At 29.0% G+C, this 112,006-nt stretch overlaps 2 protein-coding genes across 6 annotated transcripts; one reads left to right on the plus strand and one right to left on the minus strand.

Moving 5' to 3' along the window:
• The first annotated feature begins 20,021 nt into the window (after positions 1–20,021).
• On the plus strand, positions 20,022–55,290 carry LOC132938024 (uncharacterized). Its single transcript, XM_061004682.1, has 7 exons — positions 20,022–20,549; positions 39,627–39,744; positions 51,847–51,957; positions 52,031–52,168; positions 52,251–52,348; positions 53,226–53,391; positions 54,227–55,290. The coding sequence occupies exons 1-7, from the start codon at positions 20,424–20,426 to the stop codon at positions 54,358–54,360; spliced, it is 891 nt and encodes a 296-aa protein (XP_060860665.1). The 5' UTR covers positions 20,022–20,423; the 3' UTR covers positions 54,361–55,290.
• A 1,696-nt stretch (positions 55,291–56,986) lies between these two features.
• LOC132938023 (inward rectifier potassium channel 2-like) lies at positions 56,987–71,318 on the minus strand. 5 transcript variants are annotated; one of them, XM_061004680.1, is made up of 6 exons: positions 71,041–71,318; positions 66,907–66,970; positions 66,271–66,709; positions 61,251–61,695; positions 58,795–59,034; positions 56,987–57,589 (listed from the first exon to the last, which is right to left on the minus strand). In XM_061004680.1, the coding sequence occupies exons 3-6, from the start codon at positions 66,567–66,569 to the stop codon at positions 57,215–57,217; spliced, it is 1,359 nt and encodes a 452-aa protein (XP_060860663.1). In that variant the 5' UTR covers positions 66,570–66,709; positions 66,907–66,970; positions 71,041–71,318; the 3' UTR covers positions 56,987–57,214. The 5 variants fall into 5 exon arrangements, with proteins under 5 accessions (XP_060860663.1, XP_060860660.1, XP_060860661.1 ...); XM_061004677.1 differs by having other exon boundaries at positions 66,845–66,970; XM_061004678.1 differs by lacking the exon at positions 71,041–71,318 and adding an exon at positions 69,579–69,597 and having other exon boundaries at positions 66,845–66,970.
• Between the last annotated feature and the right edge of the window lie 40,688 nt (positions 71,319–112,006).

Here is a 112,006-nt window from a genome sequence, read left to right on the forward strand (position 1 = left end):
AGATCGTGGTCGCGGTAAAACCGGTAGTGTCCCGGCGAAATCGGGACCAATGGCTAGTATGAGTGTGAAGTCGGTCGTTCCGATACAGCATAATTATATTATGTATGGGCATTTACCGATTGCGCTCAAAATTACCTTTTCATATAGGTACCAATAATAACACTGCGCTTAAAAAAAATAAGGTCAATTGACCAGTTGCACGTGGTCTGCATTTTCAGGGTTGATATAGACCAATATTGCGCTAAATATAATAGTGGTTGGTCATTTAAATTTAATATATATAAAAATAATATTTATTGTATTCAGTACCATCAAGAGCCCTTAAAATCGTCAGTAGACGAAAAATCGGATCCAATACAGTATAGTAACAAAGACGGTCGCCGGATAAGCGCTAGCTGCGTTCGATTCACGAGTTAAATATTATGCTATTGTAATAGGTATATATTATACTAATAAATAAATATTAATAATAATATGTAAAATAAGTAGTAGTAAATAATATGGCTCGAACGACAGACACCGAGGTTCTGCGGTACCAGATGATGTTCAGCCGAATCGATCGTATTAGTTTATAATTTTAGATTATTTTAATATACTAGGTAGGTAGTATATATATAGGTACATAGTTTATGCATAGATAATGTACGATAATACAATGTTGGTGGGAAACAGATTGGACAAGAAAATATTTTTTATACTTGAAGGTAAGACTTAAAAGTAAGTGCAAATTTATACATTTCCGTGCAATTGGTATATTATTATTCTAACTATAAAAATATAAAAAAGCGCAATAATTGGTACACTGATCCTAAAATACAAATTTTGTGTTAGGCACGACTGGTCCATGCCCTTATATTGAATAGGTATAATATATGTATGGTATATAGATATATACCGTCACACTATTATACGCCGACGTATGGTCATTGTACCTAACGATACCTATACGTGGGCTGTGAAAACCTTGAGAGAAAAACATCCACACACACACACACACACAACGGTATAGGTCCTCTTCTTCACCGACGTCGCCGCCACACCCACCCCCGCTTTCAAAGCAGTCTTCGTAAACATCACGCGAGCATACCTCCATAATATAATAATATGTAATACGCTTCTAATATTATATTATTATTATATTATATTTTCTTTTCATCTCTCCCTCTCTCTCTCTCCGCGTTGTTCGCGACCATAGTTAAAAACTCGTTCTCCGACGGATATTTTTTTTTTACCTCGAAACATATAGGTACGGTATAATGTATCGTCATAATATCGCGAGTATAGCCTCAATCGCTGCGATCCGGACAGCCCCGCCACTTCTCAGGACGGCCAAGATCGTCCCCGAGGGCTTTCGAGATCGGCCGGTGGCGGCACACGAGATCAATGTCAAACGGCGCCGCCGCCGGCGGGATTAATGTTTTGTCGCAACGAGCGCGCACGACTGCTGTTTATAATAAGCTGCAATAATATTATATTATTCATTATTATTATATCGGAGGCGCCGCAGTCGGTTATAAGTTTTTTTTCCAATTCCTTCGTTCTTAATAATCGTAAAGTGGTAAAATATAATTTAAATCGTCCAGACGATCCATTTAACCACGGAGACACTCATAATTTTAAGTTGTTTAAAAACAACATTTTTCTAAACATTTTTTAAATTTTTTTAATGACAACATTCATTTTTAATTCCTAACTCCAAAGCAAAATATTTTTGGCGTAGGTACTTCGATACATATAAAATTCGAATGTTGGACGTGTAGTTTATGAGTTATATACGTGTTTAGTGAAGTGTTATTACTTTGCTCGTTAAAACTTTAAATAATAATAATTACTTGTCCGAAATTTGATTTTTATAGATCAAAATCTCCAAATAGTAGTCGGCTTCAGTATATGAAATGAAAAAAATATGTTCTCATTCAAAAAAGTAAGAAATATAAAAAATAATAACGATACAAATTAGCAATATTCTTTTCCGAAAATTTTGTTTTTTTAACGACTTTTTAACCATTAAAAAACATATTTTCAAAAAAGTTTGTTTTTCTGAAATAATGAGTATCTTATAGATCACTATACATAAAGTATACAGCTCTACATATTTAGGGAGCAACACTATAATTATTGTTGTACCAAACACGTCATATCACTTGGGGTATCATATTATTATAATAATATTTATACAGGTATAGTGTCATAGTGTTGCCAGTTGTATCGGGTTGTCAACGGTGCAGTTATGTTGCAATTTCAGTATAGAACACCATAATATTATATATTTTGTCGCGAGTATTATGCTCGGCGTATCGCGTGCTCGTCACTGCGGAAAACGATACTCCTCAGAAAGGCCATAGGAAAGAGCCGTGGTAGTCATATATGTACCTCACGAACGTTGTGGTTGGGTTTTAATGGCGATTCGGACGAATTTGATATCGGTGAGAATAATCGGATGTTCGAGTATAATGTATTAATGTGGACAATGTGGTACAGCTGGTATATGAGGTATATTGGTACATGTAACTGCAGTCGAGTCGCGATAACTCGCGAAGTTAAGGGGGGGGGGGGATACAAATTTGCTTCAAGATAATATGTACTATTTGAGTTAACCAACTCGAATTCATCAAAATTAGGTGAAAACTTTGATCAATATAATGAGATAAAATTTGAAAAGCATTTTATATATTAAATACATGTGTGTTAATAACGATAAAAATATGCAATACAATTGCATTATAAAAGAACTATTATAAAACACGTTATGATAACATTTTTTTCAAAAATCACAGCTGCTAGTGTTACTAGTACTATACAGTATTAGCATTAGAAATATTTCTATAGATATTTAGTTATTCATATCTGACGTTTTGGCTGTTTATCAAATAAGTCTTCCAATTTTCATATACTTCTTTGAACATAAAACACCTATGTATCCAAGCATTACACTAACGAGACTAATAATACGTTGAATGTATGAATGATACGAACATTTCATGGGGAAAAAAAATTTGAGTCGTCGAGGTTCGAGTTATCGTGATTTGATTATTCAACATTAAACAGTATTCGGCCCAGACATAATATATTGACACAATGCCACGTATAAAAAACACTACTTTTTATATAATGGTACGTATATTTTTTTAAATTATTAAATAGTCAAAATAATCTAAACGTTATTTATTTCTGATGAAGTTCTAATCCTAGACATCACCTCTGAACCATATACACGCTTTCCGTATATCTGGTATTCTTACAAAGTCAATGAATGTCAGACAATAGTACTTATACACAGTAATATATACATATATAGATATAACAGTATTAATTTATATAATAATAATAATAATGATGACGAGGATTATTACACTAGGTACGCGAGAATCGTGTCACTTTTGAGATGTGACATTGGGATTGACCACACCTTGATCACATTATTATGATCATCAAAAATAAATAGAATTACCAACCGGTTTTAAATTATAATTTATTTTTTGCAAAAATTTAAAAACCGGGTTTCTCGACATTGTCGATTTTTGATTTACATCTACTACCCTTTCAGGGGTAGAACGAATTAAACTAAGTCCGAAGAATGATGTAGAGTTATAGTAGTTATACTATAATAAACTTTTTCAACGTAAACACATATTGTTATTTGTATTATTATTATTATTATTATTATTATTATTGTTATCTCAACAACAACAACGTTGTAATAAATAATTAAACACTGTATTTTTTTCTACGTCGTCGTGCAAAAACCGAATGAGCTTGTTCCTGCAACCCGACGCGACCGTTACGATGGGATTCGTGTATGATACCCATATATACCGGAAAGATAGCTGAAACGACATCGACGCCGAACACTATATAGGACATACTCGACATAGGTAGGACATACGAGATCCGGTTAGTATTTATCCGTTTTCACTCTCCCGTCCGGCCAACGGACTTTAGCAACGCCAGACGTCCGTCAGAGCAGAACCACTATTTTTGCGAGCTGTATAAGAATAAATACAATACCGTTAATATACTATCATGACGATTCAGACTTGATATAGCCAAAGAAGTCACATCGTCTCAGTCGTTCACAAAAATAAACTTAACTACAACACCAGAGACACTATTAAAGCTATATGTATTTTAACATGAAAAACACTTAAAGCACGGCAGACCAATTATTTGAATGTTGTACTTCTCTCGAACAAATTAAAAATGTAAGACTTAACTTTAAAGAAATGAAAATATCCCATTGACATTAAAAGAAAAGAAGTTATTACCACTCGAGTAAGAATAGGACACACTCGTCCGACTCATTCCTAACCTTATCAGCAAAGAACCGGCACAGACTTGTGAGTTATGACGCATGCAAAGAAAACATTTAAAGCAAACACATAGTGGTAAACTGCCCTAAATACACTAGAGTACGTAAATTCTTCAACATACCATCTTTACTTGTTCACTAGAAGGTCTAGAACACAAGCATTGAACAAAGAATACTGAAGCAATCTACACATTTTTTTCATAAAATAAACTTAATTCAAATTTTTTTAATGTTCATGGGATTTAATATGTTATAACTTATATTTATCTCAGGCAAAAGTAAGCTAATAACGCCATTAATAAATATTAAAAAAATATAAATATTATTAAGTCCGAGTTTAATAAGCACGCTATAACTGCAACAAAATGTAACAGTATAGATTAGGTAAGTAGCTAATATAACATTGAACAACAATTTTGAGAATTTGAAAACATCTTTGTTTATTGTAATTTGAAATTGATAAATTTATATTGAAACTATCAAAAGTTAATAATAAAATATTGCATATTTGCATTAGATACATTTAACGGCAATTTCATAAATAACAGCATATATTACAGAATACGAAGCTTTAAATAAAAATGGTAATTTTATTCTAAAATACAAATTATTATTATTATTAAATGTAAGGATTTTTCTATCAGTATCATTAATTTTTTTTATTCAATATTTATTAACCATGTAAACAATTTATGATCATATTGAATTAAGTAAATTTAATACAATTTGCATATGAATAAGAGTACCAAATTTGAAGCTTTTAGTCCAAAATGGTAATTTTATTCTCGTCACGGATTGGTAATAAATTATGTACGGAGTGAGACCTTTCATTTAGTAATAGATTGACAAATCTTTGTTGATAACAGCTTGCTAGAGAGTCTGTCTTGTCTCTGATTTTTTTTTTAAACAGTGAACTGTAAACACTTGCAATAGTATAAACGAAATTTATTATTTAACAATATTTATGTGAATGGTATACTCATTGGTTTATGAAATTATATTTTAATTTGCTTTTACTTGTTAGCATTCCATCGTCGGTTATTTAGAAATATGTCATACTTTATTTAATGGTAGTACTTAAGCATTTGATCAAATTATACAAACATAAATAAAAAAACAATAAAAGTCTATAATATGAGAAGACGTTAAACAAATTCAACAATAATGCATGCATATTAAAATATATAAATCAGTGTAATTTAAGCAAGTTTATTGCTAGATATATATCATACTAAAAATGTATAAATTTATGTTGAGGAAGTATGATGAATGATGATAAATAATCTCTATTTTCATCAATAATTTTAGTAGTGTTTAATATTACGTAATTTTGAAAAAAGGGTTATATTCATATGAAATAAATCAAAAAAATCGTGTTTTTTGCATATATTTACAAATTACAATAATTACGTTTAATTTGACTATATCATTTAATGTCTTAGTTAGCCGCGGTTCATATTTTCCATCAAATACAGTATACACAGTAGTAGGCAGTACAATTTAATTCGATATAGAAATTTGGTTATAAATATCTACCAGGCAGGTACAATGTATTTTTCTTATAGGTTAGGTTAGGTTAGGTTTTCCATATATATTTAGAAATTTACTATGTTTTGATATAATATAATTGATTTAAAATTACTTTTAGATGACTGATACGAGTAAAAATTATTGTCTATAATCATTGATGCATGCATATTATCGATATTAAAAAAAAAGACGAAACACCAAACAACTTTAGTCTGTAAGTGTGCGTAAGTACAGTTTACCATTGATTTTGTTATAGGACCGTTTGCCGTAAGCATTGGAAACCAATTTTAACCTTGATGAGTTGGATTCATAAAACGTAATTCTGTAGAAGTTACATTGTAGCACCTACGCATCAGTGGTTTGTTCTGCAACTTATAGGTGCGTCCAATGTCGCTGTGTTCGGAAGGTTGTGTACTTGTGTTAGAAGTATTATGAATTAGTCATGATAAAATTAAGCACGGAAATTGATCAAAAACAACTGTTTGATTATTACCATGTGTTTTAATAAAAAATTACATACTTCAAATTTTTTATAAAAGTCAGTAATCAGGAAGAATAAATAAGAACTTTTGTGTGAATTCCGAATTAATAATTTCAGACAACCATTGTCATTTTAGAATAGTTAACAACATTATTATACATTATTGCACATTTGTATCGAACTAAAATTTACGTTTTATTTTAGACAGGTATTCTCTCCATTTTTGGGGGAGTGTTAAAAATTTTTTTTTTTACAATAATTTTAATGTCAGATAGGTATATAATTGGATTTTCATGTAGTATTACAATATTAGTAAGTCATTACTGTATAATATATAGGTCTACTCTGCCGTGCTAAGCGAAAACAGGATTGTTTTTGAAACAGCAAATAATGTTATTAACAATAAATCAAAAAAAGTGTGTAAAATTATCAAAACTTGCGCTAATATTATGTCTGAGTACTTTTATTTTAAGTTTTTCGCGTATTTTAAGGGGAAAGTGGACTATTAAATGTTGGAGTACTTACTAAGCAAAGAATGATAACTTCCTAATAATATTATTAGACTTTCCATATTATAGCTTGGACTTTTATGAATATACTTTGTCTTAGTCTATAATCATGCAACACTGTTTGTATATAAAAAACCTGTAACTCCAGTTTATCAATAAAATAATTTTAAATTCCTTCAATTATTAAAAAATTATTATAAAATAATTTAAGTTTTTTTTTAATAACTATAAAATTGTTGAAAAATCTAAATAAAACAATTAGCATACCTTTTAATAGCATTCAACATATATATTTAAGTACCTATATTTTATTTATTTTTTTATTTTATAATTTTAACGCCTGACGGCAATTTTACAAATATAATAGTACGCAGTAAAAAGATAACATAATATATACCAAAATTACCAAATACAATATTACATAATCATTAATAATCACTTACATTGTTATATATTACAGTAATGTATTATAATATTGTGATAATGTGATCACTATTTTTATTGATTATTAACCTGTGGCGCCCAGCACAAGCGACCACAGCTTAAAGTTTAATAAATGATAAGGATAAAATGTGATAACCATATTCGTAACAATATCAGTTTAGTAAATTAAAAAATAATATACCAAATCATCATCATTTAATTTATAAATGATGACTAAAGCTTATGTCACATAAATACCCTTTTTCTGCACACAAGCCAAAAAATTATAACTCCATTATTTTTCATGTGATATACCTACCGAGTTTTTGCTCGGATTTACCGTGTTTTGGCTTACAAAATATTAAATATATTGAATTTACTGCTTATTTTCTTATATTATATTACAATTTAAGATGACTTTTAATTGGAAATACACTATTTTTACATGCAAAATCGGTATAAAACCATTAACAATATCTGTAGAAACGAAAATCTCGATTTTTACAAAAAATGGAGTTATCCTGTTTTTACTTAGCACAGCAGTAACCTATTGATTCATTGAAAAAAAAAACATTTAGTTTTATACCTAGATTAATTGTTGGGAATGAAGAGAAAATAAGGTTTTGAAATAGCTGATTCGTATATTATGATTTTTTATTAAGTAATCCCAAGAAGACCAAACTCATGACGTCACATAATTTTGGCGTCAAACAAGCATAAATGCAGGAGATCGAGAAACTTATTTTCAGACAATTAGAAATAACTGGAGAAGTGGCAAATTTTATATTTGGGAGGTCTAGTCCCCAAGCCACCCTTCCCCCCAATATTTATCAATACAAACGAGTATAAAGTACATTGAAGTACCGAACAATGTATTTACTTGACACGTCGTGTTTTTGTCTCATTATCATTATTACTAAACGCTAAATTATTATTTTGCTTATAAAAACAAGTAGGTCGAGATTAATCTATAGATTTTGTTTATTACCTATGTATTAAGATATCAATGTTTTAAAGATACACTATACGTCTATATACATATTAATATATTATATTGAGCTAAAGATCATATTATACAAAATAATATTAATAACATACATCATAATTCATAAATCAAAATTAATAGTTACAGCCTACAGGTATATTATGATCTAAGCATTGAGTATTATTTTCTTATATCATTTGTTCAGATACTTCACAATTTTAATTTTAAATACAGATAACAGATTTTTTATTGATAAACCTATGTATTTTTTAAGCCGTTACTTTTTAAAATTAACATTGAAGAAATATTCTTTTACATAATTAATATAAAATAAACAAAAACCATGGAATTATACAATTTACTCTACCAACCCAATCTATATATATATATGCAAATTATAACCACAGAATATTATTATGTGTTATAACTATTAAATGTGATTAGATTGTGTTTGTAGACTGATAATATAAACAAGCACACATAGTTAAATGCAATCCATGTTGGTCATTACTCATAAAAAATATTTTACCCATGGGTGTGTGTGCCAGTATTCGCTTAACAATTCATCACAGTTTGTGTCATTTGTAAATAGCAAACAAATATTTATAAAATATTTTACCTACTAATCCTACACATCTATTTATTATACAATTTTAAAATCGAGTGAATAATTATTGTTCATGTTTTTGGAACGCACTAAATTTTCAAATTGTTATGTGTATGACAGGTGACATCGTTTTCTATTTTCCTTGGGTATACATTATAAAGTATAGGTAGGTATACAAATATAGGTACATTAAAAAGTGGTTTGTGATAAGTGATAACTATAATATAATAGTAAACAAAAAACAGTACTGTTACTGGTATTATAATATTTTACAAATTACTATACAAATGTGCTGAATAATGTAGATTTTAAACAGCTGAAATCTATTTTGAAGCGATTATTATACGTAGGTGTAGTTACATCAAATCAGCTAGACAATCATTATGTAAAGAGGTTTAACGTTTACTTAATATCTTTTGAAAAAATGCAGTCTCATTATTTTTTATTTTTATCTCAAAGGAATCGTATATTATTTAACTCACACAGTGGAGAATGTTACTATATTGTTATAGTCAAGAATACAGATATATAACCTGAAAAAAATCCCAATTTTTTTTAGGTGATTACAGTCTACAATATAGTAAGATGATATGAATTATAGTAGGATGACTTCAAGAATAAAACGTTTTTTTTCTTCAAAATACCAACCTGAATGTACCTTTATTAAATGTTCGGAAATTTGAAGATGAACATATTTTTAATATTTTTAAATTCCGAAGGTTCTAAAATTTACATTTATTTGAACAGCTTTCCCTGTTGTATTATTTTTATGTTTAAAAAAAGTTTTAATATTAGCTAAATATTTTAGCAAGCGGCCCACCAAGCTTTTCCGCGGTAACTCGCACCATTGAAATCATTAGCTACTGAATTTAACATCGAAACCTTAATATATGCTAGATATATGCTGGCTTCATAATTTAGGAAATTCCAAGATTGGATATTTCAATATTATCTTTAATCTCTTTAAATGCATCTTTCTCATTATGATCCACACCTATATTCTATGTTTCTACGTGTAAATGCAATTACTGTATTTTTGCGCTGGTGAACTTAGAATGTTAGGAAATAACTAACTCAAGGAATTTGATTTCTTCTTCCACTCTACCAATGATATGAAATATTGTATAAAAAAATATTAAATTTATTATACCTATACTTATCACATTTTATATGTTTTATTTATGTTTACATCTTAAAATCGGACTTGTTTTATTTTATGCCATTACATATTATTATTATGTATCTTGTATCAGTTGTATCTAGTATTAACTAGTGTTGTATATATTATTATTTATGTATACTTAATTTACTAACTGTAATCTGTGCCCGCTGGGCATTTACTATTCAAAAATAAAAAAAAACCAATTCACGATAAAGATTGAGACTATTATTATAGCTCACTATTGATTCATTAAATGTTTTAGTAATCGTTAATGCGATTAGACATACTATATTAAAACTATATATGGCTAACTACACAGGTATCGACAAGGGTGGGCAACTCAACGATTTTTTTTAACTTGTTAAGCTAAGTTATTTTAAAACAATTAAGTTAAGGAAAGTTCAAAGTTAACTTTGAAAAAAATGTAATTTAATTTAGTGTAATGTTAAAATTTGCTAATTTGCAAAAATAAAAAATTCCAGACACATAAATATATAATATGGTTTGTTAAATAGTATTTACGCTCAAGAAAATTACTGGGGAAATTTAAAATGATACATCAAAGTAAAAACCCATTCGAAAATTTGTATTATTTTTTGGACGAAAATTAACTTAATTTAGATACTTTTGAAATAAAATTAACTTGAAGTTAACACCTTAATCTTGAAAAAAAAGTAACTTATTAAGTTAAAAGTTTATTTGAAAAAAAAAATAACTAATTTAAATTAACTTAACGTTGTAACTCAATTTTAACTTTTATCTCGTTAATGCCCAGCCTTGGGTCTCGATAACTCAAATCTCAAGGGAAATAAAAATAATTTTGAATAGTGAATTTTTCGAGTTAATACCTTAACACATCTTAAAAAGATTTCAAGGGGCAAGAAAAAAATTCGAGTATGCGAGACTCGACTGTATTATAATTCTTAATAATATAACATAAAAAATAATCGTTACCTAGTTACAATTTTTCAAAATCCATTTATGTAAACAGCCATGATTATGCAATATGCATTAATAATAGTTGTGTTTAAAATTGAAAATGGCGCCTTTGCAAATGTTGAGTAGTTTAAACTTACTTTAGAACGGTTATTGTACGCTCTATACAAGAACCCTAAGGCGTCTGATGCTTAGTCTGATTTTGTTCTAGTCACGTCGACATAATACAGTACTGTAATAAATCACTAATATATAATTATTTATTCGTTTATAATAAGTATAACAATAATAATTATTGCGATATGTGCAGTTTACAATATTGAATAATAGTGAACTGAGCGTATAATAATATATTAATATGTATTTTTTTGAAAGAATAATTATATTTTAAAATGTATTTTAAGAAGTTGATTATCAAATAAAACATAATATTGTGTAACATTAAGATTTTATAATTATAGGTATATAAGAACAGTAGGTACGTGCATCATATTTTCAATATAACCATAGATTGAGTAACCTGGGGTATAATGGCGCACTTAACAGCTGTTATGTGGTACATACATGTTTTATAATTAATATTGTTATGTTGTTTTCCTATTATACATAAGATGTAGATTTCAATTTTCCAGTCAAAAGTTGATTTGATCAAAACATTTGACCAACAATTCTAAATAATTAGAAATTATAACAAATGCTTCTTTTTACCCCAACCTGACGTGTTGTTAATTAAATATTAATTCACATCACTACTTCTGTATTAGGTACTCAAAGTTTACAACAAACAAACAAAATGATTACTTCATCTTATATTGTCATCAAAACTTCATCAAATATCGAGAAAATGTTTCATTACGTTTGGCTATGATAACAAAATCATAATAACGAAAAAGTTTGCTCGGATGACAAATATTAAATTATTTATACACAATAGTTCGTTTTGCCCCGTGTGCCATACCCTAGATTACTTGAGTGAAAATCTGATTTTAAGTTTTGAACGAAATAGAATTTTTTGAATTTTACCGAACTGATAAATAAAGTTTGTCACCGGGTTTTTTTTCGAACAAGAGAAGGTGTTTTAGATTTTATTTATTGGTGACCTTGGTTGATTAGAGCGTGCATTTTTATGCATGAACACCAGTCAACTATGTGATCGTTAGTTTTTTTTGAACGTAAATGTACAGATTATTGCTACTTGGTACTAATGACTCTTAATTATCTTAATAATCTAAGACATACAATTTAAATTTGTCCACTGAAATATAAGATTATACATGTAGGCATATAGTTAAATATTGTTATAAATATGAAATGACGTGTTATATTTGACTTGGTCAATTAATTTCTATAGGTTTTAATTTTTGATAAATTATTTTTAAATGATTGTATATTTGTAGGTAGGTATAACTATAGTTTTGTAAACAAATAAAGAAATCAAGTTTTATATATCAGCGATATTTCCGGTTTTATGCTAAATTTTTGATATGTAGGTACATCAAAGTAGAATTATTTTGTTTATCGAATATCTAATCAACAATCTATTAAATTATAATTTATAAGTGTTTAAAATGTTAAGCACCGGAGCAGTGCGCAGTAATAATCTGAGAGGTATATAATTATTTTCTTGTTACCTACTCACTTAGTCTACATGTTAATACAAGGTGATCTTTAGAAAAGTAAACCAGGCTATCTCAGAAAATATTCATACACGATACCTAAACATTATGTTAACTTTTCAAAGATTACTGATTACATATTTTTCTATATTATTGTTTTTTTTGATTAAAATAATTTTATTCCGTTTATTTTTTTAGATTCTGAGTGATACGATGAATGTATTGATTTTACAATGATGTGTGTTTTTTTTTTTATTTTTTTTTTTATTTTTTTTAGATTCTGAGTGAAACGATGAATGTATTGATTTTACAATGATGTGTGTTTTTTTTTTTATTTTTTTTTTTTATTTTTTTTTATTTTTTTTTATTTTTTTTTTTATTTTTTTATTTTTGTGTCTGTGTACACGATAAGTAGTCGAAATAATGCTTCGATTTTCGACTTCAGTATCTTGTTCGATGGGAAAGTGAATATCGTTGGTGCATTGGGGAGGTCAAAATTTTAATTTCCCAGTAGTTTTCAAAAGCGATGTGAAAAACAAAAGAAAAATTAAGGAAAAACGGGAATTTTTACGCAAAATCGATTTTTAACAAAATCGATTTTGGTTATTGGTGTAACTCTAAAACAAATGACCGTAGATGCATGAAATTTTCACTGGTTGTTTATATTTGCATTTTCTATACACAATACAATTTTGAAAATAATTTGACTTTTTTTGAACTGTTTACGGACATTGTCAGTTTTCAGTTTTTTTAAATTTTTTTTCTATAAATATCAATAAAATTTTATTTGTTGGGTAAAAAAGCTTGAAAATTTAATAGAAGGCTCCTAGGTTATTGTTTCAAAGGCAGATGAAAAAAATTAAAAATCCTTAGTCACAGTTTTTTTTTATACACGTTTAAAGTTCAAATCTTGAAAAAATACGGAAAAATCACGAAAATTTGCAAATTATTTTGAGTTAGAAATTCATAAAAAATTTTCTTTTTAAATCTAAGATTTTAAAATCTAATACAAGATTCCTCATAAGTTTGTCTAACTTTATCAAAAAAAAAATTTCTACAAGAAAGTCAAATTAAATTTTTATGAGCGTTTTAAATTCATATTTTTACAACATTAGATATTCACTCGATTTCTCATGTACCGATTTCCTTATTTTCTTGTAATTCAAAAACGAATAACTGTAGATACATGAAAATTTCACTGAATGTTTATATTAGCATTTCCTATACACCATACAATTTTGAAAATATTTTGACACTTTTTGAGCTGTTTACGGGCATTTTCAGTTTTCAATTTTTTTAGTTTTTTTTTCTATAAATATCAATAAAGTTTTATCTGTTGGGCCAAAAAGTGTAAAAATTTAATACAAGACTCCTGATATATTTTTACAATAGCAGTTGAAAAATATTGAAAATACATAGGCACAGTTTTTTTTTATAAGCATTTAAAGATCAAATTTGGACAGAATTTATCAAAATCTCGAAAATTATCAACCATTGTAATTAATAAATTATAAAATGTTCAGTTTTTATAGCTAAGGATTGAAAATTTAAAACAAGATTCCATGTAAATAGATAATTCGGTTACCAAAAAATCTAAAAAATACACAAGCACAGTTTATTTGTATAGTCATTTTAAGTTCAAATTTGGACGAAATTACATAAAAACCTAGAATAACTATTTTAGTTATTTTGTTGTGATTGTATAATATTATTCGTGGGCACTTGAAACTTCTAATTTGTAATATTTTCATCGATATATTATGATGATAGTATCACGGTTTGTTGTTGATGTATAACGCGTTATATGTACCTAATGGATATTGTGATATGATTAATTTGGAATTTATTATAGGTCAATTTTTTTTTTAATACCATAGATAAGTGTATAATATGTCTTATACCTAGACTGACATATCGTCTCCACTCAGAATCGTTTTTCTTATACAATGATATATCATTGAATTCAAATTTAATACCATCCATTATACAGTGACCCACTTGTAACCTACAGTACAGCAGAGCGACATCCACTTGCCCACCTTTTTTTATTTTTTTTTTTATTTTTGTGTCTGTGTACACGATAAGTAGTCGAAATAATGCTTCGATTTTCGACTTCAGTATCTTGTTCGATGGGAAAGTGAATATCGTTGGTGCATTGGGGAGGTCAAAATTTTAATTTCCCAGTAGTTTTCAAAAGCGATGTGAAAAACAAAAGAAAAATTAAGGAAAAACGGGAATTTTTACGCAAAATCGATTTTGGTTATTGGTGTAACTCTAAAACAAATGACCGTAGATGCATGAAATTTTCACTGGTTGTTTATATTAGCATTTTCTATACACCATAAAATTTTCCAAATATTTTGACTCTTTTTGAGCTGTTTACAGCCATTGTCAGTTTTCAATTTTTTTAGTTTTTTTTCTATAAATATTATCTTACTAAAATTTTATCTATTGAGTAAAAAAGCTTGAAAATTTAATAGAAGGCTCCTAGTTTATTGTTTCAAAGGCAGATGAAAAAAATTAAAAATCCTTAGTCACAGTTTTTAATTATAAGCATTTAAAGTTCAAATTTTGACAAAATACGGAAAAATCACGAAAATTAGCAAATTATTTTGAGTTGAGAATTCATAAAAAATTTTCTTTTTAAATCTAAGATTTGAAAATGTAATATAAGATTACTTATAAGTTTGTCTACCTTTATCAAAAAAAAAAATTTCTACAAGAAACTTAAATTAAATTTTTATGAGCGTCTGAAATTTATATTTTTACAACATTTGATATTCACTCGATTTCTCATGTAACGATTATTTTATTTTATTGTAATTAAAAAACGAATGACTGTAGATACTTGAAAATTTCACTGAATGTTTATATTAGCATTTTCTATACACCATACAATTTTGAAAATATTTTGACTCTATTTGAGCTGTTTACGGACATTGTCAGTTTTCAATTTTTTTAGTTTTTTTTTCTATAAATATCAATAAATTTTTATTTGTTGGGTAAAAAAGCGTGAAAATTTAATATTAGACTCCTGATATATCGTTTTAATAGCAGTTGAAAAATATTAAAAATACATTTGCACAATTTTTTTTTATAAGCATTTAAAGTTCAAATTTTGACAACATTTATCAAATTTATAATTTATTAATTATTTTGTGGTTAAAAATTTATAAAATGTTTAACTTTTATGGCTAAGGATTGAAAATTTAAAACAAGGCTCCACGTTAATAGGTTATATATAAATTACTTTATTCACAATAATATCATCAAATATACTTGGTAATATCATAGGGTGACTGACCGTTTTCGCTCAGAATCGTTTTTCTTATACAATGATATTATATCATTGAATTCAAATTTAACACCATCCATTACAGTGACCCACTTGTAACCTACCGTACAGCAGAGCGACATCCACTTATCCGCCTTTTTTTATTTTTTAAATAGCCGTTTGACGAATATGATTATTTATCGTGAAATTAGTTCAAACGAGTCATTATAATATAGTTACTAGTTAGCCATATTTTGACATAATTGATATTTTTGTACGTCATAAATGGGAAAAAAATGAATAACTTTTTAGTTGAAAATGTTTCGCGGATAAGTCACACCACGTCGAACACTGACAACTAGAAATTCAAGATAATATTTAATAAAACTTTTGGTGCCACTCAACACAAACCAATATAATATTACTAATTTAATATAATATTTATTTATTTACCATAAATTGACCATTACTGTTGTATTATAATTTATCGCACACACGTGTTCCTCCCCCTACCGACTTAATAACCTACAGTAAAAACTAAAAATAGCTAATAGCCTCAGCTGCCGAGCTCAAGATCAATTAAAAAAAATATAATTTATCATAATACACTATACAATATTGTTTTGTAAATTAGACATTGTCCGTAAATTATAGTAATAATTTATTGAAAATAAATAAACATGGTTGACACCTTCATATTTTTTTGGAATCCAGTTAACAAAATATTTTTTTTTTTTAATTATAAAGATAGGCCAATCGACTAACATATGATTTGATAGTAAAAACGTTCAACTCCTGGTTTGTAGGCAACTTAACTAACGCTAATATGGAGTTTTAATTTTAATTTTGTTGGCGCCTATTAGTATAGGCATACTAAACATATTGCTTTAAAGCTTAGACAAAATATTATATTTCAGAAGGGGCATTAAATAATAAATAAATACTTGATTTAAAATAATTTTTAAAAAACGTGTATAAAATGAGTATGTAATTTGTTGACAAAATATTAAATGAGTATTTAAATTAGACATTTGTATTCATATTCAGTACTTGGTACGTATGAATAATGATTACTGAGTATAGTTTTATTATTAAAAAGAAAACACGTTTCCTAATAATCGTCATTATTTTTGTTAGTTGTTTTCTCAAATACAACATTAAGATGAAATGAGTTTTAAGCGATTAATTATACTGTACACGTGTATAGTGTAATCCAAATAGGTCTATTGTACTATATTACAGTATTTACAAACACAATTGACAGTTAAGTTTAATAGAATAAATTTGAATACAGAACAGGAATAATATGAAACAATTTGTATTTGTTATTACAATACAATAATAAGTGTTTAATGAGAGTCGAGTTTTGTCTGTCTGAAAAAAAAAAAATACTCAACATTTTAAAGCACGTTAAGTTTTTATTATTATTAATTATTTCTTATATAACTACTACACGAGAACCTATGTACAATTGTGGAAAACATACTGTATTATATGGTTTACGAGGTGTTAATACTATTATACTTCTTAGTTCTCACAGTGTGTCCTCGCCGTTATGAAAGTTATGAGAATAATATTAGGCTTCAGTTTTTTTAAATTCTTATAATTATATTATTTAGACGTATTTTAATACAATTATTTTTTTTTTATCAATATTTCTTCCACTTACTTATACATTCAAATAATTTTCAGTGTAATATTATGATTACAAGTTAACAATAATTATAGAAATTACCATTTGATTTTCAAAGTTACATCTATACTTATTATGTATAAGATAAAGAATTATATTATTTTAAATTTTATTTAAAAACGTCGACTTATTGTTATTGAACTGCATTATATTACATGTTAATTTTAATAGTTAGAAAATTAAAACCTAATAATTGCAATAATTTTTTTCTATTTTATTCGAGGACACACCCAGCGGGATCCTCTATATAATATTATGATTTATGTTCGTTGTACAAGTGTTTACAATTTAAAATAGCTATTATATTACAATAATAGTATGTTTTAATTTTAAATTCCTTGTCTAAATGTTTTGATAACAATTTTAAGCTTTATTATATTCTTTAGTTATTAATATTTACGTATTCTAAATAAACACAAACACAATTTAAAATTTTTTTCAATTTAATCGCTTTGTAATCCATATTTTTTTTTTAATTTTTAAGACTTATATTATTATAAAGCCTTTTACGATACTTCGATAGGTATAAATTATTTTTATTATTATAATGACTTTAACAGAGCATCTATAATTTATAGTTACTTAGCTAAAATAGGTTAGTTTTTTGTATGCGTAATTTCCCATCTAATTTTCAATAAAAACCCATATTTTATATTTATTTATAAAAAGATATAATACATTTTCATTTTTTCACCTTTCACCGAAATACTGATCTTACACAAAAATAATAAATAGTTTAATAACTAATAATGCCAATCATTATAATCAGTATTTACATGATATTTGTACATCGATGAAATTTAAAGTACCTATGCGATATAATATGCGTTCTGGTAATTGGTAAGTGAAACAATATATAATTATGTAGGTAATGAATAATTATATTTTGTTTTATATATTCTTTGCCTTGATAGTGTTTGCAGGTTGACATCTTATTATTTATGAACTTTTTAATATTCATCAACTGGTTGCCGGCATTACGAAATGTATTTTTACATTATGTACAATTTATGATGGGTACTTATTTAAATATAAATGTTCTAATATAACTAGGATTCGTCAACAATTTAACTTATGGTACTATGGTTCCTAGATTGATTTACCTACTCTGTATTTATTTTATTTGCTATACATATACAAAAAATATTAATGAAATGATAACAAGTGTTGCTATTTAAATTGTAATATTTTCACTGCATAGAACAAAATGTATAAGAAGTGAAGCATAGAACTATTCTCATAGCTATTTATGGGGACGGAAAATAATATTTTGCACAGCCATTGCAATCAAACTTATGAAATATGAGTAATTAATGTTATACTTCTAAAAATATTAATATGTTGTATTTAATTGCTTTGAACATGTTTTTTTCTATAAAAACCACTACAAACTATATTTATTAATATACAAAGAATTATAATTTGTTATTTTATTTGAATAATTAATAATAAATAAATCTACTGCAAAAAGTTTATTTTTTATTTAATCATAATAATTAATGCTTGTTTTAACTTGTTTAAGTACCCCAATAACCTAATGTACCACCAATCCTTTACACTAAAATTAAGATAATTAATTTTTGTCTACGTCATATAAAGAATAAGTCACATTTAATATTCTTACCCAAATATTTACGTATACCCAAATATTCAATTGTAAATATTTAAAACGAAATTGCTATCGATAAAAATCGTTATTAGTACTTTCTTCTTTAACAATCTAGTACCTACTATACCTAGAATCTACATGTCATCTATTATTGTTTACAACAGGAGCAGCAGCAGCCAACTATATAGCATCCATCTTATTCAAAATTTCGATCACTTGATTAAGTGTAATTATATTGTGTTTTTTTCTACCGAAACGAGACCACCCAGAAAAACATAAATACATTACCGCGTCATTGTTGGATACAATATGATACTATACGGAGTATGGACTACTCGTATAATTCAAAATGATGTCTGTGGAGGTGCATAGTGGGGGGAAAACGATGATAGACGTTGGATCCACGTCGTATAAGTATGCGTTGTATATATTATGGTACACAAAATATGTTATAAAACGTATAACCACGAAAACGTTTTATACATACAATCCACCCCGTCCGTGTCAAACACATTATATTTTTTCTTTTTTATCGTTCGTCGTTTGTGTTATTATTGTTGTTGTTGTCGTCGTCGTCGTCGTCGTTGCACCGAACGTCGTCGCGCGTTTATCCCCATTGGAACACGCCACTGCAGCAGCAGCAGCAACAACAGCAGGTGTAAAAACTGACAAAACCTGCTGCACGACCGTCTGCGAGGAACCGGAGAGAGTCTGGGAGAGACCGAGAGCTAGTGAGAGAGAGAGAGAGAGAGTGAGAGAGCGACTTGGCGAGTGAGAGATGGAATGAGGGACACACTGTGAGAGAGAGACAGTCGTGATAGAGACCGAGGGCGAGAGACACGTTTTAGGTGGGGAGGACCATCGAGCAATTGTACACGTTAAGACTGGGTCTCCACTATTCACTATTGTTCGAGACGGCCGGTTTGTCTGCCGTGTGTGCGCCGTGTATAATATTATTGGACCGAGCGAGTGTTTTTTTTTTCTGTTGTGTGATCTGCGCGTGTGTGTATGATAATATATTCTGTGTGCGTGCGCGCGCGTGTTTGAACCCCGAGTTTATTAAATAAATATCACCACCGCGGACGGGCTCGTCTTTGCAGGTTTGTTTTCGAAAATGTGGTAAAATCTCAACGGTCGATCACGAATTCGAAACAGGAACCGTCACCAAAAATCGTATAATATCCCTCGTCGAAACACAACATTATCGTGTAGTGTGTTATTGTTGTCACATCGTGGTCTAGCTAACACCTACACCGAGTCAAACGCCGACCAAACACAACTCAACGACCATGCCTTGTTCCGCAGTCACTCTTTCGCTGGCCACCATCACGGCCATCGTGGCCACGGCTTTACTGGCAATCGCTTTTTCCACCGACAATTGGGTGTACTACGAAGTCAGAAGGAATCAAATACAAGTGAGTAACTACCTCCATGACATTGATGATATATTCAAAATTTCAATATACGTTGCCGCCGATGCGTATAACTTCTATTTTTTTTTATATACACGTTGCTGTCGACTAGGTCGTCCAAATAATAATATTACAATAGTGGTAATAAACGACCAAACATTGGTCGGTACAACACGGTTTTCAATCTATGTTTGTAGTTTATTATTTTCAGTGTTTTGGTTTTTACCTTCATTTACATATATATTGTATACATATATAATATATAATATATATATATTATACACCTGACGATGTCTAGTAGGTACCTATATCGTGAGCCTGTGAAGTGGTCAGTGTGTTCGAGAGCCTATTTTATTTTGTGTAAGGTTTTTAATACCTATAGGATCCGAACAATAGGCAATGAAAAATTAATCTATTCGGTTCACCATTGTTGAAAGAGAAATATTATTTGTAGATTTTTATTATTCACCGATGAATACATGCGGATGAACACAAGCTGCGTGTCGTTGACTAAACCACCAGAGGTTAAGTTCCCACGAGAGCATAGTTATTGGAAAATTTAATTTCTGTTTATGCGGTGGTCTTGACTAGAGATTAATAAACATTAAACATACCTATATCTATTTATTAAACACGAATTGGTTACGGGAGTGCGTTGTTTTTTTGATATCTCAATCGGGCAATGCCCTTCGTACACAACCACAAACCCTAAAAAAATTACTTGCGTGCCAAAAACACATTATTAGCTAGGTGTTAATGTATTAAATTATATTATTATGTATATTCGGCGTGATTACTATATTTATCATGCATTAATGTTTCGTATGGTTGTTTTGAAATGTGAACACCACAAGACAAAAATATTTCCAAATTTGGATAAAAGGGTACTTACTTACTCGGAATATTTATAATTTTTTGAATTTTATTGAATTCTGTCAACTGATTGCAATATTTTTAATATCTTATACTATATATTATACACATAATGCGTATGTACACATATATAAGGAGAATAATTTAAGGTCAAAAACAGAAATGTTGAAAAAGTTACTAACACGGTTTTTATCGGTAAATGGCAATTATTACTTTGTGTAAAATAAAAGGATGTAAACTATATATTACAGGTAATCATAATGATAGTGGAGCAAAAAATCTATCATTATATTACTTTCCCATTAAATTATAAAATCAAATAACTTCGATATTTCTATCCACGACAGGCTCGACTCAGTTACATTTACAGTTACCTAATTTGATCGTACCTATCGTATCTCGTTTGAGAAGTTATAATAATATCATAAAATATTATGCAACAATTAAGTTTATAGGTACTTAAAAAGGTATACGCAAATGAGTTTTTTTTAATTCTGAAATAAATCCTAAAACCAGTTTAAATATTTTGCGTGGAATAATTTGATGGTATAGAAATTTAATAATTAATAATACATAAATTGATTTCTGGTATGGAATAATACAAAACAAATTAACATTTTTTTTAAAAGTTTAGATGTGTATTATAATCATTTGAAATAAAAATCAATCATGCTTCAATATGTTATAAAATATGGTAATTCTATAAGACTTCAGATTAATATCAAACTAAATTTGGCACAACGTCTATTAGATTTAAACGTTAAAAACTAAAAAATAAGTAATAGTTAAACATTATTTTTTTTTTTTATTTAAAAGCCGCTATAGTTAAACATTTAAAAGTAATCATTAAAGATGGTACCTATCACCTCTATAGACAGATGATAATAATTATAGAATGTTTCTATCCTATATATTGTGATTTACCCATCAATAATTCAATAATGATATAATCAATAACTTATATAAAATATGTAATAAAACAATGTATTTGCAAATTCATATAAATTACAGTTTGTTAACAATTTACACGATTCTAATTTTATTTTTTGTAGTATTCAATTTAATATACATTATTTCTCGACATATAGCTGATATTTAAAAATATAAAAACTCGATAATCATTGAAATAATTTATAACGAATTTTTACAGACCGTCGGCATGACTATTGACTAACAGTTACCGAGTAAAACTAATTAATTTAAATGATAGCATATTTTTTCTTTTAAATTCTGATCCTAGTAACCTTAATAAATAATAATCCTAATTATACGTCATAACGTTCATATTTTGTACCGAAAAAGAGATAATATGATATAATTATTATGATTATAATATCCCATTATACGAGAATAGTAAGTTATTAGTTTAACGCTAATAGGAGAATTTAATGGTATTTTATGGATGTTTAACTTATGTCATTAAAAATCCAAATGTCACCGTGTGTCCACATAATGATTTTTAAGTGATAATTAAAATAATAAACATATTATTATGTTTAGTTAAAACAAAAATAGCTAGGAGCATTTATTCGTTTCGGGTGGACTAAATAACATTGTTAACATGCATAAATCATAGGTAATATTTTATTGTTGTATATTATAATATTAATTGACCTATACATTTTGAATATTATAATCATGTAATGTAGGAAATAAAAGGTTGAAACTTGAAGGTTACTTATAACAACTCTAATTTGTGTTAAGAAATTAATAAACAAATCTAAGACTTTTTACGAAAATATAATGTATAAAATGAATTTATTGAGGTTACTACACTAAGACGTATGATTTCAGTCATTTAATTGGTTTCACGCTAGACGCATGTCTTACTTTATCAATTCGTGTTACTCGCAAAAACCGTATTTCGAGTTACAAATAACCGAATAAAAAAAACATTGAATGTATAATATACGACCATAAATTGGAACAAGAAATCAAAAATGTAGTATATTGCCTATTTACTCGACTATTATAGATAATATTACTGAAGACCAGTAATGGTTGCAATCTGAATCAATAAGGAGTAATCATAGGAATATATTATTTTTTAACGTAACTTCATCTGGCTAGTTTACAATCTCTTTCTACATTTATTAAAATATTTTCAGAATCCAAATAAATGCGTCAGTATCCGAGCTCCAAAAAGGCGCGTGTATATCATTTTCTTATAAGAAAATAAAAATAAAATCATACGTCACTGGAGAAATAATAATTGTATAATAAACATTTCATATTATTTAAAATATGAACGAGAAATGTTTTATACATTAATAATTTTCAAACAGCACGGAAACATGTATAAATGAATTACTTTTTAATTAGTTTATAGTCCATAAACCTGTTTAAAGAATTATAATAATATTATAATATTATCTAACTAGCTCCAGTGGTAGAAAATTAGTCATCGAGTTTATTATTATATCCGTAAACATATATAAATACTTAGGTATATTAAAGTTATTTGAAACTGGCCACGTAACTGGTGAACTCTGATATGTATATTGTAATAAAATAAATGATGTTGGCGTTTATTATTATTGCTATTAGTATTTGAAGTAAATAGTTAACGGCGTCCGTTTTTTTCATCGTAAAATCGTAATTTTTTCACTCTACTTTCATTTTCACCGAATACTGATGGACGATAGTAGGCACAAGCGGGCAAACAAGTCGAAAAATTCCAACTACTTGAAATGAAAGTTTTTCCAATTACCAATAGCGTTGCCGGGGTCAATAACCTGACTGACTGGCACGTAGTTAAGTGTTGACCAGTCCGAAGAGAGTCGGGACTTTTTTCTTATAGAAAATGGTCATCGTCATGTATTCTAGTAAATTTCTATCACGAATCTGGTGAGACTTATCTGCTGATCGATTATCGTTTTCGACATGGATATTACAAACGTAGAAAAATGGCGAAGGTAATGAAAATTACGAGACAAGCTTTTTTTTTTACGCATGTTTACGTCTTGTAGTATCCACTGTTAATTGTAATGATTTGTTAAATGATTTCACCGGGACAGTTGAATAACAATATTATCGTAAATTAATTATGTAGTAGGTAAGCAATAAATTATTGTGATGGTTTTATCTCGTGTTTAGACACACTTCAATGAATGCTGTTTAACGTAGGTAATGATTAAATATGTTTAATAGGGACTAAATTTCTCTAATATTATATTAGGTACACCCTAAACTTCGTCCGCTCTATTAGATACGATTTATTTTAATATGAGAAATACTCTGAGTCTTACAACTCACAAACTATAATATTGTTGAACCGTGACAATGGAAGTAGCACTCTTTAATTACTATGAATATTAAATATAATTATATTTGTATAAGAGCGAAATTATAAAAGTGAAAAGGGCGTTAGTATATTATATTAAAAAAAAAAAAGTTTTCAATATTAAAACATGAACTGTTTCTGCAGTAAGGTCAAATATAACAGTTTTTTTTTTTAAATTTTTATAATTATAAAAATAATATTAATACCACATTCAATTGACGCTGTTGTTTTATCTCCTTAGCAATTTAATTGTAACGTGAATGTATTTACATTGAGATGATAAAACTTGCGGTGGATCACTGATAATGCGTTATTGTAATATAAAGTATAAACACACATAGTCGTGGGCTTATAAATCTTGTTTGAATTTTATAAATGTCGATACGTATCAATCGTACCATTCCCGTGACCATGGTCTGAGTCATAGACAAATAAATAATATTAGCCTTTAAATTACATTTTTATGATGTGTATAGTATGCGTACAAACTACAAAATATATTATCCAACTATTGTAGGTACGCGTGCTTAATACGTTTTAAAAATGTGATGTATTTTTATACACTTGTTAAATCCAAAATATAATATCGTTTAGAAGAAAGGAAAAGAAATCTAAGTATTTTATATTTTAAACTAGTGGTAAGTTGTAAGCAAAAACACTAAAAGCACCTATAATTATATATCTGACCGTATAAAGATTATATTTACATTTTACAAAAACATAATAATAATAATAATAATAATAATAATAATAATAATATGATGTTACTGTAGAAGCTTCATGAGAATTATATTAGAGTTCTTCTCACTTTCGCGTTGTTTATTTTCTATTCTTTAAAAGGTATTAAACGATTATGCTTAGTTTTTTTCACTAGCAAGTGAAACTGTTTTTACATTGCTATTGGTAATGTAAAAACTAGATATTATTATACTAACTACATGTTATATTGTACGGGTGAGAATGTGGCTTAGCAGTTAGTATAAAAGGAAACCGAGAGAATGCAATTGGAGCTTAGTTACGTTAACGTTGTAAATGGATGGATGCAGTGGCAAAACAAAAACTTACAGATTAGAAGAGTAGAGGTACATATTAATATTTATTATTTTCTTAAAAGAATCAAACTTTGAACACTAAATTACTACAGTACCTATGCGATTATTTTTCGTATGGAAACAGTGAAATTAGGTTGCGAATAAAATTAATTAATTTTTTATTTTATTCCTACAGGTTTTAGCAAAAATTATGGATGTACGATATTTATTGACAGCGATTATTCAAAAATGAAAAACATATTATTCGCCTTGTTCTGGTTTTAATACATAATTCGTTGAACACGATTTAGGTTTAATAACCAATTTAATTATTTCATATATTCGCGTATATGTAGGTACCTTCATAGTACTACATTAGTAGTCTCACTTCCGTTGATATTCGGATTTTCAGTGAACTGTTTTTTACCGTTTTAATCAGGCTCTGTTTATGTGCTTAGAGTTAATAATATAATTATGTTACACGTACACAAATATAAAATGGATGCTGACCAGAGCTATAATTCTCTGTTTATAGGTATGCATAGAAAATAAATAATAAAATGTGTATATGACTACATAAATGTTAGTACAGTGTATTGTTACATCAATGTTTGATATTCAATGAGAATTTGATATATGATATTATCTATATTATTATATGTATAGCTTTGTAATCATTGTGAATAATTTTAATTCAGTAAACCAATATTGTAATAAGAAGTTTTCATTTTTTGCACTATCATTACTGTGTGAATATTTTAGTATACGACTGATTTTGCAATATCGAATGGTATAATATATTAATATTAACATACATATAGGCGTGACATTTTCCACAGTGTGTGTAGGTGATACATATTTGCACTCACCTCTAGTAAAAACGTGACCACAATTTTCCTTGATTACAAAATTACAAGCAAATAAATTTGAATGAAGATAACAAAATATATGAAAATTATGAATACTTTCTGAAACAAATTTATCATTACAAAACAAAAATTAATAATTTAAAAAAATTGTAATAATAATAAAATCACTTTTATTTTTAATATTATGCAGAATATACCTCAGGTACAGCCTATAGTATTGACATTATTGTAATGAACTTATGATTATGCACATGTAATTTAACATTAAAGATCCTTATCGTGGTATTTTCTTGCAATGATTTAAAAAATAGGATTTTAGATGGTTTTAATTTTAAGAATGCGAGTTCAAATTCGATTCATCCTTGACTAGTATCGCTTGTACCCGGGTTAGCCTCTCAGGCAGGGTGTACAGCTGTACCACACCTGTTGCTGTAGTAGTGCACTCTGAATATAGTGAACTGCACCCCTTGATGATTGCAGCTGCAGCACTAGTGCATGTATAAATATGTTATGTGCAACTGCGTGAATTTGATACAGTTGTTGATATTATAATAGCTCAAACCACTGAATGTGGGTAACATATTTATTATTTTCAACAAGACAAAACAAAAGAAATATCATAATAAAATTGCGTAAGTCGGTAGTCGTGCGGTGTATTGTGTTTTTGAGATAGTAGTCTATAATATACCTATAATATTATATATTATATATCTCGTGGAGTCGTGGCACACATTATTATACGTTGACGCGATGTGTCCACACGATGATGACCGTATAATTATCGCTGAACTCCCAGACTAAATTATCTATTCACGTCTAATACGATATCGAACCGACCGAATTCCTCGCTTTTGTGATGTGTGTGTGTACATACAAACCGTATAATATGTATGCGGCAGAGGCGTCTCGAAATAACGGGTCCGGCTCGTATATGTACACAATACGTAAATAGGTACCTATATCATATTATTGGTATATTATTATATTTTGCGTCATCTTTGCGTTTATAATACCGTACTCGCGTGTCGTGTCGCATCGAGCCTCATTTTCATTACATAAACGTACGGGGCGATAATACCTCTACCTATATAATATTAATATAATATTATGTACTCGCAAAAGTAAAGTATAATATTATGTATATAATAATATTATACAAAAAGGTCAACAATTCAGTGAATTAATAATAAATTGTGTTGTAATTTGTAGGTATATACCCACAACGCGGTGTACCTGCCTGCCATAGATAGCCGGAGAGAGATATCTTGCTAAACCCACCTACCCATAATATTATATTGTCCTGGGTTGAAAAAAAATTTTTTAAGAAAAAAAGTCGATGACAACGTGTCCCTGATACGAGTTATTGATGCGGAATTCCACGTACCTGTATATATATATATATAATATTGTTATTTATTGTTCTTCTTCACCGGTTCGATCTATGCCGAAGACACGCCGACACTATAATATTGTTGCGACGACCGGACGACGGCCGGTTCAGTATTTATCCATCGGCATATTTTTTAAAGCGGGATGACGTGGGAACACGACACATATAATAACATTATACTATCCGTACACAATTTTATGCTCGAATAATTTCCATCAAAGACAGTGTGTATACATTGTGACGATAGCGTATGTATAGTATATATAATTATATCGTATAATATAATAATAATAATAATAATAATATAGGTAACAAATTAAATAGAGTATCAGTAGTTAAAGTTTTGGGTATACATTTTGAATCATTTAAATTCCATATTAAAACCATTTTGAATACATTTAACAAAATGCTACGTTTTATTAATAGAAATACCTCAACATTTAAAAAAAATAATACACTTTTATTAAGAAAATCTTACAAAAACATTGAGAATATAGTTTTTAATTCAGTTTGAATTCACTAAACCTAAGAAAACAACTTTCTGATATTTTATTAATATTTTATGATCTACTTAATGGTCACATTTACTGGATTTAATAGGAATCAGGGTCCCAACATATTTTTCCAGAAATAATGATTTTTTGATATTCCTTACTATCGTAAGAGTTATGGCATTTGTTGCAGATATTTATTTTCATCAAGCAGGACTTTTAGCTAATAAAATATCCACCACAACGGATTTTGTTGATTCTAAAATAAATGTAAAAAACGTAATTCTATTTTACGTTTTAATTTATTATTTAGTACACAATATTTTAATATTGTTCCGTCATGTTTTATCTGTCATTGTGATTATTTTAAATGTTTTTAATCATATATTCAAAGGGCATTATTGGCCTCTAATATAATTAATACATAAATTATAATATCATAACATATAATATTATAATATATATTATATTATGAATTGGTTAATGATTCGTATGTATGGGGTGCTTACCTATTAGGATCTATTACATATTGATAATAGTAATAATAATAATAATAAGGACGTTACAGAAACGTAGTTTTTGATGATATGACTTACAATGTTTGTTTAAAAACATTATAATTATTATAAAATGCAAATTATAAACGAGAATAAAAAATGATTTCCGTTGAAATCCGCGACGGATGATTGACAGACTATGAAGCCGCTATTGTCTAATCGATATCGCCCTATAACGGTGAATAATATTTAGGTATAAAAATGAGCCATAAACTCGCACATGTATCGCTGCGGAAATATTGGAATATCCGCGGACGATTTCAGCGAAAATGCGTGTTGGCGCCTACATGGTTGAACGAGTGCAGCTGCAGATGTTCATATCCGCAGAGAGGTTAATATTGTTATCGCTACGACAGATATTATTCTTTTATAATCATAAAAATAATAGCAACGGTAAAGTTATAATTAACGCACGTGAACAATAACATAAAGACTTTTATGATTGTTCTAAAGTCGAGTTGAAAATATAAAGGCATCTACCTATATTATTATTATTAATGATGCGTTAATTGTCCCAAGTGGCGAGGATTTGAGTTTCGGAGTTGTTCATAAGTGGAAATGTCGGGGGGAGGGGAGGCTATGTCCCTCTAAATATTCCATTAGTCGCTCTCTCCTCACCACACAGACAGATTTTTAGTTGTATTGAATCGAAGCCCCAATGTTAAAATTGTTAGCCCCCCTTCTGAAATTTTAATGGATTCCCGTCTATGGCGGAGAGGTTATAATTGTTATCGCTACAACAGACATTCTTTTATAATAACAAAATAATAGTAACGATAATAGTACTGTGAACAATATTATGAGATAAAGACTTTTATGATTGGACTAAAGTCGAGTTTGAAAAAAAAATGCATCCACCTATTATATTACCTATTATTGATGCGTTAATCCTCCCAGGCGGCGGGGATTTGAGATTCGGTGGTCTGTGTTTAATAATATTATGATTTTGATCGTCATCCTTGAACTTGGTTAACCCGCGGGGAAGTGTGGTGTGGTGTAGTTGTATACTGGTGTGCTGGTAGGGAATCACAGTGCCACTATCCGATAGGTATCTTATTACGATGTTATCAAACACAATATAATATACGGTGTCGGTGTATGTTACCAAACCCGTCGAGTACAGATTACTAACTACCTAATACCTATAGGTGCTAGCTACCGCCAGATGACATATTTTGATAAATAATAATAATTCATTGAACTTACTATTATGATTTATGATATACAATGTACACCCGACGACGTGACTTGCGGACGTGAGTGATGAGGAGGATTGAGGAGCGACGGTGGAAATTTGCATCATAATCATTGGCCTAAAACTGTGTAATTTCATCTAAACAACTGATAAGAACATTTCTGTTACGTTTTTTACTAGTTTTTTAGGTAATCCTTATATTATTATGTCATTGTATTATATTGTGTATTAACTTGAATGATTACTGTCTAAGTATATATATTTTTTAAATCCGTGTCAGTTCGTAAGAAAAATAAATTGCATATTATTTGTTATTAGCACATACTCTAATGTTATTACATTATGATACAATTTATGATGTTTTTATTCATTTAAATATAAGATTACATTTTAAATTGTTATGTTGTAGAAGTTTATCTTGAACGATTTTGACAAGGTCCGTAAGTCGTAACCACTTGCTATTCGTAGTTTATTTCGTCTATATTCATCCTCGAGTAACATAGAACCAGCAATTTGAAATTACAGTTTAATCTTAATAATATATTCATATTTGACGTAAGATTTCCAATACAAAACTGGGCCATTGAAAACCAAGCGTCGTTATTATTTCTATATTTTGATCGTTTAGAAAATATGTAAATCAGATTAAATCGGCATGCCTACGTTTATTCATAGTAGGTACATGATCTTGTTTGGTATATGTGCACTTTATTATAGCATATTTTAGCGATTTGACTTGGGGGCGATTAATAATAAATTCGTACATTATTCAGGGGCGTATTTAGCTCATGAGCCTGAGGACGGTGAATAGATTTTTTTTTAAAAAAAACTTCCAAATAAAAATAGTAGCTGGTTTGTTTAAATGTCGGAGCATTATTTTTTTATGTATTAATTGTATAGACCCCTATACCCTATAAAAGACTTCATGACGATGACAGAATTTTATTGCAAGAATCATCGGTATAATAATACTATAATATTGTATACAGAGTAATTTAACAAGTATGTCCACCCCCATTTTCTTTTTTGATAATGCATTTTAAAACTTCTGATTTTTGGAATTGTTAAATATAAACTAACTAAATCTCTACATAAAGACCACATTTTAAAATTTTCCAAATATGTTTATACTATTTAAGTAGTGTGATGTGGTGATACAAATCTCTGTTCTTCAAATGATAATACTTCCGTTTCATTGTAAATTATCAAGTGGATAATATTTTTGATCAAAATTGAACGAGTAGTTTTTCAGTATTGAAATATTTGTACTAATTCTATTTTATTTTATACTAAATCAGATTTTTAATAACTGGATTATTGTAGAAAAATAAGGCGAAAAATATGGTTGGTGAATAGCACTCTGTTTAGGGTATATGTACATCATATTATTTAAATTAAATATATATTAACTGTATGTTATTATAATCAAGCTGAATGGTTAGTAATTTGTTACCTATATATGATAACTGCAGTTACAGTGGCAGTGGCTTAGCCAGACTTTTGTTTGGCGAGGTGGCCTTAAAATTTGTTATGTAGGGATTGCTAGTTTGTTATGTTGATGCCTTGAGTATAAAATATTTTAGGCTTTTGAAGCAACCTTCATACAAATCACAACTTATTTAATACATGGTTACGTCTTACACCCTTACGCAATCAATATACGTTCACATTATCACTGAAAGCATTTTTTATATTTTCCTATAATTTTGTGGGGGCTCGCTAACCCTTTAGCTTCGTCATTGGCTATATAAATATATTCGATTTGTCAACTATTACCTACTTAATAAGTTAATATCATGTTGTATGCTATTCTAAGTGCAAGATATAATATATAGATTTGGTGGTTATAATCGTTGTAAAATGTATAATTTCATACGGTTAAAACTTAAAACACTTAAATGTATTAAATAGGGCAGTGAGGTATACTCAATGAAATATTCTGGGGTAGCGATCGGGTCTTTTCCACCATTCATCAAGAGTACTTTATACCTCTATCGAATGGCGTGATGGTGCAGATAGCATATAATATAACAGTTTATACATTATACTGTATGTCGGTTCCTACCTATATATTATATTATTCGTAGTGCGACAAATAGCTGCAATACAATACCCGATCGGCTATAGTGGAAATAGCTAATCCAGTGAAATTATTCCGGACATGACCGTTATTGCACATGTATATATGCAACGTGTGGACTGTTATCCTCGTGTCTGTTACCGTTATCGGTCCGGAATCGAGTGAGGTGGGACACAGATAAAAAATTTAAAAAAATAAAATAAAAATTGTATAGGTACATCCAATAATAATAATAATAATAATAAAAATAATAATAATAATAGGCAATAACAATAATAAAAAGACAACGTGAAAAGTAATATCGAAAAAACGACGCTCCATTGGACATTATAATAATAAACAATAGTGTTTGCCCGTGTGTCTATAATAATAATAATAATATACAGGGTGATTTGTTTAACTGGTTATGCTAATTTATTTAATAAAATTAGTTTTATTTATTTCCTCACAATGGTTTTTGAATAAAAAGAAAATGTTCATGCACCTACGTGTAGTTAACAGTATTTGGAAACGTGATGCTTTTGATAAAAACATAATTTTCTTACGATCGTAAAGTTTTTAAGAAAATGTATACATTTTGAAGCAATAGTTTAATTTATTATAGAGACTGAAAGTTTAGATAATAAAAGCGAAGTGTCAGGAACTCAGGACTACTGTCGTATAAACTTTGTTTATAAATAAAATACAACTATTATAGTCATTCGGTATATTTTGACGGTTATTGGACGTATAATATTATATAATAATGTGTTTCGACTATTTAAAAAAAATATTTTTGTTCACTGCGTTCGGAATCAAAATAAATTAAGGGGATGTCAGCATACTATATTTTGTTTTCCCTCTCTGACCCACGTGTAATTTTGATTAAAATGATGATTATAATCATAATAATTTCTAAAATTAGAGTGAAATTACCTCTAATAAAATTTAAAGGTAAGATTATTATTTTGAAGCGAGTTATGAGTATTCTAAGTTATACAAGCAATTTGAAATTTTAAAATACTCATAACTTGCTCAAATTTAAATATAATAAAAAGCCTATGAGACCCTAGATAATAATTTTACCTTTCAATTGTATAAGAGGTTATTTCACTCTAATTTAAGAAATTATTATGATTATATTCATTATTGTGAACGTACAATATTGGCAATGTTGAGCGTGGGCCAGAGAGAAAAAAACAAATAGAGCGCTGACTACATCTTCTTGAGAACGGTTGGTAAAAAAAGATCAAAAGTCAGAATTTTTTTTTTATCAAAGCGTCGAAATTTAGCAGAGGAAATTCGCGCGGCAGTACAGACACCACGAATGCCACCCTGTGCATATTATCCACTACCTGTATAATATTGGATACCTAAGTATATTATTGTAATTTATATTATATTGTCGTTTACAATAGCGGGTCGACGCGCATTCTTTAGAGCGCATAACGTATTCCGTCGGCACCACTCGCGTCGGGGGCCGCTCAGAATTCTGTACGAGGTCGTTGAGCCATCGACGACTGCTGTTGCGGCGGCGGTGGAGTTCTCGAGTGTATAGGTAGGTGGTATAGACAGGTACCTTACTATAGGTACAGTCGGGCATTATGCTATTATGTAGTATCGGTACTTTTTACGCGCGTATTGCAGTGGTGTACTGCTGCCACTACTAAAATACACTGCACAGACGAATCTATCGGACCGGAAACACTAAGACGACGACGACACTCCGACACCGGAAGCTCTCGACGAACGGTGCTGTATTACAATTTCGTCGTGTTTATTGTTAAAATAATATTATTTATTGGTTTATTATAGACGTATTATATATTGTACTAGAATCGCCTCGTTCGGCGGTCTGCGTGCGTATCGTCATCGTCCATAATATATGTCTGTACTTAAATCATATACTATAATATATGAATATGATCCAAGTGTTGTTATATGAGTGTTTATTATACTGATACCTATGCGTTTTTCATTTTTCGCATTACACAAATTTTTCGTGCATCGACTTACCAGTGGGCCTTTCCCACGCCTCTCCCTCATATCTTTTATTATACCCTTTGACCATCCACAGTGCAAGCGTATTTTGGATATTACTGTCTTAAGGACACTTTATTCGTGCAGAACCCCGTTTCGGCCTGTAATTCATTTATTTACGGACCAGGACAAACATTCACAAAAATATTTTTAAACTTAGTGGGTGTTACACATGTCCAGATTTTACTGTTATTTGTTTTTATTTGTTGTTTAGTTATATTAATGATTCAGCAATAATACAATTTAGCATGGTGCCAGCACTTAATAAAAATTAAAACGCATTATGATTTATAAGTTGCTTGAATAAGTGCTGGTGCACATTGCCAAGATGGTGAGATAAGACGCATCAACCGGGTGGTTTCTACCTAATTTGTGCTGTGAGCGGATATGATAAAAGGAGAAGACGACCGAGTGAAACGGGAAGAAACTTTAAAATTTATTTGAGAGAGTAGAGCGGAAGCATCAACACGTCCATCAATTAATTTACGTAAAAATAACAATTTAGCATTAACTGTCTAATGTACTTATGGAACTAGAACGAGCTTATGGCGCTTATGCATGATATTATGTATAACAATGTATTAATATTGAATTTTGAAATACAATATTTATCAAGCAGTGCCCTATGTAAATAAATAACAAAGCTAATTAGATTTTTCATGAGCATTTGTTCTGCCTAAATCTTTAATATTATTACGTTATTTCTTTTAACGAAGTTCACAGTTTTATTGTGCTTTAATGATTTAACCCTTTTAAGTGTACTGAATGAACGTTCCACTGAAGTATTAGTTGCAGCAGATCGACACAAAGACATCCGTTAAGCATTATCGATATAATATTATATATATATATATATGTATACCCGTCAGACAAATTATTATGATCTCTCATGACCATGCCGAAATCTGATACTGAAATTATTGTGGATACATTCTCCTATATCACTGACCATAATATAATAGTGTTGTATTTCTAACTCAACTAAAGCATGAATACAATTTAGCAAAACTACTTTTTTTAAGATAATGATGTATTTATAACAGACAAAGACGAATATTATCGTAAATAAAAAAATTGTATTATTGGTACCTATATAAATTATGAAAACCGTTAAAACGCTACACGCTTGCCGTATTTTCGTATTATAAACGTACCCATCTATTAAATAGGTCTGACAACACGCAGGGCCTTGATTTTGGAACTACGTGACACGGATTGCATCATGTTTGTTTATGTTATATAAAAATGATTGTGCGTTTTTCAGTATCCGGTAATTTGCACCAAATGGCATCAAATTTTGTACACAATATGTTTCTTGCGACTCAGCAGAGTGCTTATAGCTTCATTTTTCAACCCATATGTAAGTCACTTATAGGGTGGCATACTAAGTAATTTCATTTTGGCCCACGAAAATCGAATACTTATTGTTTATACATACGGTTGCTATTTATTACAAAAATAAAAGATAATTTCATATAGGAAATCTATATTTATTTATAAAATTAATGTATGTTATATACTCAAAAATTACAGAAAAGTAATATCTATCAGAAAAGTGTAAAGAGTTGTTTGGAAATATATAAATGCTAAATCTAATCCGTCACAGGTGGATTGCCCATATCAATTCTCGGTCAAATTAGTTCACAACAATATGTACACTGACGCCAATTTTCCAGTGAACCGAGATTTACTAAAACTGAGATACACCTTGGTGGCTATAGGTTTATTATAGCGCCATATTTTACATTTTGTTAATTTTTTTCTGGTTGAAGTCGAGTATTAGTAATAAACTAATGATGTATTACGCATAATATATGCGCCTATTATAAGCACTCGATCGGTTTTAATCAATCCTTCGCTAGGATGATGCGTTTGATAGAGGATATTCGTCATTTGATAATCAATTTAAAATAATATATTAAAGAGTTACATTTCACCGTGCACATTCACAGAGTGATTCACCGAAAATGCTCAATGCTCACCTCTTTTTTCTTCAATAATGCAGTTATTTAAAATCCGATTTTTTACATTTTTATGTACCGCTATACTTAAAGACCATATTTTCAAATTCTTGAGATTTTTCGTACTACTTAAAGAGTGTCCTGTGGAGATAGAAACTTCTGTTTTTCAAATTAAAACCTCCCTTTTCAACTGTGACTTATTCAATGGATAATTTTTTCTGAAAAATTTGACGTATTAGAATCAACATTTGAACAAGTATTTTTTGAGTTATTTCACTTTATGTTCTAAGTATAAAATGTCTATGGTAATAGATTTCTAAAATAGGGGGGTTATAGTGATTTAAAAAGTCATTAATATTATTATTTATCTTTATCATAATCATCATCAATAATTTTTAAAAATGGCTCAAGTATAATAAATACTAATTCCAATATTACGTATATTTTATATTTTTGTAAAATCATTTTTAAGGACTATAACTATCCTTAGTGCAAACAATTAAATAACTAAGAAATTACTCATTCAAATTTTAAACTAGGTAGGTATATATCAACATTTTCAAAAAATTATCCACTTAATAATTTAAAGTAAAAAAGGTGGGTTTTTCATTTGAAAAACAGAAGTTCGTATCACCTCAGGACACTTCTTAAGTAATACAAAAAAATTCTAGAAAACAAAAAAAACTGTCATTGAGTTATATTTATTAATTCCAAAAATCAGAATTTGAATAATGTACCCTGTATAGTTGTTGTACAGGAGTCTCGTGGGTTCTTTCGTTTCAAATTGCCAATGCGTCACGACGTCATTAGTTTCTGACCTCGAATATAAAGAGTATAAATTAACTATGATAATATTATATTTTTATATTCATCGCCTTACTATAATATTATAGACGAGATCATTTTGCATAGTTTGGTTATTGAACGACCGGAGTACTGACAATTTGAATTGTTCGTAAACCGATATAATATTATGAGTTAACTACGAATTTGGTAGTATTGTTGGGTAAAAAATATCGGTATTTCATGCGACAAGACAGTGTAGTTCGTTGCGTCGAATAAACACACAGTAGAGTTCTTACAGCGGATTGTATTAATATGTTAAATCTAAAAATAATCGTGAATCACTACCGAGTCACAACGATTTCGTTAAATAATCTAAAATATAGTGAACAAATCTGATATAATATTGTGTGTAATAAAATGTATGAAATCGACGGATTCGAAGTAAATATAGTGTTTAGTTCGCATTTTTCATTTTTTTTTTTCATATAAAAAATTAAAGTTCGTAGAAACCATCCGATTAACGTAAAATCGATCCTGTACCAGAGACCGTAGTATTTTAAACACTGCATAATATATACTAGAAAACAATAAACAATAATAATTATAGTTCGAAATAATAATATATTTTTCGTCGAAGATTATTACGCAAACAATAGTATGACTTCACGTTTCGTTTCAATACCTACTCGTAGACAGTTTTTTTTTGTTTTTGTGAGCAACGACGTCGAATTGTATTTATAATAATTTGCACATCACCGCCGTGGTTTCCACAATACGATTATAATGTATTTAATTAACACAATTATATTGCAATTATCTGTCGGTAGAACACACCCAATACACATATTATTTTAGAAAATTAGTAGGACGTATACTAACTGTGGCTTATTCAAGTCAGACACACTCGGTGGTAGGTACCTACCATACTCGAAAGCTCACGACGCGAACAATAAAAGTCCATCCACATCTGCAGGGAAAAGTTTCAGAGGGTGTTTTGATTTTTTCGAAATCATATTATGTTGAAAACAACTATTAATTATCCAGTAAACACAATAGTATAGGTACCACGTATCTTAGAAAATATTTATAATACTATTATATTTTTCTGATTGACATAGGTGTACCTTACCTATATATAGGTATAATAAAAAATATAAATTAAAGAATTACATCCATATTATGGACTACCTAGTAGTCATTTGACAATTTTCTAAAAAAATGATAACTATAAAAATACCTAGGTCAACAATTTCGATGGATGTTTGTTTACCCAAAACACCCCCCGACGTACGTGCCCAATGCATAAAGTCGAATCTATACATTTCTTTATTTATATCACTGATCCATATTGTTATGTGGACCCGTGCAGTCGCATGCATGTCACTTGTGGATTGTTTTCCGATTGGTCTCGACCGCGGCGGTATAGAGCGATTTGAAGCGCTACTGGAAAATAAAAGATACCGAATATTCGGCGCAGTTTCGAATATATTATTTTATATATATATATATATATATGCGAGTCGAGGTCGCTGTACCATGGAATTGCAGTCCCCTCTGTCGTATTATACAGAATATACGAGTAGGTACGTTTTAAAATCCGCAGAAACCCGTGATATGGTCTGCGAAATAATAATAAAGACGCGAGGCTATTTTGACAGCGATACAAAGCCGAATGACAATAAATGTAAAAAAGATGGAAAAAAAAATATACAAAAAGTGGGTCGATTTCATCGAATAATAATAATTAATTACGTACGAAACCCTTTTCTAGAAAATGAGAAATCGGTAAAATATAATCAAATGCAAGCGCGCCGCCGTACGTCTATATAATATATTATTATTATATTATTATGGAGTTAATTGATCGATAAGTATCCTCTCTTTTTGATGTATTCAGGTTGGGCACTATACGCTTATAACTATATAATATTTCGAGTTTAAAAACAATAATAATAAAATATCGGTTTAAGCGTCTTTGAATGAGTAGTTATACTTTCTACACTTAATGTTATTAGAATATTTAGAACGTGTAATAGGTACTGCCCGTAAAAGCTTTATATTATCGTAAATCAGTTTGTGCATTCGAAGGTCGTCCGAAACGTGTACGATAATACGGTTATATTTTTATTGTTTTTTTAAAAATACAATGTGATTATAAAATAGGTGTAATGGTTATACGTAAATACATCTCACTGCGAATTGCAAATACTTTACTGGGCCGTGCATTTGATGTACTCGCCGATACTATACATGATATATCATTAATTCCAGTGTATATAAAACAAATGCATTGTGCGCGCAATAATTGAACCGTGTAGTTTTGAAATTTATGGTTTGGAGAACAACACTAAAGTAATTTCCAATTAAAATAAAACCCACTAGCACTTTACTATGACGTGTGTATTATGGTATTTAAAAAATGCTAATTTTGAGATGTTGTTGATGATGATGATGATGATGATGTTACGAACAGACAGAACCCGTCAATTTTAAAACGCATAACCTTAACACAGTATTTTAATTTGTATCTATTATGTGTTTTCAGAATGCCGTTAACCAGCGTAGTCAAACTTCAGTACTCGAACAAATGAACAAATATTTCTATTTTACAAGAACGAAGGGTCTTTTTAGAATATGCTATCCCAAGGACAGGCCACCAGCAGGTAAATATATTATTCCCGACACGATAATAATGTTATATGTAGGTATTATGAAAAAAATTAAGCCATGCGTTTCCCAAGTATATATATGTACACGAGTAATATAATATAACGTCTCTTAAGGGTATTTTGAAAATTCGATGCAGTCAAATCGGTTTATCGGGTTACTAGTCACGTTTATTTTTTTGTTACATATTATATTATTATCACGGTAAATACAGGTTATAGAAAAGTCGACTGTTGGTAAAAGAAAAAATATTCATTCACACGAATTCCTATAAAAGATGGAAAAAAATAATACAAATAATTCATGAAATACGGTCTTGTTGAAATGGTTATATGTCCATTGGAATTGGGTTGGATAGTATAGAAGGCTATTGGCTAAAGTAAAATAGAATGCTACCTTGTTATTTAGTTTTATTGTTTTGTTACCCGCCATTCGTATTACCTATAAACAGTAACGTACCATACTATAAATATTGATATTGTATTTTATTATTTGCATATTAAGTTTATACATTGTATAAACGCTAAGATTCAAATACAAATGTGCATTAAGGAGTGTCAAATAAAAATTTAAAATTTACATTGATGCGTGTACTGATTATTGCAACATAATGACGTATACTATTCGTTAGTTATCTTGAACTAACATAATAACTTGCACCTAGCATGCTCACCCCCATTTTTGGTTTGATAAGGAGCTTATTCAAATTTTGATTTTCAAAATGCTTAAATATGTATACCATTTAAAAACTATATTTTTAGATTGTTTTGTATAATTTAAGGAGTTTCCTGTACTCCTGTGGTGATACCAACATTTTTTCCAAATAAAAACCTGCTTTTATCCTTTACATTACTAAGCCGATGTTTTTTTTTTAAATGTTGCATGACTAAATTGAAAGTCAAACGATTAGGTTTTCAGTTCGTCAACGTAGTTGTGTATTCTATAAAGATAATAGGTTTTTAAAATATGTGGACTTGTATGATGATTTGAAAATCAGAGTGATTCATATTTCATATTAATCTATTAACATTTTATGATTACTAGATTAAATATTAAATATTATTTATATTATATTTTTGTAAAACATATGTAGAGACTATTTTGCTTGGTATATACAGAGTTTAATAACTCGGAAACTACCTACTGGTACGATTTTTGATTCAGATGGATCAACATTTTCAACAAAATCAATTATTGGCTTATCAATTTATAGTGATTATAAAAATATATGGTTGGTTCAAAATTTAAAAAATAAAACGAAGTTTGTATCGTCACGTGCACTCATTAAATTAAACAATATTCTGAGTATTTGGAAAATGTGGTACTTAAAAAATATTACTTGAAAATTCCAAAAATTAAAATTTGATTTAACTCATAATTTAAGGCAAAATTTGGAATGAGCTTGCTTGGTGAATCACTTTGTACATTGTATATTCATCGTAATTTGGTTCTTTGCACCCAAGCAGGAGCTGACGTCATCACGGACGATTTATTTCATCGATCATCTAAGACAGATAAAAATCACTCGACGTGGGTTCAATCACATCTAAATAACAGCTATACTATAATATTATTACTATCATACTTTACCGTTAAACGCGTATTATAGCATTACGATTAATATAGGAATAATAAAGACGCGAGTCACAAACCATTACGCAAAAGTTTCGTACGATTCGTGAACCCGTCGGGCGAAACGTCGAATTTTCAATGTCATGTGGTGAACAAACAGACTAGCGAAAAATAAAAATAATAATACATATTTAAACGATCCATTGTAGTAGTATCTCAATCTGCGAACAAGCGAAGTTAATGAATATAATAATAATAATATATATTATCGTAACATACGACCGTGGTAGCGTGAGAAATCGAGATGTACCTGAAGTATAATGTATTCCTAGGTGGCTAGGTATATGATTATATTATGTACGTTTATCTCTCGTGTTGATGATAACCCTCGATACAATATTATTAATTAGAATTTTCTCTATGTCCCGATTTTCGACCGGTTGCGAAACTCTCGCGGCTGATAAAGACGTTGCGAAATATTCTGATATTATATACCTAGCTAAACTCTATGTTTATAATGAGTGAGTGTATCTCAAAGTGGTTCTCAAACGATTAAGTTTACGGTGCCTCGAAAACCAGAAAATCAATTACCCATATGAAGAAAAAAATTAGAAATCACGATGATAATTTTGCAATTTAACTATAATGATATTACATTTGGATGTGTCCGCGGATCCCCTAGATCCAGTGGAAGACGTAAGCGTCAAAACCCCTGCGTGTGCTTAGTATCAGATATTAAATTTATAAGTATAGCTGGAATTTCATCTAAGAACACAAATTATTAACGTATAATCTCAACTTTCATATATATATATGATTGTGATTAAGCTTCAAAGTTTTTGTACTATAAAATTATCTGTAATGTGCTTATATATTATAATATAATATATTAATATATAATGTAGTTATCGGCCAATCTTCTATACACTCAAAACTATGTAAAAGTATCTATACAGTACAAAATACAAGTCATAACAATATTAGGTATAAGAGCGTCCGTGGGGGGCATATGCCTCCATCTCCAGATCTTTTGTGCTAATGTAGGTATAGGGTATATATTTTTATAACACTTTTTAAAAGCAATTTTTTTTTCAATAAAGAAAATATTAGTTTAATGTTAAAAAAATTATAAATTAAAAACTCTAAAACATAATCTTTAGTGCTCTCACAATCTCATAATATACGATGAATATGCAATACTTACTACTTAAATGTATTATTGTCGATTATTTTTGACGAATTTTATAATAAAATGTACACAATATAATACGTAATGCTTAAAATAGTTTAATGTTATATTATAATATAACATGTTATGGTTAGATTCCCTCTTTGTGGTTAAGATTTTAGATGGTTAGGTATCTACAGCATCACAATCAAGACTGTCCCGTGGGGGTGGTTCCAAAATTTGTATTTTTATTTTGTATCAACCTATTTCCTGTATAACATATAAATAGTATATAATATTATTATATCACGATTATTATTTAGACCAGTTTTAAATCAAAAAATATATCACTTGATAATAATACTCAAATATAGCTTAATGGCTGCGTGGGAGGAGGATGGAGATCACCTCCCCTTGGTTGCGCCACCGACACCTATTATACAATTCCCTTATAAATGAATACACATGCGCGCACGACGCTTATTATAATCATTATAGGTACATACAATAATATGTATTATAATATATCTGTCGGTCGCCCATGCTCTATTTACGTTGTCACATATTCACTTTGCATGACCGTCTAGTTAATCTGTACGGCACGCTAGAAGTTTTCGTTTATTAATTACGGACGTAAGTTTTTTTTTAAATTTCGATTTCTCTCCTCCCCGCGCGGTGGCGGCTTACGCCCATATTATAATATATTATTATACGCTATACATAGGATTATATATATAAATGAGTGTCTATAACTATAATAATATAATAATACACTCGTGAGCCGTGTTTCCTTCTCAGTTCGAAAAACTATGTAGGTACATTATTACTATTATTATTATTATTATTACAAACCCGACCATTGTTGCAATCGCATTCGCGCTGTCGTTACGTCACCGCGACCGTCCACGAATAATAAAAAACGCGTTGCCGCTACATGCTTTATCTACCTACATACCACGATCATACAGGTGTATTATGGTATACCTACGGCTAAGCAACAAGTCGCTCTCCCACGGAACCGAAACGGACGCAACGACACAACAATAGAGCACATACACCGAGTGTTTTATACATATATAGAACGTGTGTGTGTCGTCGGCCATAAGGATCTAATATTATTATTTAATACATATTATATTATGTACAGTGCACATAAAATATATAGAACATAATACGTATTATTGTTATTATAATGATGTCCCGCGTAAGAAAGAAAATAATATTCTCTTCTTGAGAATGGACCGATTTTTCCTATTCCCTTTCGTCCAGTCCCGTGTGACGCGCACACACATAATACAAATTATAACAATATTATATGTTATGATTCCATTCATAAATCATTGGTGGGTACTTGCAATTATTATAATATAATATAATATATTATACTTACCTAGTAGAAAACGAAAGGCTGCGCTCCATTTAGATTGGTTAAATCAGCAGTCCATATAGTGTACACCTGCGCAGCTCGCACGATAGTATAAAACTAATACTTTACTAGGTAGTTGCATTGTTTAAGTAAATGAAATTTTATCGTATAGTAACACCGACCGTCAAATATATTCGAATAATCGTAAAAATCAATTTTTCATATAAAAGTTAATAAATAAGTACCTATCATATAAATATATTTTTGAAAAATTTTAGAATAATGATAAATCGTGTTAAGACATTTTTTATAGATAATATTAAGTTCTAAAATAAATGCAATTATATATTTTTATTAAATTTAACCCAACAAAAAAACTATTCTTTTTGGCAATTGTTTGACCATTTTGCGGCACGTTAATGGGGTGAGCTCTGAGTACCAAATTTAACCAACATCACATTATTAATGCAATGAATACAATTATGAGAGGAGAGGTTGAACACAATTGTTTAACCTTCTTTTCATTCTCAACAAAAAAACACCCTGGTAAACTTATAAAAATGTAGTGTTTATTCGACTTCTCAAATAGGTTCTTGCAAGTTGCAATGCCATATTTGTACGTAATTGGTCAGAATCATATATATATTTGATTATTTAAAATTTTAAAGTATGTTGACGAAAACTATTAAATAGCTTTCTCATATTTTGTTTCGTTCGATTTACATTGCACTCGTACAAAGTATGCGCACTAATCACAGTTTATAAGCGGAAGAGAACTGTATGAAAAAAAATAATAACACTGTGGTGATGTATAACCTCATTCGACCGGTTTTGCTAGACTCTTCGATTAGTCGAGGTACCATTTAGTTTTGGTTTCGACGTTTGCGGTTTTTGAAAAGAGTGGAAATTGCTGTCGGCGCGAGTGTTGATAATATAAAATAAATATCGTTGTTATTTTCTGGCTTAAATTTGATGATGGTATTAATAAAAAAATTTATTTTTTATTTTTAATGAAACCGATTTTGCTCTCAATTATATGTATAGATATAATATGTGGAATATGAATGCAAGTGGTTTAAACTAAGACCATTATTGCTTCATTGGGAAAATATAAAATAAAAAAACATTAACAACTATTCAAACACATTATTCAGCATTGTGTTCTGCATGCATATATAATATATAATATAGACGATTGAAATATTTATAAATTCAAATAAATAATTTTTGATTAGTCGTTGATTCATTATCGTTTGATAGTAATACTCTAGTATAATATACTAACCAGAAAATTTATATTTATTTATTTTTTATAACATAGTTATAAGTGTTATAACATATTATATTATATCTTTGAAATCGTTAAAAATATATATACCCCTTTTACTTACTTATAAAACCACTAAATATTAAATAACAAATGATACTATCGTGAGTTTACATTTTACCGTTAGAACAGGTTACTCATCTATGAATTTTTATAAATATTTCAGCATATTATATACCTGTTTTTAATACCACTAACGTGTTTGTATCTAAATTTCTTCCTGTTTAACATGAATACATAATATTAATCAATGAGAACAGGAAAAACTTAGATAAAACCGTGTCATTTGAGTATTACGATTTAAGCTTAAGGATTATGTTGTTTACGATAAATTTTCAGTTTGAATAAAGTTTGATGCAAGTCCTATTTTTTGATAAAATGTTTTTCATCGATTTACTTAATAATTTCGAACTTGTCAATACATCGTAATAGTTCAATGTTTGCAGAGGATAAAACACTGCGCACATCCAACATTTTTGTCGGTTCACAGTTGTAAATTACACAACACGTATTAAAATATGTTTAAGTAACAATTTATTATACAATTTCAACTATACCAGCTACCTATATAAATTATGTCACTCACTTCTGGTATAAGTACTGATATTTAGTATATTTACGTTAAAAAAAAATCGTTGTATTACATATTACTAACTATGTTCTTACAACTGCACGACTGCATAATATTCCGATTTATTTATTTAGGATTAGGATTACGAAAACAAAATTAAATTTGTAAAAAAATGTGTAAATAATTTGATATTATACGGATTTTTTTTTTTAAATACCTATCGTTTTGTTAAAACTATTATAATAATATTATCTTGCGTCTTGCGTATTCATATCTAATATAATATGTTCTACGAGTGTTATTATTATTTTTATTCCAATAAAATAATATATTGTGGGCTATAAAATGTATAGTCAATTTTTTTTATCAAACGGAAGTGTGATAATAATAGTCTCAGAGTTATCTGAGTATACCTGCGTATCATATTATGTTTTCCATCGCAACTTTTTGTATTATTCCCATGCAAATACTAACTAGCATATAAGACTTAATATTATATAATACTAAGATAACGATCTTATTGCGTAACATTTTCTAGGCATAATGAATAATTATAATTATCTTAATGTCCGTAGATATTAATTGTATATTATATATTTTTTGTAGTAGGTTACATCTAACACACGACGTGTTCTACATTAGGTATTTTTAAATCGTTACGTTTTACCCGATTTTAAGTTATTTGTTTACCAACCAATAAATTTCAGAAAAATTTGATATTTTTGTTTGGGTACGAATGTTATGACTTTACACTGCTGCAGTTTGTTTATTGTATGACAATAACAACAACAACAACAACAACAACTAAAACCACAGCGATACACCAGAGTAACAATATTAAACATGTCTGCCGAGGGTAGAATTCCGAGAAAAGGATACCTAGTTGAAGTCACTACACGATGATGATGATGATATTGACGTGAACACCTAATAGCCATCACGATCGTTTTAGCACGAAGCTCGCCGACATCCCGGGGCCGTATAATATTATGATGGTATATATATTATATTCTTAGGAGTGTCCGCATTCAGCATCAGCTGCCTCTGTACCGGTTCTCGGCAGAGACTTGCCCACATTCCATGCGCGTGCGTGAGGGGCTCACCGGCAACCGGTTCCATCTGTGCCCCATAATTGCTTCTGTAGGACGTCAACCAAGGTCACGTTTAGTAGCACATCGTGTGTGTGCGCGTACTTAAAAAGGTATACCTACTCGAGAGAAAAGGACGAGGGAAAAATCCACTAGGGAATATTATTATTACTACTTCGGAGGTAATTTTTTTTTTTTATTTTCCTTCGATCGCCGTCTTCTACGAATGCAATATTTCTCTTTTTGTTTTAGTGTCCGATAGAAAGTGGTTGTGCATAGCGCCTGCTGTAGTATGAGATTCGTGATTTCACACTATTTGCCCGGTTAAATGTGCACTAATAACGGTTTTGTTTTTTCTCAAAGTGTCTGGGAAAACGATAATAATGATAACATAATTACATAACAATAATAATAGAAAAAAAAAATTACATCTTATCAATAGATTTTACTTTGCGTTTGAAATCCAACGAAAGTGTTTATTATAAACTTTGTATCTATTTTCCACTACTTTGATCCGACTGTCCAAAAAATTCAAAAACCAATTAACTAGTTTATCAATTAAATTTTACTAGGTATTTAGACTTTTCTCATTTTAAAACGAGTGACCCACGTGGCCACGCATTCAATAAAAAATGAACAATGAACAATTTATTATTAAAATAATAAATACACAGTTTATAATAATAATATATTACCTACATAATTATATATATGTTGCATGTATACCTACTATATATGTATACGAATAATATCACTTAGGTATATGAATATGATTATTTCTCAAAAGTATATTTCCGATATAATTTTCAATTGTGGTAGGTCAAGATTTTTGTTGGAAAAACTTAATTTTTTCATCGAATCTAATTCGTCTTGGCCAGAACAAGATTTTGCTTACACTCACGAATTAATGTATAGAAAAACCTGTCCAAATTATAAAATAATTTTTTTTATGTAGGTACCGAGTTATACGGAAAATAACTAATTATATTAATCATATATGGTATCCCGATATAATATACTTAATATCAATAATATTAGTAAATAGATAGTAATAACAACAATAAAAACCGTACGAATTTAACTTTCCACATAACCGTATTGCGAGTGGGTTGATCGAATAATGAATAATAGAGGATATTCACGATCACTATACGGAGCAACATGATCGATTTACATTATAGATGTGTCTTTGTACAGAACTTGACGAATTAAAACTAAACTAAAAGTAGGTAGGCATAGTTGGTACCCAACTAATACCGTGGTCGGTAACTGGTCCGACATTCGATGCGCTTCGGACCGCACAGTAAAACAGCGTGAACACACGGCATATTTGCGAAACGGACTATAATATACAATACCGCAGAGATAGTGGCGAGAATAATACATTGTAATTAACAAGTATGTCAAAGGAATACTCGGCATTGCAGTTAGTCCTTTTCCTCCGAGAGAGAAAAACGCGTACAATTATTATCGTCCAACTCGTATAGGTAATATCGTTATGCAATATTAAATAGATACTAGCCACTAGTACCGGGCTGCGTGAAAACTGTATTCATTTAATAACATTTAATGGGCCACTAACACATGTTTAAGCGACTTTGGCTCACTATTGATTCCTTAATTAATGATTAGTGATTGTTCATACGACCCGGCATAAGTATGGACAAAAATATTGTTCGCAGTGTAAACAACAAATCGACTACCCATATAGTTCGAAATCCCCGGCTCCTATGACTTGTAACGCGAGTCTTGATCATCGCGGTGTTGGCTTAACGATGATGATATTATTATTATTCAATCGCCAGAGTCGGGCTTTCGAATGATTGCATATTAATTATTATTATTATAATATTGTTGGGATGCGCGATGGAAATAAATTCTCAAACCAGTTCCTTGTCTATAATATAGAGGTGACCGCGCAAGTTTTAACGTCCTTCCGCGGTTTTTATTCCTTCGCGCAGAAAACCAACATAATAATCTAAAAAATAGTAATAAGTATTTTACATATTTTACCTGTTTGCAATCGAATCGCCCAAATATTACATTATATTGCTGTTAACCTGCAGGTATCATTCCTACATTCCCATTCCCAAACGCGATTACCTGATGAAATCATAAGACTACGCTGCGAATGTGGTAAATTCGTTTTCATATTCTAATTATCTTGACGTGACGTTTATAATAGGTAGGTATAGATTGGACAGATGACGATATTTACCGACCACGAAGTTTTCTAATACTGCCGCCGCTTATTTTTTTTTAAAATAATAATCAATTATCGTAGGTACATAAAATAGAATTTCTCTCCTCGATTTGATGACAAAAAAAAAAAAATCAAAGACGTGATCCTGGACTTCGTTTCATTCCTAAATCTTATCTTATCGTCGTTGAAAAAAATATCGATTCCTATTGTTCTCCATTAAATTCATTACATCGACTTTTCAACGTCGCGCGTCGTTCTTACGTATTAAATTAACGAAAACGTGTCGATGAATAGGTACAATATCGTTTTCAATTAGAATGTCTGCAATCGTAATATATCTATTATAACGTAATGACCATCTATTATTAAATTGATTAAACATTTTTTATATTGGCCAAATCGTCCTCATAAATGTGATAATTGGTATTAATTGCAGTTTAACATTTTTCATGTGTGTTATGGAAAAATGTAATACTTCCAAATCTAAATTGTTATCTATAAGTACGTCTATACTCTATACTAAATTCTCATTTTTATTTACTTATAACAACATTGAGATACCTAATGATATGAAATAAGACAAATATAATATAAATTTTATTATTAAATAATTTAAATTCTTACATTGTTTTAGTGACCTTGCTCAGTATTTATTTTAAATATCCAATCCAATATTTATATACCTACTACTAATGTTAAACGTTAAGTTGAGAATAATCCCAAATATGTTTGGCAGTATTTTATATTGCATAAAAATCGACTTCCCGATTGTTACTTTTTTCAATGTCGTGTATTTACGATAAGGAAGAGAATAATATTATGGTAAATACTATTATTAATATTAATTTATTTTTTAAAAATATATCATGTTGTTCCAATCCGTATAATTTAAAGTGATTGCCAAATATTGATGGTTCTTATAGTTTTTTTTAAACCTTATTAATATTGTAATACGTATAGAGCCTAATGTACTATGTACTAACCTACGATTTAACTATCATTCTTCATGTATCAATTTTGATTCATTTTCATTTTCAGAATGTAATTTTCTAGTAACACCTGCAGTGTAGATATTTTAATTATAAATTCTGTATGTGTCAGTATTCGGCAACCGATTTGTTTTCCGATAAGTGAATAACAAATCTTTCCCTTTTTTCTTATTCATAAAACAGATTATACTTAAATATTACAGGATATCAGGATAGCACATTTTATGAATACGAATTACTAATATTATTGTAATTTGTAGTACAGTAAAATAGGCTAAAACATATATTTAATTACTAGGTGAGTTTATGTATGAAAAAAGGAGGTAAGCAGGTGTCACTCTGCTGTACATTAGGTTACAAGTGGGTGACTGTAATGGATGTTGTTAAATTTGAATTCAATGATATAATACCATTTTATACGAAAAACGATTCTGAGTGTATAAGTTAGCATCCTAGGATATTTTGTATTATATTTATATTGTTATTATTACCTGATAAAGTAGCCAGTTAAGTTGAACTATTATTATTTGTTTATTATCATATTTGTATATAATAATATACTTTAGAAGTTTCTAGTACCAACGAATAATATTTCCACAAAACAAAAATCGTTCTTGTTCGTTTAAATATCTAATGTCGTCCAAATTTGAACATAAAATAACTATAAAAACAACTGTGTTTTTATATTTTTTAGTTTATTTGGTTATATTATACTTACGTAGTGGAACCTTTTTTTACATTTGCAATCCTTAGCTACACAATTCGAACATTTTATAAACTATAAGTTTTATAAATTTTTAACAATAAAATAATTTGTAAATTCTTAAGTTGATAACTTATGTCAAAATTTGAACTTTAAAAGCTTATAAAATAAAATCTTGCTTATGTATTTTCAATATTTTTTAGCTGATATTGTTAAAATATGTGACACAATTTTTATTACATTTTAAAGCATTTTTACCTAACAAATAAAATTTTATTGACATTAATTATAGAAAAAAACTAAATAATTTAAAATTTAAAATGTTTGTAAACAGTTCAAAATAAGTCAAAATATTTCATGTATCTAAGGTCATTTGTTTTAGAGTTACACCAAAAACCAAAATCGATTTTGCCAAAAACCGATAATGGGTAAAAATTCCTTTTTTACGTTTTTCAAAAGTACTTTTTAAAACTACTGGGAATTTTAAATTTTGACCTGAGTGTACCAACTAGATTTACTTTCCTATCGAACAAGATACTGAAGTTGAAAATCGAAGCATTATTTTGAATACTTATCGACTATCGAGTACACAAACACAAATAAAATTAATAATAAAAAAAAACCCATAAATCATTGTAAAATCAATACGTTCATATATATAACAGTTCGTTTTTATTCTTATAATATAGATACTATAATTTAATAGTATATTATAGCCCTTTCAATATCTATCGAGAACAATGAAAAACCCGTCCTTATTTAATGAATATTGTTGAATTATAATTAACTTACTTTCGACTTTAACCCATATTGGAAAGGAAGGTTAGATTCTAAACATAAATATCACAATAAAACTAAAGAAACAAAAATTGTGTTACTCAATGTATGAATGTTATGGATAATTAATGGAATAAGAAACTACTTTATTTATCAATTTATTTTTTTTCTTGAATAAACAAATGCATTGGGGATTAAAAAAATTGTTGAAGATGAATAGTGCTTTAATATGAACACGAAATCGTCATCATTTGTAGATAAAATAACGATCTATTCACTATAACAATAGTTACGATTTACTTTGTCGATTACAATATTATTTATTTATTTTCAGTTGAAACCTATTTGAGTCCTGTCGAAACACATTGTATGAATGTCGACTATTTCTTCTTGGACCCGGAAAATCAGACACATGAGTTTTCTGAAGACGCCATGACCAGATTGCGTATGTTTGCACCAATTACAGTAATTGCCAATTGGTTATAGTTTAAAAAATTAATCTACTTACTCCCGTTTAGACATGGGCAGATCAACAATCGCCTTATTCATAGTGAGCTTTTTCGTGATGTTCATTGCTTTTTGGACCGGAGTCGCTGGTTGCTGGAGAAGATCGCCTGGAAATATCACGGCCACTGCAATTTTAGTGCTATTGGCATGTGAGTCATATTGATAATTATTAGTTGTTGTATAAAAATTAACAAAATATTGCTAAAATGACTAATATGATTTCGTTTTCAGGTTTACTTAGTGCTGGCGCAATGGGATTCTGGCACGGTGTGGAATACTACGAAAAGGAACGTGTAGTAGGAGACGAATTTTACCAACAATGGAATAGCGTAAGTTAACTGTTTAACTATATTATACAGAGTGATTCACCACCATGCACAATTGCACACTCCCTTTTTTAATTAAATTTATTCAAATTCTGATTCTTGAAACTTTTAAATATACTTCGATATTTATAAATACTTGATATTTTTATACCACTTAAAGAGTGTCCTGTGGTATCGTGATGATCCAAAAATTCTTATTCTTCAATAGAGAATATCCATTTTTTCGTGTAAATTGTTGATGAAAATGTTGATGTTATAATATAGTGATATATGTTACATGTTATATATTGATGTTATATGTTATAATATATCTTATCGACAATTGAACGAGTAGTATAATATGGGTTATTTAACTTAGTGTACTAAGGACAATGATTGCGCGTCAGAATGATATGGGGACTATGATGATTTATAATTTAGTAATTATTCATATTCATCTATCAACATTCATAATTTGTAAAAATGCTGCAGGATCATGTATAATAAATACTATATCCAATATGAAATCTATTTTATACTTCTGTAAAATTATTTTTAAGGACTATATTATTCTTAGTAGGTATATATATATATGTATTAATAACTCAGATACTATTCGTTCTAATTCCGATTTAAAAACATCAACATTTTCATAAAAGTCATCGGCTTAATAATTTACGGTAAAAAAGTTTCTTTGATGAATCATCCCATATGTCGTACCGATGCGTTTCTACAATAATTATCTGGGCTTAAGAATTTGTTGTTGATATACCTATTATTATTACGGACGGGTATTTTAATTACGCGTAATGCTTAATAATTTAATTTTTCCAATTCAGTTTTGATTGCATAATTTTATTACTCCTATATTTTATCGGTTGTTGTTATTGTGTTTGTGCAGATTCTTAAGGACAACACTCGTATATCTTACGATTGGTCGTTCTTCATGGCGTGGACTGGCGTTGCATTTTCTTTGGTGTCTGCTATACTATTTTCCGGCGCCGCAATCTGTCTACGAGGCGAACGCGAAAGAGAAGAGGCTCTCAACATGCAATACTTAATGCCTGGTTAGTATAATACATGGTATTTAACTAGTGCCAATGATGGAGCTAATTTATTGCTGTTGAGCATTTATTCTCTGAAGGACATTAAATGTTTTTTTTGTGAACGTGGACGGGGGAACAGTACCATATTAATATAAGTGCACCATTTTATGTTTTGCATGCAGGGGGAAATCACATTTAACTACCATTAAAATTATTTAATATGACAGTGTGATTTTCAGTGTTCTATTGCTGCGCATATATATTCATATTATGACCACGCATTGATGTTGCATTCAATTTAAAAACTGATTATTAAAATTAGGGGTGCAAAATATTTTAATCATAATTTTATAATATTGTTATTTTTCAAATATTGTATTAATCAAGCGATCAGCGATCAATTTAGTGTCGGTGTCTCATATATTCTACTAGAGAATAAATGCTCAGTGACACAATATGTTTGAAGGAAGTATAAATGTTTAATAGTGTACGAACTTATGGGAATAAACATCAAGGGTACTGTGTGAACTAATAGAAAACTAATAGAACTTAGTTTACGATTATTTAAGGTGGGTATTCAATAATAGGAAAATAGTGTAGCATGAAAATAATAATGAAATTAGATGGATCGTGTACACATTAACCTTGGACCGAAAATTAACCCGAACTTTTTCAAACACGTTGCGTCACGAAACTTGACCGACCTCTATAGTATTCTCAGCTAATATAGCACTCGTGAACATTAAATCATTTATTTAGGTTTTTTATGATACGCCTATTAAAAAAAATCATATGGCACTATCACTGTATACGAACTATATTCCAATGGTTGATAATTATTTTTCATATTTTACAGTATATCCACAAAAACAACAATATGCTTACGCTGGATACCCTACACCAAATTCGTATCCATCGGGACCCTACTACCATGGACAACAACAACAACAACAACAACAACCACAATACGCCGGCCACTACAATTACTAGGCAAAACGTTGTACAAGCTGTACCAGTCAGTTTAAATTATACATTTTTTTGTCCAGCCAATATAATATTATATAAATTCGACAAAATCCGAAGACGTTTATAGTTATATATATATGCTTCTTTTGTAAAATTGGCTGGACATTAAAAATACTATTGTTTTACGACCGCACATTTCTACGAGATTTTTTCTGAATAGGTACTCAACATTTGTGTGATCCTAAAACAATAACTCGTAACTAATTTATATTATATACGTTTCTATAAGCTCATATATTATTATACTTGACAGAATACTCCACCTAAGTTGCTCAAAAAAAAAATAATAATAATAATAATAATAATACATACATACATTTTTAACTAATATTATGTTATATCTGTTTGGACTTAGTACTAAGGATTTTTTTTTATTTTACAATTATTACTTTATTTTGTACAATTTTTATTTATGCATAATCGTTGTATATTTATTGAAATCCCATGTACCTACGCATTTTTAGGTCTAATAAAATAATTTTGAATGTTTAGTTTTTAATAAGTAAGTACTAATAATCTCAACATGATTGAAATACAATTTTTAGGCAAATTGTAGAAAATTTACATGAATATAAACGAGTTGATTCGTCCGAGTTAGAACCATTTTAAGGATCTCCAGTCATTTTTATTATTATTTTTTTTTTTAAATTGTTTATTTGTGTTTTTAAACATTATGAGTTTGCCATACACAGATATTTCGTTAAATTGGTCGGAATCCGGCAATTTATTCACAATAATATGTAATTAATAATATTTTCCAATAATTGTAATTGTATGCAATTTTTTTCCATGTCATGAGTATTATAATTTGATATTTATTCTAATATTTTAAGAAATATTGGTGAGATGTACATTTTCATTTATTTTAAATAAATCATTCTTCAGACCACCATACACGTACATTTGATTATTAATTATTATGTTTATGGGAGTTTGAGCATAATTAAAAAGGGGCAAATGTCAAATACATTTTTCAGTGAAACTATGTTCATGTAAAAATGTATTGATTTGCGAATACATATTTTGGCATTACCAAAGGACACTAGAATATGAAATAGCCATCACTGCTGTCGGTAAAGTAATTGGTGTGATTTATTAATTAATAATAATTATTATTTGAACGAACATAATAATATATTGTGTGAACAATTAATGATAATTTACTTTTTTGCATTTTTATAAAATAAATACGGATTAATGCAGAAATTTGATCGCATCAAGACGTATACAAGTGTACAAAAAGACAAAAAACGACCTACTTAGATATGACTATAATAATATTATTTTTTAATTTTTTTTTATTCATGGAACAGCATAAACTACTAGGTTATTAGCTTGCAAAAAAAGTAGTTAGTAGTTACATATATAAATAATACAATAGTTTCCTTAGATTAAATTGCACACATCAATAAGTTTTAGAAATGTGATGATTTTGTTGATGTTGGATTGGGCTGAGGGCTTCGAAGAGGTTGTAAGGCATTTCTAGGCTTTTTCTGGTATCTATATGATGGTTTCGACAGTAGACAAGGAGGTGCTTTACTGTGAGAATTATTATTATTGTGTTTCAAAGTGGGAAATTGTAAAAAAAAATTAGTTTTGTATTTCTTTTTCAATATCTGAAATTGTAATTTATTCTATATCATATTATAATTGTTCGTCGTCTACCACATTTTATAGTTTTAATTTTTTTTACATTGTAGATGGTCGAGTTAATACTGATTTGATTTTTTGATGTAATATTTCCACAGTAGTTCATCGATCCAAAAAAATCTTTGATATTATATTTTATAATTGAACAGCAATACCTATGTATTCAATATTTTTTTAATTGTGTTAATTGATTACCTACGTTTTTGTTATTTATCATAAATAATATTAATATATTTTTCTTCATAGAATAATATTATTATATTGATAAACGGTGCTCGGCAGTTACTTTGCAGTATATACAATATATATGCTGAGGTTAAAGTGGTGCCGGATAGAGTCAGAGTTAGGGATACTTTTAACCTGCCAAAAATCGTACTCTTTGAAATTATTAGTAATAGACACTAGCTAGCTGATAAGTTTATACCTAAAGTTGAATTAAAATGATTTCCTCCTTTAAAATTCTTATTTCACTAGTTCATAATATATTTGATTACATACATTTATTAGATTTAATATAGTAATATGTATTTTATGTTGTTAAGTTACGTGTAGGAGTTATCGAGTTTTAAAGAAAACACAATTAATGTTTCTGTTATAATGATATTGTATTCCAAAAACATATGATTGAAATATGTATAACATATTTTAATCACTTACGATAAAATATTTTGTAGTAAATCATTAATCAATATATATATTATTTTGAGATACTATTGAACACAAGGACACCATCGGCTGCGACAACGACACGGCATATATATAATGTTAAATATATATTTAATTAATGCATATAACCTATGTATGATTTAAGTTTAGATGGAACGTTGTATAGTTAATAGTATATAATAGTAATAATACTAGTAATCTAAAAAGTATATCCTTTGTTGTGATGAACTACTTTCAAATTTTATTTTTGTTTGGCTAAATAATTAAAAAAATAATTCTCGCTATAAAGATATATTGTTACATAAAAGTCATGATTATTAAATTAGAAAAATTGTATGTACAGCAATTATATATATATATAAAAATAAATCGTGCCAATAACGTTGTTTAAATTTAACTAATAAGTAAAGATTTCACACTTTCACGGTTATAAAAGTTGAGGAAAATCTAATAATAAATATGTTTGCATTATACGTAAACGTGGGTGGTAACGATTGACGAATCACGCTATGACTTTCGGCTCGTTGATCATCAAGTACGTTTCAAGATCTTTGGCGCTGCACAGTGGCGTGTCGACATTGAACACGTCGTGGAACTGCGAGTAGTCGACTTCGTATATCAATTTCGTCTTGCAATATTTGACCAACGGGCGAAACCTGTGGCCCCATAGGACTTCTGACGCCATGTACGACGTCCGCGCCTGCGTAGTCTGCCCCGTGGACTCGGTGGTGCCCTCCAGGATCACGATCACTTCGAATCTCTCGTTCAACAGGTCCGCCGCGCTCAGCCCGTATAGTGGACTGTCCTGGTCGATCTTATGTACGGCCACGGTCGGCCACATTAGGAATACGCGTTCGTCGTGGTCGTCTACGTTTATCTGAAATCGGAATGTTCTGTTAATGATAAAATATGACGAAAACTGTCCAGTGATGGCGCCTCTAGGATGGCCTCTCTGTCAATCTGTCACTTTTTATATACCAATAAATTGTAACGAGTTTAAATTTCTTATATTAAAAAAAGATTTATGAATGTTTCAAAGATATTAAAATATTTTTCAGTACCTAATTCAAAATTCCTATTACCTGTATTTTTATAAAAAATTGTTGTGTTTGATAAATGTATTATACTATTAGTATCGTCTGTATTGTTAAATCTATCAATAACTGAAGTTAGCCACACCATATTCTATTCTATCGCCTGCAGTGATTCGTAACCGCAAATATATAAATAATACATCAGTGGTCTTATGTATGTAATTTTAGTCATTAATTTATGTCATATTATTGTTTGTATGGTATTTTTATTTCAACAACTCCAGATACATCAACATTTTGAATACCTACTGTTACTCCTGACAAATCTAATATTTTCGATATAGGTGATATTGGAATTTGATCAAAACTGATAATAAATATAACTTGCATTTAATAAATATTAATTTGAATGTGTACTATTTCAAACATTTCTTCATTAATCATAATAGATATTATGGAAATTGTACTAATGGAAATTTCAAGGATATTATATGGATAAGACATATTATCTTAAAATGCTTATTGTTTCTCAAAAATAAAAAGTTTTTTATAGATGTTGCTATAGTTAATACATATAAATATATAATATTATATTCTACATACTTATGAAATGTAAAATAATACATGAAGATATAATAATTATTATATATTTTTTTAATACTACTAAAAAAATATTATACGTTATATCTACTTAAGTGAACCATTCTATTAATCATTTTTTTAAAATGTAACTTAGCTTGGATCAAAATTGATAATTTCCCATCAAAATGTCAAAAAGAAAGTCTGCATATTACATTATTTCTAGTTGTTTATGTTTTAAATATTATGGCCTGCCTGCTACATGTGGTATTATACCTATACCTACTGCTATAACTATTGGCGCAACGAGAGGGGGTGCTTTGGGTCCTTAGCACCCCCTAAAAAATCGTTGGGTTTTAGGTCCCAATGAGTCACAAAAAAACCTGGAGCTTAAGCACCCCCTGGTTCAAATGTCTAGTTGTGCCAATGGCTATAACCTGTATCTATATGTTTCTTTCTAGTTGCTCACCTTCAAATACGTAACATGTGGCGATAATATCTCTCCTTCCGGCGTCACTCGGGATCTTATAAGTCTGGTCTGGATCGTGGTGCCGATCAGATGCGACTTTTCCCTCATGTCACCAACGCGGAACATAAGACACAGCTGCCCGTCCCTTCGGCATATCACCGCGTTCTTGCTAAACATAATTGTTTGACTGCGTTGTTTTGGACGTGCCATTTTCGTGAACACGATGCCCACCATGAACGCCTGCAAATAAAATATATCATTAAGATACCAATCGGTTTTTTCGTCAGCGTAAGATAATTTATGGGTACGGTAACCCCTCCCCCCTTTTCCATTTTACCTTAAAGTTACTTATAAATTACAGAAAAATAATAATAATTATACTATATTAATTATATAAACTAGACTATGTTAGATGTGCCTACATAAATATCACATATTATATCAATTTTAAAATATATAATTGTATCATAGTACAACCATTGGGATTAACTAATTAAAAAGTTAATTTTGTTTAAATTTTATGACTAGGGCTGTAAATTTGTAAAAAAATGCATTATTTTTGACTTATAGAAAAGTACAGCTTTCTTAAGACATTATAGGTATAATAATGAATTAAATTTTGATTTTTTATATGCATTCTACTTATGACATTTTTGAATTTATAATTCTTTTTCAGCCTATATACTAAATAGGTAAATTTTTAATTTCTTAATATGTTTTCGATATATTTTTAATTATTTTCTTACTCATTTTTGTATATATTTATGTTGATATTCATTTGGGATTTATAGTGCATTTTATATTGTATTTTTTTTTTTAGGTTTAAGGTATGGCCTAATTAACTTAATACATTAACTGTAGTACGGAAGCGAAACTAGAACCTATCGATCGTCGCGAGCATGGTGCCAAATTTTCTACGACTACTTTCCCGCGTAAAATAATTTCAAACGCGTGTTATTTGTTATAAAAAGTAAAAACAAAACATTTTATATATCTATACAATGTACATTTAGTTAGGGTATTCAAAATTTTTCGTATAACAGCTGAAACACAGCTGTTGTATCGTCTATTAGTTTTATGAAAAATAAGCGTGACACGGCTCACATAAACATTTGGGATATTGAGAAACCCGCGGACTGCACGAAAACGACCACCATGCGAGCGACGGTCAATAAGCTTCTAGTTTCGCTGGCCGTACTTAAAGTCTAATGGTCCATTGTAGTAATACTTAGGTTTTTCCAGTTAATTAGAGAAATAACATATTAAGTGATATAATTTTTATACATATAAACCTTATATAACCACGCGTAGGTAAAATTAAATAGCATTTAATGTGTTTTTTGTTTAAACACGTATGCGCATAGATACATCATACATACGTACAGTGGTACAAAATTCAGCTTACAATCACCTATTATTTAATATATAAAACCAAAAGATATTTTTTGATCCAATAATTTAGTATATAATCACATGGAATTGTCTAAGTCCTACAGCATAAACAGTACGCTACAGTATAAGTTATTATATTTAAAAACAAATGAAAAATGCACAAACACTATGCATGACCCAGGTGGTAATGCAATAATCTAAATAGTTTTATTTTAACTAAGCTGAATTATTAAAAATTAAGATTATTCTATATTATCATTAAACGTCTAGAGTCATTCAATTTCAAAACAATTAACATATGTATTATTTAATAATTATCTAAATAAAATCTTTTGGTTCTTAATTATAAAATTAAAACAAATAGGTTCTATCTATAGGTACATTTAAGTAAATAAAATTAATGATAACCAAAAAGTGCTATCTCATAAAAATTAATAATTATGTAAATTATGCAATAATAATAAAATGTTAGTACAATAATATTAATTATTAGTTATTGCAAATTTAGTGATTTTGTTTCTGGAGAAATATACATTTAATTCAGAACAAATTATTACTAACTAAGAGAATAATTAATATATTGATTATATTCACAACCCAAAGGTTTCTCTTTGTAAAAATTCAACTGATTTTAACTGAAATTGTTTACATTATCATTTTGCTTGGAAAAGATCTAAACTACAAGAACTAACGCAGAACAACTTATTTAATATTTAGGTTTGACAATCATTCAAAATCATAACGTATAAGTGTTTAACAGTTTGATGTTTAAAATATTGTTCTCTTGAAAAAATTGTTATTTTGAGATAGCGCCTCTTGGTTTTGAGTCCACGGATTTGGGTCATCGTACTGAGTTTGGTTGTTTTCATCCAAACGAAATTTGTATTTCGGGCCGAATACAAAGTTTAACCGAAATCGAATTTTATTTTTATCAAAAACTCAAAATCACTAAACATCAATGACAATAATATTATCATAACGTACCTAGGTATATGTAAAAAATCAGATTTCAAAACCGTGACGGTTATTGATACGCCAATATGCCAAATGGAGCGAGAACGTACTTGGATCATCAAACCGGCGATGCTCTGGAAACAGAAAAACACTATGGCCTCGTGACATTCTTCCGTGACCATGCGGTAACCGAACCCCGTGGTGTGCTGCGTCTCCACGCTGAACAAGAAACTTGCCATGAACGTTTTCATGTTGATCACGCACGGCGACCACGCCGGGTTGTCGATGTTCTCGGGCGTGAGGTCGCCGTGTGTGAAGGCGATCAGGTACCAGATGATGCCGAAAGCGAGCCAACTTAGCAGGAAACTCATGACGAACACGCACAGGGTCCATCGCCATCGCGCGTCCACCAGCGTGGTGAACAGGTCCTGCATGTACCGCCGCCGAAGTTTCGACACGTTTTCCAGGACGATGTTGCACTCGCCATTCTTGTACAGCGCCCTCCGTTTGGCCTTCCTGTACACCGACGGCGACGACAGATGCGACTTTCTCGAACTGTAACAATAATGTCGCGATTTCGGACGATTAGAAATTAATATAATAATTTAATCACGATAATTTACACGGATAAAAATGTCATCGTTATTTTATATTCGGATCATTGATATTAAACTGCAGCATATTATACTATAGTCCCGGCACTCCTATCTTCACTTGACGTAGGGGTACGCTTTTATGCCATGATAACAGAGAGAGAAACGATAATAATATGGTTCTCAATCGCACTGCAGAAGATTCTGATGAGCGAAAAGAAACTGACATTCGAACAAGTCGAGTGAAAAGATATGCAACGGTGTTGCGGTCAAAAATGGTATCGGTGGTTGTGTTGGCTTACAGACTTAAAAATATGAAATGCCGCATCTATATATTATTATGTTCAATATCAATGCGCGCGTTATAATATTATACAGTAAAACTTTCATAGAACGAATTTTAATTTAACGAAATTTTCTGTTTAACGAAATATTTTCGAGGACCAAACCAAATTAGAATCAAATTAATTTAATCATATATTTAAAGAATTTATTTCTCTAGAATACGAATTTTCTTCGTTGCCCACGAGACTTCGAATAACGGAAGTTTCACTGTATTATAATATTCAATATTATCGTGGAATATCAATCACACCTATCATCGGGATTGTAACAGCTAAAACAGTTGTATTTCCCGAAAATATCACACATAACTCGCGCGCACAATTTGTTACGTTGAGAATATTATTATGAACACTGCACAGTATTCACCATATGTGTCTATCGGCAAACTAACAGTGTTTTGAATATGATATGATAGATTAATATGTATATGTTTGTTACGAAATAATATAAGATATATCGCCATCATTTCATTGGTTAACAAATTAATAAATAATAACGCAAGATTGCTCGCATTATAATATTATTATTTCTAAATATCGCAGTTTAATTGTTTAATAATTACATTAAAGTATTAAACCGAATAAAAACTATTAGTCTATGTTGGTTTTAAATTTAAATATGTAGTCAAATTAATTTATCTTTTTGAAATTTAAAAAAAAATTAATATTTTAAAAGCTATAATATATTTAAATGACTTCGCGAAATTCAAATAAACATCTACAACCCGTCAAATTGGGATTATGTTTTAGTAATATTACAATGTATATGGATATTAGAGGTATATAATAAAAAGGAAAAAATGTTCAATCATAATAATATATTGGCTGGAAGAAAAAGATAACGAGCGTGAAAATGTTATTATAGCAGAATAGCAGATAATTTCATCACATATACCTACACCGCACACGAGCATACAAATAATATGCATAAAGCGCATAGCCTAAGTTCAATATAAGATAATATTATACATGAGATGTAAAATAGATTATATTATATTTTTATTTTACATTTAAAACTAACGATCGTTCATTGTGCACAATCTAAAAATTGTTTATTATGACTTAACATTTATCGGTTCTTTCCTCATCAGCAAAAATCCTCTACCCACTTGCGACGTCGACTTTTCAGTTCAACACATCATCCTAGATTGCACGAAGTACCGGGACATAAGAAACATTCTAGCAATACCTCCGAATATGGAAAAAGTACTCAACGAAAACAATATCACTAAAATAATTACTTTTTTAACGAAAACTAATCTCATAAACAAATTCTAACAATATACAAATCTATTTTCGTAATATTTAGGAGGTCTTAATACAATTTGTCATTTTTTTTTTTTATATTTACTTAAAATTTATCAGTTTGAGACGGTTTTACAACAAGCGATCCTTAAATCCAACAAATTAGTAATAACAAAATTGAAAATTGTATACTTTTCTTTATATTTTATTCGTCGTTACTTAATGATCGTATCAAATTACAACCATACACTTTACTTTATGTGAACTTACAACATACAAAATATTACATAGCATCGAATTAGGTTTTATGATTTACACTTATAACATAATAATGAAAATATGAAAATATTAGTCGTACAGATAAAATATTAATGTACCGTTATAATCGATCTGGTTTGTTTAACCGGTTAAAACGATAAGCGACTTATCGGTGCCACAGTGATTTATTTGCTCAGAATTTTGCGTTCATACGTCTTTTCAATATTATTACGTTTTACAATTTTTTAATTTTTGACAATTTAATAAATTCACGTGTGTAATAATATTTTATCAAACTAAACCGATTGCCACATTATAGTGATAATTATTTTAATTATTGGAGTTATTATATATTTAATATAATAACGTTAAAATTGTGCCAACGAATTAAAATATAGTATTTATTTTCTTGTGATTATCGCCATGATTAACACCAGATGATACCAACAATATTGTTACTACCATGCTATATGTATGCCTATAATGGTAGACGGTAACAATGATTAGATTACATTGATAAGACAAATTATCTATTTTTTATGTATTTGAAAAACATGTAAGTATTAAATAAAAAAACCTATATATAAAAATATAAGTTTCTTTTATAAAAATGAAATAACTTAATTACGCAGGTATTTAAATTACATATTAGCTTTTAAAACTGTTATTTTTTATTTTACAATCTGTTTCGATTTACAAAAACATTAAGTTTGTGTGATACTATAATGTATCTAATGAATAAAAAAGACATGTTCGCAGAATGTAGTGGCAGGGAGAACAGAGGTACAGAAGAACTTTGATTACTTAATGAAATTATAACGAATATAATTCTTAGAACTCATAAATATTCCAATTAATATTCATTACATAAAAAATCCAGGATTACTGTTAGTAGGTACCTATAGCAGATTTCAATGATTTTTTATTTGTTTTAATTCATATTTCGTAAGTTAAATACTGCATATTATAGGATACTTATGAGACAAATATTTTCTTTTTTAAAAAGCAATATGTAAAAATATATTTCTTTTTGTACCTCCATAAGTTCACTACTGTGGAAATTATTTTTGGTGCATCGTTAATTAAAACCATTTGTTTCGTAATTATTGAACATCTAACATTCTAAAAATATATATAATAATTATGTGCTTGTAATGTTTGTAATATGTATAGGAATAATTGATATGGTTGTACTACAAAAACATTTTAAATGAATTTAATACAACTATTAACTCTACGTATGTATTAGAGATAACATTTACGACTAAACAATAATTATCATTATAAGCGTCATAGAAGAGTATTATAAATAATTAGTATACCTACTTTGGACGAACAGCTTGTAACAAATTAATAATAATAATAGTGGTTGATGTGCTCAAGTACAAGTGCCTACAAATACGTTTAAATCTACGTATATGAGGACACAGTTGGTTTTTATCATATCTATTTAAATTATCGTAGCACTTATAGATTCTAATTCACCGTGTTTGACGATTACGAGTGATCGGGATGATTTCAAAGTTTTAAACTGATACCCTTGTGATGATTGCCAACCCGAAATATCAGTAAACTTAGGTACTGTATATTTAAAAAGTTGATATTCAATATTCATACAATTAGAGAGAAATAAAAACCTATAGGTAGTGTACTAGTGTTAAAATTTAAAATTATTGAATCACTCGTGTTGTATATTAATATTAATTTCTGATTTGCTGTTCTTTATTATTTTTAATCCTATACCTACTCTATCTATTATTCAAATGGAATATAATATTATTATGAAGTTTGACGAAAAATAGTGTTTGGGTCAATAAAAAAATATGAATTAAATTCAAAATAAGACGTTTACACACTTTAATACATCTGAACTTTAAAGATAAGTCTCACGTTGAGTCACGAGTGTGATACGGTTCAGCTGCATTACATATTAGGTATATCAGCTATCAAATTTAAGAATAAACATATTATCAGTGTTCTCTCAACCGATTTGGTCTATCGACGTATGTGCTTTTTTTCGCAGTGTTTCTCTAATAATATATTAACGTAAGTAATAGGTATAGCTATTGTGTACTTTAATATGATGTGTCGACTGGCTAAAATTAAGCTCCATTTCACCTGCATGTACATTTGCCAATTTGGCAATTTATGACCTTTCTCATTTACGTTATTTCACAGATAATTTGCGTAATTTTTCGAACTAGTTTTAATTTTTGTGGACAATATATTTTCTTTATGAATCAAAAAGTATTGGTAAAATTTGAAAAAAACTTGCTTCATTTTTCAGTATATCATAATTTTTTGGATGAATATTATATGATCTTATTTTAAAGATAAGTTTTGATTTTTGTGGATAATCAGTTTCTTGGAAATTCGAAAAAAACTGTTTACATGCTGGTAAAATGATGCGAAAATAAAAAAAAACTGGCTTGATCAATTTTTCAATATACTTACCACAATTTAGAGGATAACATTTCTGATTTTATAGACTAGTTTTTAAACTTTCGAATGATTATTCTTTTCGTAAATAAAACAAAATGTTGAAAAAATCAAAATCTAACCGTCCACGATAGTCAAAATATAACCACAAAATAACGTATATGAGTAAATTCGTAAATTCGGAAATGTATATAATTAAAAAATACAAAAAAACGTATTAAAATAATAATTATTAAATTGTGGCTTTGTACTTGTGTTTAGTTACTGAAATCGTGACTGGTTGTCCGTTGGACAGGATTGCAGGGTAGTCGACATTGGCGGCGGCTGCGTCAGGGTTGGGAGACAGCAGTGCGTCGTCGGACAGCGGAGACAGCAGAAGGGCGTCGCTTTGGTCGGCGTTGTGACGGTCATCGACGCTGCCGTTATATCCGGTATTGGACAGGTGCAACAAGTTTGGCCGCTTGACCCTGTTGGGCACCTGCACCGACGGCGTTGTAGCGGGAGGCGGAACTCTCGACGACGACGGTGGAGATGTGCTGTCCAAGTCCATATTCTGTTCGGGTGCAATCTCAGTCAGTCTAACTGTACTACTTGGAAAAAACACGAAAACCACTCCGACATAAATGTGTATCGAAGTAGGTAGTTATAATAAATATGACGTGAGGTGGCTCGGTTCGTCTTGGATTTCACCTAAGACACAAACAATATCCGTGATAAAAGGAGAGATCAATAACCCTTTTTATTAAATTTTACACAAAGCGCAAACCGCTTAAAACTGTCTGTTAAAAAAATTCAGTATACTTATTTTTTAAACAAGAAACCTACACCAACAAGCATCGTTATCAGCGGCGCGGCGCCTACTCGAGACAAGATACGATTTGACTCACGAGGTATGCGGAGGTTAACTCTGTCCCCTCTTCCCCTGACCGATGTAGATCACCGCGGCTGAAACTGCAACAGTGTTGGGCAAATAAACTCAATGCATAACCGGCGATTACAAAGATTACATATAATATAATATATTTGTATAACTTAAAATTAATTTAATTTTTCCATTACAATGATTAAGATGATATATAATTGATATTTAAAAAATACTATAAAAAACTGAACATTGTGAAAACGCAATATCCATGGTTCATTTTATTTTACTTAATTTTTTATTAGTTACTGTGAAATATATATTTTAGATTCTGAGCGGAGCAAGGAAGCTAGTGGTTTTATAATGGTGTTTATTTTATTTTTTTTTATCCTGTATATAATATAAAATATCCAGACTGATAAACCATCTCCGCTCAGAATCGTTTTTCCAATACAATTATAAAATATCATTGAATTTAAGCTTAATACAATCCATTATACATTGACCCACTTGTAACCTACTGTACAGCAGAGTGACATCCACTTAACCTCTTTTTAAATAATAATTATTGTATTATATATTGATCCATGTAAGTATTATATGTGTTTTAAGGAATTTACTCAATGAATTTTAAATAAAACCATGGATAGACTTTATTGGCCCAACGGCCAACACGGCCAAAACTGTGACAAGACTATGACGCAGGTGGCTGTAGATAATCTCGCGTGCCAATAAGTGGGATCATATCGATTATGTTTATAAATTATAATAAGCACCTAGATCGAGTTATTAAATACGGTCTCTTATCTACAACACAACACTGTACCCGACTGGATAAAAGACGATTATTCGACGTTTATCCGTATTAAACGCGTACTGACCTCGATACAAATTATTGAAATTATTATACCCACACAGACTTACTACGTTTCATTATTATATATTTATTTATTTTTGCATACTCATTATTCAGAGAATGGGAATCAACTATTTGAGAAAGAATGACACTATTGTAGCCTGTTGGTACAACCCAATTACAATGTCATACTATAATAGTACCTATGTAATGTTATGTGTTGATTATTGAAATCTAAACTTGTTGGCGCATTTTATTATTATATCGATTGATATTATGTATCTACGTATATTATAGTATTATATTATTTCTATTATACGGGTTGATCCATTTAACGTAAGATCTGTATACAAGTAGCTTATTAGTTATAGGTAAGTATTTAAGGTTTAGATGAGCGAAGTAGTGGGCCAACAATTTTCTGGGTACTCTTGAAACCACTCCATAGATCTACTAAAATTTAAATACTTATAAATCATAGTCTACTCTAAATATATGTTGTCATTAAAATAAGTAAAATAAAAAAAAAAATTATAACGACAAAAATAGTAAAATGTATATTTTTTAAGAAAAATTTTGTTTTTTAAACACTTAATATTATGTAAATATATATTATGTTCAACGTTAATAGTTTTTGAAATAATGAGAGTCTACCTTAAATGGATCACTAAATAATAATATACCTAACCTCATTCATCTGCAGACCACGTTAGACATTTTTGTGTTTGATTAAATTTTAATTTCAAATTAAACACCGACCGTGTTTGAAATTAAAACTCGTGAAATCTAAGTACACATCCGCCTTTAAATTGTATGTACAGCCGTAAAATAGAATGATTTAAAAACAATTCAATGAAATTATTAACCTAATGAATTGGAAGCCCAGTGCATCAAATTGCATTATGCAGCCCATTATTATACTGTATAATAGGTATATGTTTGCGAATAATAATAATACAAATACAATATAATTATGTGGTACGTGCCGCCTAAGTGGCCTCGATCGTTGGGTCCGGAAATTAATCGCTGAATACCGGTCTGTAATTATAATTACGGTTTCCTGTACCAGTAAAAACGGTACATATATTGCCTCCAATGTTTCGTGTCATTGTATTGCTGCTACATACGTATTTCGATATTTATTATTGTTAAGTTTTTTCTACTTTCCAAAGTTAACGGTTTATGAAAAACTATACAGTGTGAGCTAATTGTATGTTTGAAACATTAAAATATAAAATATTTTTAAACATATTTTGAATATAAAAGTTCCATTGAATATAGTTCAAACGATATAGTTATACCTATAATAATTGTCTCATGCATTTATCGTAAATTAGCGTAAATTTTAACGCAACGTAAATATTTGTAAAAAGCGAAAGTGTTTGGTTAAAAATAATACATCGTGTTTATTTGATATAAGAATAAAATATCATTAAATTTTAAACTAATTAAAAATACAACGGTCGGACCGTCCGACTTATGTGTAAGAATTTACATTTTTGTTGTGCAAAAACTTAAATGTGGGTTTTTTTTTCGTAGAAGAACTTACACAGATATAATATAATCGTTAACTTACCACTTTTCAAGTAGGAAGTTACCAGACCTCAACAAATATGCGAGATAGAAATACAATATAGAAATGTTTTGTTTATTTATTCGGTGAGATGTTCAATAATTTATAATAAACAGTATTCGTATAAAGAAATTCAAAATAAGCAATCACAAAAACAGTAAATAGAATATAATAAATCATTAAAAAGCAAGTAGTGTAAGGACGTAAGATAGCTGAAAAATTAAAATAAATTATTAAGCTGGTGGTTTCGTTAGAATTCAAATAAACTAACCTGTGTTTGATGCTGATTTATACCTTTAACGTAAAATTGTTTTATTTATGCTTCTAGTTAGTTATTGAAATGAAAATGAAAAAACCACTATTGTAGGAACATTTAGGTATCTTAACAGAGCTAAAGAAGGTAATGAAAATATTTCAAATTAAATAAAAAAATTCTTAATTTTTTGAAGATGTTTATTTAGTGTTTATAATAGTTGATACACAAAATTAATATTTATTTTATCCTACATTACAATGCATATTATGATATTATAGCATAAACAGACACACCTTCATTGTGTTTAAACCATATTGTTTATATACCACTTTTATTATAACAAAATACTCTTGGTACCTACGCATACTTAATACCTAGTTAATAAATTATCTAAAAGATAGTTGCCGCCTTGCCGGTCTAGAAGTAATTTACTGAGGAAATAAAAAAATGACAAGATAATGATTAATGTAATAAACATAACGAACAAGTAACTTTGGATTTTGTAATTTTGTCAGAACTGAGAATGTGTTTAATTTATCGTTGATATAGGTACCTAATTACTATTTAGTCATTTATTTTATTATTATGTTAATTTAAAACTGTCTACGTAAATCTTATTACTTGTAATATTATACACCCAACAGACAACAATTATAGGCTATAGTTTTTATTATTATTTTCTGTTTTTACAATATATAATTAACATACGTCGATCAATATCATCACAAGAGTCTAGAACCCATTAGTATCCACATTCCACATTCGAATAGAATGTCTAATAATATTTTAATATTTATATTCGACGTCTAAGAACGTGGGTGCCGCTTTTTAGAATGGTCAAACAATAACTTCGTTTTTTTCGAATAGTAAACAGAAATTATGAACATGACATTAGTGAGCCACGTTAATTTGTATACTTTGACAAACGTCTGCAGTTGTTGGTTTGTCTTTACTTGTATTCAAATCGTAATTTTAGAGGACGAATATCGAAAGTAATGACATTCAAACGATCTGCAACTCTCTAAGTAGCAATACGAATAGAAAATAATATGTAAGTACTGCGTTTGATAAATGTTGGCTGTAAGTTTAGTATAATTGCACAAAATACAATTTTGATTTAACATAAATTTGAACAGTTGTATTAAAATATGTGTTTGAATTAACTACGGATAGGTACATATTATTATAGTATCTTGCCAAATTTGTAATTGTAGATTAAATATAAACGTATATTATCGGAAAGAATAAATTCTATATATTTGAATATTATTGTATTGCCTTGTCCTACCTTACTGTTTTTTAGCTTTTATACAATATTATAATATCATGTTTATGGTTTAAAATAGATCGGGCTGTAAAATACAATTCGTACTAAAACAAGATTGCTCACAACACACGCATTCTATCCAAAATAAATTATTGTTTGTATTTGTTTATGAGAAAAATATCCATAATATAATAGCAGGTGAGTACTTACATTTCTATTCACGTCATTGGTTTTGCACAGAAAACGACGTTTAAACGAAAGTCCTTTTGCACATATAGGCATTCAATTACAGGGACTATTATTTTAAAATCATAATATATTTACAATTTGAACGCGGGCAACAATTTTCTTTTACGAATATTATACATATTATTTTAAGTTCACCTACGATACGAGTAACAGTTAGTCGACCGACAGGTACGCGGACGGTATTATGGGTGTACGGACGGTACGCGCGTGCCGACGATGAATGAATCCGAATGACTGAAACTAGTTAGGCTTATTGCACACATTGGGACCTTGTATTTGAATATTATGTGAATAATCACACTGTCATAACGACGTCGATGCGTACAGTCATAATATTATGTTATCTCGACCTAAGATTCCAGTTATCTTCGTGTAGACGTGTTTGAATAAAATATAATATATTACCGATGTATACCGATAATATATTCTTATTCGTCAGTTAATCGATTACTTTTAAATTTTATTGGTGGCGATTCATTCTGAGATACAACAATTATTATTATTACTACTATTTTTTTTTTCGAATATGTACTTACATCACAAGTGTACGGATTCAAAACGGTTGTTATGTAGTTTGTAGGTAATGTGAAACTGGTACAACATTGGACCACGACCTAAGAAAATAGCTTGAAAATGTATGTAGCCACACCGAATTATGATAGATATTAAAATAATTAATCAATTAAAAAAAACCATTAGTTATTTATCACTTTTAATATTACAAATTGTGGGACATACTATATTTTGTTCAAACAAACATTTGAAGTGTACAATAAGAACATTGAATACATATTATATCATTTTATCTAAATTATGTTTGAGATTTTTTCTGTTTAACATATTTATACATTTATACTAATCTGTACTCAGTCAAAATAATAGTCGTAAATTTCCTGGTTATCATGCAATAAATTATAAATTAATTTTGACATTATTATATTCTATATAACAATAAATAAATAATAATAATAATATAATAATAATATTATTATGAGATAAAAATAAAAAAAAGCGGATAAGTGGATGTCACTCTGTTGTACAGTAGGTTCAATCCTTAGCTATGAAAATTGAACACTTTATAATTTATTGTAATCACAATAATTTATAATTTTCATGATTTTGATCAATTTTGTCAAAATCTGAACTTTAAATTCTTATAAAATAAAATGGTGCTTATATATTTTTAATATTTTTCAACTGCTATTGTAACAATATATCAGGGAGCCTTGTATTACATTTACACACTTTTTTGTCCAACAAATAAACTTATATTGACATTTATAGAAAAAAAACTAAAAAAAAATGAAAACTGAAGATGTCCGTAAACAAGTCAAAATATTTTAAAAAATGTATGGTGTATAGAAAATGCTATTATAAGTATTCAGTGAAAATTGCATGTATCTACGGTAATTTGTTTTTAAGTTACATCAAAAACCAAAATCGAGAAATACAATAATAATGTTTATAATACTTATGTTTTAAAAAGGTGTAATGAAAATGTATAATATCGTATAATAATAATGCGTTATGAAATACCTAATATCTTGATAACACTACCTATATTGGATATTTTGATGTTTTATTAGGAATAGAAATCGGACATTTTTAGTGTTTACTAATATAGCAATATGATTCCGTTTTAATCTGTTATAATTTTTTTTTGATCCCTTGGATATTTTTAAAATTAATTTGTTATTTTGAGTGTTCCATATATTTTGCCACAGTAGGGTGGTGACTTGTTTTATTTGTTTTCTTATATCAGAGTATGATTAAATGTTGATGTATTGTGAGTCTGGTGAGCTGATAGCTAGTTTTGCTTGCTTATCTGCCTTTTCTTTACCGATTATTCCTATGTGTCCATTGATCCAAATTATGATTATATTGTTTTTCTATTTTGAATTTGAATTGGTATACCTATCACTATTCACTAGGATTGAATTTATTTTTTACACTAATTAGTGTGCTTAACAAATCGCTTAGAATAATATGTTTTAGGTTTTCCTTTTTGTTTATGGATTTTATGGCTATAGCAATATAGCAAAAGCTTCGGCTGTATATATAGATAAATTATAATATTATGATATTAATGATTGATAGAACATACTTATTTGATAAAAAAAAATTGTTGTATTGAACAAAAAAAAGAAGATTATTTTATAACACCTAATAAATTACAAATACCTTCCATCGATATAAAATAATTACCTACTAAAAATATAATTATGTAATTAATATAGGCCAATCGGTTAGGTATCGTTATAAATGTATAAATAACAACCACTGAGTCGAAGGCCCACCAGAAATTATCCTGATTTCCTGGATGTCAAAATCGTTCCCTAATATATTTAGGTCAAAGCAAATCTCAAATTTGTTAATTTTTTGTAAATTGCGAGACTTAACTGGAGGCGAATTACGGCGGTGCTCGAGAATTTCGTTCACAAAAAATCCGCTATTATTTGTGTAATTTATTTTTTAACATTTTTACAGATTATTTTACGTGTAAAAACCTTTGTGTACACTGTACACAGAATTTCCTTACAACCCTTTAATTAATTATAAGGATATCTCTGGAAGTAATAAAGTATTAACGTCGATAAAATCATACAGAATATCAGTTAGGTTAGGTAACCTAACCTAATAAACTACTAAATAATGACTCCTTTGGACTTCCAATATTTTGATATGGGTATTTTTATAGCTCCATACACCCCCCCCCTCCACACACACACATACACACACACAATAATGATCTCTTGTAGTTAATTAAGGGTTGCAGCACAAACGATGAAACTCGAACACAACCCAGCACAAACATAGCACAAACGAAAGCCCTTGGTTTGAATCTAAAATTCAGATGTGTGGTTGTCAGAGAAATGCACCGATTTAAAGCCAATCGAAACAACTTGTCTACAACTAAACCTAATAAATTATATTTAAGCATTTAAATATTTTTACGCTGTAAGGTATTAACGATTAAGTATCGATGTTCATATTATATAAATACAATCGCAGCCGATAAAGTGTTGATTTAGCGGTGCAAAACAAATAAAAAACCACGGAATTAAATAAATTAAATTGTAAAGCTTTTAATTAAAACCTAGTTGTTATTCTTTGATCGTAAACGTAAATTATTGTGTCTTTAATATACCATTTTATTACGCCAATAAGAAATTACTTCGAAATCGACAACTTTACTCAGGGACCTAATTGAAGGGTGTAAGATACGATGCCACTTACATTCTATTATATAAAGGCTTCATTATATATCATTGAAGTTTTAAGCCACGACCAAATAAACGATTGTTTAGAACCATTGGTTTTATAATAATGTGTTTTTATCCTTTTAGTCCACAAAAACTTTTTTCGAGTTTAAGGAATTTTGTGTGGGTTCTATGTTCATGATATTATAATCCTCTCAATAGATCGGGATTGGACACTAACGTTAGTATATCGTGAAGAAATAGTATTTTGAATTTCAAATAGTTTTCCAACAAATTGTGTTAATCTTATGAAAAAATTAAAAAAAAAAACAACAGCAAAATATTTGACTGTTTAGGTTAGTCGTTTTGAAACAATATGTATTTATTGTATTTAAATTTGTATTCGAATTATGATAGTTAATGAACAAGAGTCAAAGACACTTGAAACTTTGAATAATTGATTATTGTTTATTTTTTTTGAGTACAGTTAGAACTTTAATGATAAATGATATTAAAGCTATTGAAAATTGCTTATAAATATATATATAATGTAACAATATTGTTTAAATGTGTCAAACATTTCACAATAAATTAGCATAGCTGACCCGAAAACCCGATACTAGCCACTAGGGTGCAACTTATAAGATATAAGTGATATAACATAACAACAACGATTACTACTAAAATATGCATTAATGGTCGTGAAAACTGACCATGCACTTCCAAATCAATCTAACCCATAATTTTGCAAATAATTAAGAATTTGCAAGTCATTATTTTCAAGAATGGGATAAATACTTGCAAATACTTAAAATACTTTCCAACTTTAAGGAATCAAACTAGACAAGTTTTGGACGTGTGGGTCCAAATAGTTTGTTTTATTATACCTGAAAAGTTTTTAAAATAGACTTGTCATCTGATTCTTGGTCAGAGCCCTTCAATATTACATATTATAATAAAAAACATTTACAATATAGGTACCCGCGGGTATATTATACTTATTTAAAAATACAAAATATATGCGTATAATGTGAAGGTGGCTTATTACAAAAAAAGTAATTTAAAAATAAGATAAGGTCCAACAAAGTAAAATAAAATGTTAGTAACTTTTTGACTATTGTAAAATATTAACAGCCAATATAGTAAGAACAATTAATGTACAACAGATTTAGTTTCATATTGAACCAAAAAAAAGCAAATGTCTTCAGTGTAACTAAAACTGAAGTAGGTATGTACCTATTTTAAAAAAGTAGGTAATAGAATTGAGCAGAAAAATGCTTAGTAATGTAGAGAAATCCAATTTGAAGCGATTATGTATTTTAAAATTTGAAATAGTGGCGCCGGGTGACTGTCCTGCGCAGATCATGGTCCGACCACTTTTTTTGGGTGTCACTGTAGTGTTTATACTGCCCTTGTGTTAGGCCGGGAACACTAAAGCCGTAATGCAACGTGCAATTGTTGTAAATGCTGTGCAACGATAACGCCCGACGCCCGTAAAATGCATTGAAAATATCTTAAGGTGCGTCTGCTGTACTGGATTTGCTTTGCATTTTTGGATAAGTTATATAAAATTACAATAACGGATGATAATATTGAGAATTGATTCCCTATCTAAATCTAGTATTTTAATTTATCTGTGGTTATTGCCAATGGTGTAAAAAAACAGCGACGTGGCTGATATAACCATGGATACTTGTTGTTTTAATAATATTTAAAATAAATATACCTAATATTACATATTTTACTTATTACACGACTCATGTTTTTATTTATTTTTTATCGATTCGAAACAGTATATTATGTTTTGTGGTCGACGTTGGCGATGCGGCCAAGATCTGGACGAATTATAGGGATATCAGATTTTTGGACGATTCTTGATCGGCCGGCGGATTGATTGATTATTTCCCCGACAATATTGAGTCCTCCCGGGACACGGAGTCGTTGATGAATTCGTCATCGCTGCAATTGTGTCGTCTTCGATTCTGTGTATGGTGGCGGCGGCGGCCGTGAAACTATTCGACCGCCCAGTGACAGGACGCAGAACCGACTAATAACTGATGCTACAGCCCTGCTCAAACCTTCTCGACTCCAGAAACTCGTTTGACGACGCGATAGTCCCCTGCAAGATATCGGCTAACGCGGAGGCCTGAGCTTTCGTCTGCATTGCCTATATGGAGCCGAATCGCACTGGTTCGTAGGCCTGGTTAGAGTCCTGTTTGGTGGAGCCCGGATGTCGGAGCCTTGCGAACGTAACGCGTACATTACTTGTATATTATTAACTTCGTAACGAACGCAGAGCCGGATTTTGAGCAACTACGCGCGGCCCTAGGTTATTTCAAATTTGCCACCCCCTTTAGAAAAAGGTTTTTAAGTTTTCATTACTCGTATAAGTTTTAACGAATTAGATCAATTAAAATAAACAATAGGCAAATGCACGGGAAAAACATGTTTAAGAATTTATGAACACAAATTTAAGATATTCAACCAAAGTTGTAGCATAAAATTATAAAATTAGAACTAATAATCAGCACCGTTACCCCAGTACTGCCAAGTTTGAAACTGAATATAAAATTATCCAGTATTATGTACTTACTTTATTTTGTACAACCAAAATTAAATTGTGTACACTTTCCCCAACTTTAGAAAACGTGATTTCCTAGCTAGGTAACAATTATACTATTAACTTAACCTAACTTATTTAATAGTAAGAATTTTTATTCTGATATACTATAATAGGTAATCACTTTTTCATTCTAGAAATGTCTTATAATTGTATAAACTATATTAATAAAATATAGTTATAAAAATAATTATATTTATTTTTATATTTTATTTAAAAAAAAAATTCATAATAAATAATAAATGATATTATATTATACATTTTATTGGAAATTATATAAAGTGCGTTACATTGGTTAATAAAATATAATGCACTATATTTTCACTAATCATTAATCATATTTATAAGTACCTATTAATTATTAGTAGGTATTCATTTTTTCTGAGATTTATTTGTAAGATTTAGAATCACTTATGGCTAAGCTTAATTAACTAACTGATTTTTATTTGTGTAAATAGGTACCATAAATTTATTTTTATAATATATATATATTAAATGCTAGGTTTTAAGCTATTATCAATAATATTATGTAGTGTAAAATGGTCGACAACTTAGTCTACACAACTAACGAATTAATTATAACGACTTACATAAAATACAATATAACATTAATGACTTCTATAACAATATAATGATGAATTCAATGTTTATCTTATATAGTAGTATATTGCTATAATTCATTATTAATTGAAATCGTGAAAAGGTGTTATCAAGGTGCATTTCGACCCTGGGTTTAATTTATAAGATCCCTAATTAATAAAAAGCATTTATTACATTGTATCCAAATATTTTTAACTTTTCCTCCAAATAATTTTTGTATATGTTTTATAGTGTAATAATATATTGATATTCATTCACAATATAAATTATTGACTGTCCGAATTAACCAGATGTCTAGACTAGCGTAGATCAAATTAGCGAGATTCTACTGTATATTATGTTTGTAAAGAAGTGTATTTTATAAGTATTGTATTTATATTCAATACTAAACTTCATCTTAACTTTATTTTTTTAGCCAATTGTGAATTATAAAACAAATAATTTGTGAACAGTTTCATTTAAAATATTCACTAATTAATAATTTAAGTTTATACGGTTTATATTTATAATTTAAACCATTTAAACCTAAAATAAATAATTTATACCTAGGTATGGGTATTAATAAATAATAAAAATAATTGAAAATATATTGTACTGAAGTAGATCAGTAGATATAGGTACACAAATGTGGAGATACCTTACACAACTGGGAAGATATCTAAATGTTTTAGTAATTACAAATGACAATAATATTAATAAAAATATATTTTTAATAATAGGATTTTACTAATATAAATATTATATTAATTTTGATTTTTGTGTTTATATTAATATTTTGTTAATATTAGGAATTTATTAAAATTAGAAATTTCCTAATATTAGGAATTTATTAATATTAGGACTTTTTTAATATTGGTAATTTATAAATATTCTAATATTTATAATTAATATTATGACTTTTTTAATATTAAGATTTTCCTAATATAAGGAATTTACTAATATTAGGATTTTATTAATATTTTGAATTTCCTAATATTAGGAATTTAGGAAAATCTTAATATTAATAAATTCCTAATATTAGGAAATTCCTAATATTAATAAATTACTAATATTAATTAATTCCAAATTTTTAAGAAAATCCTAATATTTATAAATTACCAATATTAGGAAATTCCTAATATTAATAAAATCCTAATATTAGGAAAATCTTAATATTAATAAATTCCTAAAATTAGGATAATATTAATATTAATAAAGTCCTAATATTAATAAAATCCTATTAGTAATTTATTAATATTAAGATTTTCCTAATATTAGGAATTTATTAATATTAGGAATTTCCCAGTATTAGGAATTTATTAATATTAGGATTTTCCTAATATTTGGAATTAATTAATATAAGTAATTTATTAATATTAGGAATTTACTAATATTTGGATTTTATTCATATTAGGAATTTATTAATATTAAGATTTTTCTAATATTAGTAATTTATTAATATTAGGATTTTCATAATATTAGGATTTTTATAATATTAGGCATTTATTAATATTAGTATTTTTTTAATATTAGGAATTAATTAATATTAGTAATTTATTAATATTAGGAATTTATGAATATTAGGAATTTATTGATATTAAGATTTTCCTAATATTAGGAATTTATTAATATTAGGACTTTTTTAATATTGGTAATTTATAAATATTCTAATATTTATAATTAATATTATGACTTTTTTAATATTAAGATTTTCCTAATATAAGGAATTTACTAATATTAGGATTTTATTAATATTTTGAATTTCCTAATATTAGGAATTTAGGAAAATCTTAATATTAATAAATTCCTAATATTAGGAAATTCCTAATATTAATAAATTACTAATATTAATTAATTCCAAATTTTTAAGAAAATCCTAATATTTATAAATTACCAATATTAGGAAATTCCTAATATTAATAAAATCCTAATATTAGGAAAATCTTAATATTAATAAATTCCTAAAATTAGGATAATATTAATATTAATAAAGTCCTAATATTAATAAAATCCTATAAGTAATTTATTAATATTAAGATTTTCCTAATATTAGGAATTTATTAATATTAGGAATTTCCCAGTATTAGGAATTTATTAATATTAGGATTTTCCTAATATTTGGAATTAATTAATATAAGTAATTTATTAATATTAGGAATTTACTAATATTTGGATTTTATTCATATTAGGAATTTATTAATATTAAGATTTTTCTAATATTAGTAATTTATTAATATTAGGATTTTCATAATATTAGGATTTTTATAATATTAGGCATTTATTAATATTAGTATTTTTTTAATATTAGGAATTAATTAATATTAGTAATTTATTAATATTAGGAATTTATGAATATTAGGAATTTATTGATATTAAGATTTTCCTAATATTAGGAATTTATTAATATTAGGAATTTCCCAGTATTAGGAATTTATTAATATTAGGAATTTATAAATATTAAGATTTTCCTAATATTAGGAATTTATTATAATATTAGGTTTTTATTAATATTAAGATTTTCCTATCATTAGGAATTAATTAATATTAGAAATTTATTTATATTAGGATTTTCTTAATTTTTGGAATTTATTAATATTAGGAATTCATTAATATTAGTAATTTATTGAAATGAAAAAGTAATTATGCTTACCTATTATTGTATATCAGAATAAGAATGCTTATCATAAACCATAGTATAATTGTTACCTAGCTAGGAAATCACGGTTTCTCAAGTTGGGGAAGGTGTACAAAATATTTTGTTTGTACAAAATAAAGTACATAATACTGGATAATTTTTATATTATGTTTCAAACTTGCCAGTGCTGGGGTAACGGACCTCAAATATTCAGTAAATATTTTTATAGCAAAATATGTTCCTACCGGTCACCGGTTATCGTTTAATTTTGATTTTTAAATAATATTTTTTAAATAGGTTTATTGAAGTTTATCAGTAACTTTAAATTTGGAATACAGGTTCTTCTAGTATTTTCACGGTGCAATAAGAAAGGATTTTCAAGAATTTTGCGTTTTAGTGGAGTAATTAACAATTATAAATTTCAACTCCTAAGATAATATAAAAAAAAAAAACAATAATAATAATAAATATTACTCAAACTTGCAAATTATCTGTTGCGATGGTGACGAAATGTGTTTTATTAAAAACAGTCTGAAACAGTTTCATTGAGATAGATACAAATTCTATTTATAAGTTATCTCTCTATTATTGCATTGCCACGGTGTCTATACAATATACATTCTTATGTGCACGCGAACAAATATTCATTTCATTTGCTCGCCGTACTACCAGCAGTTCGGACACGCATGACATATTCAAACATCACAAATATTTATAAGTATAATTGTATGTATAATTTTATTTGTTGTTATAATATACGATGTCCGTAAACATGGAGCTTATCGACGTTTGCGGTGTCATAGTACCTCATCGTGCTCCGCCTGTGGAGTTAGATTGTTCATGTTTTTTTTTATTCACTGTCCTTTCACATGTATGGCACCGTCTCACGTGTGCCTCAATTACGGGCAAGTGTCGTACAATAAGTTTGTAACAACTGGCAACGGTTAGAACTGTACATCATGATGCCGTGTGGTAATATTTATAGAAATATTACCGAATATCATGCTCACATGTCCCTTCATACCACGTATGCCACACCTTGTGAAATTCGCGATGCTTCTGAAATATACCCATGTCATTTAGTGCTATACAGACATAGCGATGTTATTTTACAGCCGGAGGAGTACTTGGAAGAAAGATTAATATTTCGTTTTAAGTGTGCTGGTCCTATGATAAACGCACATTTTGAACCACTTATTCCTCTATATGCCTCTTCTCTTTCAAATGTTGCTAATATTTCCCTCTGTACTTCATTCGTCTCAGGCAGTAGGTACTGTCAAACCACATGCATAATCTGAGTTTGACTCTTTATCAGAAGACAGTTCTATAGTAATTAATGAAAAAAGAAGAAAGAAAAAACGCCGCTCAAGGGTAAATGACAGAATTAAAACATAAAAACATAGAGAAGCCGTGAAAAATTATACATATAAAAATCCTGAAGTTAATAGGAAGGCTGTTAAAAGATATAAAATCCCAAATCCTGATGTACAGACAGCTTCTGTTTCTAGGTATTCAAAAAACAATCCTAAGGTCAATCAGGATACTGTTCAAATGTACAACAAAAAAAGACCGATCATTCCATGGAAATCAAAGTGTTTATCAGGTTTTAAATACAACAACACAATAGACTATTGTAATGACAAAGTTATTTCTATAGAGCTGCCAACAGAATGCATTGGTGACGTGCAAAGAAATGGAAGGAAGAAAGCACCGTTAATTGTTATAGTAATGGTAAAGTTGTTCTTCCTCCAACTGAAACACTTCCTGACCCACTACACAGCCTACTTTTAAACAATCATCCTGAATCTCAACAAAGTGGTATATATCCCAAGAATACCAATGATAACACAAACGAGTACCCCTTCGAATTTAAACGTGTCCAATTTCCAGTTAAACTTTGTTTTGCTATGTCAATTAATAAGGCACAAAGACAGACAATGAAAGTTGCAGGAATTGACATCAGCGATCCATGCTTCACTCACGGACAATTTTATGTTGCCTGCTCCCGTGTAAGCTCAGAAAAAAACTTATACATTTATGCCCCTGGTGAAAAAACTAATAATATAGTTTATAAAGAAATATTGGTTAATCGGTAGTTATGTAATATTTTTCCAAAATAATAAAAATTACTTTTCAAAAAACGTAGTTTTTTTTAAGTTTAGTATCCTAACCTTATGTCTTATCGATAATTATGTATTTAAGAAGGTAAATGGTAATACATGGCTTTATTTAATTTGTCACGAATTTGTTTCCGGGCAACGCCGGGTAATTGATCTACCTATATAGGTACACTTACAATAAGTTGGTTATTTTCTTCTACACTACAAATTCCTTAGAAATAATTTATATGGCAAAACAACGTTTGCCGGATCAGCTAGTATATATATATGCATATGTATAAGCTATACTCGACAGCAATTAATTGGGGAAAAAATTTAAAAATAGCTGGAAAATTAAATTAAATTAATATAATCATGATATAATTCAAGTATTAAATACCACGAAAAAACCGTTAATTATTTCGGTCAGGAATAGGTTTTGGTTATAAAACCGTGATTGAAAATACGAGGTAATGTCAATATTTAGATATTGATTAGATTGATTATATTGACTATATTGATTTGATTAATAAACAATTTAATAATAATAAACAATTAATATTCATATTCATAATTGCAAATACTTTTCATTAAATATAGATTTGGGTTGGATTGATTTACGAGATTGTGGGCCAATTTTATGATTATGCATTATAATATGAATTATCTGACCTTATTTATTGAAACAAATCAACCACATTCGTCGTCTCGTTTCAATACGTAACTGAAATTAAATATAAGTATATAACCAACAATTATTATTGTATAATCAAAATATATGTAATGCTCTAACAAAATAATATTTTGTAGGCAATATTATGGGTTATCGTAGTCACACTAATAATAATATAATTTTAATTAATTAGATGGCCCTATGTTTATGAAGTTTTGTCGCGGGCGTGGCCAGTTTCATTCGTAATATGCTGATTGTCGCAATTCGTGGCGTGTACTCTATGGAAATGTATCCGAAATATATCCTCCGATTCTCATGTTTTAAAATATTTTAATTTATTTTCAGGTATATTAAATCCATTAACTTAATTACTGTATCACTCGTTTCGTGCTTCGTCGACGTTGTTTGACGTATGTGCGGTCGATCGAACAAAGTTAATAGTACATTTAAATATAATTTATAGGAATGGCAAAAAAATTAAATATAATATTGGATTTTGCCATACATTAGCTATTTTTTTTTTGTACAAATTATTTAATATTAAGTATCTATAATTAATTAGAAGGAATATTTTCTAATACGGCGCTTCGTATAGGCAATCTTGATACATGCTGTTATGCATAAATGCATTGCATATTATAATGTATTTTAATTATAATATATTAAACATGCTGAAATTAACATTCTTACGTATTTGTTTATCTTTTACAGTTGATCATTTATTTATGCTACGAAAAAAAATTACTGACAAGTATTTTATTTTATTAAAAAAATATTATTTGTAATTATTTACCGTACACGTGATTCAATTAATTATGAGATAGATAAATCATTTAAGGTAGTCCTTTAGCTGACTGTATTATGATTCATTTTATTCAGCTAAGTTTTTCACCGAGTTGGATCACTCGAATCAGAACATTTCCAAATATTTACTAATACTGCGTTATTATTATGAATCTGAAGCTAACCAGTAAGCTTGATAAATAGTATACATATTTTGAGCTCTAGTGGATTTTTCGTTGAATAGCAGAGCTTAGTCATCATACCACTAGATGTCGTACAACATTCAAATCAGTTGTTGGAATTAATAGTATAAACTATAAGAGAGTGTATAACACGTCATTCACCAGTGCTTTGCGCTTAAATAATGAATTCAGGTATTGGTATATTGCTATGGGGTTTTCAAAATAAAATCTGGTATTGATACCATTCTGTATTTATAATTCAGGTATATACCGACCACATAAATTTGGTCTCGGGTTTTAAGTGCTTGTGTGTTTTGAAAGCACGTGGAGTATTATATTTTATGTTACAATTGTTGTTCCAATTTGATAGTTTTACTATTTCTGTTGTGATTTAAAAAATATATTTTACTTTTTTTTCATTCTAATTCCAGTGCGTTAAATTTTGTACTATATGACCAAGTTTCAATACATATCATGAAGAATATTTGATTATGTATTTAATGAAGGTTATTATAAATATTGTTGTCCATGGTTTTATTAAAATAATAAAATTTTTTCAATTGTTTATAGCCTCTTAATATGATGAGCATTTCTTCTAGAATTTAAGGAATGATCCTAAGTCTAAGAATTTTGGCATGAAAAAGAGTTGACATTGAAAACCATAATTCATATTTTTAGTATTGGGGTTTTAGACAATATTTTTGTTTCCAGTTTTATTGGTTATCGGGTACTTTTACGATGTCACGATATTACCCGTGCTTAAATTGAAGAAAGGGAGATGCAAAAATAAAATAAAAATTGTGTGTAGATTTAAATATCTTATTGATTAGGGTATAACTAGAAGAGGTATTTTAAACATTTTTTTTTTTAAACATGTACTCCGTCCTCTTAAATCAAGCACTGATAACTTATTACGGATGCAAAGTCTTGATGATTACTAATAAGTACTAATAATATATTATAATTAGTAATTACTAATTGCCTACTATATTATCGTGTAAAGTTATCATTTTTAATGAAATGATTCAACTAGGAGATTTTATTGTTATTTCATTATTCGTGTGTATAAGCATAATATTTTATTTAATCAATTGTGTTTTAAAAGCATTATGTTTTTGTTCAATTGCGAATAATTATTTCTATTTTATAAATGGTATTATTTTACTTTTTAGTTATTACTTAATGCTTTCTGTTTCAGAATAAACTTCTCCGTTGAAGTTAAAACGTGTGGTGCATTTATGTTGGAAATTAATTTTAATAGGTCCATACTGCAGGGTAAAATGTTCACAAACGTTTGTCAACGAAACTACTTTGATCTTCGGACTATATATTATTAAACACAAATGCCAACACATTTACGAATAATTTCGTAGCAAGGAGTGTAGTATGGAATTTATGTAATTTATATAAATTATCCACATAAATCAAATTTAATAGCTGTTTGACCAAAACATGCTATTATTTTATTTATTGATTAGGTTGGGGTCGTTATTTATTTATCTAATATTATCCTTATCATACTTAGTGCAAGTTTTACAAAAAATGTGAAGATCATCACGAAACTTTTTGTATAAAATATACTCAGGTAGTACTTATTTAACTCATAAAAGTTAGGTTTAGTTGTAGCTATATAAATTAAAGAATAGAAATATCCGAAGTAATTGTGTCAAGAAATCACAAAAAAAAGCTACAGAAAAAAAGATCTCTGAAAAAGAATTCCACGGGAAAAAATTCAACAAGGAAGAAGACCCAGAGATAAAAAAAACCACATAAACAAATTTAAATATAATTATAAATAAAATATGTAGTGATTAATATTTTAATATTTCTTTTAATTGTTGACTTATTTTTGGTATAAATGTAATAAATATAAGTTTGAAAAATATATTCACAAGTAAAAAATGTACCTATTGTGGCAACTAACCTGTTCATCTTTCTAATCAAACCAAGTATAACATAATATTATAATACAATTATTAAAATTATTATAATTATTTTTCGAGTTACTTAACAGAATAGTTTAAGAAATATTACAAAGATATAAAACGGTACAATTGTACGGTCCTCGCAAGGACTTTTTTTCCGTGGGCTTTTTTTTCCATTAGAATTTTTTTCTGCGTTTTTTTTTTGTGGCCTTTTTTCTGATTACCCGTGCTGGGACATATTTTAGTTAATTATTTTAAGATTGCTACATTTTGTTCTATTTTATAATCTTAGAAAGTCTGTGATTGGTTACGAATTGTATCATGAGTTATATGACACACGGTTTTCTCATTTTTGTTTCGATTAGTAAGGTTTTCTCATACGTCATACGTGTAGGATACGTATAGCGAGAATATTCGGGATAAATGTCCCACACAAAAAATTGGTGATTTGATACCGTCCTACCCGGGCAGTGGAAAATTGTCAGTTGTCCCTGAATAATTTTTGGGTGTAACTTCATTTCAGTATCAGTATTTCAGGGGTAGGTAGGTTGAAAAAATTGTTTTATGATTAAAAATTGTTTACTGATTTATGATACATTTTTTATGTCTTTGTAGACAATCAATAAAACGTGTACATTTTAGATCATTTTTGTATCAACCATTGACGTACCTACTTGAAGCAATTGTAACTCAAGATTTTACAATTCAGACAAGACAAACCACTGATAATTTTCTCAACCCTCGTATATTATTTTTATCCGATTTTTATTTCTGTACGCTAAACTCATTTTTATTGTTCTCCAGTTGTGCATCATTTTGTATTGCTGCAAACATTTTTATTTATACAAATTACTGCCTTTAACCGACTTGAAATCTTGAAAAATAGAGCTATAAATATTATATTATATACCTAATGTTGCAATGTGCAATTTTAAAATGTTTCTCTACAATGTATATTATGCTTTCAGAATTTTAATAGTTTTATTTTAAATTTTAAAAGTTTTATGTTATCTTTGATTTCGGAGAAATTATATATTTAAATTCACTAAAAGTCATTAAAAATAATATTTTATGTACACTGAAAGCATTTAAGATGATTCACGATACACGGATAGAAACTCTAAACAATTTAGAGTTTAGACTAGTAAAGTAAATTATTATTTTAAAATAACAATTTATTTTATTTTAAACGAAATTTCGGATCAATTTAATTTTTAGTATGCACTCATTTAAGTGCAGTACATTAAGTTTTTATTTGACCAATAATAAAGCTTATTTTTAAAATCTACCATACACGATGCGTTGAAAATTTTAGTGACTTCAGAAACTACCAAAATATATTATTATAATAAACATTTGGTCTTTTGTGTTTTTACGTTCTAAAAGATAACGAATGAAATTAATATCTGATTTAATGTATAAAACAAGTTAAATGAATAATGTAACTTATTAGTCTCTGACTGTATGTTGTACAGATGCAAAATGTTTATGTACATATATAGAGAGGATTTTTTTTTGTCACCCATTACATCACTTGGTAACACAAACAAAGTTTTGGCTGACAGAAATGAATTAATATGGGCCCGCAAATCCTGGTGCCAATCTATCAAATTGAGTGGTAACCGTAATCATAAAATATATTCTCGTAGAACTAAACGAGTTTTCTAACATACATGATTTGCATGTTAATTATTACAACTTAATGCGTGAACCCTTATTATTAATATGCATGTCCGTCTGAAACTAACTTATCATATCAATCTGCTTAAAAATGTAACGTAAAGAACACTAAACAGCCATAATTCGATAAACATTAATCACCATGAATATGTGAGAGCACTCTTTGCTTGAATAATTATGTGCATAATAATATGTGGAGCCGCGCTTTGACCTATTTTATCAATGTTAGGTACATAGGTAAATAATTTTTCAACCAGTTTTGTAGTGTTCAATACTACAATGTACATATTATATGTTATTTAGAATGCAGTTACAGTTGTAGCGAACGCATGATTTTAGTTCGGTTAAGATTTTACCTAAGACTGATCATAGACTCCTGGGAGAAATTCATCTTCGTTTAAATTATTTATTGATAGACAGTGTTTGTAAAATTGATTAAAACAAATTATTTAGTTAGTATCAAATTGTAGTCTATACGTTAAGAGTATTTAACCTGATCATCTATAGAGACTCTTCAGGTCATAATAAACGTGGTTATAATCGATGATTCACGATGATAAATTGTACGAAAATTATGGCAGACGTTTGACGAAGTTCTTAATCACCAAAAAAAAAAAAACTGAAACTATGATTTTCGATGTTATCATCTTTTATAATTTATTTCTATTAAAAATTACTTACAATTAATCTTCCTGTATATTGATTATAGAAATAAATATTTTTTTTTTTTTTGTAAAAGGAATACATTTCGGGGGGGGGGGGGGGGGGTATGACCCTAGAACCCTACCCCTGTGTAGATATTCACTGTCACACATGCCACAGTGCAGGTATACAATAGTTTTGAACATTTAAAATGATTGATACTTATATTATATTATGATGAACCATATTGAAATATATTGTAAAAATTATGATGTATAATAGACACATCGGAAATTCACATTTGTCGCACTCGTTATTGCGAGTACCTGCAAACTGATAAACACAAAATTCACGTAAGTTTCTCTAATGCGTCGACCAATATTGAATCTATAAAATGATCATACTATTTTGTATTAAACGCCGTATATACCTAATGGATTTACTTGGATTTTCTGCAAATGTCTTATTGAAACATATTGGAAACGAAATTTTAAATTTCATGAGCTTAATCCTTTTTGTTGATTTTACTTTTTTGCCATACACGGGTATAGTACAGTTATCTGTACGGTTAACTCTCGTTATGTCAAAACTCGAGAAGAAAAGAAAAAAGTTTGGGATATCAAAAAGTTCAAGATACCAAGTTTTATTGTAATGGTAATTATTTCAAGATAATTCCAATTGTGTTCTAGATTTGGAAAAATTCGAAATATCAACGTTCGATATAATAAGAACCTACCGAATATATTGGTTCATCCACAGAAAATGTCTTATCACAGCTATCAAACAGCATTATAGCGGCAAAACTCCGCTCAAAAAATCAATATTTACTGTGATTCCAGAGAAATCAATTTGTCACTCACACAAAAATAATATTATTTACTGTATACATTGTGATATAAAATACGTTTGATCACACAATTGTTTCAAAACCAATACATTATGTTCTGAATGTGTTTGCAGGTTTGTTTGGTTATTCAAAGTAAACAGTTTGACACACTTCTATTGACTTCTTTGGATCACACTATTCTTTTTTAAATTTAAAAAGTTTACTCTGCATAAATATTTTTATGTAAACAGAAATATATATTTTATTTAAGTGTTTTTATAAAATTTAAAAATACAATTTTTGTTTATTTTCAACAATAATCTCACCAAATTGTGTTCTAATATAAGTAACTTGCAAAACGATATCAGTGGGTATAAAAAAGATTTAAGACAGTCGTCTATTTACCTTGAAATGTTTACTCTGAAAATTTGGATTTTTTATTAGAGTATTTGTGGTTTTATAGGTAGGTATCGTATAATTAATGCGATATAAAATGAAAAAAACACTGTGAGCCTTCGATTAAACAAAAATATACTAACATTTTATTTTAATCTTCATTCACTCTAAGTTAATAATATATACATTCAGTTTTTTATGTCACTTTATCTATTTATAATCATCCCATATACAATCGGCTGTATAGTGGTTCTCAGTTCATTTTTCATTTTTCATTTGATTAAATGTTATCGTATAATATTAAACGATATAGGTATTAATACATTTTATTCCAATCCACAAATAAATAAAATCTATCCGTTAATATATTATAAATAGTTGGCTTAAAACATAAGGTTAGAAAACATATTTTAACTGTTCAATAATGATTATAGACAATTAATTACAGTGTGTAAGTACCTAAGCAATATAGATTCTAGTCATTTTTAATCTATAAAAATGTTCATTTTACACAATAAAATATGACATTTTCTATGTTTGAATTTAATACCGGATAAATATAAATCTTGAACTTCTTGCATTGTGTAACTACACGTAGGTTACGTACCTAAATGTTAAATTAAACATCGATATCAATTAAATATTTTTAACCAGCTATTTTCTGTCGCACAATGGATAATGGATATTAATAAAAAAAAACAAATGTCATCGACGGATAGTTTTTCAATTTAATTTTCACAGGATCATGTTGGCTTTGGATTAGTGGATTATACGGTGGTATTAAGGTCTCGCGCAGGTTAGCTTGACTGAAATTCCGATAGCAGTTCCAAAGTTGGTTTAGTGAAAACCCGTGAAAGTTTGTTGTCAGGTACCCACCTCGAAAAACCCCTCACAAACTTAAAATGGTAGTTCGCATGTCAAAACAAATTAAACATTTCACCGCCTTAAAATGCATTAAGTCAGACGTTCAATTAATACTTTGTAGAAATGCGCTAAGCGTGGGCCAACGGAATATCATTAATAATATTATGATATTTTGATTTGAACGTCGAGAAAAAAGTTTTTACGATTTTCAATACTTGATATATTATTATTTGGTAATGCATAGAATAAACTATACGTATCTATACATATTGTTTATGTCATTGCGTCTATAATATACATATTATATAGGTGATAATGTGATATAATTATTTTTCATGCGAGCAGCGGTAACATGTCACATACAAAAATGTATCAAAATTCAATTGGATTTAATTAAGAATAGGTACCTACACTTTATTATATACTCCGGCCCACGAGAGAACATAACCGTGTCCCAATCGAAATGCAAGCTACACTCAGCTACAAAGGTTCGTTAATGTTCGGTACGTTCGGCAACACTCGGCGGTATAATGTATAATTTATAATATAACTTTGCACCGTGACGGTATGGGATGCATCCCATACCGTCACGGTGCAAAGTGGTTGAAAATGTGTCTAGGACAGTAAAACCGGTCACTGCCGCCAGTATACATGCGTGAAACGGTGATGTTCTCTCGTGAGCCCGAGTATATAGTCTCCTACCTATACCCAGTACTTGAATAATTACTGTATAAAGTGTCTGGGAGGGGGTGGCGGAGTAAATCTTCTTGTTTAAACATTTTTTTACCGTACTCCTTCTAATTATAATATATTCTAATCAAAAAGAAATTTGAATCTTTGGGGGGTAAACAATTTTTTTATTATTTTTTTCCAATTCAAGCACTGCTTAATGCTTATACCCATACCACATATTTTGTTTACACATTTATCAATATAAATAACATGCATATTCTGCAAAGGACCTTAATAGGTTTTCTGCTGTGAGTGTCGTATAGGTACATGTATTGAACACGGCGTCGTGCTTTAAAAAAAAAAAAACCAGTACTCAAAGTTAAAAATTGCAAACGTTATTTTCGTCATTTCTCTTGATGTTCAACGTTTGTGCATTGTTTTTCCAATCAATCACATTTGCATCGTCGTATTATATTTGAGTTTAAAAATAGGAAATTTACATACCAGTATTCGAATGTAGGTGCCTCGTAGTTAATAAGTCTTATAACAATAATATGACGTCGTCATCGGCTATTTTGTAATAAGGCTGCATGCCTGCACAAGATACAGTGTTGGGAATCATCTAGATAAAATTATTTCTTTAATTATCTTATCTAGATAAAAATAATTAAATCATCTAATTGTCTCATCTAGATAAATGTAATGGTTATCTGTGGTAATTTATCTAGATAAAAATTATAATAATAAGAATATTTTTAAATACTGAAATAGCCAATAATTTACGAGAACCGAGTAGTGATTCCAAATTCCAATATTATTATAGTTAAAAAAAGAAATGTTTACTGAAATATTGTTTTATTTTTATTCAAGTTGTATTAAAAATTGAAATTGTTTATTATTTTAGTTGAGAAATGACATTAAGGATTTATTAATTAATAAATATTATCTAATTAGTAATTACTAATAAATTACAACATAACATATATAACATTATTTTTTTAAATGTATGTGTATTTTTATCTTTATCTAGATAAAAAAAATGATGTTATATTTCATCTTATCTAGATAAATTTTGAATGAATTATCTCTTATCTTATCCAGATGATTTTTTGGTTATATTTTCCCAACACTGACAAGATATTTCATAATGACCACGATTGCAAAAATAACTACGAAATCGCTCAATTCAGTAATAATAATAACCACACTAAGCACCAATCGCTATGAGCGTAAGCAACGCATATAAATTATAATTTATAAATATAATATAATATACAGTGGCATTATCATAAGCTGTGTGGTCTTCGCAATTCTAAAGTTTTCCATTTAATGATTTCAAATACTGACAATGACGGCGGCATATACGCAATGTCGCAATGATGTAGGTCCCCACATTATATCATACGGTAAGAGAATATCGGTCAACCGTCAGAAATGTGCGGCTCCCGCATGTAGGAAAATATTATAGGTCCCAATAAATTTCTCGGTATCACGGGCTTTTTAATTTTAAACTCAATTTTTTTTATACTTTAAGTAAGTACAAAATCACTATCAATCTGTAACAGAGAATTCAAAATTTGTAACCCAAGTCTTATCCCCAAAATCAATTTTTTATATTTAAAAATGCTAGGCTGTCGTAGTGACGTCAGTAGTACTCCAAATTCAAAACTGTATGCCTGGCTTCCCAAAAATAGAAATTGGTTTTTGGGAGGATAATTCTTGGGTTATAAATTTTAACTTTTATTCACATTTGATTCTAATTGAGTATAGACGTCTAAAAAATGGCTAAAGAAATAAGTAGCTCAAAAATAGTCAAAATATTTTGACAAAAGTATATACAATGTATAGAAAGTGCTAATATAAAGATCTGGGAAAAATTTCAAGTATCTATACGTTTTTTTCCGTTTTTGAATAAAATTACAACAAAATTAGAAAATCGATTTTGTCTAAAAACTAGTGTTGCATAGAAACCATGGTAAAATCAATACATCCATCGCTCCACTCAGAATCTAAAATAAAATAAGGAATGGAAGATAGGAACGAAAACAAATTCTTGTTCACACCAAAATAGAACATTTTTTGAGTTCCCGGCGTATGTACTTTTTGTAAAATAGCAATTTCATTCCAGTAGTATGCCCGAAAATAAAAGAAGAAAATCATATGAACACGTTATTATATTATTATTATGTTTCTTTGAACTCATTTTCCGATTTCAGATATGATTTTCGTTGTATACTTAGCAATAGTACAACGATGTCACGACTTTCGGAAATTTAATTTCAGTTTTTTTTTTACGCGTAGGTAATGTTTGGTTATGTACAGACACCTAGTGTTCATTTTTTTTTTTGTCGCAAAGTTGTATTTTATAGACTGTTTATTTTATGAAAGAAAAGTCATTATTTCACCGGCAAAAACATTTTTTCAATGTTCTTTTTGTTTTTATGTGTTTGTTGTTTTCTTTTCAGTACGCAATGAACAATGCCTGTTGTACTGCACGCCGTCGTACTCATCAACGTCAAATACAGCAGGTTGGCTTAACGATTGTGATGTTTTCACAGTAAATAACAACAAGCGTTGAACGGTGTGAACAATAATATTATAGGTAATGATAATAATAATACGATATCCCATATACATACATAATATTCTACTGTTTGACTACGTATTACACACACACACACACACACACACATATTAAAATGGTAATCGTGTACCACCCATATACCTAGGTATATACACTATTATTACCACACGGTACATACATAATATATTAATCATATTATATTATTCGTGTTAGGAAAGTGATAGGTACGCTATATGGCGGCGGAAGGCGATGGTGTGTAGACACATAATAATATTATAATATTACGTCATAATGTTGACGAATAATGAGTCCAACCGTCGGCGGCGCGGATCTCAATAATAAACGACGTTGGGGTGTGCGTATAATAAAGACGCGGGTGGCCGTGTAACGATGAGTAATGAGAAATTCGCCGATTTCCCGACCGATCTTCCGCCACAAAACCGCGCCGCCGTTGTCGTCGTCATTGTGCCCGCCGCCGCCGGAGACGTATTATGATTAACACGCAAGAACATAATATTATTATTATAATTGTTATAAAATTATCATTACCGTTATGAGGCACTGTTCTTTAAGAGGGCCTGCATGTGTTCTCTCTGTCTTGCATGTACGCGTAAATCTACGTACCGGATTCTCACTACTGCATATCATCTCCGAGGAAGGGAGGGGATCTTAGGGATGAAATCCCGATGTTAGACCACCCAAAACTATGCCAAGTCCCTCTAAATCAAGTCTTCATCAAGTAAGTACCAAGGAAATACATTTTTTTCTCAATATTTTCGAAATGAAATAAAAATTAATTTTCAAAACTATGATACAAACACAAACGATAAGAATTATTGTTGTTTTACCTCAGAAAATGTGGTTAAGAGATTAATGCAATGTAATATGCTATGTAATACCTACTTATGTTACCACAGATCCTTGCGTGTTTGTCAGGTAACTCAGGTACCCACTCCATTTATATATTAAATGTAAATAATAATTTGTATTTGTATGCTGATAACTTTAATTAGGGGGAGGGATGCTACTGCAAACGTTTCTTAACATATAGATTGTATGGCACTTAGCCCCTCCCCTCCCCCCCTCCCCACAATACATGTGAACTATTTGTCCCTTTGCTACAGTTAATTTAAGGTTAATATAAGAGCAAATTTACATACTATCGACAAGAGAATATTATAAACTGAGGCCGAGCATAGAGATTTGTTTTTCATATATTTCTTTTAAAACAAGTTGTATAACTTAGAGAAAACGAATTATTTAAGTAACTATATAACTCATTTCAAACTACAAATATGAAAAAAAACCTCATTGCTCGGGACCAGCTTATACTATAATATGTTCTACAGACTACATAATATATACATTTTCTCTAATATTAACTATAAATAAACTGTAGTAAGCATTCGGTACGAAGATTTACAATGTTGCCCTTGTATAAGACAAACAATACACATGTGGATGTAGTGTCCTTTTAAGATTGATATAATGTTCAAATTTATTATATTATACAAATACTATTTGACGGTTCATCTCGGAAGAAGTGTTTAATAAGCAGGGGTTGTAGGTTGATGCACTAAAAAACGCTTTAATAAGACAAACCGAACTACCTATATACTCCTAAAAACGTTTAAATATGCAGCAAAAAAATTAACTATATGTAGGTATATGCAATAACAACTAATAAATATGAAAACAAATTAAATCAAACTCAATCTAATTCTAATATTTTTGAGTTCTAATTGAATAAATTAATACATTATTGTGCTCATGACTTCATTTATATAGTTATTTTTATCAGATTTTCCAGTCAACCAGTATTTTTAACGTTTTGTTATAAATTATTTGACCATTTATACGTATTGATTACTTTTTTAAATGTTTTAGATCATATATTTTAAAGTTTTCAAACAATTGTTTATATATTTTATAAATACAAGGTACCTATTAAAAAAAAATTAGTACCTAATTCAAAATAATTAAAAATTTGTTTACAATAACTTTTACATTTTAATTTAAAATTTAAATTGCTCTTTACATTACATAACTTTCACCATAATATATTATGCCGAACACCTCAAATAATTATGCAATTATGTATATGCAAATTGCTGCAATTTTATACACTTAATATATACCGCGTCACACCTTAAACCGAATTTCTATGCGACCTAGCTATAATAGCATTTAATACGACTTGGAAAGATTAATAATATGCAAATGCAAGAACTTACGAAAAAACCTCACGTGAGGGTGGTTTATTGCCAATATCACCCCCATCGACACTCGAATACACCACTGCTGTATTCGACGCAAAGCACTTATCCGTGGCCGTGTCTTACACGCGTTCCGCAAAATCGTTGTTCGATGTTTTTGCCGACCGGAAAACGTCGAATGACGGACTGACGCTAATCTCGACGCGTTTAATACAATTTAATGGCTGGAAACACGTACAAGCACTCTATCCGCAAAACCGTAACAACGTACCTTCCTAATGATGATACGTGGAAAATGGCAATCTACGGAGGTGATATTATCATCGTTTTTCCGGTTTGCACTCGACGAGGACTTCGAGACTATACGCCATAACATAACGCCCATATTATTATCGGAACATCGTTTTGGGAGCTCGCGAATTGAAACCATGTCGTTTTTAAAATCGAACGGGACGATGTTTGTTACACCCACCGCCGCCGTCTACGCCTGTTAAATATTCGTATAATATTATACCGCAGTGCCGTAGACAGAAATTTAATATGGGAGAAAGGGGGTCATCATATAGTAACAAATAAAAATACTTAAAAATATGTTAGAAGTTTCAAACGTTTGTAAATACATTTATAATATACTTTCCATGATGTAATGGGGGGGGGAGGCGGGTTGAACCCCCTACCCCCCACCGTGTCTACGGCAATGGTATAATATTATAATATAATATTATATGAAATTCCGTCTGGACAGTGTATACAGGATGACGATGCAAGACGATCGGCCAACTCCTGTTTTGGTTCGACGAAATGTTTGCTTCGGTTGAAAATAATATTATACAAATAGCTTTCATTTAAATAAATGTTCGCTTATACCAATGTCGTGTGGTTTGTGTTTGTATTTTTTAGTTCATAATATATTTCAAAGAAAAAAAAATATTACTTATACCCTTCAACTTTCCATTTCATTCTTTCGCCACGACCCATTATTGTGTTTTCGAGTGAAAATGATTTTCCTCCTTTTTTTTTACATAGGGCGTTTGATGTGACTGACGTGACGAAGCCTAAAGTTATATATATTTATATACACTACCTCGAAAATGCGATGCACTACGAAAAGTGTTTACATTTTTTTATTATTATTTATTCGTCCGAAATGAAAACACATTTAATATGTATATTGTATACATTTTTAGAGAACAAAATACAAAATTGAATAAATTTTCAACACGATGATCACAGTATCACACCTATTATTAAACTTCATATTCTTTACTAGTGTCGATTAATTGATACTTTGTGTGGTCAATTTGATTCAAATTAAAAAAAAATTGTAATACTATGAAGATTTTTGTTTTTCAATGTTTAAAAAATTGTCGTCAACAAAATGTTTGTGCTCAGAAAGGTCATAATTACAAAGCTGTCTTATAATGTCGATACTTATACTTTATAGTCATTTAAAATATTCAAGAGTTCGTGTACTTAATATAATTTTATTCCGAATTAATGTATAATATACAACCTAGGTTTAAATCATACATAATAAGATGTAATTCAAATTAGTATTCGTTGTGATATTGTATTGGACACTAACATTTTAACATAAATTTATATAAAAACGTGTTTGTAAGCTCTATCTTTGAATATTTATTTACAACCAGAAATAAATATTTTAAAGTCATTGACATTTTAATTAAAAAACAACTTATTCCATAATATGTATGGTGCCAAAATGAACTATTAAAAATATTTTAACAGAGCTGAATCTGCAGTATAGTCTTTAGAGAACAGTAGCAAGTTGATACTTTCCAAGAAATTATATTGTGGCAGCATATCTTGTATTTAACAAAACTTTCATTTTACTGCTTTCAAGGAAAGCGTATCACTGTTAGTGGTATATGAGAAATATACCATTTAAAAGTAATGTTCATACAAAACAAGACTGCATTTTTAACGGCAGATTGTTTACAATTTTTTTTTTTTTTACTTTTAGAGTTATTAAAACAATTCATATTAAAAAGTGTAATAAAACGGCTCATTTAAAAGATACTGAGTTTAAATTTTAAAATAATACTAACTATTCAATGGACCAACACTTAAAACTGTTCTTCATTTTTACTTTCATAGCAATTATTTTTGTCAAAAACCAAATTATGAATTCAGTATGGACGTGACTAATGTTATGCTCTACACGAGTATTATACGAGTATGTAAGAAGATTATACAATATATTAGTGATGCTTCACTTTTTATCTACCGTGGTTGAAGTGTATGCTACCTACGTGTGTAACATGACTTAAGTTTATTGATGTATGTACATTATACGTATTAAATCTGAATTACGGCAAAATGTTGTTTTATTTTTTTAAATTTAATTATTACACAGCTCGTTTTCAATTATTTAGATATTTATATAAAACAAATATTTTTTTTTTTTTGATACATATTATATAAGTTTTAAATTCATAGTAATACCATTTACATTAATTACATATACAGCATAACTTTTGTATGGGTTAGATTAACTTCAAAAAACAAAGAGTACCGCTGTCGTTTTAAAAGATGTAATAGCCATTACAACTCAAGCGATTTAAAGCCATGTAATTATTAGATCACAAAGCTTATTTTTAAACATTAAAAGTTATATTACATAAGTCTGAAATTATATTATAATTAAAGATAGTATGTCCATAGTATAACTTCGAACGTAATTTTTGTTAAAATTTAAATGAATATTACTGTTTATACAAACTAATAGTTCTTTAGAATGATTATAAACTACTTATTATACTTTATATAATATAAGTATCCTAAGAATCGGAATAATATGCGATAACGTTTCTGACAATTATGAATGAATTTTCTAGTTAGTTAGCAAAAAAAAAAAAAAAAAAGCACTGAACTGTAATGAATACTACGTAGGAGTATTGAAAGTTAGTTTACATTTCTCTATAAAAATGACCAAGCTGGTCTTAATAGAAATAACTGAAATTGTATACTACAAGGGAACTAGAAAGAGTTAGTATATACAAATACAATACATAAATTTCATGCATATATGAGTGAAGTTGAATTATCATTAAAAATACTGCTGTCCTTAATCTAATTTCGGCTTAGATAATCATATTTCCCCACACGCATACGTCGTCTGATGTCTTCTGAGTTGTCAAGTAGATAAATTGCTGCTGGATTGATGCATCAGTCTAGCCTTGTTTCTCGTGTAGACGAGTGAACTGATTGATATCTTCTTAAACAGTTGTAGGCAGCATCATATCACGGCTGTAACATATGGCATTGTTCCTTTCAAATGGGTAATTTATGGTGATGGTCCGAAGGGCGATGTATTGGCATCGTTGTACCTTGGATGATTCCAATAATGGACTTACTGGCACAGTACCACAGTAATATCAATTTCTGACCACTCTGGCAATGACCAGACCTGCAAATTTAAATTAACTTAAAACTGATTTTTTTTCGTAGTGGTGGAACTGATTTCATATGGGAACTTTCCAATAAACACTTCACCATGGGCAGCGATCTGCAACAAAATTTTGAACATGACTATATTATAATATTCGTTGAACACCATAAGTGCATATTGGTTCGATGATGGCTACGTACATGAGACGTTTGTGTTTTAAGAATTGTTCGATTGATGTCCGACGACCAAATTTGAGTTTGTACTCTCTTTATCTTTATTAATTTATTATAAAGCTCTAAGCTAGAACATGTGTTGTAGAATCAATGTGTATGCTATGGAAACATACATATTCCTCTCTTTTTTTACTCGTCAAATACTCAAATGTCAATAAATGATAAATTTTTTTTGTATAATATGAAGTCGGTTTGTATTGTTTTTATTATGTACTATGTATATTCTGATATTATAGACAAAATATTACATCGTTCAAGAGATACGCATCTACGCATATGATAATACGGTTCCAAAATATCATGTTATAATTACACGTTTTTTAGTTTTCCCGACTCAGATTCAACTCCGAAACACTAAATTACTAGCTCGTTAAAATCACCTAAAACTAAATCATTCACAATCCTGCTCACGTCATAACAATAATGTTAATATTGTTGTTCTTTTATACTATATTGTCCTCATGGATTGATTTTAACTTGACGTTAGGTTTTTTTTTTATCTATGCCTACGACATAAAGTTAATATGACACATCACACCTATTGTCCAACCTAATAAAATACGCAATTAGTAGTCTACTTCAATAATGTATTACTTAATTAATTTATTACATGTATGTATGAATTTTTAGTTTTCACAACCTCCGCAGATATCTCAAATCAGAACTTCCAAATTGTTTTTAAATACTTATGTAAATTCTATATATTTTATTGAAATTTGCAATATACTGCCGCTGCATACACGTAGAACCTTAGGAATTTAAATGTTAAAAAATAATACATAATATAATATCAATAAAAACCATTCAGATTCTCGTGACTTGGTAATGAATCATCTAATATACTAGTACGTGTTCGAAAATAAATTGAAAATTATTTGGTGACCAAATCTTGTTTAATCGAATTAATTGATCGTCATTGGAATGATAACAAATTTAAATGCATCGTATAGGCACATTTGACCAGATCAGGTTTTTTTCGATAGGTAAAATTACAGATTACAGGTACAGGTTACAAACCATATGAATACAGGTATAGGTATACATATATTCAAAGCAAATGAAAATACTCAACTGGTCGATAAATGACAATACATATTATTATGATATTATACGCATTGTTATTCGAGTGATGGATTTTTAGGCGATCGAACATTCAGACTGTGTTAGACTGTGTTGTATTTTGCACGCGGCCGTTGGTGCATCCCACTTCAATCAGAACCACGGGTGCGTTAACATGGTTGTATTATGATAATAGGTATATGTCGGTTACCTTAGTGGCTTAGTACCCAAATAATATATATTATCTAAATATAATATACACCATGCAGTGGGTATAAAAGTTAGCCTTAGAGTTTATTGCGCTCACTGCAAATGAAACGGCGGCGTACAAACTAAAACTGCTCTGACAGACGTCGAGGCAAACGTAGAAAATAGTATTAAAATATACATATACCAATAATAGTATACGTTCATGGTACATAATACAATACACACACACACAACACGCACATATATATATATGTACAATAAATATAATATAAATCGTACATTCGTTTGCCGCGGTAGATAGGGGAGGGGGTAAGTCGTCGTATAACACACTGCTGCGGAGAGGGCGTGCCGCCTGGAGGTTTCTCGCCGTCTATCCTCTCTCTGCTCACTCACTCTCTCTTACCCGCGATCACCTCTCACAACGACGCTCGGGTAGTCTTGGATGAGATGTGGAAACTGCACCCTATGCCCACCACCCCGGTGTAGTGTTCGCGGGCACACTGCACACACACTCACACACACACACACACACACCACGAATATATATAAAGTACGGCGGCGGCGGCATCAGTGCAGCTATATATACATATATAATGTGTAACCACTAACCGTTCTGAGGACGAACTGGCGCCTCTGCGTTTGTATCTGTGCCAAACGTCCGACGAAAGCCCATTGCAGCGACCCTCTCCGCCACCTCCACCGCCGCCAGCCCGCCACCACCCTCGCCGACGCCGCCGGCCGACGACGCGTCTGACCGGGCCCGCGCACAGACCGCAAAGTCGTCCCCGCGCGGGACCATATCTTTCGCGGCTCGTCTTTTTATGTGCTGCGTCGCGCGAGCGGTGGTGATGAGTATTATTTTCGTTTCGGACTCGCGTCTCACTTCCGCCTTCCGGTACGCCATTGTCGTCGACGTCTTCGTGTACGAGACTTGGTCTATATAAAATATATTATAATATACGACTGCCGCACGTGTATACCACAACTATACTACGATATACGTATGGTATCCTGCGACGAAGTGCAGACCGCGGTTAGAACCCGACAGCTCCGTGTCACCGCAGTCTCCGATCGGTGACGGTTTGCGGTGGGTAGGTGGGTAGATGGGTGGGCGACGCGAGCCACGTGGATAATACTATGATAATAAAACAACGGCCAATGAAGGTTTACTACGGTTTTACGATTTTCTCGATTATTTCACGCGACGGACGATTTAGCGTTTTACTGCAGCACAGACCGAACCATGCGTATGATCTTCGGCAGGTATAAACCGAATTTCAGGGGGAGGGGCCATATTAAAAACTTGTACCTAATTATATTATTAGAAATAACTGAAATATGTTTTATGGCTAATATAGGTACCTACCTATATTTTTTCTACATACCAATATATCAACAAATACGGTTTCCTTCGTATACGACTAAGCTGCAATAATACAAATAAATTGAACAAAACTGTGTTTTCCTTGAACTCAAAAATCTGTAAGACATCGTCGGTTCGGTTTGAGGGCGGGGTAATGCCCCACGTTTTCACGAGTGCAGACTATTATAGTTTTGAATTATAAGCATTTGGGAACAATGCGTGTTCGTTAAACGCCATATTACATTTCGGCGCGTCTCATTATGTTTATTTATCGCAAAATGGTTTACACGTTATATAGGTGTACTATATATGGTAATATATGAATCCGTATTGTACCTACCTGTAGTGTATCGTGTATGCACCCTAAGAACATTGAAGGATATTAGTTTTTCTTCTTTACAAAACCAATTAATTATTTTGTGTAGATACACGAATAGTAAAGTTTACGATAAATTACCTATAAATATATATCATTTTTATCTGAATGCAATAGGTAACTAAAAATAAATTGTCAAGCAACTGATTAGCCTTAAATAGGTACTTATATTTGCATCGTAATTTATAGCAAAATAATATGTGCACAATAATAGAAATACATATTAATGAAAAATCCTGTTCAGAGGTAGGTACATGTGCGACTGACGACTTTACTGTTATATTACTAGGTATAGTTTAACATTATTTCGGTGGCTATCTCAAAGCGTATACCATAATAATAATAGAATGATTTTTTAAAATATTCAAACTAAGAGTCATAGTATTAGGTTTTTTACAATAAATTAGTACTTAAAAACAATATTGAAATCATCAATAATAATTGTTTATTTTGTAATAGTTAAATATATTATTATATTGTAGGTATTATAATTATTTTATGCCACTACCTATAATATTAGTGCTTGTAATTTATAACAATTGTATTATATTATTAAAGCATAATAAAACTGAAATATTAAAGTGTTTAGAATAAATGATAAAATATTATTTTTGATTTATGCTTTTAAGACAATTCTATGATATTCAATGGATTATATTACACAATGCAGAATATTATGTGCACTTTATTAAACTATAAAATAGTCTACAACACTTACAGATTTATTTATTACTGCAGTGGTTATTTTGTTTTAATTATTAAACGGTCATGTCTTGTAGTTCTAGATAAATAAAAAAACTGATCATAAATGGAGATAGGTATACAGAAATACATTTATTTTACAATATTGAATACATTATCTACACTTATAAAGAAAGGTTTTAACAAACATAGGTACGTACCATAAATCAAGATGGATAATCCTTGGATAAAACTATACCATTTTTGTATGGAAATTGATCATTGCTACCTTTCGATTACAGAACCGAAAAGTTAAACTGTTATATTATGTTCTTTTGCAATGAATGATTTTTAACGATTGTCAAAACTATATACAAATTAACAACACTGCTGTTATGCGTTAATAAATTCTTGTAATTTGGGTTTGTTGATAGTTCTAAGAAAGTATTTCGGTTAAGGACCAATAAGTTTTACATCAGAACTCTTTGGTAATTGGTTGTCGATACATATTTTTTACTCAATTAGAACTTTTTTGTTCTGAACTAAATATATGTTTCTCAGGAATTCGGTTAACAAGAAAATTTGGCATGATGTTAAAACCAAATTAATAATATTATGACGGTACCTATACTAGAATTTATAGAATTTATAATCCTTTTGACAAATGTGCAATTATCAAAAATATTGTTCTATCATATAAGTATGATTATTGATTATGGTTGACACAATTAATATGAGATGAAACATTCTGATTAAGTTATATTTGTTTCAACACTATATAATGTTAAGAACCAAAACAATTATTGTTTGTGAGCTGAATTATAGAGAATTTATAAATAAACTTATTTATGTAGAATAAAGTTAGAACATTTTGGCTCTGAACCCGCGATTTGATCAAACATTTTTACTTTACTTTATTATTAATATTTTAAAAATTTAAAAAATGTTGTAATAATATTTAATGCATTACTTTCCACATCACTTGTTTATACATTATATGATTTATTTACTATATTTTTGTGCTCAGACGAACAGCATGTGCATTATTGTACACACAAAGCATTTGAAAAGTAGTAAGATGTGACATCGCTTTATTTTTTATCGGATAGAAGTGATTCGTAAGAACATTTTGCCTGAGTGTACTGTTAAATCTCTGTTTTATAAAATATGCATAACTTGACTCTTGAACGAATTCACAATGATAAAATAATATTTATATATATATTTATTCTATATACATTATTTATATATAGAATACAGGTTTATATTTTTACACAAGAATACATCTGCTTTGTGAAAATCGGAAGCGATACTTTACCTTGTCATTGAAAATGTTGACAGAAATGTTAACGACTCAATAAAGAAGCAGATGGTGTTGCATAAATTCTATTAAAACAATAATACCTAAATAATAAACTAATAAACAATGATTAATCATTGTTAGTTTTCAAATTATTTTTAACGTGTTCTGACTTTGATTTTTGATCTTTTAAGCTATATATTATCTATATAAACTAAATAGGAGGTACCTATATTAAATTATAAAGTTGTAATAGCATGATTCCACGCAATGTATATAATGTTTTTATTTATGTGCTTATAATTTTATTGTTTTGAAAAATACAACCACAATCTACTGCACTTACTAACACATACTTCAAACGTACCAAAATGTTTTAATAGTCAATTAACTAACGACTTAAGTACCACCGTAAAACTAACTACTAAGTACTACCTAACCTAATAACCAAACGTGGGTATTACCGAGTTAAAAAGTTAAATTTAAGTTAAGAAGTTAATTATTTTAACTTTATTACTAACTTGACTAGTTAGTTAATTTTCTAATCAACTTATGAAATTAACTAGTTTAATTGACAGATTAAATAACTTAGTTTTTCTCAATTGGTTTAAAAGTAGTCAATCAAGTTAAACATTTGTTGACATTTTTTCGTTTTTATACTATTGTATACGTAAATATTAACATAAAAATAAAAATAATCGAATACTAAAATAATACAAACATTTTAGATTCTGAGTGGAGTGATGAGTGTATTGATTTAACAATAGTGTGTGTTTTCTTTTATTTTTTATTTTTACGTCTGTCATCACCTTTCGGGGCAGTAAGAATGCTTTGTTTTTTAACTTCTGTATCTTGTTCGATGGGAAAGTGAATCTAGTTGAATCAAAATATTTTTACTTGTTTTGAATCAAAAAACTTTTGAGCTGTTACGGACATTTTACGGATCAGTTTCAAATTTTTTACCATAAATGTCAATAAAATATTATTTGTTGGGTCCGTAAACATATTAATAAATGGACTGCGCTTCCCTCGACCCCCATCTATCCAAATCTGAAATGTAAATTGTGTGAGTGAGATAGAATCTTTTGGGGGCAATCATGAAAGAAATACTAATTATATTTCATTCATGCCATGAAATTATTGTAATTTATAGATTATAAAACTGATAAGTAGTGATAACCATCATTGATATTTGATAATGTCATAAATAATATCATGGAATAATTTGAGTATTCAATTATTTCCCTTATGCTTGCCCCCAACTGTTTTTTTCTCTCTCATCAATGTCGGTTTTATGATTTCTCTCTCTAAGCGCAGTCCATTTATTTATATGTCTATGGTTGGGTCAATAAGCGTGAAAACTTAATACAAGGTTTCTGATATACTTTTACAATAGCAATTAAAAAACATTAAAAATATATAGGCACAATCATTTTTATAAGCATTTAAATTTCGATTTTTGACAACATTTATCAAATTTAAAATTTAAAAATTATTTTGTAGTAAAAAATGTATAAAATGCTCGACTTTATAGCTAAGCATTGAAAATTTAAAACTAGGTTCCACTTAAGTAGGTTATTATGTAACCAAAAATTTAAAAAAATATAAAAACCAAAAATGTTCTACCTTCAACCACGCATTTATGGTAAAATCATTATACTTACTAGTTTTAGTATTATGACCTACGTCATATTCCAACTGAAATTATTATCATTAAATTGTGTAAGAACAAGTAACTGAATATTTTTGAATACTTAGCCTGAACAGGTTCATTTCATTTTAGCTATATAGCAGAGTAATAACACTTACTATTTTTTGTAAATTGTTTAAATGTACTGTACGCTGCACTCAATCGCTGTCATTAATCGCAGGCTACCAGTAGATTGAATTAACAAGTTATTTTTAAATAAGTAATTATTATTTTTGATACAACGTATAATGTCCAACCTGCCTCCCCCTAGAAACGCCTGTGCCACAGATTATGATAATAGTAAACTATATGTATTATAAGCCCCACGCATAGATATTATTTATTATATAGGTACAGTATAGGTACAGCCTAGGTCTTAAATCATATACAATGGATGGAGCTACTTTAATCATTTGCTGTGTCCAAAATAATAACCCTCCACTTATTAGTTATTTTATAGTGATTGTTGGCGAAACGCATGCGTAATAACTCGTTGTACCTGGAAATTAAATGGGTGGTGGGGGGTTATGTTGGACACAGTTCGGTATACGAGAAATACAAACATAGCTCCATCCATTGTATATGATCTAAGGCCTAGGTATAGTAAAACGTGTATTTAATTAATTCCCACGATAACAAACAAACTGTGTTTAAATACCCATAAAAATAGATTAAATACTCCTACGTCCAAATGGTGTCGTCGACGTAAAGATATGTTTCAGCCAAATAAACTCTCCGACAGCTAAATTCCTCTAAAGCTACTGATATTAGTGTGATAACTGATAAGTGCCGCCAGAGAGTTAGATTAGAATCCTCTTATTTAAATTTTATCTCTGTACGTTTTAGAAAAATAATGGCTATTTAATCCGTTCTATGTGCAATTAGCAGACTTTGATCAAAAAGTAAATAATCACCCTCGTTCGATCCCAAGCAACATTTTTGCACTATTTTTTTTTTATTATTTTTTATTATTTGTGTATAAATTGACATAAAATATTAAAAGATGCTCATTACCGAGTCATTTTATTTATTAAATTATTGTTTTATTGATGTGTCAAAATAAGCGAAAACAATGAGAAATAAAAGTATCAAAATTGAATTCATTGTTTTGAATTCAAATTTTGTGTTAAGTAAGTATATTGAGTATTTTGTCTTACATTAGCTAGAATAAATACCTATATATATATTATAGGCTAGAACTTAAAAGTATAATACACACTCTCTGTTTGTTAATTATATCATAGATCATGGCTAGTAGTATACTATAATCTACACTTTTATAGATTGTACCACGGTAAGTTAAATTCACCTAATACATTGATTATCGGTTATTATTTATAACCTATGAGTTTATTACTTCAAACTGGCAATGTCTAATCTGCATTATTATCCAAATTCTTACACATCCGAACACCCACTAACCGATTTTGGTTGAGGCTTGGGACTCAAATATCAGCCAATGATATACACCGTACATCACGTTAAAAGGTCAATACATTTTTTTATTATCATTTAGGAAATTAGAAAGAACGCAGTCACTATTTATGTGATCCAAAAACTAATTTAAAAGTAGATTAACTTTTTTTAAATTGAGGTAAGTTAATATTTTTTTCAATATTAACTTTTAACTTATCGAGAGTTAAATTTATGATTTGTTAATTGTTAACTTCTAACTTATGAATCTTGAGCACTCTTAATTTAACTTGAGTTTATTATTTTCAATAACTTTCCCATTAAACTGTTCTCACTTCCTAATAATTAACAGAAATAAATTTCAATTATTAGTTCCCACTTATATAAAATACCGTTTATATTCTAGAAACTATGTGGGGTAGTATACCTAGGTAGTTTGATTACAATAAATTATCGTTTCTAAGTTTTTGTATGGATTTTATACAATTATTGTAATCATTAATGAATTATTCATCATAAAACCAACTATAGTTTAGAATAAAAATAAAATAACAAAATAATTTCAACAGTTACTGTAAAAAATTCTCCGGCACGAGTCAATATTGCCTATACTTGTCGCCGTATGATCAGAATTCGTTTTGGATCTATTTATTTTATTTTTCTGATACTTTTGGTTTTACTAAACAAATAACAATTTTTTTTTTGTTAAAATAATAAATATATGAGTACGCTATGCGTTTGAAAATATACCGTTAATAAAATATACTATTTAGCATTTTATTTTTTGAAAAATAGAATTATTTGCACATATTCTCATGATTTGTATGTAAAAAATAGTTTCATTTGAAACCGGTTTTAAGATTAAATAAAATACATACCTACATTATGTGTTTTCTTATCATATCCATTCAGATTGAGGTATATGGTCTACTCAAAACTATCCAATTTATTATTTTATTCTGTTATCAGTCTAATATAAGTGAATAATATATACAAACTTTTTTTTTGTAATTTCACAATCCAGATTAGAATTAGCTATAACTATTACTTCCCTCTGAATTGGCATAATCTATACAGAATACATACCTAGACGTTATTAGTTATTAGTTATTTCAAAAAGGTTGATTATATTTAAAAGTTAAAACTGTATCATGCAATCATAGCACGCAAGCTAACCAACCATCGATAGATAAAAAAAAAATCGTTAATTCAACTCGAAACGTGTTATAAACTTATAACCCAATGATTTTATGTATGCAACTGAGTAAAATAAAATAACAAGGTTTTCAGAGAAATATAGTATGTATAATAATAGTAAATGTAATAGTAGAAATAATAAAGATAGTATAGTAATAATAATAATAATAATAATAATAATATAGACAATAGGACGTGTGTAAATAATAATATAATAGTTACAATAGAAAAACCCAACTCCTCGCCACCCCCACCCAACCCTGCACTGGTTACTCGGACACGACACGGAGGGTTGTAATAATTGTGGTCGGTGCCTTCTTGTCGCAGTTTTATGCCGTCGAGATCGATTCCCGTGTAATCTGTACCGTCGCCGTGCAAGCTCTTCATCGCAGCCGCCGCTGGCGAACTGTTTCGTTACGGCAGTGGCGGCAGTGGCGGCGGGAAGGCGGCGCATATAAACATAGAGTCCGCCACATAATTAAACCTCCCGAGACGACAGCGAAAAAAAATTATTACAATGGCCACCAGCTCGTAAACAATTTATTAAGGGTGTTCGACGGTGTTCGGAGGTTCGGGCTATAGTATGGCGAGCGAGCGGGGGAGGAGAGATAAGCCCGGCATTGCAGCGCGTACAATACAGTGGAGTTATTTATTTATTGTTATTTTTTTCCCTCAGACACTTCTAAAACACTTAACGGTTTTAATTTTTGTGAAAAGGCAAAATCGAACGGCTTTTTAGAAAACACGGCTTATGACGCTTCGGAAAATTCATAATATCGCGGCACGCGAAGTTCTTCCAGCCTGCAATCGGAAAATACATCTTACACATTTTACGATTATTGTATTTTTATAAATTATGTAAGATATATGTTTTATAAAATATCCATCATTAAATATTTTAAATGTAACATATAAATCGAAATAGTATAAATCAGCAACGAGGATAGATTCATAATATATTATTTAAGAACATCGTCCTTTTTAGTCAAAGCGAGTCGCATTAACAAACATTTAAATGTTATATTTTTTTGTAGGCAATTTATTTTGTCTTGTGTGATAAAATATAAACTGAAAAATGTATATTAATATACTTTTGATCATTGACTAGGCCTGTTAACTCCCGTTTTTTTCTTTGGCCAATTATTCTTGTACCCAAAAATGAAATAATTAGAAAATTAATCGTTTGAATTTCGATTTAGATACCAGATACATCAACATTTTCAAAAAATTCATCTGATTAACTTTTTACAGTAAATACGTTTTATTGCCACAGAACATTCCCTAATTTGTATAAAAATTATTTGAAATTTTGAAAATATTATGATGGTACTTAAGTAGGTGTACTTAAAAGTTGGTTCCGAAAATCAGAATTTTAATAAATAAATTGTTTAATGAAAACTAGGGGTGAGCATGGTCGACGAATCGCACTGTAATTTATTAAACAATAATAACTTGATGTATTATAAAACGTAATCCATATTATGATTTAAATAAACATAATAAACATAATATCCACTTATCGTTTGTGTCTACAACTGGGAACGTATTTAATTTTGAAGTAATGTTTTATTAAATATAGGCATATAAACTATAAAGTAAAAAAGTAAGCATTTAATGTAGGCATATTATATATTTCCACAGAACAAATATGAATTGTAATCAACTTAAAGTAATGAAAACATACTTACATAGTTATGAGGCAATTATTAAGTATTTAAGTGGTAAAATTATAAAACTACATACATTCTGATGCATTGAATTATATGTTTTATAAAGTTATTTAATTATACAATATTTTAATTGTACATTAAGTTTAATAAAAAAAAAGGAAGATATACCTACTGATTTAATCAACAGTATTTAAAGTGACTGAAAATATATTTTTATAATCCTGCTAAACAACTTTTTAAATTAAATATGTTTTTACTTTTAATATAAAGCAAATATGCTACTAAAATAAAAAGTAGTTTGGAATCCATTTTTTAATTAGACATCATTATAATTTTTCGTACCTTAAAAAATGTATTTGTTTCGTCGACTTATTTTCGTTAAGTGCTAATGCATAAAAACATAATGCACAATAACATTTTTGTACTGTAGTTGTCATTAAAAGAAGGCTATTTAAATAGATCATTTTTAGAACTCAAGTAAAAATATTGACATGCATAAAACAAATTAAAGCTCAGTTTCTTATGTTTTATTTTTTTTTACTGAAATAAAAATAAAAATAATATAAATTTATAAAATAAATTTTAGGTCATTTCTTATGATTTAAATTCAAGAACGATGAAAGATTAGGTACTTGATGGAAATCAATTAAATTCCATTTACAATAACAGGATAAGGTATTATATTTTCTATTATTGCTAAATAAAATAAAATCTATAAATACAATCTTTTAATTTTAGATACTGATCAATCCGATGACAAATTTCCCATTTGTGTTAATATTTTTAACGTAAATGCCTAAAAAATGTTTGAACAAATATTTTCGGGTAAAACAAGTATTGTAAAAGTTTGATATATAGTCATTTATAAGGACATTTTAGATCATTTTAATATGGGTTGAAAATTTTACTTGGATTGTAGATATTTAAAAAATTTTATTTTTCGAGACACGTGGCATTATCAACATGAATATTGATAACACAATTTACACTTGATTATTCACTTCAGCGTGCAGAGAACTTGATATTATGTTTGTTATGTGATTAGTTTTCTTTCATAATAATTTCTTTTCCGTTTATTATCAAAAGTTATGCTTCCTATTATTCAAAATGAGAATATAATTTATAAGATTATAGTTTATATTAGTGATTGAAATCATGTAAAAAGTTATGATCAAATTAGAATAATTGAATAAAATGTAAAATTTGTCAACAATCTCAATGTCATTAATAATCTTTTTCTCGTGAATTTACTTATATTTATATGGAATATTTAAGGTTCAAACGTAAAGAAAATATGAAGTTAATTGTATTTTATACACCAAATTAAATAGCAACATAGTTTAAATATATATTAGCATGATGTCATATGATTTATTTTTGATTTACTCTTTTTATTATACTATAACATTGAATCATTCATCATTGATTATTAAGGTTTTCGTAGTAATAACGTAGAAGTTATGCAAAATTGGTGCATTAATTGGCTTAAGATATTAATAAAATGAAAAAAGATTTGAATTTTTTTTTTCTTTTATTAATAATTATTGGTAAAGGCTTCGACAACATTAGTTTTTAGTCTACATTATCTTAATATTTAAATACGAAGATAGGATGTACATTAGAACAGTTTATATTATTTTATATTATGTATTATAAATAAAAAAATATAAAAAAAATTGTCGTCCTACATACTAATCTTCAGAAATAATTAATAATTAACGAATTAAAGTATTCTATTAATGTAATT

This window comes from Metopolophium dirhodum, chromosome 2 (assembly GCF_019925205.1).
Source record: "Metopolophium dirhodum isolate CAU chromosome 2, ASM1992520v1, whole genome shotgun sequence".
In the NCBI taxonomy this organism is placed as follows: Eukaryota; Metazoa; Arthropoda; class Insecta; order Hemiptera; family Aphididae; genus Metopolophium; species Metopolophium dirhodum.

Bases quoted from the DNA above. Each gene is read 5' to 3' on its own strand.
- LOC132938024 (XM_061004682.1), top strand. From the start codon at position 20,424: ATGCCTTGTTCCGCAGTCACTCTTTCGCTGGCCACCATCACGGCCATC. The intron at 39,745-51,846 runs GTAAATATATTA...ATTTATTTTCAG, and splicing joins CAAGGACAGGCCACCAGCAG to TTGAAACCTATTTGAGTCCT. The intron at 52,349-53,225 runs GTAAGTTAACTG...GTGTTTGTGCAG, and splicing joins TTTACCAACAATGGAATAGC to ATTCTTAAGGACAACACTCG.
- LOC132938023 (XM_061004679.1), bottom strand. From the start codon at position 66,569: ATGGACTTGGACAGCACATCTCCACCGTCGTCGTCGAGAGTTCCGCCT. The intron at 61,696-66,270 runs GTACAAAGCCAC...TTATTGTTACAG, and splicing joins ATTTCAGTAACTAAACACAA to TTCGAGAAAGTCGCATCTGT. The intron at 59,035-61,250 runs GTACGTTCTCGC...TTTTATTTGCAG, and splicing joins TCGCCGGTTTGATGATCCAA to GCGTTCATGGTGGGCATCGT.